Source organism: Cygnus atratus, chromosome 7 (genome assembly GCF_013377495.2).
Source record: "Cygnus atratus isolate AKBS03 ecotype Queensland, Australia chromosome 7, CAtr_DNAZoo_HiC_assembly, whole genome shotgun sequence".
Lineage (NCBI taxonomy): Eukaryota > Metazoa > Chordata > Aves > Anseriformes > Anatidae > Cygnus > Cygnus atratus.
In genome coordinates, this window is record NC_066368.1 from 34858538 (window position 1) to 35002716 (window position 144179).

Here is a 144179-nt window from a genome sequence, read left to right on the forward strand (position 1 = left end):
TAGTGAGCTGCTGTGCTGCTGCTAGCCTTGTGGGAGCGGGGGTGGCAGCTCTGAGGGTGAGTTAACAAAAAAAAATATAACAGTACAAATAGCCCGTGGTAAAAAAGATAATATTTGGCTTGCCTTACTGATGAAGTGTATTTATCCTTTGTGGAATATCCCTAGCAGAGTTGGATAAAGACTTCTTAATTCAGTTCTCTTTTGCATGGTAGTTTTATTTCCAAGTTGGAGCTTAATCTGAGTCCCCTGGAAACCAATTAAAGAACTCTCTCTAACTCAGAAGAACCGGATGAGCTTTGATATATGTGCTTTATATATTTATGTCCATCAACTCCCTTCCAGTCAATGCATCTCTATAAATTTCAAACAGTTGCACAACATTTTTTTAAACAGCATCACTGCAGACATGATCCAGGAAGAATCATTTTAACCTACATCCTTTTTAAAGCTTCACATGCTGCTCAGGACTATGTCTCAGATGTTTCTGCGTATTTAGGGACGCTGTCTATATATTCTGTTATTTTTCATTTGGTATGGAGGTGTGTGATCTCTCTCTCTCTCTCAATAGTATTAAACAATGAGGATTTTTTTTCTGCATTTTTCTAGCTGCCCAATGACAAGTCCGCAGTGGCAGATCCTCTGACTTCCAGCTCAACGTATTTATTCTCCTCCAGAAAGAGGGGATTAGAGATAAAACATTGTTCAGTTCTAACAGAACTAAGCATTTGCATTAATTTAAGTTCTAAATTACTTTTACGGCACTTGTCTTTGAAAAATATTAATGACCATGAACTGTTGAATTTTTAATTTATAGATTTGTTTTGTGAGAGATGGAAAAATACAGTTGTGCTTAAGATTTGTAGTTCAGTTTAAACTGGATGACCAAACCGTGTGGAAGTTGGTAACGGAGCTGCCACTGTGCCAAGCTAAGACATTATTTCATTCTGGAAGTCTTTGAAAGTCTCTGGTGGCTTTCCCATCCCTGCCAAGGCATGTAGACTGGCTCAGAGTCTGTGCTCCTTTTCCGTCAAAAAATAGAGTGTGACTTGGGAGTGACTTGGTTTCATGTTAATGTTTTCAGAACTGGATTTAGGAAGGTCAAGTGTTTTTGTAATTCTGAACACTCCTCCATCTTTAGTTGCATCTTGGACCATAGCCTGCTTTGTCTGAGCAAGCTGACTGTAGGAAGTTGTACGAGGGTTTCTCTCTGGGTTCTCACCCCCACAAAGAATATCCTATAATGCAAAAATTAAAAGCTTATTTTCAAATTGCAAGCATATGAAATTTATGCAGTATTTACCTAGATAAATCCTGTGAAAATTCAGCTGTTGCACAGAATCTAGAAAACCCCAGAGAACTGAAATTGCATGCATATCTGTCTCCATTCCCTCAGGGACCTCTTTGGGCTTGGACTAGAGACACCTGGAGCACCCTGGGTCTTTCAGGGATTATTGGCTTTTAATGAGCAGCCAGAGCCTTTTTTCCTCAAGTCTATCTGTGACCCCAGCCAACCCGCAATGGAAGCGCTGCCCCATGTTCCCCATCTGTAAGTGTGCATCTTCATGTTTCTCAGGCAATGTTTCCGATGTGGCTCTGCAAGCATTCTGCCTGTAAGTACTTCTAAATCTCTGCTTTGTCATTTCTGCCTGCTAGGCACCATGAGTTGGGTTGTGTTCTTTCTGTACCCATCAGACTAATGTCTGACATGAATTGTATTCTAACCAAACAACTTCTCTTTCTTTCATGTGGCACTTTTTAAATATATTATGTTTTCTACTGGTAGAATAAGATGTGTGTACTTTTGTGGATAATGAACAAGACATGAACCAAAGCCTTTTAAAATGAATGGGAAGATGCCTTTTTTAGATCTAAATGCAATTTGAAAACATTCATTGCTGTAACAGCCAAAAGACTTGACAGGAAAACAAGGAAGATCTTGAAACAGAACAAAGATGAACTCAGAAGTTTTTACCATGACAGCTGTCTACCTTCAACTGAAGTTTTTCTTAAGAATGATCAGCTTGTGCATGGCTTGTTCACAGATAATACCTAGGGATGCTGAGGGCACTTGTTTGCTTTTTATCTCCCTGTTGGCGCAAAAAGAAATAAAAGCAAATGACTGGTGTAGCCTGTATTTACTTGAATTGAAAACTGTCCTAGGAACTAAACCAATAGCCAAGTACGAGCAACAGCCTTAAAAAGAGAATATTTAAGATCCGCTGGCTTGTAGGTGGAGGTAAGCAAGTCACAAGTTAGCCCAGCCTCCTAAAGAAAATCTAGTTGCCCCTAGTCCTGTTCTAGACAGACTGGTACTTGAGGTGTGTGTGCTGGGTGTCTTCCCTAAGGAAGATGCAATTCTTGTAGCCCTGCAGCATTGCCAGGTGAAGCTGTAGCATTGCAAGTTTCCTTTTGCTGACAGTTTCTGGAAGCAATTTTCTAAGAAATTGCAGCAACCGTGTGTATGTGCATCCCAGGAACAGCTGGTGTACCTCCCCATGCCTTTTCCCTCCCATCCATCAACCGCCAAGACCCCTCCTAGCAGGTATCCTGCCCCAGAGGAAGGCCTTTTCTTCTAGTAGGTAAATTTTTAGTTGCTTACATAGAACAAATCATTTTGATTTGCTTTTCCTTTTTCAACAGCTCCAGGAATGTTAAAAACCTTCAGTAGACAGGGTAGTTTGTTTCTATGGAAGCTGACTGAGGAAACTGTCAGATCTTCTTCATTTTAATCTGAATTACCAGTTCAACCCCTGCCCAGAGAAGAAATATACCCATATAATCACCATCTGAAAGCTGCCCAATGCAGTGCAAGATGAAACAACTGATAGATTTTAAGGCTACAGAAAAAGCAATGTAAAGCTTTGGTTTGCTTTACTTCATGCAGTCTGCCTTAGGAATTCTCTGAAGAAGGTGCTAACCCATTTGCTGTAGCTCAAGGTCACGCATTTTTAGGAAGACCAGTGACCCTTGTGTGTCTGTGAGCTGGACAACAGCAGCTCCCTCAGGCTGCGGCTCCAGCAGCAGAGCCAGGGGGCTGGGTGCTTCCAGACAGAGCCCCTGCCTGCAGGTGCTGCTCCCAGCTGAAATACTTGGCCTGGGCAGAGCAGAGACACTATGTACATACCCGTCTCTTTCCTTTTAATGGGTAAACGGGGCCTTTTGATCTGCTGGACCATTAAACCAGCGCCTTCCTATCATCAAAGCACTAATTTATTGTCTTCCAGTTATATCAGTCTGGAACAATACACTCCCACTGAGAACTGCTTAACTGCTATTGTTCCATTTAATGCCTATTACAAAATCTTTGTTTACTTTGTATCTAGACGGCTCTAATCTCACCTCTATAATTGCTTCTATTTCTCCTACTGGGAGAATATATAATCTTCCTTCCCAGGCTCCACACAGTGTTGTCAGCTTCCTTTAACTTACTGTAACTCTCTCAATATTTGTCTTTAAACTCTGGGTTCCCTGAGTCACATGAGTATGTGAGAAGCTTAGCTTTCATTACCAAACTATGCTTCTAGCTTACGTGGCTGCCAATGAAGCTTGAAGACCTGAATCCGAAGGGCTCTGAAACTACAGAGGACATGAAATGTCTCCCGCGTATTTATATATAAGAAAAAAAAATCCTAGTCTTCAAGTAAATCCTCTCCTTTTGGGCATTAAACTTTCTGATAGCTTAGACTGATGATATTGAGGAGATTTGCCAGTGTAATTCTAGCAGCAAAGCTGCTGCTGGGACTCAGGCAGCAGTAGCAGGTAGATGGAGAGAAGGATGAAGTATTTGAGACTGAGTGACAGGTATTTTTGGCACTGAAAGACTATAGTAAGACCTATTAAAGTGAGTATAAGAAATCTGTTTTAAAGCCTGGATGTTTCCAAAGGATGTCTTATCAGAAAAGCCCAAGCTAAAATAACACAATAGTGTCACTCAGTATGTGGATCACTAATGTGCAATATAAATGTCATTACCTAATGTCTTTGGGAAGTAAAGAATTCGCAATGAAGAACAGTCACTGGGTACAGTCTCTGTCATTGCGGGTGCAATGTTTTATATTACAGCACAGAAAGCCATCTTGAAAACAGGTAGGCTTCTCTTTTCTGCTGTTCTTTTTCCTATCTTTCCTTCTCTTTCTTGTCTTCCTCTATCCTCTCCTTTCATTTTTCCCTTTTCCATGTCATTGTCATGATGCTCAGAATCACCTTAGTTTCCATCTAAATTTTTCTAATCTTTATGGAAGATACGCTTTTATAGTGAGAACTGTGCTAGGTTGCATTAACTTGAATCTCTTCTTAGTTTCTAATGTGAATGTATGACAGAACATTGTATTTCAGGAAATGTGCTGAGTTTGCATACACAAGCGTGATAATGATTGCATAATAAAAAAGGTGTACTGACAGGTATGGAAACAAAAATTGTCTTGTACTACAGGTTGATTCCTGCTCCTGCTGTTCTTTATTCTTAACGTTTTCAAGGGCTTGCTTACTATGAGCATATATACATACATATATTTATATAAATATAACTCCACAGTTAATCTTGTGGAGTTTGCTGGGATTTTGTATACCACACTGAGTTGCATGGACTAAAAACAAAAATAGTCCTCAGCTCCAAGACTCTGAATTGCTGAAACAATGCTTGTGTTGAGGATGATACTGTCCTCCCAGTTCTGCAAGAAAAGTGCATAAAAGCCCTTTTCTGCTCCCATTGTCAATCTAGAGAGGGAAGTTTCACAGACGCTTATTTACCAAGAAGGCATCCTACGTGATTTTTCAAACTCTGTATTTGAGTACTTCATTTCCGCAAGGCAACACTAGTGCAACACTAGTGTTTCTGTACTTCTTTCTGTAAGGAAGATATAATATTGAATCAAAATATTAACCCCATTTCCACCTCTATATGCCTGTTCTGTCCCCTAAATCTTTCTTAAACTGTATAGGCAACTCAGGAATGAATAAAAACCTGGACATGTACATGTGGTCAGTATGACTAATTACTGGATTGTCTACTACACGACACTGTTTCTACACCCTAATTTTTTGCTGCTTACCCTGAAATTCCAAAAGAACAATTATTTTACTCCTGACTAAAGGTATTGCTGGTCGACTACGCTCCCTGAAGGTCAGTGGCTTTTTCTAACACCCAAAGCATACATTCCCAGTAGCCTAGTTTACAAATCTGCAGCTTAGAAAATCTAATGATCTTCTTTTTCTGTTAATTTGTCAGGTTGCCTTGAATCCAATTTTACACAAACACCCATGACATCCCCTGGCACAGCTTTTAATTACAGAGCATATTTTAATTACATATTAAAAAAAATCCTTTTGTTAGTTTCAAGTAAGAAATAAACCTTTCTGTCTTTGGGAACTGTGATAAAATACAGGGTAAATTCTTGTATATTCTTTGCAAGGCAGAGACATGGATTTTCTGCCAAGGATCTGAAAGAAAAAAGGCGAGGCAGGCATTGCAGGCTCAGAAGACTGTTCCATTTGGAAGAGAAAGCAGAGGACCAAGACATGCATTTGGGAAAGGCAGGAGTAAATCGTCTGAGTAAATGCTTGTGAAGATGCACCTCTCTCTGGACTTTGGAAAGGGACTGGAGGTGTCCGTTAAGCTGCTGTTACTCTGCTACTGCAGCCTCCCGCAGGAGCACCTGTCTACCCCAGGCCTGAGTCAGGCAGAGGACAAAAACCTAGGATCAGTCTTTAATTTAAAGAGCAGAGGACCGCTTCATAGATCTAAAGCGTGGCTCTGATTCTAAATGCCCTGTGATGGCACTTGGTGGTATGCTTCCTTCTTCTAACAGGAAACTACAGAAGCACATGTGCAACACAACCCTACTGTTACAAGGCTGTTGAGATTATAAAATCTCATACTTAAAAACTGTGAAATAGCCAAATAAGTTGTGCAATCTTTATTCAGTATTCAGTCTTCTAGAGTATGTACCTCATGAAAGATGCCAGTGACATGATTCTCATCCTTGCGGGCACAAAAGGATACTGCCGTAGCAACTCTTGTGACTGCTGTCTGTCTTGTCTGGGTGACCCCGGGTAGGACTTACCTCTTACCACTGGTTTCACTCCCGTCTGCTTCTTTTTGCTGAGTTGAAACAAAAATGCATGTAGACCAGGATTAATTAGTATTTTTGTCATGTACCACTGCTTTACAGGCTAAAGTTTGTGGGAGAGGAATAGGCATATTTTCAGATAAAATCAAGTGATCTAGGAAGAACATGGTGTGCAGGTATTGCAACATCAGTTGTTAGCCAACACAGCTAATCTCTGTATGTGTTGCTTAGTAAAAGTCTTCCTAAGACAAACAGGGATGCAAAATTAGAAGAAAGGAATCTACAAGAGCATAAGTAACAATGGATGAAACATGAAAAAACTTGTTTCAAAACCATGGCATATTGTCAAGTATCAAGAGGATTGCTTTGAATAATGACCTTCAAGGCAGAGAAAAATCCCCAAATCCCTTTACTCTGTATCTGCCTCCTCTAAGAACAGCACTGGAATTCATATGATGATTATGCGCATAACCCAAGGCTGTTTTCACATCTGAGAGACACCATCTTCATCCGTTGAACTATGTAATATAACTTGAAACAGGGTGCAACACCTGAGTTCTCTGAATCAGTGTGTTATTAGAAAATTTAACAAACAATTGTTTCCCATTGTACCTCACTGACTCCAGCTCTGTAGAATACAGTTATTTGGCCAGGAGTCTGACTTTCGGACCAGTTCAGTTGTTCCTGGGGATAACACAATTACTGGTAACACCCTGCCATGTCATTAGTGCCACCATTATCTTTGAAGGACCTCAGAAGCATACCTACAAGGCAAGAGGGTCTTTCATATAAAGCATCAATTTCAGATTATGAGTGGTTGTGGTTGTTCTGCAGTCTGTTCCCTCGTTGTTTGGAAATGAAGGTGCTATTGATTCGTTGCAGGCTGCTTATCTTCAGACACACGCTGTTACTCGTTCTTTGCGAAACTGTTGCATCCCACAGCTGCCGAGAAGGGGATATTGGAAAATTACCTGGTCTCTGGTGATTTATGAAACAGATGCAATCACATTTGGAGGAAGATGAGCCATTTATACATACCTACATGTATACATTTATAATATTTACATCTATACACATAGTATTTACATCTATTGTTTGAAAACTCTGATTTTTGTACTTCCTCACGGACCAAGCTCCAACCGGGGCGGTACAATTTCGTGCTTTTTGGTCAAACCAGGCGCTTCTGGGGTATGTTTTGCTGGGATACCGGGCCTCCTACCCCCTCAGGACCCAGGCTCGGCACCGGGAGCCCTCAGGGCTGCAGCGCGGCGGCGGTCCCACGAGATGGCGGTGCGCGTCCCGCACGGGCGGGGCCACCGGCAACCCCCGGCCCGCAGCGGGGCCTTTGTCTCGCCGCTGTCGCCCTCACGGCCTCGGGCCCGGTGCGGGGCGGCCCCCCCGGACCTGCGAGTGCCCTGTGCTGCCCCCTCCGGGCGCAGAGCGCTACCCGCGGCCGCCCGCCTCCTGCCGGAGCCGCGGCTCGGGCCCTGCCCCGCCCGCGCCCCGCCTCCGCGCCCCCCTCCGCTACCCCCCGGCGGCCGGCGGGGACCCCCCGAGCGGCGGGCGGTCCTCGGCCGGGGCCGGGCCGGCCGTGGCGCCTGGTGGCGGCGGGCGGCGAGGAGCGGGCGGGCGGCGCCATGCGCTGCCGCAGCCCCGTCTGGGCGCAGGCGGCAGCCTTGTGCAACCAACATGGCTGCGGGCGGCCGCGAATGAAAGGAGGCGCTTGGAGCTGAGGCCGTCTTCCCCCTCCTCCGCCGCCACCACTCCTCCTCCTCCTTCTCGCCCCGCGGCCCTGGGGCCGTGTGGCCTGCAGCGAGCGGGGCAGAGAAGTTGGCTGCGCCGCCCCGCACCAGGCGGGGGTGCCGGCTGCCCGGGAGGCGGCGGTAGCAGCGGCAGCGACCCCCTCCCGTGGCTCCCCCTGCCCTTTTCCCGGGGGGCAGCGGCAGGAGGAGGGGAAGAAGAAGAAGGAGAAGTTGTCTCGCCGCCCGGGGGGTGCCGGCTGCAGGAGGACGAGGAGCGGCCGACCCCCGTGCGCCGCAGGGAGGCAGCGCCAGAGCCGCCCTCGGCCCGGCCCGGCCCCGGCCCGGCGCCGCTTCCCCGGGACGAAGTTCGGCGGCGGCGGCGGCGCCTTCCCGGGGCCGGGGGGCGAAGTTTGGCCGTCGGCCGCCATGGAGCCGAAGCACAAGGAGCTGCTCGCCCAGTGCCGCCAGAGCCTGGCGCAGGCCATGACCGAGGTGGACAAGGTGGTGGAGCTGCTGGAGGCCGCCGGCGCCCTCGGCCCCCGCGACCTGCGCGACCTGGAGGCGGCGGGCGGCGGCAAGGCCGAGCTGCTCATCGCCCTGCTGCTGGCCAAGGAGCGGGACCACTTCCAGGACCTGCGGGTGGCCCTGGAGAAGACGCAGCCCCACCTGCTCTCCATCCTCTACCTCAACGGCGTCCCCGGGGCGCCGACAGCGGCGGAGGAGACGGCGGGTGAGCGGGGCGGGGGGCGCGGGCACGGCGCCGGGAGGAGGAGGAGGAGGAGGAGGAGGAAGGAGGGCGAGCGGCTGCCCCCGCCCAGCCCCGCCGGGCAGAGCGGGTCCTTCGGGGCTGGAGGTGGGGACGAGCCCGGGGGTCCTGCTCCGCCGGCTGCTCCGGGTAGGGTATAGGGTGCTCAGGCTCCTCGGGCGCTCTGCTGCGGGGGGTCCCGCGGTTGTTGCGGGCTGTGGTGTTGTGGCTCGTGGATGAGCTTAGAGAGGAGAAGAGGTGGGTGTAACTGCACGTCCAGGTGAGAGGAGTTCAGCATGAACCTCCCTCGGAAGCTGGGGTGTGGCCCAGGGGTCTTCACTTTCCTCCCCTCTGCACACCACAGTCTGCTTTTATTGGGACGATATCAAGCTTCAGAAGAAAAACAAAACAACAACAAAAAAAAGAGGTGGTAATTCTCAAGTCCAGCAGTGTTTCTAGATGAGAAATACTGAAATTGAACTAAATAATAAATATGTGTTTAAATCTGTAGATAAATGAATATGTGTTTGTCCAAGCGATGTGCAGGCATCCTCTTGTAGTGTGCGTACAAGCAGAGTGATTAAGAAGAGCGTTGTTTTTTTTTCTGTTGTTACCAGTTCTGGGAATTGCAGGGTGACTACCTGTTTAGGTAAGGAACCGCTCTGGGAGGGTTTCCTGACCCTTACAGGCTATAGGACTTGGTCAAGAAATTATAACTCTTCAGAGCTGCTTCTGTTAGGAAAATGGTGCTTGTATGCGCATTTGCACTGTGTGATCTGCCCCTAGTTGAGTTATGCTGTTGATGCTAATAGTTTGCCAAATAGAAAAACGTGTCAGGGTCTTCTGTTTTGTTTCATATCCGTGTGTTATAGTGTATGGCCTTGCCTAATGAATATATGGCGGGACCTCACAGGAGAGGGAAAACAGACTAAACAATGGACCTCAACACTTCTGGCATTATGTGGTCTGACATCAATGGGCGATGAGGGCACTGCTGCCTTTCAGAAATGGGACCCATGATGTTTCTGTATGATTAGATTAATGCTGGGGCTTGTCTTGTTGAGAACACATATTAATTGTACTGGGCTACCAGCATTCCCCAGCCTTATAAACAGAGGTGTAAAATGTGAATGCCAGGAAAAAATGCAGTAGATGTTGTACTTAGTAATACTTCTTATTTTTAATATAGAAGAATTGCAGAATGTCCCAACACTGAGCTCACAAGGAAAATGTAGTTTAATTAGCAAAACTAACCATATCCTTCTTGACTGAATGTGGTCCTGAGGATCATCTGAATTCTATTAACATCTGCATGGGGAAGGATGGTCCCCTGACAGGGTGGTTTTCATTACTACCGATAAATGAAAGCAAAAGAAGAGCTAACTTTGAGGGCTCTGTTTTTCTTTGCCTTGCAATAAACATGTCTACAAATGAGTATGCAGAAGATTGCTACCAGTGAGCTTAGGGATAAGCTGTCATGCATGTATGAAGGTAGGGGACCCGAGCCTTCAAAGACTGTCCTATGTATTCCCACGTTACTCGTCTGAGGAGGTCTCATGGTAAGTAGTCATGAGACCGCCTGTGTGTGCACTGAATGCCTATGAAAAATCACAGCCGCTGTACGAGTTCATCCTGAATATGTTATGTGAAGGGTTAATGTTTGAGGGTAAGTGCAGTAGAAAGGTTCTTGTTTGAACCTGTATTCAGATGTAACCAGGTTTTATTCTAGTGTCTCCCTGTAGGAAGTCTGACCACCCATCTTCTGTTGTCTTGCCACTTAGGATTTTTACTTCTTTTCACTGTGGATGCTGAAGGCGGATGAGTCAAGCTGCTTTTTGTTCTTTTGGTGTAGTAGCAAACTGTAAACATAGTAGTAAGAAATGCTGTTGGATTCTGGTTTTAAAATACTCGAGAGAAACAGTGCTCAGCGTATATTATGTAAAGGCGGAAAAAAAACCCGACACAACAAACACTTCCATCTTAAATACCCCTTTAACTTAACTTGTCTGGCTGAATTAATTTTTAGAATTACCATTAGCATATGGAAAATGACAGTTTGCAGTGGCATACTTGTGTAAAGGACACCTCCTGAATGCTTGTTTTAGGTGAAAATTATTTATAACTGATAATTTAGCAGTATTTGTTAATTCCTTTCTTCCATCCGATGTTGCTGTGAGAGAAACAGGAAGGTAGTCAGCAACGTAGTTTGGTTCAGAGATGTAGAATTCACATGTAGTCTGCTCATGGCACAAGTGAGAGAGTTGTTCTTACGTTTCCATGTGTGTGGTGTGTCGTTAGGCTTGCATTTTCCCTTTGTTTTTCCGTTGCAAACCCTGTGTTTTTGTCTGTCCAATTTTAAATGTAATCTCCTTTCAGATTTGAAACGTAACATGTGAACTGTGATGGAAGTGTAGGCTGTTGTTTATATCAACAGCTCTTGTGGCTGGCTGGACAATGTATAGCTGACACTTTTATAAGTATTTATCTACACAACAGGAAAGGAAGTCAACAGCTGTTCTGATGGCTAAAGGGAAAGAATTGGGGTACTAGTATCTGCTGAAAGACGTCAAGTGTGGTAACTGTAATTAGGTTACAAGGAGCTTGCTTTCTTTGTAGAATTTTTCCCAGTCCAGTCCCTGTTTAAATATCTTTGTCCTTTACAGTAGTTTCTATTTGCTTGTGTTAAATATAAAACTTTGTAGTGGTTTGATGACAGTTTTTACAATAAAATGTATATTTGTAAGCTTGTTTATTTCTACTTTGAGAATACTGTGCTTTAACAGTGTCAGTCAACAGTGTGCAAAATCAAAAGGGCAACTACTTTTTGTCAAAGCAAAAAATAAACAGAGTACTATTAGCTGTGTTTTCCTTAGTCATGTTTAGAGCTGGCGTTCAGTTCTTCCTTCAATAATACCTTTAGTTATTATGTTACACTTCTGTGCAAGTGTTTTTGTGAGAAATGGGCTCTGTCCATTTCAAAGCGAATGCTTTGCTGATTTAAAATCTCCCAGTGCTTTTTGAACAGGGACTTACTCTTTCTTTTAGGTAGTGTGCTAGTTGCTTTTATTTCTTTATTTTGGTGAGCCATGGAAATATTATTTGATACTTGGTTGGGCAAATTACCTCAATTGTTCATGTGAGAAATACTGTATTCTGGTAGTCAAATATATCTTTCTAATGTGGACTTAAATCACTTCCGAGAAGTTGCTTGTGTTTCAGATACCTACTAAACCAATGATCTTCCACATTCATGTAATACACATTTCTTTAACATAAAACTTGTCCAAGAATACAGCAGAAGATACGTATTTGTGAAAAATGCTATTAAAGTTTTTTTATTAATTTAATAAAATGGCCAAAACACATCTGTTTAGGCTGCATAAAATAATGTTGGGGCTTTGTACTTAAATATTTATTTATTTTTGTGATTTTTAGAAATAATAATTAAAAAAAAAGTAGGAGAGGCTGTTTGGGTTGCCATGCTTGAAATTCGTTTGTGATATGAACTTGTAGAGTGGCTGCAAAGGTGCTCCCAGCTCTGTATCCTCAAGCTGAGTGAATTGTTAAACTTAAAAAGCTTTGCTGCTTGTTTCAAAACTATTAAACTCATAGGTTCACAATCTCATTTTTACGTTAGCAGTTGATTTTCTTAATTTCCGTAACCATCTTGCTGCAGTAAGCGCGTCTGTAAGATTAGTAATAACATAATGACTTTCTTTACCTGTAAGCATTCAGCACCCTTGTGAATTTAAAAGCAGAGCATGTCAGTCTTCAGAGATGTTTTATTTATACAATTCAAGGTTAGAATTTTAGTTTTAAAATTTCAAAATTTAAAACTCTGGATTGATTGCATTTTTAAACAAGTTCTTGAAAGGGGTGTGAAGGAAAGAAGGAAGATGGTTGAAAATTGACTTTGAATAGTTTCCTTCTATTATTTTATGAGCCTTATTTTTCCTAACTCTGTTTGGTCAAGGATAAAGTTAATTTCCAGTCCAGAAAGTAAATGTGGACATTTATAGGAGTAGAAAGAAGTTAGAATTGAAACTTTTTTTTAGAAGGATTAAATCAATTTCCTCCCTCAGTGTTATTTGAAAAGAAAAATGTGCAGTGTTTCAGACAGAACTGATTTTAGGTCAGAGTTTACTGGTAAATATTGCTGTAGTCCTCATTTAAGAGGACACACTGCCTGTCTGTATGTATGAAGTGTGGAGGTGGAAAGCTGTGACCCCCTCTGCTTGCTGGCAGCTTGGGGGCAAGGAGCAGAGAAGAAATGCAGTACTTCAGGGCATCCCCAGGAGGCTGGAGCACAACAGCTCAGGGCTGGTTCTGGGGTCTCTGCGTTGTTCCCCCATCCCCAAAACAGTGCCCCATGATGGGAGAAGAGCCAGGGAGCTGGAGCGAGGAGCCAAGACCCTGAGTGGTTAAGCTGTGAAATACGGAGACAGGCTGTGGTGTCCTGCAGGAGTAAGTGGGAAAGCAGGGAGGCTTGGGAGGAGAGAGGGAGAAGATAAGAAATAACACTGGAAGTGTACGCTCCCTGGGGAAGGAGGGAGAATGAAGAGAAATTATAAAAGCATAATTCACTGATTCAAGGACTGAACTGGCAATTTTGCAATTACGTACAATTTATGCTCTCTTCCACTGCTGAAAATTGAAGAGTGGGAGAAGTAGAGCAGTATGTCTGGGTTCTTTCAGACCTGTTATTAGTTCTCAGGGTAGCATCTCAAGCCTCCTTAGAGGACTTCTTAAAAATGGTGCAGATCAAAAAGCAGGCAGCATTTAGAAGTCACTTACATTAGGAGAAATACAGGTCTCTGGCAGTGATGAGCAGTAATTAAAGTTGCTAAAATACCCAGTGCTAGTTTTGTAGTACCTGTGTCTTCTGATGATCTCAAATACACTGTGTCTCTTGGAAGTATCAGGGAAAAAAATGCAGGAAGCTTCTGGCAGGTGTTAGAGGGGTGTTCACAACTAAATAGTTAATAATAAGTGGATGGAAGTAGTCTCTCCATCCTGAAGAAAGAAATGATTGTTTTAGCAGTTCAGAAGCCCTAAGGGTGGTGGTTCTCTATTGCATTTTTGTTTCCCTCAGATGGGAGGGAGAAAGGTAGCCAGAGTAAACTCTTTGGGCCACTGTTTTTGGCAGTGTAAAATCCTTAGTAATTTTTGTGGTATCAGCACATACAGCTACTGAGCTGCTTTGGAGACATACAGGACTTGATGTCTTACAAAATGATAAAACAGAGCAGAGTGTGATATGTTTCTGAAGGATTCCTTTAACTTGTCACTCTCATGGGTGTTCTGAAATAGCAGCAGTTCACTTTCAGACATGGTCAGTAACAAACCAACAGCTTTCTGTAACTGGTGACTTAGTTGTTCAAGCTAGAGATTGCCTATCTAAGCTTGTTTCAGATCTATAGACTAATTGAACGATCATTCTTAACGTTATTGTTTTATTGCAGCTGTAATGGTGTTGTGAGCTTTTTAGACCTCTGCCCTAGATAGTGAAGACTGCAGCCACCACATGGCTAGTGACTCTGGGCTTTCCAGTTCAGTTAACAGCTTGCAATTTGAGCTAACTTTTTTTTCCTTTGTTTGCTTTTACCATTTTCTGACCTCCTCCTCCCCTTTTGTTTCTTTCTATTTGCTTCTTAGCTTCCCTTGGTCCTGTTAACTTTTCATGTTTTTCCCCTCAGTCCTACTTGCTATTTCCATTATTTTTTTTATAGCACAACAATTTCTTAATCAAAATCTGTATCAATAAACATATACCAGTAAGTCATGGTAAATTCCTTCAATTTTGCACTTTTTTTTGAAGACCTCTTATCCTGTAAGTTCTCAGGATCTTACTTTATCTTTCAGAGCTGTTCATTGCCCAGCATGTTTCAGGGTGTTCCTACTTCTTATATATAAACAGTCTTGAAATGCTGAACGTGTAACAAAACTAAAAATTATCTAGGTAGCAAAACATGTTGGTGCATATAATTTTGTAGAAGATTTATAATAATAAAGTTGGGGCTTTATTAACATAATCTATGCTTCTGTGATTTTCTAAATTATATTGTTTAGTTGCTGCTGATACATTATTTATCACCCTCAAGGTACAAGTCGTTAGCTGTTATTTAGTAAATGGTGTTGATTTAGAACTGAATCATCCTGTTGTAGGAGGTGGAAATGTTGCACTGACTGAGCTTTGACTTCAGGGTAACCAATACTTTTCTAATGCAAGCATCCAAGAACGGGCTGTCCCCTGAGGAGACGAGCACTCTTAACTGCATCTTGAACATTTGAGTTCTCTTCTTCCAAGAGGGCCACGTTTGGGGGTTCTGGGTGTCACTCTGGGATATTAGTTCTTGTCAATACAAAGCAAAGTTAGTAAAATATTCAAGGAAACCCACAGCACTATTGCTCAGAAATGAGTTAAAAATGCCTGCTGTACAGTGTTTGCTGTGTCATTGGTGTGTTTATGAACTCACCATAGGCTGTGTTGCAGCAACAGTTGTTTTGATGGTGATAGGTGTTATACCAGCATCTGTTGTTGTTTTAACTAATAAGTAAGATCAAATTTGGGAACGCCTTTGGTGAGCTGTTGTGTGAGAGGGATCTGATCTCTATAGGATGCTCTTTGCAGGGTTAAGAACCTGGGGATAGAGCAGATACGGAGGACTGCTGCATTTTAAAGAAGCTGACAATGACTTGCCCACTTGGGCTGAACAATTAAAGATATTTTTCTTGATGACGTGTGGTTGTTGGGCCATGCAGAATAACATAATACAACTGGAGGGCCCTTTTTACCCAAACTCATGTCAGAGGAAGTTAAGAGCAGGCTACTGCCTTCTCCCTCAGCTTCTGCAATCTCCAGTTTCCCAATTCCTGGGCTGAGTTACTCAGCAGTTCGCTTGTTCACAGCATTAATTAGCTTGCTCTGGATTGCTGCTATTTGTATTTTGGTAAACTTTCTTTTTTTTTTTTTTTTTGAATTATTGGCTGATAAAGGAGTTGAATTCAAAATGGCACATTATGACCTGGTTCAGAAGTTTTCCAGGCATACAACTGGCCCTCTAGATGGAGAAACAAGGCAAGAGGACATGTAAAGCCAGTGAATGTTTCAGCTGGGCAGTTGGTGGGTTGAGGAAAAATTGGCAGACCAAGGGTTGCTTTTTGGCAAACGTTTTATGTAAATGACAACTGTGTATTCAGAAATGTACAGGAAAAAATTCCAATGATAAATCAAGAAACTTTTCTCACGACTGTTTACGTGCACTGTGAGAACTTTCATGCGTCCCCTCTCCTTTCACCATAGCTTTTTATTGTACCTGGCCATAGTTGCTGATTCATGGATATGGGTATTATTTGTGTATTTGCTTTTGACCATGTGAAGTAATCCCCATTTATATGCATCAAGTTGGACACATGCATATGCAGGCAGGATCAAGGCCTTGTATATGAAGCTCTTCGGATTAACCGATGTCTTGATCTTCAGTAAGCTGCCATTTATACATTGGGCCTCAGTAAATATGGCTGAGAGCTGTTTTTTTTTTTTCCTTTCAGTAATACTTAAAAGGAGCTTGTACAGGAAATTTTGTCTTGAGGATTGGTCTGTAATTTAGTTGAAAATTTCCAAGTGCTCTGTGCAGATGAGCTGCATCCTGTTGATGCAAGTGCACCAAAATCCTTGCTTTTTGAGTGTATTCTTTCTCTGAGACAGGCAGGCCAGCAGGTATGGATATGTATATTATGTCCTTTACTGTTTTTGTGGATAGTGTTCTCCTGTTGTGTACTTACATGGAAAAATAAGTTTAGGAGGAAATAGATTTAATGCTCTTGATTGAGCCATGTGATCTCACCACTTAACATAATTTTAGGTCTTCCTCATGATCCTCTTGAAGAAAGAACGGTTGATTGTCATTAGCTCTTCAGCTAGAAGTCAGCAGGAGATGGATATGGTTTTAGTGACTTTTCTCAGGAAAGCTTCTTGTTATGTGTTTTTGAAGTTCTCTTTTAATACTTCCTACACAATCTTGTGAATGCTTGCAGAGATTTTCTGGAAGGTCTACTTCGCATTTAAAATGTGATTATCTGGCTTTCAAGTAGTGTGCAAGTGAGTGTAGTGAAATCAGACTATCTAAAGGTTTTCTTTGAGGCTGTATGCATCACCACAAAGAAAACATCTGGGTATGAACTTAACTTAATCTTGAAAATCATCATGAGTGTCCAGACATTAATACATTCTGCTCATGTAAATAAAAACACTTCTTGGGGAAAAAACTTTGTATTGAAAGTAAGTGAGAATTTGAAGACCTGTTCTCTCCTATTAGAACATTTCAGCTTATTGCTACAATGCATTTCAGAGAGCAACAAAGAAAAAATCCTCAAAATTTCAGGTTTTGTTGAAGTATGGTTGTATACATTACCATTATTGTATAAGACAAGAAACCACAGTAATTATTGAAACGTTTTTTTTTTTTTGGAAGTGGGGTAAATAGATACAGATGAAATGAAGAAACATTTGGTATCTGTTAGCAGTAGCCAGACTGTTTTCCTTCATGCTAATAAGGGAGGAAATTATCAGAGTACTTTTTTTTTTTCTTAAAGGCAACCAGAAATTATAGCTATTGTAGTGTCTTACATAGGCTAGTCAGTATAAAACAGCATATTTTCATTAAGAGAAAAAATAAATGATAAAGGTCTCAATTAGTCCCTTACATGAGGTATTCAGGTTGAAAGAATGGAATCCTAATTAAAGAAAACAGCAAAATGCAGAAATTATTTTTATTGTGCTTGTTTGAGTGCAACTATATTTTCATTGCTATCCAAATATTTTAAACATTAAAAAATTTTGTCTGACATTGGGAAAATGTGTGTGGAAGATGTGTTCTTGGGACATGTTTTGCTCATTGAAAAATTCTAGCAAAGCCTGATTTTACTAAATAATTGCAGCATTAAGTAAATATATTCTCCAAGTCTTGACTTGCATTAAATATTTCATCCCTTTTTTATATTAGAAATCTTTCATTAATAAGTTTTTCTCCATTCTCTTAGCTTTTTTTTTTTCCATGTGTTTTTTTCTGCACATTTCAGTTTACTGGTGAGTTACTGAGTATGAGTTTGCACTGGAAGTTTCTTGCTCCTGTTGGGCTATTTATACTTTTGGAAACTTACCTATAGCATGTGAGCAGTAAGATAAGTAGTTCTGATGTTGAACAATGCTATAAATTTAAACAAATGAGGCAAGTGAATGAAAAGCAACAGTTGATATGATATCATGTGCTTTCATCAGAGCATGCTACGATGTTGTATAGCAATACTTGTATTTTTTTTTTGCATCCTTTTATTGTTAAACTTCTATTGTCAGCCTCTTATATATGCAGGTTGTTCTTAAATGAAAAGGACTTGCAATTATTTGTAACTGATTTTCTCACACCTCCGATGTGTTCAGAAAGGCATCCATTTCTAGTATTAGAAATATTAAATTACGATGCAGTTGCTGTACCTGTGTATAACACAAGCTTTATTTTTTTGGTAGCATTTCCACATAATACAGGTGAAAATGCTTTTTGTGCAGTCAGGCATAGGAGAAGTCTGGTAAAACTTAAGGATTTAGGATTTATTGATGATACAGCTTATGAGCTCTTCAGACAGCTTTCTGACTGTAGCAGAAAGGTCAGTTGTGAGGTAGTGCTCGAAACTGCGTGAAAATTGATGTTCTGGGGGGGAAAATGTTTTTTTCTTTGCATACTTAGTAGACTACTAAAGACTGCAGCAATAGGCAGCTGGTATTGGTTTTGTTCTGAGTGCTTTCAAAAAAGAAACAAACAAAAATGCAACACTACCTCACAGGACCTTGGAAATGTTTACATTATTATTTAATGGACAAATTAAAAAAAAATAATCACCAATACAAGCTGTTAAACCTTCTGTTATTCATTTTAAGATTACTCATACCTTACCAGGAGTGGGTGAGTATTGAAGCAAAGACAAGTGGGAATGAATTCAAGATTAGGTAACTCTTTGATATCAGTACGTTATAGGACAAGACCTCAAAAAGGAATTAAAACTGATGACATTTTATATTGGCCAAATACAAGGGAAACAGAATGATTTCATTATGTGTGCTGTGTGTATTCACTTATACAAGAACATATGCATGTTTGTTTTCATTGTTTCTTTTGCTGGCTTCTTTGTTTGTTCAGAACCAGAGATGATGGCATCAGTTTCCCAATTTATGATGATGTATTTCAGAAATGCTTGCATTCTTTTCAGTTGTGCATCTGGTAAAATTGTGTCATGTTCAACTGTGTTCTTTTGATTATAGATGGCTAGTTAACAAAAAAAAAAAAAAAGCTGGAAGGAGAGAGTGGATGAAATATGCATTCCACTTTGTGGTGAAATTATAGTTTGTGAGAGAAGAAATTTGCCATGGTTAGAGCAATTTTTGGAAATCGTTCCCTGTTAGTGAGGCAAGTTGACTTTGGATCGTAGGGTTTTTAGAATTTCTGACCCTGTAGGTGAAACTGGGAGATTGTGGCCCTTGATTTAATGGTGACTAATATCAGATGTTGAATAATATTTGCATTTAATGTAGAATACTTAGTATTAAAGAGATTCTTTGCAACCTTTGTGATCTAGTACTGGGCATCATTTTGTGGTGGTGGCGTTAAGAGACCTGTACTACCGCATGCACAAAAACATAAACATCGTAAAAGGTGATCAAATGGAGTATTTTGAAGTTATTTATTTTTAATACTAGATAATTTAAATATAAATGTACTTGTGTTGTTCTCCCCATCTCTTCCCTGGCAGCATGATCTTAGGTACTGTTTATAGTGTTGGTGAGATACTGTGTGGCACTGTAAGTTAAAGAATCCAGGAACAATTTTTTTGAGACCCACTTGGGCTTTATACAAGATAAGCATATATAAGAAAGCATTAATAAGCCAATCATTAAGTATTCCCTTAAAACATGTCCTTAGGTTAATGACCAATGTTTGTTAGCTTTAGGGGAGATTCAAAAATCGCTTAGTTTTCTCAAAATTACGTAAATTCTGATTTGAAGAAATTACAAGAAACACATGTGTCTCTTTATGTTAAAAAAACATAAAACATTGTTGTGGTTTAGCCCGGCTGGCAGCTAAACACCACACAGCCGTTCGCTCACCCTCCCCCCTCCCTCTCTGGGATGGGGGAGAGAAACGGGAAAGTGAAGCCTGTGAGTTGAGATAAAGACAGTTTATTAAGACAGGAAAATAATAATAACAATAATAATAATAATAGTATTAATAGTAATAATGTGTACGAAACAAGTGATGCACAATGCAATTGCTCACCACCCGTTGACCGATGCCCAGCCTATCCCCGAGCAGCCGCCCCCCCACCCCGGCTAGCCACCCCTATATATTGTTCAGCATGACGTCAGATGGTATGGAATACCCCTTTGGCCAGTTCGGGTCAGCTGTCCTGGGTCTGTCCCCTCCCAGCTCCTGCTGCATCCCTAGCCTGCTCGCTGGCAGGACAGAGCGAGAAGCTGACAAGTCCTTGGCTTGGTGTAAGCACTGCTCTGCAACAATTAAAACATCAGCATGTTATCAGCGCTCTTCTCATCCTAATCCAAAACATAGCACCCTGCCAGCTACTAGGAGGAAAATTAACTCTGTCCTAACTGAAACCAGGACAAACATGAACATGTTCTGAAGTTACCCTGGATAACATCGTTCTGAGCAGTTGCAAAGGTACTGAATGTGCAGCGCGTTGGGAAGTTGTAACAAAGCATCTCTGTCTTTGGCTGTTGCAAAGATAAGCCAGTGGAGAGACTTCTCTGGGAGTGATTTTCTGAAAGGTTTTGAAGAAATAAACTTGTTCTCCAAGTTGTTCTGTTACGTGTGACAGAAGTGATTTAGGGAAGTTAGTCTTTCTGCTCCAACAGTTTATTTTTTGGTAAATAAGTGTGTATCTGCAGCCTTCTGAATGTAAAATTTGGGCTTGTCAAAACATTTATTAGTATTACAGCTCTTACTGAACTTAATATCTTTTTTCTATTCTTTTAAACTCACTTCAAGGAAGTGCTTTGTGTGTGGTCTTTCTTATTTTTTTATTCTTCATTTTATGTCACCCTGGAGAAATTTGCACAGTTCTTGTTGAAAAGCAGTTACCTAAGATTAGTTTTCATTAAGCACAGGTCAATTAGAATAATGACAATAATGAAATATATAAATTGTCTATACCTTTTCTCAGATCAAGTACAGGGTTTCAATAAAATAACATTGAGTCCTTGACTGTTTCATTCTGTTTCCATCAGATATAGTGCGTGTCTGCATTTTTGGCGAGAAATAGCATCAGAGGGAAAAAGCTGTTACTCTGCATCGTCTTCTAGACAGCTCTGTGCTCGTTAACAGTTTCATTAAGGATCGACCTGGTAGTGTTTAAGCTAAGAACGCTCACTTCATGGTAATACAAAAAATGATTTCAGCTTCAAATAGTGCTTCTAAAAATAGCTTTTTAGAGAGAAACCTTCTTTGCCAACTTTATACATCCCTTTAGTCATTCTGTGAATGGCAGAAAGAAGAGGTGTAGTCTCGTGGCAGCCAAAGCTCGCTGGTGCCTTCAGAAGGGCTGTACTCAGCCCATTCCTCAGCCATGTGCAGCACCAATTGACTGCTAAATCGAGCTTTGGCACAAGGTGTCTTGTTAACTACTTCCTACAGACTGTTTTCCCCATACCACCCCATCGTACGTCTAAACTGAACATCCAGCCTTACTGATGCTAACCTTTCGAAATTCTTCTCTAAATTTTTTTACTAGCACTGCTAGTGTTCAAACGCTGCTTGAAAATGAAATGGAGACATCTTCAAGTTTTAAATATGCAGTCTAATACTGTTTTCAAGCACTAAGCAGGAAGAGCGTTCATGGTATTGCATGGGGAACATGTCAAATTAAATGTCATGTCCCTCGCTATTAAATATTCCTGCCCAAAGCTGAAGCTGTAAGAAAATCGGAAATTACAGACATATAGTTAAAATTGCTATATTTTGTTTAGACTTAAGATTACAACTGTTCTCTGAGTATAAAGACGTCAGTTCACTTTCGTGTAAGAAGTTACTTCTTAGGTGGAACGGGGTGTTTGTGTCCTCAAAATTGGTGAAAATTACACATTTTTACAAATGTATACACTATAAACAAATATCAGATTGGAGAGTTTTGGAACAGGTTTCTGTCATTCATAGGAAACTAATATGTGAATATTAATCTCTATGGCGGACCAGAATCATGCCTTAAAAGACATAAATGACTTGCCATATTGCATTGCATTTTTATTAGAATTTATGTTCCCAAATACATTTTCAGCAGTTAATCTAAATTTACAGATTTAGAATTGTGGTAAAATGTGGTTTTGTAGTTGGGGAGGCAGCAAAGGGAGATCATCCCAAAGGACAGAAGCAGACTAGTACTGGAAGACACCCTGCTCTAGTGCAGCCCACAGAAATATGAATATAATTGCCATTTTTTAAAAATTGCTTTCTTAAAGTACACATTGTAAACTAAAACTAATATTTGAGTGCTGTGATGGTGTCACAGTAGCTGAATCTTCTTGGTACATTTCCACAGAAACAGCCTACTTCCACGTCCAAAGAAGAAATACAGGAAATACTGCAACCTCTCCCAGTGGCTTACTGCTGATGGACTTTGTAATTACATCAGTCAAACTCCATCTGCAGCCTGCTCTGCAAGAGGTTGGATTTAAGATTAATTGTATGACGAAGGATCCTGGCTTACAGCTATATCTTAATTAGAATTCAGAATCCACTTTCCATAAAAAATATCTGAAAACTCTTTTCTGAAAGAATACTGATTATAGGGCAAATGAAAACATTTTGATCTTTCTCTTCTCATAATTTGGGAATAGCTTAAGTATATATAAATATATTCCCATGCCATCTGGTTTATTTCTCTTTTCATCTTGCTCTTGGCTTCTGTCATCTTGCTTATTCCTCTTTGCATTTATAGTTAGTAGGAAAAAGCAAGTAAAAGTGACTTTTCTGCGTTCACAGTAAGATTTATAAAATTTTTGAATGCTATGTAATATCGCGCTTTTCTTGGTTTTGAAATTTACTGCTGTTAAACATGGCTCTGCCATTGATGTGTATACACTAGGTCGCTTATAACCGAGTGCATAATATTTTAGTGTTGGTAATCAATACTGTTCTGGAAAGTATCAATTTTTTCAGAAATAAGTAGTTGAGTTCTTGAAATACGATACAAAGGCTGAACTATTATTGTTCTTTTAAGGTCTGGTGGTGTCCTGGCAGAAGTTAGTCTGTTTCTGAAAGCTGTGATTTGGAAGTATTTAGTTAAATGTGCAGGAATTAACATTGACTGCGTTCTGCAAACTCTGAGGGTATAGTCTTTTGAAGGATGGTAGAGAAATCCAATCTCTGTCAATGATTAGTTGGCATGTGTGCCAAAAAAAGTGTGGGCTGGGAATTGGTTCTGAAGTCCTTCCTTAAACAGCAACACGTTAAAGGTTCAATTTGGTGTAACAAGATACATAAGCATATGCTGCTCTTAAGCAAGAGATGAGTTCCTCTCTTGGGTTTTATAATGATATTGCTGCTTGCCTGAGTTAGCATTAGGATCATACTTAATCATCCTGTCAAACCAGGGCCTGAGTTACTGATAAGATAATTTGCAAATAAAATTTGCTTTCGTATAGAGTCAGTTGTGTTACACTTTTCCTGGCAACATTTGCAAGTTACCTGCCCTAAGTTGGTCTTTACTTGCTTCTGCTCAAGATCTTTCAGAATACTCTTAATTTCTAAGCAAATGCTAAACTGAAGAAAAAGCATCAAAAATACTTAAGATTTTACTTAAAACTTTCGATTAATTAACTGAATCGTGGGATAATACACCATTTTAAGGTTCCCTTAAAAACTAGGAAAATGAAGTTGGTTTTTATTGTGACATAATCTGTTTTGAAAATATGCAACTTTGTGTACTGCTTGCAAATATTAACAACTATGTTATCTACTTTTATTTATGCCATTCATAAATTACAACAAGTTCTCATGCATTTCCTCACTTGATGGCAATCTACATAAGGTCTGTTGCCTTCCACAGAAAGAAAGTAAAGCCAAGTAATTCCAGTATTTGTGGTATTTTACAGCTGGACAGAAGTGGTCTCTGTGAACCCTCTATTACAGGATTGCGGGAAGGCCTGCCATAAAATGGTCTTGATTACGTGGCTGTTCAGAGTAGTTGACTTGAGCTAATCTCTGATTAATGAGTGATCTTTAGCTTTACTGGAGCCATGCTGAGCGTTAGTGAAGTAAGAAATCTGATCGGAGTTTTGCTGCTTGATCATCTAAGAACCAAAACCTGTGTTTTCCTCTGTATTCAATTAAAAGACAGTTAAGATATTGAGATGTCTTCACATCTTGGCCCTCTTTTTTCTTGCTTTGTGCCTGTCTTTAGTATGGCTTTGTACTTCACTTCAGGCATAGGTGATGAAAAGGGGAAATGGTCTGTTGGAGCATTATTATTGAGAGAGGAAATAGTCCTCCTAGGACAGCACCATGGGGATTTGAGCTGATGAGAAGCCCTTTGCTGTGTGATGGGATGGATGCTGTTGACACTGGCAGCATCTTGGATGGAGAAGAAAGCTCAGTTGGCATTTGTTTTAAGGAGGTATGACTTGAATTGTTTTTGTCCTGCATGTACAGAACTGAAAAGCTTTACTTAACTTGTCATCACTTTTTTTTTCCTATCTATGGAGAAGATTGTTCTGATTAAAGTTTCTGAAGGGAATATTGTACTTTAATGCTGTAGTTCTGGTGTCTTTGGATATAGGATGCTTTTTTGTCTTTGCTAATTTCTCCACAGATGCTCACCCCTTTCCTCATCAGCTTCTTAATTAAGTTTAGTGGATGTCAGGAACTTTAAGAGGAAGAACCATAGTATATGCCCTTTACCAACTAAAATTGTTATGTGAGAGCGACTTAGCTCATCTGTGCAATTGCACTGCAGTATTGTAGCATTATACAGAAGAAAAGTGCTGTGGTTAGATTCCTAGATTTGGGCAAAATCCAAAAGCTAGTTTTGAAAGCAAACAAATGCCCCAGTTTCCCTTTTGAAAGGGGTTGTATCGCAGTAGTAAAATCCATCTGTGAGTGACCTCCTGGAACGTTGTAACTCTACACCAGCACATACTAATTGTCAGCTGAGGTGGCGGCCAGTCCCGCCATTAGCTGCACCGACCAGCACGGCACTGGGCCGACTGGTTGAGCTGCGGCCCAGCGCTGCCAAGAACAAGAGGCCTTTGTTGGGCAGCCCAGGCCTTGCCGCAGGTTGCTTGGCCTGGGGGCTGCCGAACCTGTCAGCCAGTGTCCGGGCAGCTTGTGCTAATAAATCACCCTGCCTTCCGCAGCAGCACAAAGTCCAGAGGATATCAGTAGTGCCTCGCTGGGTTCTGACCTTGAAGAGCTGTGCTGCGACGTTTCGTGCTTCCTGTCTGCAGAATAGCACAGCTAGTGGTGCCCCAAGGGTGATGGAGTGTCCTGGGTGGGTTAGCAGATTGTGGCGGCTTGGACTTCTCTGTCCGTGTCCTCGTGTCCTCACAAATAACATGTAAGCAGAGTACACCAATGAAGTGGCTTGTAAAAGCTTACAAGCTATTTTTTTTTTTTTGTAAAACAAGATTTTTGGTTTTGTCTTTTAACTGTCTCCTTTTAGCAACTCTGGGACAGAGACTTGTATTTGTTTGCTATGAAAACTTATTTTAGGTTGCCTTCTCCAGACCTGTGTGCATAAATGTCCTGATATCAAGAATAACATTTTAAGAAAGTAAGTGTTGATACAAGCGAACTGTCTTATATTTCCAAGGATTTGGAAACCCAGTGATCTGGGTTGTTTCAGAGATGTTGCTTTATAAGAATACTGCCATGTCAGGAAGCATATGAAGTATTTTGAAACTGCATCTGAACTGATTTCCATGGAGCTCTTATGAATCTGTGTCACACTTATTCAGACATTGCTCCTAGGATTGTTAGTTCTGATTTTTATATCTTCTTGCCATTTTAATACAAACGCATTCTGGAGCTTGACTAATGGAGTACCAGTAGTACTTGGTTGTTTGGTGTGCATAACTATAATTTCTTCAGCTGTTTTTCCCCCCAGCATTAACTTATATTTTTAAATTACAGGGGCTATGCTGAATAGTGATTTTTGATACATATGCATAGAATGTATGTTGCTCCATGTAGAGTGCTTGGGAAGGCACTGTGACTGCTTCTAATGATGCTTCCTTTATGCTTTTTTTCATAGTTGATGCTGAACTTCGTTAAGCTTGATTAACTCAGGCTGAGAGTTTATTGGATTTTATGAACTCTTGTTTTCTGGTCTCGGTCATCTTAAAAGCAGAGCTATGACATGCTATGACATGATGAAAAAATAAAAAATAAAAATAAAACGTTACACAAAGCACATGAAACTAGGTGATAATTACTATGGTCATTAAGCAACTTGTCCGCCTTTAATCAGAGACCTGTTTGCAGAACATGGGCTTGATGAGGAAGACAATAGTCAAGTGATAATAACAAAGCTTTGCTGGGTTGGGAGGACATGGGGAGCAGCATATATACTTAACCATCTGCAAGATCAACCTGTAATTGTTGAGTTGAGGTGGAAGATGAGTTGGAAGAGAGCAGAAGCTGAAATGCGTTACTGTAGAGCTGCACTGAAAGGTATTGGCAAATTGAGTGGTTACATCAGTGTGGAGTGGCTGTGTGGACTCTGTGTTGGCTGTTCTTTTGCCTTTCTGCTTGGTTTTCGAAAGGAAATGCAAAAAGGACGTGAAAAATCTTGAGTTAATGTTGTTTTTTTTCGCTCCTATGCTTCCTTTATGCTACCTTTCTCTCTTTCTGGGGGATTCGATTATGGTGTTGATCTGCATCTTGAACAGGGTATTCTGTGTTTTGGCTATTCTTTGCGGTAGTACAGAAAGTTGCTGTTCACAAGCAAAAACTAATGGAAACGAATTGCCAGAATGCATTTAGAGAAGGAAGAACACTTTTACTGACAAATCAAGCAGTCTGATGTCCAATGCAGGCATGATTTTATATGATTCCTGGTAAGAAATCTGCAATGTGACGAAGTGAAGCATTCTGAAACTAGAATCAGGCTTTTCTTGTGGTTTGTTTATGATTGTGTCATAACCCACTTCCCTTTTATGGTGCTCTGTATCATATGAGGTTCTTCAGCTTAAGTCTCAACCACCCTGGCTTCCTGTGGTTACCTTGAGACTGATTAAAAACCACACATGGGGGAAGATGATTGTTTTTTTTTTTCCTTCAAATATAGATTATTTTTTTCTCCATATAGGATAGTATATGTGATAGAGCTATGTGCCATGGAGTAATTTCTTCATGAGCCATGTTAACCTTTTTAGCTTTGTAGAGAGCAGGCAATCCTGCAGTATATCTTTTCATTATGTTTGTTCCTATATTGTCAGTTTTTCTATAGATGTTAAATGATTTCTGGTAATAGTTTGGCAATAGATAAAATGGGTTATTGAAACATTTTCAGGAATGTTGGATCACCTCTCACTGGTCTGCATGTGCCTGATGCTGTATAAATAGTGTAAAAGGTAGGAAAGTTCCTTCTAAGTGATGTTGAAGTTAGGAACATGTGAATGTGGTGTCTCCAGTTTATACCCCTCAACTAACCTTCTTCCATTTCTGACCGTGTATAGAGGAAACAGTCTCACTAGCAGCTGAGACTGTAAAATCAAGGCATTACAAACCTGGATTTTGACAGCCAGGACTTTCTACAAGTGTTCTCTTTGTAAATGGAAGTCTTGCTAGTCACTGTCCTCAAACATATGGTGTTTTCATTTCTGTACCCACCTCCCCAAATGTTTTTGTTTTTAAGGTCTCGCTGAACAGAATTTGTCCTGGAAATTCTGTGAGAGGGTTTGTATTAGCGGTGTTATTTGTAACAAAGCTTTGAATTTGCAGCTGTAGCAACCTTTTTATCCCAAACTGGGGATCAAATGGAAATTGTTGTGTTTTGGACATGCCACAGCCTATATTTTGAATGGAGTGAGGGACATTAATGCATAGCTTTTCTGGGAGAAGTTGATTTATTCTAACAACGTTAGTTCTGCACAGTGTGTGTTGGATGGAGCATGGCTGAAAGTATTTTTTCTGAGGGTTGCCTGGCTGTCCTGGAAGACCTTCTTGATCAAAGACATTGGTGGGGCTGCAATTTGGAAATGTTTTTTTATAAAACATGTTCATAATTGAGCTTGTTTTAAAATCCGCTTAAAGAGAAAAATAATACGTGTAGCTGATATTTCAACTGATTATGTTAAAAAGTGTATTTTTTTTATGCACACACATGGATTGCTAGGCACATCCGTGATGTATACCACCACAAGGCATTCACGCAAAGATGATTTTTACGCATTGTGTACTGAAGGTATGAAACTTAAATAATACCTATTCTTGTTCCTTTTCCTTTGCAACAATGTAATTTTTCAGTAGTGAGAAAGGGTTTCAGAAGGAGCAAGTTGCAATAAAATAACTAAGTTTTGAAAGTTTTGTAGCATTTCATCCTACATATCAGCTTCTCTCTCCACAGAGAAAAAGGAGTGACTAAGGGTGAAAATGAGTAAGAGTTATGGAGTGTGCAGGAGTTGCATTTTGTGGGGGCTGTGCAGAGATAGTTGTGTACCTCCTGCATGTCATAGATATCTGCTGCCTGTTTTGTGGAAAAGTAAGCAGAATGGGGACCACAATCACCTTTTTGTGAAGCCTGATTTGAGCAGTCTCTAGCTTCTTGTTCAGTCCACAGGCAAATGTAGGGACAGACTCCTGGGACACTGAATAGCATTTGTCTTCGCTATCTGCTTCACTGACGTGGCACTTAATTACATGAGATAAGTATCTCATGGGGGATGTAGACTTTGCTTTTGCTATGTTTTATATTACCACATGCATGGATTTTGTAAAAGATGAAATGTTACAAGATAAATTCAGCTTTTAGTCTAGTAAATTCCAATTGCCACCCCATCGAGTGTCACTGTCAGAGCAGCTGTAGGGATATTAAAGTTAAGTGACATTAGCCTCAGCTGTAGCTCCAGTTTCTTCAGGTTCTCAATTTAGTCTTTTTCCAGCTGTCCAAAAGCTTTTCACCTTCTTCTAAAATTCTTGCTCCATCCATTTCTCAGCAGTATTTTTGTTCAGACAGATATGTCCACCCAATCTTTTAGCCATGCCTTCTTAACAAAGGAAATATCACTGTATGGTGGTTTGTCTTGATGGAAGTGTGGGTTTTATCATTGCAGTTTTCTCAGCATGCATATGCAAATCATGCTGACAGCTTTCCTGCCATTCTAGGCTAGGCACAGAGGCAAGAGGATATTATTAAAATGAAGTTACGACTTGTTCTTTAGGACTTTCTGGTTCACGTATCTTATTCCTCTTAAAATGTGCTGTTAGAGTTTCAGTGCTGCTTGACTACAATTGTGGAAAGCATGTGCATGCTAAATTGCAATTGTAGTCTGTATTATGTAGGATTTCTTTGCTTTGGGGTTGCTCAAAGTTTTTTGATGGGAAATGGCCTGTGTGGTAAGAGTAATTCTTGCTTTTCAAATGGGTATTTTGCTATTTAAGTTTTAATTTAGTATGTGTTTGCTTAAATATCAAAATGCATGGAGAGAAGAGATGAGTCATGCCTTATGTGGCTGTGTGCTTCAAGTGTGCTCCATGATTCAGAGTGCAGGGTCAAGGCAAATGCCCATTTACCTTGCTACCCTCGATCCTTGTGCTAGTTCCATGCCACTTGAAGCTATCTGCTTCAACCTTGTAGTCCCGGGGACACAAAAGGCACCTTAGAGTGCTCTGAAAGTTTGTTAGGAGGTTTGGCACAGAGAGCAGGACACTGAGGCACGTATTCCCCTTGAGATGGCTGCTCGACAGGTGAGCATTGCATATTGTAACTCAGGATTTTCTTCTGTCCACATCCTGTTGTTAACAACTGCGTTGCAAGTAGTCTGTTTCCCATCCTGTTTTATCAGCTTCTTCCATGCCTACATCAATCAAAATAAAGCAATGTTTTCTGGATATTTCTGGTCTTTCAAAGCTTTACCATTGGAGAACAGACTTGTAACCACTATGAGTGATACTAGTATGCTGGCAGCTTACCAGAAAGCCGTCTGCTTCCCATTAACTTTGGGGAACATGGCCAGTAATTTAACAACTCTGAAGGTTTATTTCTGTTTTTTTGTTTTTTTTTTTTCATGCTGTACTCTACTGGCTGAAACTTCTGGCTGTCTAAAAACATGAGTTATCTTTTCTCTTTGTTTTTGTTGTTTGTAGAAAGAACAATAGGAGTATAGTGTACCATGAATAGACTTACTGTGTTCTAAATGAAATTTTCATCTGAAGTTTCAAAAATAGTAATAATGCTTTCAGTCATAGCTAGACGTATTCATGTTCCTCTTGTAAATGCAGGCTACTGCGTTTGGCTTAAAATCTCGTCAATCTTGCAACCGTAGAGGTTTGGAATAGGGGAATAATAGTTTTATGTCAGTTTACAGTTTTGGGAAGGTAAGTCCAAACACATCTTGCTTCTGTATATCAGCAGTGATGCTTGGTGATTTTTTGTTTTGTTTTGTTCTGCTTTTGAAGAAGTTAATCCAGCCACATTTACTGTCTTGTACTAAGACTTGCAACAGAAAAACAATGCCATTTGTTTCAAATGACATCTGTTGATTTAATCCAAAATGCAAAATTTACCTTGATAAATGGAATCAAGTAAGCAACCCACTTGCCTCCTAATTGTGTTGTCACTTGATGTAATCATTTAAGGCTTGTTTTTTCGCTTTGTGAATTATATTTTCCAGCTATAGTTTTATATTAAAAAAAGCACCAGCAAGGTGCTTTCTTAGGTAACTTACTGAAGTGGAAAACCACTGTTAGTTGAATAAAAAATATTTTATAGCAGGTCAAATGTCTTGAAGTAGCCAGCAGGGACTTCTTGTCATTGTTGAGTGAAACAGTTTTTGTTCTTTATTTTCACATGTTCCTAATCTAATTACTCCAGGACCTAATCATCTTTTCCTTGTCTCCCCTCCCCTATTTGTTGGCAAGTGGAAGATAAAGTCATGGTCTCTAGTTTGGAAAATAGATTATTAGTTTTCTGAGTAGGGGACAGGAGAAGATTGACATGATGTTGCATGTTCTAAGAGGTTGTCATGTGTTGATTTGGAGTCAAGGGTCATGGCAGGGACTTCTTGGACCAATGAAAATAGGGCTGTTTGCTCCCAGATGACAGCTTTTTTTTTTTTTTATTTATTTTTTGCTTGGTTTGGCTGATCTGGACTCTCTCTGAATGTTAATCTTTAGCATTTCTTTGAAATACTGTGCGTTCTGTCGTCCTTAGCTGCAATAAACACTGATACTTTTTTGTTGGATGTTGCTTTTATTTTTACCTACTGCTAATTACGTTTAGGTGATCAGTGTGCATGGCGGGGGGGAAGAGAAATCATTCCAGGTTCTCAGCTGCCCAATATGTTGTTTCTGGTGGGTTCTGGACCTCTCTAGCCAGGGAGATCATACCTGCCAGGCAGACTGTGGCTGAACAGTGGCTGAACTGTGGCTGAACAGCCAGATCAGTGGCTGAACAACTCATCTATGCAAATATCCTCCGTGCTTATGGTGTGCCGAGGAACTGGGGAGATAATTTTTTGAAAGCACTTAATTTGTGACTGGAAGCATGTCATCTTGAGAACCAGGTCATCCATGCTGTATAATTGGTTCTGCAGGATTTACTCAAATAATGCTTATGCGCTGTGTCCAGACATGAAGTGCTTTATAGCAGTGACTACTACTTGTTCTTCCCAGAATGCTCACACAGGCTCATAGACTTAGCGGGGGGAGATAAGTGTTGTAAACAGGCAAGGTGCTTCCTTTGACTTGTTAAATAAAACATATTTGCCTTGTATAGGTTTCCAGGATAGGGATGTTGCTTTCCTATCCAAAGGGCCACAGTAGCTCAGATACTCCCAAGTTTTCTTTCTCAAAGATTTTCTACCAGCTCCCCTTTCCATGTTGTAATTGCTTCTGGACATCATCACCAACAAAGCACTTGAGGCTGTGCTTTTTGGGCAGAGAAGTCTTCCACGTTTTTAAAAATGAAACAGGTTCCAAATCTTCCTGGATGCAACTTGGATTTGCTTTTGAGTTTTAAAGCTTCTATATGCCTTGGAGGATGCTTCTGCTCAGTTTATCTTAGTTCCAAAGACTGAGCAATCAGCTCCTGTGTGTCATACATTTGGAGCCGCGGCCAGCTCACCATCTTAGCTTTCTTGTTGAGTGCTTGAGCAATGCAGGGAGTTTGAATAGGTGGGACGGGGACTTCAGCAACTCTCCCTCAGTTTGCGCCCTTCTTTCACCTTTTTCTCATTTGAATTACATTCGTGCATTGAGTGCCTTTGTACTGATAATTTGCCTAGGGAATGGAGAAAAACATAGTTTATGAAACTGAAAAATAAGTATGACCAGCCTCCAAGCTCATGCCTGTCAGAACGTATTACTGAATACACGCAAAGAATGTTCTAAAAAACAGGAATGCTCTCCAGATCAAGTCTCACTGCTTTATACCATTATCCTCATGCTGAAGATAGCAGCATGAGGTTATCTGACGTTGCCCTTGATCAAAAAATAAATCTGAGCAGATTGAAGGTCTATAAATAATTTTTTTTATGGTTAGAAACAAGCTATTTTTTCTTTTCATTTTATTCCTTCAGGGATCTCTACAATAGCTTGGATTTCATTTCACTCCCTTTTTCATTTATCTCTATTCTGTGCTTTTAACCGTCTTTCTTTTAAAAAAAAAAACCTGACCACCATCAAAAAAACAAAACAAACAAACAAAAAAACAACCACTGATCTATTTCATATTTCTGGATGGTTCTTTGCATTTCATTTGAAGTAAAATAGAATCATCATAAGCATTGCTAATTATACATCAGATTAAGCTTTTCAAATGAGAAGTTGCAATATCTGTTTTCCCAGCAGGATAAGATGTAGCACAGGAAAGGAAAGCAATGATAAAAATCTACATGCTATCAATCTTTTCAGTGAAAGAATTTAAGTTGCCGCAAAATTTTCTCTGGTGTTCTGATGGTGTTTTTCTTTTGGAGAGGGGAAAAAAAGAAGGGTTAGTTATATGCTTTCACACACACTAAAAGACTTGGAAATTTGCATTATGGATATGGAGGTGGGAACCACTTCATACTGGATCAAAGCTATTATTCACATTTATTTCTGACATATCTTCAAATGTATTCAAAACGTCAATTTTTGGAAGGCATTATCCATGAAGAGATAACATTTCTCTTGAGGAACTTGTGGTTTACAGCACCATTAGGAAAGTCAAACTATTGACCTGAGCTCAGATTATTTATTTCTTTTTACATACTTAAGTTTATGCAATAAAACATCCTATTTTTTCAGACATGTACTATGTTGGATTGTAATCAAATGTAGCCTAATTGCTTGTAAATTAAACATCTTGAATATTCTTTTTTTTTTGTGATGGTAACATAGAATAGAAGTATGTGCTGTAACAACAGGAAATGATGCCATAATATGCAAGATTAGGTTAAAAACAAAACAAAAAAATCTTGTAGAACAGAGCTGCTATATCAAAGGTAGGAGTAAGTCATGATAGGGTAGATTTTAGTCCTACACTTCCAAACAGTGATCCATCTCATCCAGTGGTTATATATATATTGCAGACTAGTTGAAGTCGGTCTTCATTGTAACCTGTTTCAAACACTTTGATGAATATGGGTAAAGTAGCATGATAAGAAATGTTCATTCATTTTATTTGATGTGGGGAGAAGTATTTTCTTATTGCAGAGGAAGGTGCATGGTTTTGGTTATAATATAATCAGTGCTTAACTGTACATTAGCGTTTCGCAGTGGAAGCACTTTGTATGTGAGGACAACAGTGAATGTAATGGATATCTTTTTTTTTTTTTTTTAATGCTCTGGCATTTTCTTCATGTCGTTCCTGTTCCTCTGCATACTGTGCCTTGCTGCCACTCTTATGGCTATGGAGAAATGGGGAATAAAATGGAACAATTGAGCCTGCTGACAGCTGCTTTTTGACACCATCTTCAGTAGAAGCATCTCTGGTATAGTCATAGTCTGTTCAAAGAGGGAGATGTGAAGCAAGCTGTCTCATCAGAGGTTTGAAGCGGAGCAGAGATGTCACAGCCCATTTCAAGCCTGCCTGTGGAGACACAATTTTTACTGCCTCTTCCTCTGTTGATATGGGAACTGTAAAAACACTTGCATGTTTATACAGTTGAATGAAGAGGTTGCAAAATGTTACCTATTCTATTTGCTACTCCAGGCCACCTAGCACACTCGTTTAAGGTGTATCTGTGCTGGCACCAGTAGTCCCAGTGCACTGTAAACCTGAACCTGAATGTTAGAGCTGTACTCACTCAGCCTTCATGCCTGACAAGTATCCTTCTCTGTTTTTTGACTCTGAGACACAGGCAGGAGGAGGCTGAGGTAGCTGCCCTTCCAAGCAGGGCAGCTCCTGGCTCGTTTCCTGGCTCAGCTATTCCTCTCAGGTGGGAGGCCACTCTTTCTGTCCTTGACAGCTCTGACTTATGCTGTCAGTGTGCCACATTCCATTTCTCTGGTGTTGGAGTCTTGTTCTCTTTTGTCTTCTCGTGCATTGCTGTCTGAATGCTGGACTGAGGCATTGAATTCACCTTTGGAATCACATTCTGGACACGAATTGCATTCTGCGAGTGCTCTTTTTCAGTCTGCGACTCTTCCGGAGAGGCCTGTTGCACTCCATTAGTCTTAGTGTGCACTGTCATGTAATGATGATGGCAATACCACTTCGTGCTAGGGGTGTAATTTCAGCCTTTTGTAGATGTATCACCTATCCAGTAAGCTTTAAAACTTTCTCCAGAATGATGAAGTGAGTAGCATTTGACTGCCAGTACTGCTGGCATTTTTTCTCCTCATAATTGATATAATGGTCAATATTAGGCTCATAAAAACACTTGCATCACCGAGATCTGCCTGGTTGTCATTGATAGCTCAAATTCTCAGTTATTCTTTGTATGCTCACTGCTGTTGCTTCCTTACCCAGACCTATTGGCTTAAGAGGTCATTGTTTTCAAGTCATGAGCTACGCTTTGACTTGCTAGAGTTGGGGCAGTTGTAGTCACATTTTCCCCCCAAAATCATCTCAAGAAGCTAAAGACCCATGCAGCATGTCGATATCCTTTGTGTACAAAAAAGCTCTCTAGACTCTAAAACTGATTTAGTCTTCAAAGAGGGGTTTGTCATCAAGGAGTGACAAAAAAGAGGGAGCTGGAAGAGGGACCCCCTGGTAATACTTGTGTCTAAGCAAGCCAACTGGCCAGCCCTGCCAAGAACCGCCTGGGCGGGCAGCACTGCCTCCCATGGTCTTCCATGACCATGGAAGAAAGATAAGTAGCCACACGGGTGCCCTGTAGAGAAGAGGCCAAAAGGAGGACAGAGATGCGTGCTACCACGGCTTCCAGACGAGTTTCCAGCATTCCCTACTCCCTGCCTCAAACAGGAGAGTGAGCATTGCTGTACTGGGGCATCCTGGAGAAAGAAGGCCCTGTCACGTTCAGCTCCCCACGTTGCCTTTCCTATTTGGAAGCATATGGCTGCCCATGCAGGCTGAGGAGGTAGCAGGCCGCTGCCTCTGGCAAGGGAGGGGAAGTGCCGGTGGGTGGTGCAGCTGCAACCAGAAGAGGCATGAAGCTCACCCTGGGGATTTCTGCAACAAATTATTTCTGTAAATAGTTCATAGGTAATAGGCTTCTGTAATAATAACCCGGTACAGCAGAGCACTTAAGGACATGCTTAATTATGTTGTTTAAATGAGAGCGTAGGCGCGGTTTCTTTTTTGTGCCTGTGTGTTTGTCTTCTGAAAAAATATATTCTATGCTTTAAATGTATTCTTAATTGATATCATTGCCTTCTCCACCCTTTCTTCTGAGGTCATTCGTATCAGTACTTGGCATATTAATTTCTGGAAACTTGTTTGGTTAAGCTATTACCTTTGCAAGAACTTGTACGTGTCTGTAAAGGTCCAGTACAGACACACACACACAACGTTTGCTCCAATTTGACCAATTTTAGCGAGGATTTTCAGTCACTTCACCATTCATTCAACATTTTTGTTCCTTGCAGCACATGGTACGCGGTAGTGCCACTTGTGCAGTTGTGAGGAGCTTCCTGTAACTGGACGTTTCCTCAGGAGGACTTAGGCCTGAAGTCTGTAGGTGACAGGGACTTGTACCCTGCTTGATGAGCAGAGCCTTGGACTCTGTGCCTACAGAACTGATATATTTAATACATAATGTATATGTTTAATATATATATTGCTCTACATTATATGTATATATATATATATATTTTTAATATGGAATTACCGTTGGCAGCAGGATTTCTGGCTCTCTCCAGCAGTAAGTGGGGGGGAAGCTGTGTGTTTTGTTGGTTATTTTTCTTTTTGTACAGGTAGCGTTGGAAAAAAAAAATTTGCGAAGGAAATGGGAAGTCTTAGACTAAATGATATAGCTTAGCTATTTCTTTTCTGTTACTATTTCAAGTAATAATCATTGTGAAATGAAAGATGGAAGAAGCCTGGATGCGAGCCATCTTCTATATAGAAAGGCATGTAGTTTTTTCCATTGTAAGAACACAACCAAGTTGAATGTAAAGCCTGGGCGGAGGTACCTGAATGAAACTATTCATCTCAGGGCATTTTTTTTCCTGTTCTTGTTTTCTGAAGAGGGGGCTAGTGAGCAGCATATGAGTAGATATTTTATAACTGTAACTTCTTCAATCAGTTGCTGTTTTAATTCTTGAATAATAACAAAGGCTGCTGTTTAAGAAGTGTGTTCAAAATGTTTTGTTATATTTCTTGTGAGAAATGTATTTCCTGTCAGCGTGCTAAAATTGTAGAAATCAAAAGTATTCAGAGAAGATAGCTTTGTAAGATGAAATTGTGTGTGGGCAAGTTGAGATAAGATGCATACTATTGGGGGGGATTCTTTGGACTTCGATATATTCTGTTAGTATCACAAAGGATTGGCCTAAATGCAACTCCCACCCCCCAAAGTTGTAAACACCATCATCCCTTGGTATGGTTGTGGTTTAAATACTTTCTTCTTTTGTATTTAATTCTCTTCCGGTACTACTTTGAGCGTACCATTATTGTTAAAGCAGGTCAATTCTTACATTTCGACTACATTTATGAATGGATGTAGATATGTGTGTTTCTGATGATTTGTTCCTGATGACTTGTTCTCAAAAAGAACAAAGTGAACTGTGACTGTTTGTTCTGGGAGAAGTCTGAGGTGCTATAAAAAAGCTCAAGTTAGGCACTTGACAGATGTTGCTGTTGCCTGCAGTAGCAAGCATGCACCCGGCATGTTCTGCTGTGTAAAAACACAGGTACAAGGCTGTGAGTTCATGGAGTGTTGGATGCAGTAAGAGGCGGTTCTCATTGAATGAGTGCTTGCTTTCCTTGTTACCTTGTAGATTTCTGGTCTTCTGAATGCCAGTGTCTGCAGTTTTTTAAACACCTGTAGTTCCTTTTTTCTTTTTTCTTCCATGTAGATTTGGTTATGGCATGTTGTGTCTACAAATATAATTAAGTGGTTACTTTGATTTAATTCCAAAATTTAAATTAAATTTTAAATATAGCATTTAGTTACAGGGTTTAATTTTATTTTGCCATTCATATTACGTGATTGCACAATTATTTGATGAAATAATATGCTGCAAATCTCTGTGTATATCTATGCAAATTAAATGAAGTTTAAATTTCTTTTCACCATTGCAAATTTTGTAGACCTACTGTTACAGACAGTTAATGTTTTTGTAGGGATCTGGTATTTACCACCCTCATCCCACACCAATTTCTTCCTTCTGACTGCATAAGTACGTGGGTATGTTTTGAAAATTGTTTCCTTTCACTTAAATCTTTTAGGATCAGTTGGAAAGGGCAGACTTCATCATCCTTTAGAAATCTCAGCCATGTTACTTGCAAAGTGTCTGGAAAATAGCTTGATGTAGAAAGAAAATAAAATTGTCTCTAGAGAGAGAACTCTCTTTGCAAAGTTGAGCTTCCCCTGAAAAGACTGCTGCATAACAAAATAGGCAGCCAACAAGTCTTTCTTCAAACCTCGAGAATTGGTTAGTGTGCTAGGAAAAGTAGATGTGAATATATTACTATCGGAGGTTAAATGAAGCTAGCAAGAAGAATTGAAGGTAGTCAGAAATGTTACTTCTGCCACAGCTTAATGACAGGAAGCAATATTCTAAGAAGTGTCTGTTCCCGGCCCAAATAATGACGTGTTAGGTAACTCAGTGCATCATCTGTCTGTCCTTTCTTCCCTCCAGAATAAAAAGGGATGTATAACCTCCTTATTTTTAAGAACTGTTGCTAAGCTCTCAACTCGATGATATTCTTAAAAAGCTGTACCGCAGCATTAGAGGGGTTGGGAGAAACTTGCGATGGTTGGGAGAACCTGCAATGCAGGTTGGAAGGCGCTGAGGAACAGTGACCAGGTGTTTTTTCCATGTCCAGCTTTTCTGTTTGCCAAGTGAAGTTTAAGGCTGTATATATAAACTGTTATGCATTTGTTTTCCAGATCTTCAACTGCTGTGCACATTTAAAAATACTTCATGGCACTGCACAGTAGGACAAATTGTGCTCGCTGCTACTACAGTTATTTCCTTCTTTTGATTTATTACCTTTCCTTCCATATCACCTTTCCCGGTTTTTGCTTTCACTGTGTTTTTTTTCTTTGTAGCAGCTCTAATTTCCTTATACAGCTTACTCTGCCTGTTTTCTCAACTCACTTGTTGATACACTGGGTATAAAATGCTTCAGGTTTTTGCAGGGTGTAAGGACTTCTCAGAGCTGACTTAAGCTGCGTTTGTTCCTAGGGCAGTGGAGTCCCACACTAGGTTGGTCCAGGGGTCCTGCTGATACTGGATATTTATAATAATCAGTTGATCATTGCATTTGGGCTTTATAGTTAACCTTGAACAAAATGGATGAGCCAAAATATTTACTTGCCAAAGCCCTTGAGTACAGATATGAAGAAAGAAACATTTCATTACTTCACATATGGGAAACGTGCTCTGACGCTGATAGCTGAAAAGATAATTTCATTTCATTTATGTCAAGCTTCATATTCTAGTTGCAGGTTGGAGATGTGCTGCTGCTTGTGTGCACAGGTGTGTTTTTTGTTTGTTTGTTTAAAGAAATTATACTGACCACAGTTCTGTTAAACCATTTTTAGAAGTGGTATCACTTGCAGATTTATTGGCAATGCTGTATTTACAGCACACAAAGTCCTCTGGCCATAAAAAGCCAATGAAACCTTTTTTCAAAAAATATGCTCGCCTACCAGCAGAAAGCGGGGGAGCGTTTGGAGTTTTTCTTAGACTGACGCTGCATAGGATAAAGATGAGGAAACTTCCCTGGCCTCCAGGACTAACTAGCATCATGTTACTGCTTTAAGGTATTCTCTAGATTAATTCTGCCAGATGACTTGTCTGATTTCCAAATTCACCTTCCTTCTGCAGTTGTAGTGAGCAATGCCATCCTCCAGGCATGGCCTAGCAGGAGCCCAGATGGCGTCTGTGGCCTTTTGGTGCTGCTGTCTGGAACTCCCCAGCCAGCTCTCCAGGTACCCTGTGTTCAGGTTCAGCAGGCTTGAAGCATGAGGGCCTGTGGATAGAGACCATCGGCAGCAAGACTTGTGTGCTTGGACAATTCCTTACCGTGCTTTTTCTCTAATGTAGATGCCTCAGCTTCTTATTTGCCCCTTACGTGACAATAAAACTCAGAAAATGGACCAGATGGATTCCATAGTGGCCTTAGAAAAGACATTTACTAAATGTCTGGCTGATGAAAACCAGTCACTGTAGTTATAGAGCAGATGAGAATTTTTATAAAGGAATGGGTCTCAAGTGCCCTGATCTGTTAGGAGTGTGGTGACGAAAAGGGGTTGGGGACCAAATGGGACCAGGCTAGGTGTAAAAGCAGACAGAACTCGAATGCTCCTTGAGCAGTGCTACAGGGATCAAAACAGGGAAATTTGCGGGTGCTCCCTGAGCGGAGTAGACACGCCATGTGCCACTGCTCTCCTACTGGTGTGCAGCTACTCCCTGCTGGAGGTGGCATCTCACGGGGAGAGCTGAGAGCAGTGCGCTCAACCTGATGTGGGTCTGTAGGGTCTGCTACTTTCTGGTGACTGCTGTCACTGCACTGTCCAGCTGAAGGAGCCTTGGGTCCTACATCAGTGTCAGGAGGACCTAGGGAGAGGGCGGGATGCTGTTTGGCTGGACACAGTGCAGGTAGAGCCTTGGAAGAGCAGTGGTGTGCCAAGTGAATTTAGGCTCTAGGTTATCAGATTGCCTTCTCTACATGGAAAGGGATTGGTGTATGTTCTCTGTTAGATTTTAGTCATCTGTGAGGGTTAATGAAACATTACATCTTTCTACCTTAATAAACAAAATTAATTATATCCTGTTATGTATATAATTTACAGAGGAATCTAGATCAGAAAGATAACTGAGAGAAACATAAGAATGTGAAAATGAGATTGCAGGAAGCTTGTTAAAGTAAAATGCTACTAGGCATTTTTATATATTTTTTTTTTTTCTCCTTTGGCTTATCATACAGAATCCACCAAGAAAATGTCAGCTTCCTGCTGGCTAGAAGCAAAAGAAGAACTAATGAATACGATGGACTCGTTACCAATGTAATGGAGGTGGCCTGTTCTGGGAAAAGCCAACTTGCAGTTTGACGAGTTTATATTAACTATGATTCTTGAAAATGACTTTTGTTTGATCACTTAGTAATATCTCATGAGACTTCTAGAACAGAAAACAGCACCAATGCTCTGGCAATAATGCGAGGATTAACTGTAATCCGCAAGAGCTGGAATATGCGACAAGTTGATTCAGCTGCCTGCATTGCAGTTTTACTAAGACTTGTCTTTAAATGCAGCTTTTTCCTGTCTGTACGAACTTCTGAGGTTAAAGAATCTGGAGATGGTTTTTCTTCCCTTTTTTGAGTGTGAACCTACAAAAATGAACGTTTCTCTTGTACAAAGGTTGCCAGTGAAGGCAGTGTGTGCAGTGCTTCAAATGGGAAGTTGTTCTTTTTGCCAGAATCTAAGTGTAATGTAAGTTAGCATGCTGATATTTCCACAGTAGCTAGGTATGTTGCTGTTAGCCTTAAAATAACTGCTGAAAAACCATCGCCCATCTCACGGCACTACCTAATGGGAATTCAGGGCTGTAAGAGGGGCATAGTTGTTGGCTGCGTGCTGTTGAAGCTCTCATTTGAAGCTGAGTGTCGGAGACAAATGACTTGTCAAGGCAAAATGCACTGACTAGAGCACAGTTAAAAGCCATCCCAGTCAAAAAGCAGGAAGACAAAGGTTAAAGCTGTTGTTGCTGCTTCAGAACCTGTATTGCTGCAGGACTTTTTGAATAAGTAATAGCAGTAGTAATCATCATTGCATCTTTGGTCCTGCTGCTCCAGCACATGCATTTAATCGCTTCTCTTGTGGTTTCACAGAGTGCAAGAAATTAAGTAAGTTGTTTGGTAAATAGTGAAGAAATAAGTGAAAGAGTGGAAGGTAGCAAGGGTCATATTATTTCTAGCTGACCTGATATACTTGGGTGTCTTTTTTGTTAGCTTTTAAGCAGTCATAAGGTTTTATTACCTCTTTGTTTGCAGTCACCAGATGGCAATAGATATATGTAAGCTGATATCCTGCTAATAAAACATCATGGTCATTTGGCTCTTAAAAATTGTTTTTGTAGCATCTCCGTAAGACATGATTAGAGCATTGTATCTATGGCAAAATAGCTTGTATGCTGTCTACTACAGCACTGTCATCACACGTATTTTTTTGAACCAAACTACGCAAATTTAGGTTTGTAAAGTGGTTTGATCTTCTCTGTTCATCCTTATGTGAAAAGAGGGTGATTTGACCCCATGTTCACAATGCAGTAAACAAGAACAAGTAATGCTAATAAAGTATGTGGATAGCAGCAAGTGTATCCTAATGATAAAATGAAAATGTATTAAAGTTAATAATCTTTCTCGTCCCTTTCCTTCTTTCCTTATCTTTCTGCTGTTCTTCCCTGTTTATTGAAAACATCAACTTCTGCTTCCTTTTGTAATTCATACTGCAGTAAGATGCACGGCAGTATTCTAGTGACTTATATTCTTCTTAAAGATACATTATAAATTCTTTTTAGTACCTCACCGAATTCCTTGCTGACTATCAAAATAATTATCTATAGCAGTGAGTGTAGTCACTACTAAACAGGGTATATTTAGGAATGCATGTTTAGAAATACCAATGAGTGTCTTCAGTCTACTTGAAGTGTTTTGAACAAATGTTCATGAAAATAGGAATTTTCCAGATATGGATGTGTAGTGTTGTTTTTAACACCTGAACATCGGATGTTGTACTTAATTACATGACTGATGGCTTGGAACTTGAGCATCTGAACTCAGGGCTGCTTACTGATGTCTCTGGCCTCAGGCAAGTTACTTAACTTTTCTGAATCTCAAGCTGCACAGAAACTGTCACGTTACATTACAATCAGCCTGATCTGTTATTCTGTCACCACCGCTTATTTTTACGTGTGTGAACTGTTCTGTCCTTAATAAGAGTTTATTCTTAATCTTTTCTAATTGAAAGATAGCCTAGTCTCTGAAGTATGTCTTTTCCAAAACTATATTTTTATCTTCTTAAATATGTTGTTGTAAAATATTGTCTCAGTTGTAAAAGGAAATTAAGTGCCCTGACCCTCACTGTCTATGTGAAATTATTATAGGCTGAGGTATTTGGGAAATCAAAACGATACATTTTCAACTGTTTCATTCTTTAAAAAGCCATTTAATGGCTTTTTTTGTTTTCATACTGTCCTAAAAATAAGAAATCACTTTAGGCTTCAAGGCACAGTATTTGGGAACTGTGGGTGTGATAAATAAATGATGAAACTGTCTTTAAAAGCAGATGGGAGAAGAGAGCAAGCTTTTGCTGATCTGACATCTGCAACTGTTTTACCTTTATTGTTCAGTTCAGTGCCTTTTGGTTTTGGAGTTACTTGTATCCTTAAAGGTAAATGACTACAAAGCATCAAAACTGAAGATGACATGGACAGAAGCGAATATCCTATTTAAGGTGTTGTGTGAGGTCAGGATTTAAGGTCTGAATGTCATGCAACTGGCAAAAGATGACTGCATTTTATGGTTTCTGACAAACCTGGCTGTGCAGGCTTCCAAGAGAGGAATAGCCTCAGAGACAGACCGTGGCAGATCTGTGTGGTCTTCAGCTCCTTGGGCAGTTTTGCTTGTCGTAACATGAAAAGCAATGAAAACGCTGTAATCTGAGTCATTTCCAGTTTTAATCAAAGTTTTTTGGTCCCCCACAGCAAGTAGGAGTCCTGCTGAAGTCAGATGAGCTTGGTGCGCCGAGATGAGGATAAACAAATGTTTGTCCTGCTGCCCTCCTATCCGGTGTGCTGGACCCCCGTCAGAAACAGCCCCTGCTGACAAGGAGCCGAATCAGCTGGTGGCTGCAGTGCTGGGAATGGAGGTGGGAGGAAGATCAGAGTTTAATTAACAGTGGAAATTTGCAGTTGGGGAGCATGGGGAGTTGTTTAATGTCATCCTAAAAGTAGAGGTGTAGTGAAAAACCTTGTGTGGGCAAAGCAGCCTTTCTGGGCTGAGTCCTGCAGCGCTAAGTGTTCTAGTTGGGAAGGGTAATGAATTTAGAGTCAGCAGTACTGCAGATTGGGAATACAATCCTTTAAAGATGGATTACATGCCAGGGGCTGTGCAGCTCAAATCAGAGCACTCCACATTTTGAGAGATGAAGCACCCTATGTTCTGTGAGTTAGAGCCTGGCTCTTCATACTGAAGCTGCTTCAGTAGACCCATCTCTTTGGCTCTGTGCTTAAGGTGTATATCTGAGGGAGTAATTATTCTTATTCCTACACAGTTACTCAGCATAGGAAACTTTAGAAAGTAAAATAGCCTTTAGACTTGACGAGAACTCTCTTTCAGTTGAATTTTATCTTTTAACTTTGTAAGTATTGGAGAGTAAAACATACGTTCTGGGGGGAAAAGTAAGTATTAATGACACATGAGATGAACTTAGAGAAAACTGAGTCCCCTATATCTCTTTTTGCTGCTGTAATCCACTTCAGTACAGTATTCATTACAGGGCCATGAGCAGAGTCGGTTTGTACGCTCTCTGGAAGAGAAGTTTCTACACAGTCGTAGCAAACCTGGCATTCAGCTTGTGTGACTTCCGCAGCTAAGCAAGTAGTTTTGTTAGTTCTTAGTTCTGTTCCTCAATTTCCAAGTTTTTAAGTGGTCTTCCTCTCATTAAACTTCATAAGAACAGCAAGAATTTGAGGACATTTGACATGCTGTAATTGTTTAAAATAGAAGGAAACAGTCTTCTTTAAATTTTTGTGTACATAGTGTAGCAGTTATTGAATTGCTCTGTTCTTCAAAAGCTGCTTAGTGTAGCCAGGAACTACTCAGAAGCTCAATCTGATTGAGCAAAAGAGGAAAAAAAAAAAAAAAAAAAAAAAAAAAAGCAAGTTTGCCATGCAAAGGAGAGCCTGTTTAGGCTTTTCTTCTTTTTAGTACGAGTGTGTATCTGTAAATGTCTGGTCACTTTTTTTAATGAAGTACGAGCAAAATGTACTGTGTTTATCCAATATCTTTTTACTTCAAGCTGTAATTTTGAACTTGAGTCAGTGAATTGACATCTGATATAACAAGTTTGTGTACTGGGAGACTGTGGCATGTGTGACGAATACTATGGGAAACATATGAAAGGCAGATACTTGGACAAGTATGGTGAAAGGCATGCAAATCCCCAGATGTGAAGGATTTTCAACATTAACTTAACGTACTCACTGGTTCTTGGTGGTTTTGTGTTCTGATGTTACTCCTTGTGCAGTCTGACAAGATGAACAGCCAAAAAGTTCAAGAATCTCAAATAAAGAGGAGAACAGTTTGCTCAGCGAGGAGAGCTCATGAATAGATCATGTAGTGCTTTTTGGTTATAAAATCTTGCCTATGCTTTTTTTCTTGCCTTTTCTCTGTATCTAAATTTCTGTTGGAGTGATTAGGAGCATTTTCCTATGTCATGTGAGGAAGCAACCTACAGGGTGGGGAAATGCTCTTGAGGACCGTTTTCAAGTACTTCTGAACATGTAAAGTATGGTGCTAGTTGAGCATGAATTGAATACATAGATATGTTTCAGTTCAGCAGCTAAAAATGAATTTTAATATTATGAAATATATACTGAGTTCTCTAGTAATTGTTTCTGACATTTAATATTGCTGGTAATGATAATGGTGGCATGTGAGAGATAATGAACTCATAACTTGTGTAGTTAGAAAATCCAGACGTCCCCACAAACAGCTTGGAAACATGAACAACAGTGCTACTGGATTTTTGGGGGCTGGGGTGTTAGTAGTGAGGAATTATGAATGGCTCTGGTGATTCCTCCCCTTTTCTCACTTCTCACTTTTCCTGTGATAACATACCACACATGCCAGATCTTGCATTTAGAAATCTGAACTGACATTTTAAGAACATTGCTGGAAGGAGTCATATGTCTTGATTTGATGAAGTCAGCTTCACAAAACTTTTCTATCTATTCCAGAGAGCAGAATTTGACTTGCTTTAAGTTCTGGCTTTAGCTTTCAATTCAGGGAACGAGGACAGAAGGGATTAGTGCTCTTGAAGATAAATAAAAACAAGATCAGCTCAGATGATGAGAGTAGTTAAGTATCTGTTTCAGATCAGCTTGCACAATCATTGATGTGTGATTTAAGCATTTTAGGTTATGAACAATGGATCCAAGTTTTTATATTGCTTACACTACTGTTAAAATATGAGAAGTGCTGTAATCCTTGATTACATATCAAGGTGTTCTATCCAGTATTTTTTTTAAAAAAAAAAAGGTACACAAAAAGCCCACTCATTTTAAGAATGTATTTCTCTTTTCGCTACTACTTATATGGATTTCCCCTCCTCCTTCCTCGTCAATTTGTGAATTGAAATAAACAAATGTAGTCAAGTGTAACTTAGGACATATCTGTTGAACACTGGAAATCCATTGAGCATCATTTGAAAGTATGCATGTGAAACAGAATGTTGACATAAAAATATAAGGGGAAAATAAGATACTGTTCTGGAAAAATTGTCATTGACCCAAGTTGTGTGGGAAATGTAGTTCATGGCTTTAGTAATAAAGTATAGTTATAAGACAGCTGCGGAATGTCACCTTGTTGATTTTTCTTACAGCCTCTGTGTCGATTCGTGTATGGCTTCTTTCACTTTGTGGGTGCTATATAGGTGCTATAGTTATCTTTAAATATCAAGTGCTCTTACGAGAGCTACTGTATTTTTCTGGAAGACAAACTCTACAGCTAATCATTATATGCAGATTTATAGTAGTAATTACTTTAAACTGGTGTTATCAATCAATGTCTAAATGTAATGTGATCCATTTTTAAAACTTGAGATGATAGATGTTAAGCACTAGAATATATCTTAAGTGTCTGTTAAAATTTTCATGTTGATTCTTAAATCTGACTGTAGAGAAAATCAGACTGAGGTGTTAGGTAGAAAAGCCTGTGCATCATTTTATTTTGCTTCATCTTTGTACAGTACATGTAGCAAGCCATCTTCAGGGCTTTCCAACTTGATCAGTTTATCCTCAAATAAAATATTTAAAGGTGGGAAACTGAGATGTACCAAATACATGATTTAGTAAAGATTGCACAGAAAAACTGTGAAAGAGCTAGAGGCAAAATCCAGGTCATGTAAGTTTGATCTACCATACTTAAAATAGTATTGCAGATACTTTTCTGGGTACCTGGAGACATCCTGTCCATTCACAAAATAGTCAATGAATTATTTGTAAATTTGTTTTTACAAAACTCCAGTGTTCTCCATCCTTTTCATTATGACTGTGTCAATCGGTCTTTTTTCAAATATCCTGAAGGAAGAGGAGAACACTCAATCACATTATCTGTCGTGAAAACACTTTCTTTCTCCATGCCTAAAAAGAAGCAGCAGCAGCTAACAATCACTTGAACTGTGTTTCCATGCGGGACTCCTATGTGAGTTTTTAGAGGAAGTGAGTGATTTTAAGTTGCTGAGTGTAATCATGTCTCACTTCTTGGCACGCTATTTCATTGTCTTTGAGTCCCATGCAGTTCTGATATGATCTCGGCACACATTGTCTGTTGTAAATATGCGTTCCTTTGTTTAATACATTGATCTGCTTTCTTCAGCTACCCCTTTGTTTCTAATCTTTCCAGCTCATACTACAAGAAATCTGAGTTTAGAACAGGCAGGCATTAATTTTGATTAATGACAAAATTATTTTGCTTTTAATAAGCACTAATGATTTAGAAACAGCTTCAATAGTTACCTGAAAATGGTTCAAATGGAAGCAAAAATACACAGCAGACTTCTTCCTGAAGCTGGTGTGTCAGTGTTGTGCCTGTCAGGTTTTATTTAAAAACCACAGCAAGCCAAAACAAAAATAAGCCCTTACGTCCTGTATAATGAACTAGAATTACTTGTGACCAATGTATTTTGAATCATTATTTACAGGGATTTGTCAGGTGGAACAGTGTACTTCATGATCCAGTTCCTTTTTTTGTACTTATTGGAGCAATGTCTACTAGCAAAACCAAGGGATTTGTTTGGAAGGAGTTTGACTTGGCTTTTGCCTAGCCATTGTCCCTTTAATCAAACTGGGGAGCCTGGTTCTTTGTTGAGATAGCAAACATTGAAAATTGGGGGTCCATCCAAATTTTACTGGCTGGGGGTCTGGCCCGAAGTGTGTTTGTTTTTTCAGTTGATTTTGCTGTTATTGCTTGTGTTGTTGGTCAGCTTCTCTTTGTCACTTCTTGTCTTTCCTTTATCTGATACTATGATTATAGGTGTTAGTTTTTTTCCTGAAGAAGCACAGGAGATGAGCTAAAGCTGTACTTCTTTATTTAATCCACTTGAAAAGTAGATCCATGTGTTCATTGTGATGCTTCTCATCTTTCATTTCTTAATTTCAAAAAGATTGGAGGAAACAAATCATGAAACATAGAAAGGAGGACTATAGGAAAGACAGCTCCTGAATATATTGACTTCATCCTTTAGCTCATGTTCTGGTTGTGGCTGGAAATGGACCAGATTTCAAATCACTTAGCCACAAAATGATTCCCTTTCGTTTACTATGGGATACTCATCTTGTTTGTGAGAGGTGGTGGAGCTGTTTAGTTGTTAAGGTTTTGAACTAGGGCCTGTTTTTCCAGTTCTTCTGGGAAGTCAAACTTAGCATACTTTTAAATCAACTAAAATGAAAGATGACTCTGTCTATTGATCTATTTATGTGTGGGGGAAAAAAAAAAATGCTTTCATTACCATCAGTGACAAGTTAGCTCCAGTTGCTTTTGGGATCAGATACTTGAAGTGGCACATGTATGCAAGCAAAACTTATTTACCAATGGAATTATATTTCAAAGTCTGAGGAAAGGAATACAAATCAGTAAGGTGATGAAGTTGGAGCTGGCTCATTAAAAAGACAAGTAATCAAAGTAGATTCTGATGATCATCACAGACATCGCTCAATCTTCATACTTCAGAGAAGAAACTTTGTATTTTCACTGCCAGAAATACTCATTGTTTTAGTTCAGTTTTTTTGCTGAATTCAGTTTTACCATTTCACCTGGAATAATTTCCTACTTGGTGTGTACTGTGACGTTTATTTACAAGTTATCCATTTCCGATTAGAGAGCATAAATGTTACTAATGCATAAAAATCTAATTCAATGTGTTTGGTTTCTACGGTGTCAAGAAAACAAATGGTTAGCTTGATTTGGGGAGAAGAAAAGAGAAGTAGTAGTAATACTGTTTGTCTCTTTCTGATTTTAGGATCTACTTACAGTGTGCTGTCCATAATGCCTTCTGATTCTGAAAGCAGCAGTTCTCTGAGTAGCATTGGTGAGTAAAGGATTAATTTAAGAACTTGATGAGCAAATCTTTTGGGAGCTGGGATAACATGGTTTTAAAGTTGTCTTTATGAAGGGTGGAGGGCTTCAAGTCATAGCATCAAAGAAATTGAACTGTATGATAGAGTTATGCATCTTGACGAGGGAAAAATATATCCATATTGTGTAGTGCAACTTAAGCATTTTTGTATCTGTATACAGCTGTTGCCAATAAAATCTATGAGGTTTGGATACATCAAATGATATAACTATATTGCAAGTTACTGAGTAAAATGATGTAGAAATGGCAATGTTAGGTTTCTGCAAGTCTAGTATATATATTCATACACATATTTACAGGCATTCATATATGTAGATGCATGTGGTTACATAAACAGAAAAATTGTTAGTCAAAAGTATCACAGAAATTATAAGGCTATGACCTTGACTTATAGTATTTGAACATTCCCGTAAGTGGCTGCAAGCTACCTTTTTTCTTTTATTTCTTTTTTTTTTTTTACCTGAGTGTAATGAATTGCTTCATTTTCTGCATTTTTAAAGCTATTGGGAAAGAAAAAAAGAAGACTAGAGGAAAAAATGTGGACAAAAGCCCTCAAGATGATCTCAGAATAGACATATGGGCTGTTAATCTTCCTATTCTTTACTTACAATTTTATTGTGAAATCCATGTAGAAGTCATTGGTCTTGGGTAGGGAATGTATGCTTTTGCATATTTCAAGTTCTGTTGTAGTGTCAGGCATCCATGGAGTGCCCTGACAGCACCAGGCAAGTCAGTTGTCTGTTTAAGGATGTGTGTAGACATCTGTTGCAGTCATTGAGGTGAACTTTTAACTCCAACATGCAGGAACAAGATTTTAGGGTTGATTGAACTATTTTCTGAACCTATAGGAAGCAGTGACATGTTAGTCTGATTTTTATCAAGGTCACACTTCTATGCTGCTACCTGAAAGAAGGGTATGATTTGAGTTGTTTTTTTTTTAAAAAAAAAAAGGGGGGGGAGTGGTCTGGAAGTAGGAAGAGAAGAAAGTTTCGAAGCTTTAGATTTTATTTTCTTTTTGCAGAAAGAACCTTCCAAAGGAAGCTCTTCAAAGGTGAAATACTGTTAAGTTTGTGGAATAATTAGATCAATGCTTAAAATACGAGAGGATGCAGGTGGTCCTTTCTAGTCCTATGTTCCCAATTTTAATAAAGGAAGGGTATGCCTAAGCTTTTTTTTTTTTTTTTCAAGTTTTATAACTTTGTGAATGCACATAGTTGATCCTTTGTACCTGGTACTTTATAAATTCGAAAGTAAAGCTAGATAGATTAACAGCTAGTGTTTGCCATCATGGAGAGAACTTTTGCTTCAACAGCTACCATTTGAATATTACACATATATAGCCTCCATTTTCCATTTTACTGATTTTCTGTACCTTATGCAAGTGCGGGACTCCTGTTTTCCTGTTTCTGCACATTTATTTAGAATTTGGCAATTTACTTCTGAAACTTCCTTTATTTCCATATGTGAGTCAGAACTGAATTATTTTGAAACTGTTTTGTTCATTTCCTATTTGAAAATATTGAAGTGCGTACTAAATAACTGGCCTGTGTATTGTACCTTAAGAGCTATCCTTGGAAGTGTTTTTTGCCTTTGTGTGCAGTGGTCCAAGTTATTTGAAACAAGAAAAAAGTGACCGTTCTTAAACAAAACTTGTGATCTCCATGCTTATGTTTTTATCAAATGGTTTAAGTAAATTGGGTGTTTAATATTTAATACATTATCAGCCAGGGGATTTCCTTGTTTTAAGCTGGCATGTTTGTTTTATAGCCTGGTTATAGACTTGTTAGTCTTGAATATCATTCTTCTTTCCCAATCATTTTCTCTCCTTCACATCTTGTTCTACAAGAGATAATATTTTTAATGTGATCTAATATCAATAGCAAATTTTCTCTGCTTAATAACCAACATGTCCTAATAGATGTTTGCAAGTCACTTCAAAGCTGCAGTCAGGTTATTTGAATACTGACTGATTCGTTGAGTGACAAGCCATCATAACTGAAAGTGTTTGTGTGCCAGCTCCTTGAAGGCTTCTTAGGACTTACTTGGATGGAATCCCAACAGATACTGAGTTGTTCTAGTGTTTCAGGGATGTTACATACATCTGCCTTCCACCACATTGGGCAGTGGAAGTAAGTTCTTTGCTGGTGAAATGAATGCATTGGTAGAAAAAGGTAAATAGCTCATAGTTTGGAGACAATATAAGGTTTGAAATATATCATTGGACTGTGGATAGTTATGTGCACACACATGCATATAAAGGAATATTTAAATTTCTCCACTCACATGTATCTTCCTTGTGTGGTAGAGAAGGGACTTACCTTATTTTTTCTGGGTTCAAAACACATGTTATCATTAATGTTTAACTAATTTTTGTTTCTGATGTGCCTAGTTACCATTTGTCAAGCAGCTTGGAAGTTTGACCTTTCAGAGAAATCAGAACAGTATTACGGATGCTAATTTAACCCAGGTAAAGAAGCAGAGAGTCAATCTTAGAATCTTCAACTAGGAGAGATAATCCAAACTCTTGTAGTCTTTGGGCTCTCACCGTAAAACTAAATAGAGAAGAGTATGTCCTTATGTTTCATCTTTTATTTCCAGTCTTAATAATCCTTGCTAATGTTGGAGCCAGTTTCTGCTGCCAGTATTGTCAGTTAAATTATCTTTTTTTGAAATAGTTTCAAGTAAGCCAGGATGTTGTGAAATTTAGATGATTCTATCAGTTTTACAGCTATGCTGGGTTTGAGTTAATTTATGGAGCTGATGTATATAATAATAAGCTTATTTCAGGAAAAAAAAAAAGACCTTGATCTAAGGACTAAGATAGTTCTAAGGCAGTTCTTAAAAGACAGGTTGAAGAAGGTGTGGGTTCAACCTCAGTCAAAGCAAACATGGTGTTAGAATTGGGAAAGGAAGAAGAAAAGAGAAAAAGATGGTTTTATCACTGTATGAACCCGTGGTGTGCCCGAGTCTTGGGTTATTTGCATTCTGAATCTTCCATTCTAAGAAAACAGGACAGCAAGCACAGAGCAGGAGCACAGCTGCACAGTTGTGGAGCAGCTTCTATGTGGGGAACAGCTGGATACACTGGGTTTCTTTGGTCTGTAAGGGACAATTGTAAGCATGTTAGATGCTTGTTAAGTCATCAATGGCTTGAGGAAGGTGAATGGATAATACAAAACTGGATGGGCATCAGCTTAAACTATCATGTGACAAATATTTTCATGTAACTTATATTTGAATCAGAGAGCTTCATTCTAGAGGATACTCTAGGTGTTTACATTTGATGTGGCCTTGACAAACAACTAGACAAGTTCATGAAGGCAAAACCTCTTGCTCAGGTGATTGTCCTGAGCTGACAATTAGTAGAGAGAGTAAGAATTCTGGGCAACCTTTTTTTTTTTTTAATTATTCTTCAAGATATTTCAGAAGCTGGTATGAAAGTTTGCTCTGTAAAATTGCGGTATCTATTTTCTCAGTAGCATCAGTGCTGGAAGTGGTATAAATGCTCTCCACACACTGTCTGTGACAAGTTTCTACCTTCTTTGTGCATATTTTATGGCATGAATAGCTTGGAATTCTGATCCCCAGAAAGTGGGAATAGTAACACAAAATGGTGGTCATGTGGCATAAATGAACTGATGCTAATGATTGTTAATTCTGATATGTGTATGCAGAAACAGATTTGATCAGCAGATTGTACTTGCTGTGGGATGGGCAAACCTGATAGTAGTGAAATAGAGAAGGAAAATTACTTTTTGTAGATCAATCTGTTAGGTCTTTGGCACCATGACGGACTGCAAAGCTTTCTCCTTCGTTTCATGAACGCATGAGGAAATCCTTGCTGACCGACTTTTTTTTTTCTAATGGTACTTGAAAAAAATGTAATAAATGAATAAGCACACTGTTTACCTACCTTTGCTTTACGTTGGCTTAATTCTGTCCATGTCAGATGCTCCATCACTGTTTTCATTTTTCCTTGTGTAATAGTGTTCATCTTTTTAAAATTCTTTTCTTAGTGAGTTAACTGTTTATTTGTTAAGTTCGGTCAGAAAAAAAGGCTGGTTACATCTCACGGTTTTGGTATTACAGAGTACAGATTAATATGGGGAAGGCATTCATTGTGCAGTGTAATGTATCAGTGTGTGTCCCTCATGGTTGTTTTCTCTTGCTTCAGTTTGTGTCTAGAACTCTTTCTCTGTTTATTCTGCTGCATGCTCTGAGGCTGTCTGCAGTCTCTCAGTAGCCAGGCAGGCACTTGGACCCTTCAGGGCAGGACAGGCTGGTGACGTTCATCAGAGAAGCAGCAGTTCCCACAGGAAGACAAGAAAATGACCTCGCCTGTCTGTTCTGTCCCAATGCAGAACTAATTGTGAAAGAGGAAAAATGTCTCTTTGGGGGTAAAGGTCTTTTGAGGGAAAAAAATTAAGCTTTCTGACAGTTAGTTCCAAGATGAGAAGAATATAGAAAGAGAGGCATGACTTGTTAAGGTAGAGCTAGCTGTAAGTGCTCAAGGTGATTCTTCAAAGTATGTTGGGAAGTCCATGCATCTTCGCTGTATGTTTTTCTAGGTTAGAGTCAGGATTTTGAAATTTACAAAATCATTGTCTTCATCAATGAGCTTTTCTATTACCATAATAGCCTTAATTATTGTAAACATGGAATGTTGGTCCAGTGTGTTTGTCCAATAGGAAAGTAAGGGATTTTTGGTAGGTATCGAAGAAATGTTGCTAAAAGGGTTTTGATGCTCCTAAGCATAGGTTCCTCACTAACTTCTTAGCTTTTTAAATAACCTGTGAACTTTTTTTTCCTTTGTTTTTATGATAAGCAGGATGACAATAAGTAGTCCCTTCACACTTATTTCCTTACAATAAACTAAGGTACAGCATGACCTGTTTAATACTGCTGTTGCTGGGGTTTTTGTTTGTTTGGAGTGGGGGGAAATAGGATTTTCTTGACAATTATACCATGAAGTAGCAATATGTTTGCATGATTTGGTGTTAGGTAGGATTCTTGAAACAGAGCAAGGTTCTCTTTCACTGACCACAGTAACTGTTTCAGTGTTTCATGCACTTTTCACTGTCCCAAAACAGGAAAGCACACAAATGGATGGGATTTGGAGCCAGACTGTGAAATTCTTCTCCCTCTCGTGTTGCTGCAGGTGTATATTCACAGGGAATTTTTTCCTCTTTAGCCTTCAGTAGCCGTTCCAGTCCTGATTTGAGAAGAGAGCAAGGAGTGATGTAACGTATAATTACTGATATGACTCACAGAAGAATATAGGGCCACTCTATAGCAAGCACTATGCTGTTATCCCAGCTTTTTTCCCTTCCCCTGCTTAGAGGGGCTTTCAGGGCATGATGGATACAGCAGGAATGAAATCCCAGCCACGTGTGGTAGAAGAAGTGGTTGAGTAGAAGCCAGGGTATCAGACCTGGAGAAAGAATTGGCTCTTCATAGATATATCTGCCTTTTTGTCTGTTTAGTCTGTACATAAATACACTACAGAGTGACAGACTGTTGTACTCTACAAATTTTTCTCGTGTATCTTCCTTACCATTCAAAATTTGTTTAGATGACAGTATTTTCTTTGTTCCCTTAATTTCCTTCCTTTTCTTTCCCCTGTATTAATAAAGTTCATGCTGTGCATGGGAAATAGTTTTGATAGCACTAGGGGGTGGTGGTGGTGGTGGTGTCACTGTTAATTCCCAAAAGAGTTATGATATAAGCTGCTGTAATCCCTGCATCCCACCATTGTGCTTCGGCCCCACCTTTTTTCCCACAAAGGAATAAATCCTCATTAAATTGTCATGCTGTCTTTGTATTTCCTTTCTCTTTGCTCTTTGTTAGTCACAAAGATTTTTGTGTGTAAATAGAAGCATCCTTCATCTGCCCACTCCCCGTGCCCAGCAGACTCTCTGAATGGAGCTACAATCCTGCATCTCTGACATCAGAATAATTATTTATGGAGATGGAGTGCCTGGTGTGCCAGGCACAGAACAACAGTGTTACTTTAAGAATTGGATAGAGCCCAGTAACAGAGCTGTATGTGACAGTCACTGGCCCATCTCCCACTTGACCAGTAATGGTAATGGAGAGGGAAAGAGCACAGAATAAAGAAACCTTTTGTTTGGTTGTTTTTTGTTTTATAATGTGCCAGTTTGTATAGTGCACTCAGACATTTGACTTGTATAATTTTGAAGATAAATGTTCAGCAAGCATTGAACTGAACTTGTATGACACAGTCTTGGACAACCAGGCAGCCCTGCTTGAGCAGGGAGTTTGGACCAGATGTCCTCCTCCAGAGCTCCCTTCCAATGTTGGCTGTTCTGTGAACTATTCTAAGCTCATATGTCAGAGGTGACTTGTAGGGTACGCTGAAGTCAGCTCTAGTGCCAATGTGCCAGACTGACGCAAGGGACCATTCCTGTTGATGTTCAGGAATAGATGACGTAGGCAAAACGGTGGAAGTATTCAGGAGATGTGCATTGGACTTCTGTTTGTTTTTTCCAAAGTGTGGTATAGTTTTAAGTTCCTAATGTCAGGTTAATCTCAGTCTCAGTTTCTTGCTGTACAGCAAGTATTCTGTACAGTATCAGCTACCACACTGTATAGCATTGTCTGAAACCTCCATAAATTTAACATTACAGGGAAAGAGATGCTAACTACTGAGTCACTTAATTCCAGCTACTTAGGAGGAACCCAGTGATACTTCCTATGAGTATTAAGTTACTTGGAATTTATATGAATACCATATGTACAATGTATCTTGAGTTCTTTACCCTACCTTGATATACTCAAACTGAATAAACAGTCCAGACAAGAAGTGTTGTATTTTTGAAGTACAGTCTTAAAATATTTCAAGTATTTTTACTCTTGCTGTATCCCAGCAGATTTTTTTTTGGACCTGTAAGGAACGTTGGAAGGCTCGTTCTGACTCGTTGCCTGTAGATGATGTAACATCAGCCAAAGGCCACCCTGCTTATACTTCAGCATGAAATTGTCAAATTTGTTTGCTACAGGAAGTAGTAACGGAACGTCTTAATTAGTTTCTGTGCCTATATGGATTATCTACTTGACTTCCCATCTTTTTTTTCTTATTTTTTATTTTCCGGGCTCCTTTGTCCCTTTTTATGGTAGGCAGGTAAGTCATTGCTCTGACTCGCGTTCTTTGTAAAAAAAAAAAGTCTCTATGAATTTATTTAGTCTATGCTTCAAGAGTTTTGATACCCAGTGTCCAATAATATGCTGTTGACCTAAGCAATGTTTTGTCATGACAGGATTATAGTTTCTGGAATCAAGCCATTATTTAAATATCTTAGTAATGTAATATAACTTCGAAGTTTTCTTTTAATGCTTTCAAAAAAAAGTGATTCTTCTTCCCCTCCTTGTTGCACAGTGTTCTTTTTTAATCTTTATTTTTTCAGAAACATGTAAAAGAAACAAGCAGTTACATTTGGGGGTCAGGCAATAGCTCTGAGGACAGTCTGCTGCGTTATGCTTTTTTATGATGCATGTTAAATAGAATGACATTATATTCTTCTTCATTTTTCAAAACTATAGCAAGATACTAATGAGTGAACTTCCAGAATGGAATAGGCTCTCCATCTGTATTTCTATAATTTCCTTCTTTCCATATCTAAATCTGAGTTGTTGTGATTACAGCTGTCAATCTTGTATCCCCTGTACTCTTCATCATGTATTTAAGCCTCTGTCTTGCAGCTGAAACCATGCTATTATTCCAGCTGTTCGGTTCTTTGCAACTGGTATCACTCTTTTAGTCCTAAGTGGTTTTTTTGGCCCTTCCCTGTTAGTATCACTGTGCTGCCTTTTACTAGGTGAATTTCCATTCCAGTCTGTAACAAACACCATCATTGGCACTGTCCCTTTATGACTTTCTCTTGCAGTCATCAGGTGTCATATGTCTGTCCCCACTGATCTCTTCCAACTTTGACTTGAACCAACAGTGTTTCCTTGCTTAACACTTTGTTAGCTTATCAGCCGAACAGGCTATTTACAGGTAGTTTTCCACTAATTGCAATTCAAGTGCTTAATCTGAGGCCCTTCATTCTTACTCCAAAGCAAACGTTATGCCCCTCCCATCTGATAATAATTCCTTCCCCACAATGTGTAGTCTTTCTTTCACCGCTTCATGTTGGCCATTTTGACAACTGTCTTTTTATATTGCTGTTGCTTCCATTTATTGCCTCACACTTCATACAGCTGTGCATAACAAAGTAATTGTTTTCAGTATTCATAGGAAGTGTTCAATTACAGGTGTGGTTTATGATACTCCTTCAGTGATAAACACTGTTTCATTGTTGGAAAAAGTGTTTCCCTTCCCTTTGCTTCCCCTCCTTGACAGTCAGCCTGTAAATCTCTCTTTTGTTAATATTTTCAGGTTTTGTGCTAATGCAAACACAAACTTTACATTTGATGAAGACACCTGGACAGTTGTCACTTGTTCCTTTGTCAGCATGTGCTAACATTACACCTGCTGAAGAGTCACAAATGATGCAGAAAACTTATTAAGAATGCTTCCAGTACACCACATCAGGATCCTTTTGGGCATCCCAGCCTTTGACCTTCTACCTCCATCCCAGTCGTTCTCTCTATTCAGAAGTCATTTTTTCTTGTGTGTAAAGTTTGACCTCAACAGTTGAGGTAAACTGCTTTATATAGATTTAAATCCTATGTAATTTGCTTTTCCTTTGATTTGAGTAGTACATGTTAAGTTTACCGGAAGCAAGGCTTATGAAATAACCACTCTCTTCCACAAACTTAGAGTAACTTCACTCTTCTTTCATTTCCCTCTGTTCGGTTCATGAATCATATAGGTTATCCTTAATCTCTTTGCCTGATTTTCAGTGTGTTTATTAATAACCACCTTCTCTTAACTACTAAGCTCTTTGAACAGCTTTATTGTATTCTTACTGACTTAGGGCATCCATTTCCTCGTAGCTCTGGGTTGAAATGTAGTCATGCAGTGTTCTTTCAACTTCTGTCACTTCAGAAGTACTTGAGAATTGTTCAGCAGATGTGATGCTCTTTTTAAAAACTAGTAACAACAAAAACAGTTAACTTTGTTGATATATAGTCTTGGGAGAGGGGGGATTTATTTTTATTTTTTTACATTGCCTGTAATAAATCAGTTTGAATTACTTCTTGGACTCTTAAGGATTCTGCTTGAAAACCTGTAATTAGTATCTGACCACTTCATGACATTTCACATGCTACAGTATCTTCTTAACGTTTGGCAGCTGACTGATGGAATTCCTGAAGATTCCGTCTGTAATGATTTGAATGGGAATACAGCATGTGTGAATACCCATCTCCTGCACTCCAGACAGCACGTCTGGAACACGGTGTCGTTACTACTCCCTGAGGTCCTTTATTAGTCTGTGCATTCAGGAAATCCTTTTGATGTCAGCAGTTTTCTTTCAGGACTGTAAAACAGTATGGTGGAACGATGCTCAGAACTCCCTCAGGAAAAACCTCGAAGGGGTGAGTGTTGGCAGGTCTCAGCCCTTTGGTCGGGGTGCAGCAGCTGACCCTAGCAGTTGTCCTGCTCAGGTTTACATGGGGTTCTTGAGCCCAAGTTATGCTTTTGCTGTGTGGTTGTAAGCCTTCGAAAGGGTTTGATCTTTCCCACAAGGGAGCTCTTGGCTACTCAGCTGCAGAAGCTTCAGCTGTATTTTCATGGTTATGGTACAGATTTACAGATTTTATTCTCTGTTTTATTTTACTGAAGAAAAGTTCTGCAGGGAATTTTTGAACTGACATACCTGGTATTTTTTCTCCTTCCTTGTAATTACTGGGTATTAGATTGGGATTGTCATTCATGTTGATCTTTCCAGAACCACTGCTCAGTTCTTTCTCAAGTCTTAAGTTTATCTAAGTTGAGGTTTGTTTCATATTCTGGACAGTTGATTTAGCCTGTTATATTCTGTATTAAGGCAAATACTGAAGTGTTATATGTTCTTGTTCTTGCATGTTACATAATCTTTGCTGCTTTCATAACCTGTTAAGTTTTCTGTCTGTCAGATGAAACTCTTTCCACTGTTCAGTATTGCACTTTTCAGTTTCCCTTCCTCCATGCATTGCTGCTTGTTTTCATTCATGTTTTATTTCATTTGCAAGGCAGTTCTGTTCTCTGATCTGTTATTTGAAGACCACTTCAAAAGATACATATGAGTAAATATATCTAAATGATAGCTTTTGTAATGTAATCCCATTCTAGTCCTTGTAAATTACTGAGAGCAAGTCAATATTTTATCTTGTACTTTCCTACAACTGGCGTAGGTCTTCCTGAGCTTAGGGAGAAACCCTCCCTATTGGTCATGCTTTGCAACACAACTCTTTTCTTCTTCTGCAAAATTCTTTTTGTTTTATTAGCATGTTCTTTCATGATTTACAAGGCCATAAAGAAATGATATTCTGACTATCCATGTTGTTTTTTTTGGCATGAAAGCAGTGAGAAAGGCTCAGCTATACAATGACTAATCTGATTGCTTGCAAGGAAGAATCGGCACAAATTTGTAAGATGACATGAAAAAATCCAAGTAAAATTTGAAGCATTATGTTAGCTTATGATAGATTGCATTTTGAATTGGTTAACACTCATACAAGTGTATTTCTCAGAGTAAATTAATGAGTTTATTATAACTTAAAATATATTCATGGTATTTCTTAAAAACAAAACAAACAAAAAAAAACAGTTGTTCATGCATTGGTGCTCATTTTCCTACCTCAACAAGGTCTTCTTTCAGTGTTATGCATCTTGGTCAGTTAAAAAAAATTCCCAGTCCTATTTTTCTTCATGTTGTGTGTTTCAGAGAGTGCACTACCCCACACCCAAATAATGGGGGTGACATGAAAATGAAGTTAACAGTGCTGTCGTTTCTGTGTGGTTGTATTATCTCTTCACTCATTGATGATTAGGAAAATCAATAATTGTATTTGGTATGTACCATGTTAATGGATCTTTGTGATTTCTGTGAAGTCGGGTGTTTGAACTACAGTTAGGGAAGATGTGATTGCTTCAGATTCTTTTTTTTTTTTTTTTAATACAGCATATGTTGGAAAATCTGCTTTAGTTTAAGTTCATGTGTACTCAGGACTTAATGCATATACTGCATTGGAGTCAGAACTTATTTTGTCTGTAATGCACTCTCAGCGTAGAGCTGTTTCAGGCATTAGTGGAGCACGGCTTACCTGGAGGCTGGCCAGCAAGGTGGCTTGCATACTGTTGTGTTCTCAGTGCCAAAGTGGACCTAACATGAAAAATGAGTTTTGAGGCTTACTGAAGCAGATGAATGAGTTGTACTTGGCAAGATGTGCAGTAAATCCATTTTTAACAAATGCTGGTTATCTGAGAAAGCAGGTAAGTTACTGTAAGGTGGCATCATTTGGATAATGAAAATTTAGCCTTTAGGCTTGTACATTTTAAGACCACTTTGTCTAGTTAAAGAGCAGAAAGTAAGTACTGTTGCGTAAAATATGCAGTCAGGTGGAAAAAGAATACAAAGCTGGAAGCACAGGTTGCTTTCCTTACACTGCATCAGGATGTCAAATGCAATAAAGGGTTTTAGCATCCAGCTATAAAAGCCCCTTTAAAGGAAATGAAGAATGTTGAATTTTTCTGATGAAAGAGAAGTTTACTGAAGCTTTTTGGAGTGTCAACAAATTTGATTTAACATTGTTAGACCTTTTGTACAACTATTGAAAATGTAAGGTTGTGATTAAACTGAGCAATGATATTCTTTTTGGACTCCTAAGGTTAGGAAGGGGAATATATGAATTGCATTGATCTGAATTTTTACACCACTTAAATCTTGGCTGGTATTAAACACTGACAATATCATCACTGAGTTTGGCATGCAGGTATTTGTTGATGTGTGTGTAAAAAGGGACTAAAAAGGGATCCTACTCGTGTCCAAACGGTTCCAAGTTAATATGCATTTTGACTTTCACATTTGTTTTTTTCCCCTATTTATTCCTTACAGCATGAACCTAGGATAGTGCGTGTTTATTATTTTTGGTTTCTGTATAATCTTTCCTTAAAAACTATGTAGAATGATTTCTATTTTAGAAAATAAAAATAGTAAGAAGAAAGGAGAACTGTGTTTCAAGTGTGAGATCCTTGGCCCTCACGGAAGAGGGGTCTCCTGGATGGAGGAGGGGACTAGAGTAGTGAGAGGGAAACTCAAATTCTGCTTCCATTTAGAATTCTTTAGAGCAATGTAAATCTGTCTGTGTCTTTCTACAAAAGACAGGTTGTTCCTGCAGTTCTTAATTTCTTCATTTGCTATTAAAGCGTTTGCATGCACTGTTTTGCAATAGCTAAAATTAAAAATGAGAGTATGCTCCCAAATTGTCTTCACAGAATTACAGGAGCAGCTGAAGGGAGTAAGAACAATGATCCTTACGCTGTATGTATGGAAGTCATAACCCTAATGTTACTTTGGTGTGGAAACTTAAGCACAGGTAGCTCTACTTAAAAACTGGAGGGAGTTTTTGCATTCCGTAATACCTTCTTGAACTGGGTTTAGAGGAAGAAAATAAATAATAATAATAAAGAAGTCAATCCTTGCAACTCATTAGCACTTGATCAGATGAAATAACTTTGAAATTCTTTATCTTTGAAACGACAGAGATCTGTGATCATTATTTTACGAATGGATCTCTTGTTGTTTCATTAAAAAAAAAAAAAAGGCACTATCAAGGCACATCTTCGAAAGCTAATGCCAAGTAGTTCTAGAACTTCTTTTGGGTAGAATACAGTAAATTCCGGTATACATCAGGACTTCAACTTTCACATTTGCGACCTATATCTTTGCTGTCATGTGTCTACGATTAAAATGGGTAGAAATAAAATTAGAGATGAATTAATTGTCAGCATGTTGTGAAACGTAGTATATCAGACTGTCATCTCTTAGGTGGAAGACCTCTTTGTATTGATATCTGAGGTATCGGAGAAGACAGTAGACATCATTCATTGCTCATCTCTGATATTAAGAAAACAGAATAAGATCGCACCAAACTCTTTAATGTATGACTGCCCCTTAGAGGAAATTTGATGTGCTGTCCAGTTACAGTTATTGTCATGTGCTCATTTTAACCGGTGTTAATATGAAGCCTATCTCTCATAATTTGCTGGCAAGTCAAATCTTTACGTACTGGACTGATAAGTTGTGACATATGAAAACATGAGTTGTCTTTAAAAAAAAAAAAAAAGGCAGTAGCACATAGAATAGTGTGTCTGTGAGGCTGAAGGAGCAGGAAAAGAGCCCCTGTGCTGTAGCAGTTTCTTGGTTGTTGGGCTACCTTGGTGTATTTTTTTTCTACTTGATTTTTTTTGAAGCACGGAACATGTCTCTTCTCTCTAAGTAACCTTGTATCTATGAGTTCTTTGTCACTGTTGTAGTTTTCGAGGTCTTTGCAATTGTGACTGCCAGTTATTTGTCTTCTCTTTGGTAACTTGTAAGTACGGCGGAAGCAAGGGGCCTACTTGCGCAAAATCAACTTTCAACATGGATAGGGTTTTTCCAATAATGTAAAGTCTGACTGAATTGAGTTGTTCTTCTGCCAACTTGCTGGTGAAAACTCCCACGACTTACTTTGGTTTTGAACGGGATTCTGCAACCAAAAGTATGTGATTTTTTTTGTTGTTGTTGTTAGCGCTGACATCTTCGGTGAAGTTGTATTGTTCTTTTGAGGAGTTTTCTAACTGTCAGTTATTTGTCTTTTGGTCAGGTACAACTGGTAAAGCGTCATCTCCACCACCTGTAACAGACACAAGACAGATGAGCGAGAAGCTGGAGACGATACTATTTCAGCTCCGTCAGGTAACTCGAGAGAGGGATGAGCTGCGCAAGCGACTTGCACTTTCATCTCCTGGATCAACTTTTGATGACTGCAGGTAAAAATAAAAATAAAACAAATGTACATTTGAATTCAGTCTTCAGGAGTATTTTCAAGTGTCTTGTCTCCTGCTTGCTTGTAAAGCAGCAATAATATTGCAGTGCATTTATGTTGCCTGTAAGGTACCTTCTTTGTGGTGATGTAGGTGACCATATCCAGGTTTCAGAGCTGCATGTTGGATGCCTCCTCCTGCTTTTTACAGTAGTTTTACTGTGGGATTGAGGGGAATAGGGCTCAACTCTTTCTTGAGAAAAGCAAGCAAGCAAGTTGTTGAGGATTCTTAGGTTATGTTATGGAAAGAGGTGGAAGACTGTGTGTTTGAAGTGTTTGCAGTTTTGAAGTGGTGATTAATTGAGCGTTTTGTCCACAGGAGATGAGGTCCCGAGGTTTGAACCAGTGAATTGATGTTGAGAGAATGTTTTATCATTCATTCCTTAGCTAACCATCTTAGGCTCCCCACTCTGGGGTGGTTGCAAGGGATACTGTAGGGCTTGAGGACTTCTGTGTTCTGTTGGAGGGTCTCAAAGAGTTTCAGGGATGGGAGAGGAAAAGGTTGTCAAATGTTAACATCTTCTGCTGAGCTTTGTGTTACTTTTTGCCCACACCAAGGAACTTCTTATCTGAAGTCAGTAGAGCTTAGGCATTGAGGATTTTACGGTTTAGAATATTGTTCTCTATAATCCCGACTACTATTAATAAAGTTCTGATGAGCTGTCCTCTAGACTGCCCCAGTTTTCTCTTTTTAGTTGTCAAATCAATTTTCTGCCAATGTAGGATTTTTATATTTTCCACAACATACATGTTTACAGCTTAAAGAAATCTCATTAAAATAAACATTGTGTTTGTGCAGTGCTTGGACAGTTTGTTAGATGGAGGATGCTACTTTCCAAAAAAAATAAGTATTTGATGAGGTCGAAATGAATGAAGATGATTAGAAGATCATTAGATGACTTACTGTTTTCCTTTAGTAAAAAAGGAAATTACTGCTCTCATCTAAATATACATCTATGGTTTGTGAAAATGTGCTGGTATTTTTCACTTTGTTTTTTCAAAACAAAGTTTTTTATTTTTCAAAACAAAGTTTTTTTTATTTTTCACTTTTTGTCTTTTCACTTCATATAAAATTAATTGTCAACCTTCCAAGAGTCAAAGCCCAGATATTGCCAGCTACCACCCTGAATTGTCAAGTCTGAAAGACCACTGTTTAGGTGGTGACTCCGACAAGCCAAAAGGCTTTGGCTTTCCTATCTACATGTGCTGCTTCAAAAATCACTGTACCGAATGCAGGTGGTGTAGAGACAAATCTTGACACGTTATGGTGGCATGCTTAGAAATGGTTGCAGCTTGCAACACGTTCGTAGGCTGGGCTGGGCTGGCTGTGAAGGCTGGCAGTTGCAAAATTGAGAGCTGTTTTCAAAAACTGGTGTTGACTAAGTCCAGAGCAATGGAAGAGGAGCCACAGAAGTGGATTGTGATGAGCTGAATCAGATTAACACGTGTCACTGCTGGACAGGAGTAGGGTTGCTCATGCTGTGCTTGAATCACTTGACAGTGACTATACACACGCACGTGTTGCGGTGATTAAGCAAAGATTTAACTAAACTATTTAGTGGGATCAAGGTGAGCTTTATATACTTACGTTTGATGTTAGTAATTATAGTATTTCCCTTAGAGAACTGCAATACAGGGAAAACACCTAAAAACTGCTTTTGAGAAAGGACTGGTTTATGTGCAGTCTGTAATTGTTGTTGTTCATGGACCTAATAGTGTAAATGAAAATGTTTTAAAGTTGTTGGTCAAGCATTGCCCACAGGAAGGTTGGAGCTGCTCTTGGCATTAGCTTTGACATCCTAATCAAATATATCTAAACGTCAGTCTTGATGTGGCCCTCATTTATGATCAGGGTGATTCCCTTGGGATGCAGAGGATTTTTAGAGTTGTTATATGAATATCAGAACAACAGTTGGACGTCTGACCATAGCATTTGAATTTTTTTGTATAATTTGTTTCTTGTTTGAACCAATGCTTTCAAAGCAATAACTGGTGCTTCTCCTTTATTGAAATCATAATATTTTGTGTGTTCTGGTGCAATTTAGCATTATACTGTGGTGGTCTTATTTAAATGAGATTCAATCACTATGTGGTTTTGAATGGATTGCTTTATTTTAAGAGTTAATTTTTTGACTTCTGACCAATGTTTAGTTCCATATCCATATTCGTGCTGATTAATAAGCCCTTGAAACAGTAGTGCAGGACATAACTGCCTTGGCAGTGCAGGTGTTCTGTTTCATGTAGATGAACTAGAGTGCGGGAGGTTACTGGTGGCATTGTTGTTTGTTTCTCATTGTGTAGGTAGGCTAACTTTTGTATTTACCATGGTATCTTTGTTTATAGGATTTCTGTTTAGAATTATGCTTCAGCAATATATGAAATACAGATGTGATTGATGTTAGATATGTTTAAGTTCTCACCATAGCTTTGAGGCTGGCTTAGGTTATTTTTTTAGAAAAAAAAATGCACAAATATTTTGCAGGAATGTGCATTTATGATTACAAGCTTAATATGAGCATGTGTTAATGGAACTCAAAGATTTAGCTGAACTAAACCATGCTTCAATTAATATTCTCATTTTAATGACTGGGGGACAGATGATGTCTACCTACAATGATTTCACCCTAAAGAGTAATTTAAATCAATACTTGTGTTTTTAGTGATTTTGTCAAGGGTGTGAACATCTCAGGTAGTTTTACTTACGCTAACCTGGGTTATATTTTCAAAGAGAAATTAACACTGCAATAGTTATGGTAATATGTCTGTAACACTGTATGAATGAAGTATTTCTTTGTACACCCATAAACAGTGAAGTAAAAACAAACAGAAAAACTTCCAAGCAAACACTGAAAAGACATCCCTGAAGATCTGACTTTATATGTTACTTTATACAAATTTGGCTTTTAATTGTTGTTACAGTATGTCAGTTGAGGAAGGGATTTTTTTTTCCTTTGCCTTTGTTTTTCCCAGGAGCACTTGTTCAGGGAGGAAGGAGAAAAAGAGGAATTAAAATTGAAGACCTTACTACTCTGCAACCTAAACACAAGTAGGTTGCGAAAATGCACCTTCAGATCTCGCACACATTCCCTGAGCATCTGTGAATCAGATGTGACTGCTATTTATTTTTCTGTTACTCTCAGCACTGCAGCCATGCAAAACCATTTTATTTCGATTCAGATGCCAGCTGAATTTCTGTTCCAGAATCCATGCTGCTGTCCTTATATGAAGCGAAGAGGATTGTGATTACTTCTCAGGCAGAGCTTACAGTGAAGCCATTCAAGGGGGAGAATGTTGGCAAGGAAAGGGAGAAAGGGTGATCTGTGCAGCAGCAGACCAAATATGATAGGAGAATAAGCAGTCAAATTAGACATCAATTAATATCTTTCTTTTCTTGTTGTTTGTTAGAGGTATGAGACCTGGGAGATGCCATAGAGACAGCTGTCAGTAGCTTCATTTTCAAAGTAGAAAATTCATTGGTGAAAAAAATTTGAGACTGCAGAGGAAGAATAAAGTTCAGTGTAGAGTGTCTTGAAGAGTTTAGTGCTCCAGAAGAAGGTGGTATAATTCTGGTAATTTAGTTTTTAAAAAGATTTCTGATATTCTAATATAAATAGAGGTGTTATGTACAGTGGATACACATTTTAGACATAATCTATGCTGGTCAATTGCCAGACAAAATAGGTTATTTTGGAAAACTTCCACTCTCCCAGTTACCCTGATATACTTAAAATAAATAAATAAATCAAAATATCATTTGATGGACTTTTGCTTTCATGTCGTTCAGCTTACTGTAAATGGTCAAACTAGTCTCATCAAATTTTGCTGTCACAGACGCATGTATTTGGTGTCCTGTTGAGATTCTATGTCTTAACCCTAACCCTAGCTGTGGTTTTCCTAGGGAGCTGTAGATAAGGTCCTCCAACTGTTTCCAAGATGATGAGTTCTCCCTAGTATTGAGTTCTCCCTAGTATAGGTTTCCATGCAGCCCCCACTTGACTTTGGGAGCCTCTTTTCAGCCCCACTCACACTGAAGCTCTGTGCTTTTTCCTTGGAAGTCTGGGCATGATAATGCAGGGAAGCAGAGTGTTCTGTGGTTGTCAAGTGACGGTTCTGGTCTATAATACTGCTGCTCCAAAGAGATGAATGTGGACTCACTCAGTACCGTTTTCATTTGATTTAGTGTTGGACAACTGTCTCGTTGTTAGATGCTATATCTCAGTACAAAACTGGTACAGGTTTATCTTTATTTGTGGTTGCATCTTGATGTGAAGCGGTCGCTATTTCATTTAAAGTATAATACAGCCTAAGTATAGCCTGTATATATCCTAAGCTGTGTGACAGTGTTTATTGGATTTTATCCTAAGCTGTTATTTGACTTAATATTCTTTTTCTGCGCTAGGCCTAGTCCAAAACCTAATCATGACTATGAAAGGCTGAAAATTCAGTGCATGAAGGCCATGTCAGACCTTCAGTCTCTGCAGAATCAACATACCAAGACACTAAAAAGGTGTGAAGAAGCAGCAAAAGAGGCAGATTTTTATCAGTAAGTACTAGTAAAGCTATTAAAGGTGAGAGTTAATCAACCTTTGCTGTAAGGTATTAGAACATGGTAATCAAACCATTATTTATATTATTTCTCCACTTTAATTGCAAGATTAATGTTTGAATGCATCAGATAAAAACAATTTGGGACTATTTGAAATGAGACAGGTATGGACTGTGTCTTATTTTGAAGAATTTGAGGTGGCAAGCCCTCATGACTTGGTGGGACACTGACAAGGAAAGCCTAGTTACTGATTTAGAATTACAGTCCAGTAGTTCTACTGTCAGACTGGAGAGCAGAATATAATTTGAGAGAATAGAATTCATGATTTCTTACATGATGTGATGGCTCTTTTGCTGACTTACGTAAGTTTTATCACAGGCCAAGACCAGTTGTAAGCATTCATGAAAATGCAGTAAAACAGGCAGCAATTGTTGAATAATTATAGTCTGTGTTTTAGTTTAAAAATCAATCATTGATGCAAATAGGGAAGTTTTATTTACTTGGGAGGCAAATAAACTTGAGTTTACAAGGAAGGAGTATCAAGTATCTTCTCTAGTTTACCAGCTATTTCAAAAATGTAAAATTGTCCTATTCATTGCTTCTGTCTGTTTTTTATTTAATTATGGGCTTTCATATCTGCTGGTCATCAGTTTAGAGTCCAGTTTGTATTATTCTGCTTCAACAACAGAAGAGAGTATCAAACGAGTAGTCTTTATTTAATATGCAGTAGTATAATGTGTTCAAGTGAGTTTTGCTCTCATGAAGCAATGATTAGGTCTAATTTTGGGCTGTTACCTTGAATTCTAATTTGAATGCTAGCCTTATCATGGGTGTCTCGGTTATTTAGTTTCTAAGTGGGAATGAATATCTTTCGATAATTATGGCTTACATAATGAAATTTGGAATACCTTTGGTGGCTTTTTACCGACTTGAATGTAGTTGAAAGAGTACTTTTTGTTTGTTTGTTTTTTTAGTAGGAAACGAGATTTTTCTAGTTTTAATCTGTATGTTGGTTAGCTGGAGAGGCCAAGGAGGAAGGAGAGTTAATGAGTGGGATAATTACTGTTATCTCCAGTATGATCTTTGGCTCACAAACAGTTCCTGTTTGTCTATCTGGTTGCTTTTAAGTGGCATTGATGTGGTGGTATAGGTCCATCATCTCTTCTGATGCTGTGTAAGAGTACTACTGTATATTTAAACATTTTTTATACTTATAGATTTGTTCTTTTCTGACTTACCTTGTTCTTGGAATACTCAAATTTGAAAATTCGAGTTAGTTTGATCTATTTTCTTGGTAGAAAACTCATACTTGAAAATAGTTAGTACAAGAATCTGTCTAGGCAAATTTGCCTCTAAGAGCATATTTTCTGTGTGCCATGACAGCACATTGCACAGTCGGCTGCTGAGTGACCAGTCACAGCTGAAGGAGGACATGGATACCTTGAAGAGGAAAAACACACAGTTGGTGCGAGAACATAATCATCTCCAGCAGTCATGTGAGGAAATGAAAAGACTTCATGACGAGGATCAGAAAGAGATAACAGATCTACGCAGCCAGCAGCAGCTGGTAAGCTTGTAATGCAAATGCTAGAAGCAGTTGTAAGCTTTCCCTTTGGTAAATAAGTTAATAAAACCAAAGATGTAGTGTTGCTGGATTTTGTCTCACATAGTCTAGAACCTATTTTTACCCCCAGTGCTGTAAAATGTGAAGCATGAGATCTTGAATGCGATTTTTTTTTTTCTGTGACTAGATGGAGAAAGAACAAGGGATGTAGAATATTAAATAGTATGAAGAAATTTTGATGCAGAGAAGAACTAAGTTTACATGATGAATATTGTAGGTGACATTAAGTAGATGGAGGAGGGATCAAAAACCTAGTTTGAAGTTGCTAAGAGATGAAAAATACTGTTTTCAAAAGGTATTTTATAGGATGGGGCTAGCTTTAAACTTGCATGCTGTTTTTTTGTTTGTTTTTATTTTATTCAAAGTGTCACAAAAAAAGAGTGACTATTTTTCTTATTTTTGGTGACATCTTAAATGCTAGGCCAATGATTGAACTAAGGTTGCTTGTTTAGGGTCACAGACACTTGAGTTAGAACAAAGCTACAGATTGATTAATGTTTTTGAACTTGAGGCAAAAAAAGGCAATCTCTTCAGGACTGGAAGAAGCGGGCATTTCAGTACTGTGTATAATAGGCTGTCTCAAGAGCAAAGTTGCTTGCACGTTCTGGAGAAAGAAAGTCAAGAGGAATAGTCAGGAGTAACTGGTGCTATCAAGTCCATCGTTCACATCTGGAAGTCTGGTCATTAAGTTAAAACAGTTACAGTAACATGAAATGTTTAAATAGAATATCCCATTTAACTGTGTGTAAGCTGATTCACAGGGCAAACTTGTAAATCAAACATGAGGCTTCAGAAGCAAAACCTATGCAAACAAAAATAATTATTTGCTTGGGTAGGAGGGGTAAAGGTCAAAGCAAGCTGTATTGCTGAGTAGCACTTTTGGAGGTGTTCTGGGGCTAGTGCAAAAAGGAATGAAGGTTAGTATTTGGTTGTGACCCCGTCCTCTGACAGTTGTGCTGCGAAGTGGTTTAGTGACTTCGTTCGGAAGGTGGGTTATGTTGTGTGTAGCAGAAATGGCTGTTTCATGTAAATGTTCTGTGTTAACCTGGATAAATGGCTTAATAGTTTTGTGCATCAGCTTCTCAGTCTGCAAAGCAGAGGTGTAAAACCTTCAAGAGAAGGTTGTTGTATTTTTAGACTGTCTTGAAATCTGAAATTGTCTTGCAGCACAAAAGGAGGTTCAAGCATTGTTATATGTATTTATTGAAAGAAATTCTCACATCAACATCATGATAAGACCTTTAGAGAAAAGTATCTGTTACCCTCAATGAGAAAGTCGTGTAACTCTGTTTCTCAGCATGTCCAAGTGAATCATGTTTGTTGTCTTGAAGGGGCGCCAAGTTCTTTATCTTGTCTGTGCCACTTCTCATCTGAATTAGTCTAATTCTGTTTATGTTGATCTCTGAAGTGTTGTTCCATTGTCAGGCTGTAGCAAAACAGCATTTCAGTGGCCTTGGAGAGCATAAACTTCTGATTGAGTTACTCTTAGTGTGGGCTTGTCATTGATTTGCTGTTTAGCAGCTGACCAGATCACGTTTCTGCAGCTCACAATGTTTCTTGTTGCCATAGCTATCGTCTTTGGCCCATCTGGGACTATTTACTTTTCCTCATACTGGGATTTTGAATGGGAGACTTTCCTTATTCCCCTGTGTTGTGGTTTAGCCCGGCTGGCAGCTAAACACCACACAGCCGTTCGCTCACCCTCCCCCCTCCCTCTCTGGGATGGGGGAGAGAAACGGGAAAGTGAAGCCTGTGCGTTCAGATAAAGACAGTTTATTAAGACAGGAAAATAATAATAACAATAATAATAATAATGATAATAGTATTGCTAATAATAATGTGTACGAAACAAGTGATGCACAATGCAATTGCTCACCACCCGTTGACCGATGCCTAGCCTATCCCCAAGCAGCCGGCCCCCCACCCCGGCTAGCCACCCCTATATATTGTTCAGCATGACGTCAGATGGTATGGAATACCCCCTTGGCCAGTTTGGGTCAGCTGTCCTGGGTCTGTCCCCTCCCAGCTCCTGCTGCACCCCTAGCCTGCTTGCTGGCAGGACAGAGTGAGAAGCTGACAAGTCCTTGGCTTGGTGTAAGCACTGCTCTGCAACAATTAAAACATCAGCATGTTATCAGCGCTCTTCTCATCCTAATCCCAAACATAGCACCCTACCAGCTACTAGGAGGAAAATTAACTCTGTCCTACCCGAAACCAGGACACCCTGCTTCCTGTTTATGGTATTTCTTTACTCCTTTGTGAAATCTGTTAGCAAATTAATGATAAAATTCATCAACTTTCTGGTATATTTGTCCTTCTTTAATTATTTAGCATTTTAAACAAAACAAACAAAAAGAACAATATATATATGCTTTAGGCAGTGAGAAGTGGCTTGTTTCTGTGTGGATTCTCAAATATTCCATTCTCAAACCTGTTTTAAATATGCTTTGGGAAGTAGTCTTAAGGAAAAACAGCACTCAAGCACGTGTAAATCGACACAGTATCTGACTTTACATATGCCTACAGTTTGTTACACAGAATAGTAGTATGTTCTTCAATAAGAGGTGACATCAGCATCTTCAGCTTCTCTAAATTGGTTCAGTGAAGCACGCTGGCTAATCATGGGTCCAGCTCTGTGCAAGTTATGCTGCTGAAGCTGGTGAGGACATGGAAGTGTGTGCAATCAGCCGTGCTGGTGAGACTCCCTAAAGTCCGGCCTTGTTCCAGGACCACTTTATGAGCAGTGATTCCTTGCTTTTATTTATGTACCTTGGTTAGCTAAAGGAGACCAGCGTCAGGGTGAAGAACTTCTCTTCTTTTGCCTCTGTACAAAAGCGTTTTTCTGACAGTACCAATTTGTTACTTGCTGCTTGCGGGCAGTGAGCAGCGCACAAAGTGGGCAGTCTCTGCATGGTGGCAGCTGTTTCTGGTCCGCAGGCATCCACGCTCTTCTGTGGTCAGGCACTGGTCCTTATTCTGAATGTAAGACAAAAGAAGTCGAGGAGCCAAAGAGTACCTGAAAGTGTCACTGAGATGGTGTGTGTGTGCATAGTAGGGAAAGTGTTTTCCAACTGTACTGAATCTGTGCTATCACAACTCTGCAGCAGATGGCTAAAAGGCAAGTCTGGTTGAAGTCTATTTGACTTTCATTTGTGGAGTGGTTACTCTGTTTGTTAGCAACTTTTTATGAAGTGCAGCTTTTCTGTCTCTTTTTTTTCCCCAACTTTTTAAGACACGCATGCATACACACCCACCCACACACACCCCCTTTCAGCTAGTTGGGGACGTAGGCTAATGTATTGTAGGCTAATAGTAAGCTTACATAAATTCCTGGCACCTCTGTCTTGAGCCTTCCTATTTCTTCCCACTACATAAAGTTCAAATTTCAATTTAAAGTACAAAAAGAGGAGGGGAAAAAAAGCATGACATTACCAAAAAAAAAAAAAAAAAAAAAAGTCAGTCTTAATTTCGTGCAAATTCTTTTTTGTCTTTTCAGATAGAAGGACTAGATTTGCTGACGTTCTTTATGGCTTTTTGTTGTTGCTGGTTATTTGTAATGAACGTTGCTACTTAACAGCGAGATTTTTATGCAAATGCAAATTAATTTGATGCAAATGCAAATTAATTTGAAACCAGGGTTCTGGTCAGATTTTATTGATGTTTAAATGGATTTTCTGTCCCTGTTAATATTTTATGAATAGCTTTTGAAACTCGAACGTTTGTGGGTTATTTTCAGATGAAATATTGCATGAATATTAAAGTACATGCCTGAGTGTATGTCTCTGGGATATAGGCAGTCTGTCATCAGTGCCACCTCGTGGTCGTTTCCTAGATTACAGCTATCTGCACGGCCACCAAACAAGTTACTTGTTGCTCAAACTAAGAACTTATTCGAAAACAATGTGAGTTTAATAAATGTTGTTAGCAATTACCATTCGAGAGATGTACACATTTATGCACCCTAAATTGTGATAAAGCAGACTTGGTTCCAGTTAAAATTAAGTGGATGTAGTGATGCTTAGAGTAGCAGTAATGCTAAGGAAAAGCTCCATGTTTTCTTAATCAATAAAAAGAATGATCATTAAAATTGGTGTATTTTTGTTCTATTATTATATTCTTATACCTAGTCTTAATAAAAATATTGGACTGATTAAAACACCTTATCAATACAATTCCTGACTTAAGTTTTTATTAGTCTGAAGGTCAAGATTCTTCTCTAGGTATTTCATCACTGCATTGTCTGAATACTACTTAAATACAGATTTTTTTTCCTGAGGGGGCAGTAGTTGTGAAAACTAGGTAAAACCAAATCATGTTCCCTTGATGGGAAGTGAAAAGATGTGTACTTATTTATCTCTTTACAGCTCAAATTTAACAAAGTTTTTATCTATCTTTTTTTTTGAGGTTATGAAGCAAAACGGGTCATCAGAGATATTAAATAAGCTCTATGATACAGCAATGGACAAGCTAGAAGGTGTGAAGAAGGATTATGATGCCTTAAGGAAGCGGTACAATGAGAAGATAGCAAGTCACAATACAGATCTTAGCCGTCTAGAGCAGGCTGAGGAGGAGAACAGACGTCTTCAGAAACAGATTGACATGTTAATGAAGCAAAGGGACACAGCAATTCATTTTCAACAGCAATATTCATCCTCTCTCAGAAGGTATAATAAGTTTTTGATATTTGAATACACTGTGAAGGCAGTATCTTTCCTAATATAGCATCAAATTTTTTCTGTGGTAAAATCCCTAATATTTTCCTAAAGTTTTTCTCTGCTATTACTTTTGTGTGGAGTAAGTGTGTGTTTCTGTATACGATTTTCTAGAAGGGCCTAGAAGGTGTGAGGGGGTTGTTTATTTGGAGAAAATGATTTTTGTTGAGAAAAGGATTTCCAGATCAGGGTTTTGGAATTGTGTGAGGAATTTTAACCATTGTTTACCTCATGTGAAGAAGGGATATCCTGCCCTTCAAGTTAAAAAAAAAAAAAAAAAAGGCAAAAACCAAACCATCAAAAAGCAAAATAAAACACAACCAAAGCTTTATTAAACATCAGGTTTAGTGTTCCAAGTTAACTCAGAGTGATGAGTCCATTGGCATATGCATCTTTATAGAGATATTTAAAAAAATATTCAAAAAGTGCATATAATTTCCAAAGATGATCAGCAAATGAAGATTTTCTCAAGCTAACATCTGTGACATAAGAATTGCTGACCATAGGGGACTCTTGAGACAGAGCCTCAGGCTGGCAGAAGAGTTGACTGCAGCTACCTGGAGGTCTTGGTTCACCAGGAAGATGCTGTGGCTATGATATCATAGTAATCACAAATGCCAAACCACAAATGCCAAATCAGAAGGGCACAGTGTCACACCATACCTCTCTTTGGTCCTGATTGATACTGAGCCTACAGATAACTGTAGCGGGTAGAATGAATGCTAATATACAAAAGGAGTCCAAAGAACATCTATAGGCATTGAGAATATTTTTACTGCCATGGACCAAAGCCAAAAAAGTATTGTTTTCCACATTCATAGACTTGTAGTAATTTTAAAAGGTGAAATTGAGCATAGATAATATACTTGTGAATAGCATGTGCATATTTCTGACCTAACTAGTAAGTTGAAAGAGTATGTGTAATAAAAATAAGTTACAGAATCACAGAATCATCTAGGTTGGAAGAGACCTCCAAGATCACCTAGTCCAACCTCCGACCTATAACTTTAGACTGCCCTGGATTCCTGAAAGTGAGGAAAAGCCCAATGTATGTACTATTAGCAGACACTGGAACCATACTAATAATAATACATGGAGAAGCTCAACGTGTTTGTATTATGGTCTTGTGATTTAGCTCCCTTTCTTGAAAAAAACATATAGCTTGATATTGAGCAAAGGTCAGTTTTAAGAATGTCAGGATTGATCTCGTTATTCCTGTGAACTAGTGAGCCAGCTAAGTTACTATGATTGCACTTCAGGAATGTATGCTGTCTATTTGGTTGACTTTGGGTCTGGACTTTTCTGTACTGGTTACTAATTACAGAAACTCAGTCTTTATCTTAAGTTTTATACCCTTTCTGCATAAGCAAGACTGTATTTGTTTAGCTGAACAAAAAGTTTTAATACATGTATTGAGTGGGTGTACTTCTCAGAATACAAGACTCAATGAGTTTGCAGTTTAATGATGAATGAGTCATAAAATGCAGCACTGCATTTTCCTAGTAATACCAACTGGAAACCAGTTGCTTGTAAAGAGAGCAGGAAGAACAAGACTTAGTGTCCCAGCTCTCATTTTTGAATGAGTCTTTGGCCCTAAGAAATATCGTAAATGTTCAGCCATTTTTGTTTTATCTACGAAGTTGTTGCAATAATACACAGCGTAAGAACTCTACCAAGATGACTGACCTAGTGAATATATTGCAGATGAAACAGGTGAATTCCTGTGTGCCAAACGTTACTTTTGATGTGTCTCTCTTCATTTTGAATGTGGCTGTGGCACTCAGATCTGCCCATAGTCTGATTATACTGAAGACAAAGCAGGTCGCCCTAGATGCTACTTAAAAACTCTATTCTTACTGCTACAAACTGTGCTACGTAAAACCTATTGATGACAATTGTTGCAATTGGTCTTTCTCTGCAGAAGGCATCTGTAAAAATGTGATCCAGCTGCCTGTATTTCCTCCTTAGGAGACAGTGCAACGTAAAGCGGGACTGTGGTGTTTCAGATAGAACTTCAAGATTTCCTCAGTTATCACTATTTAATATATATATTAATATATAATAAAATTTTGTATTAATATAGCATGGCCTTCTATGGCAGAGACTGTCCTTCCTCCCTATGGTTGCTTTCCTAAAGGCGGCTGTTTTTCCACATGTTGGGCTGCTTATCATGTTTTTTTTGTCCTTACTGGTGACATCTCCTTGGTTTGGCAAAAATTGCCTGAAATTGCTATTTTCCTTTTCTTTCTTCCCTCTGTCCTCCCAGTGTTGTCCTTGTTTTGACTCCCAAATAGTTAGCAAATGTGTGGGTTCTTACATGGCAATGAGGTTGTTTGACATAGTTTCTGTCTTAAATTTGTTATATATACTTGTATTTCTCTTAATGTATATTCTTTTTATCTTCATGTTCACAGTTTAGAAAGGGGAAAAAATATCTAATTTGTAATGTTAGGAGTCCTGTACTGCCAGCCTGATGGTCTGTTAGACTGAAGAATTTCCCGAAAGGAGCAGGGAGATGGTTTTGAAATTACTGGCAGATGCCTCAGTAATGCTATGGCAATCCTTTGAATTCACTGAGGCTTTCAAGGGAATATTTGAAATTGGGTTTATAGTTCTCCCTGGGGAAAGGTCAGGCAACATGCTGGATTAGACATGCAATCGCACTTAAACAGTATGAGGTGGGGGGAGAGCAAGTTCCTTTTCAAGCCTAATTTGTGAACTTATATGTGGAATTTAATTTCCACTTGTAAAAATGCTTTGTCAATATAAATACAAAAATTACTACCTACAAAGAAATTAAACATTTTATGTAATGTTCAAGTACATATGCTTTCCATCTGTGTCAATCTTTTTTTAAAAAAGACATCTTAAAAGATATGTTGCATTTGAGTTTTATTGGATGACCTACTGATTAAAATGAATAGGCATGTTTGAATTACCTGTTTTAGTTCCATTGTTTGCATTTTAACTATAAGCCTGCTTTATTTCTTCTCTAATCTGTCTGATACCAATCTTGTGGCATATATCTGGGCATGTGGAAGGTGGGTGTTTTTCTGGTTTCTACATTTGTTTCTCTTCTTGCCACATGCCTGGGAGTGTGTGTTGGGAAAGGAAGTACCTGTTAAGATAAATGGAACTCAACACATCAAATAAGGTTAAGCTTGTGCTATTAAATAATTAATTTTTCTTGTATTCCTTTTTTGAATAATGGAATATAATTTTATTTTTTAGTAATTAAAAGTAATTCTAACTTCTAGGATTTTTTCAGTTCCTCAAACAGGTTCTGCCTTCCATGATAATATTGCTAAAGCAATAATTAGTGTAACTTTTATTTTGTAGTACTGTACATTGTCTAAGATATCTACTGCAGTTGTGTTTTACCAATGGATACATTTGGTTATACAGCACAATTGTTAATGTATATAAAAGAGAAAGTGAGGAATAAGTATCTTACTGGCATTTCTGCTTGTTTCTAGATTTGAGTCAGTACAGCAGGAACTAAGCAACGCCACAGCACAAAACAAAGAGTTGCAGAGAGAGATGGAGCGATTACAGTCAGAGGTGACAAGGTTCAAAACAATGCAGCTGAAAGCAGCAAAGGATGCAGAAAAATACAAGGAAGAAAGGGATTCAGTTTTCAATGAATACCGCCTCATAATGAGTGAGAGGGATCAGGTAATCAAAGAGGTAGATAAGCTTCAAACAGAGCTGGAGCTTGCAGAGTCCAAACTGAAGAACACCTCTTCGGAGAAACGAGTGGCTAGTGAAGAGATGGAAGCTTTGAGACAGGTACTAAGCTATTGTTTTGATGGGGAAGGGAAGTGAGTATACGTTATTGGTGCTAGAATTGGAAATGTATGACCAACTGGTGGAAAATATGAATGCACTGCAAAGAGGAAATTCCATGCTCACATTCCCTTACAGCAGTCCGTTTTATTAAGTTTCCATGTTTAAATAGACTGCATGTCAGTTGAAATTTGCTGTTTGCTTGACTTAACGCTCTTCTGTGTATTACCAATTCATCCTTTTCTAAGTTAGTTTCGTAGGCCGTTTTCAAGTAATGCTGTCTCTAAAGATTTAGGTCTAAACATCCATTATTTCTTACTTTTAACAACTACTAGAGGAACCACAGGATGCCATCTACCCTGATTTAAGATGTTACATGATAGATAAAATAGCACAGGCTTTGCATTAATGCATGAATATTTTTGAGACTGATATGCATATTCGTACTCATTTGCCCTCCTTCTGCCTTGCGTTGAGTTAGAGGATATTTTGAAGATATATTTCTCTTGAACTGAGGCATGCGTTAAAGCGTGTGAAACCTGAACTTCATATCTTTCAGCAGTATGTTCTTGAAATGTTAATAACACAACACTGTTACAACAATGCTGTTAAGATACCTAAAACACAGCTTGCTGCTCGGTTTCATTTCAGCAGAAATGCATTCACTTCAATGTTTGCTTTACAAATATTTCATTTGGCATGAAAACGATAAAAGCAAATGTATTCCATTGCCTATGAATCTCATTTTACTATTTTTTTCCCCACAGCATTACAACTCAACAAAATGCCCTTTATGAAAATTCAAGGCGTAGAGCTTTTTTTAAATTACACCCTTGTTGAGGGACATAGTATGGATTATGACATATGGCATCAGAGTTTTTAAAAAATAACTATTTTCTGGTTTTAAAAATTCAAAACTTTCAAAGCTGTATATATGCCAGCCAAGGAATTGAGCTTTTACATTGAGTGGGCTTTTTATCTAACTCTCAGTCAATCAAACTAAACCAGTAAACCAACAGGAAATTATTGATTTCATTGGAATCGGGGTAGCTATATAAGGAGTACCGGTGACAGTGGACATGAGTTCGTTCTTTGCACACCTGCTCCAATTTGTTATATATTTTGTCACAGCACTAAGAGTAATTTTCCTAAGTGCTTTAATAGGCAGGAGATGACAATTTTAAATGGGTGTTCTCTCTGGATGACCGTCTTGAACAGGTGGTTGATAGAGAATGGAAAAGGGCCTAGAACTAGAACTGGTGAGTGAGATGCTGAGAGGGGGCAGACATGCATTTTTCTTTACCCCCTAGACAGTCTCATCAGAAAGCAGAAATAACTGTTTCTGTAATGTGCTAAATGGTGTAAAATATTGGTATTGAGTTTTCTTTTTTCTTTTCCTGTATCTATGAGACTTGTGTTTGTGAACAGTTATGTTCCTGTGTCACATTGTATTGGCTAGCAGCAGTTGCATTCAATGCAGAAGGGATTTTGTAGCTCTGGCAAGGCATATGTAAGAAAGGTTGAAAAAAACGATTCATCAAGTGATATGTTCACTTGAAATAGTATCCTGCAAGATGGCCCTACATAAGTGGGATTTTCCTATTAGTGACTAGTCCAATGCTTGCCGAATTTTACTTCACTGTGCAGTGTTCTTGTTCTGATGTACAGCAGCTTTACGTACACTGTTACCTTGCGCCCACTGACTAATTGGGATTGCACATTGAGGTTGTTTTAAATGTAGTTTCTCCTGTGAAGCTTGTTTATACTAGTATACCTTTTGCATACAGAAGAAATGTAAAAGCTGCTGAAATTGAGAAGGGGTTGATTTTTAAGCATTACATCTTGAGCAGTTACTGTGAAGGATGGTGGTGAGTCCATTTCCTAGGTAGATATTTAAATTCCAAACTAGGGATCAGATGTTACAGATTTCAACAGATGTTATAGATGTCAACACCACCACCCCCTTCCCACCAGTCATGTCCTTGGTTTGGCATAACTTTTAGCTCCAGCAAATCCTGAAGAATATGCTGTTTTATCTCGCTGGTAGTCAGCCTTCCCTTCTGTTTAACAGGCCTGTTGAGTTTTATCCTGTATGAGGTGATTGCATTGTCTTCAGATGTGAGAACTTTATTCAAACGTATGACTTCTTTACAAATTCAGAATTTTATTGAAACCAAAGCACTGTAATGTGTCAAAACAGTGTTTGTACTAATCAGTGCCAAATAGCAGGTGGTCCTGTGCTGTAGCATTGTAATTTTGTGCAAATGTCATAGAAAAAGACAGAGGTGAAATTTTACTACTGACCACTGGAGGCAATGGCTGCTCTTCTACACACACTTTATACCAAGCATTCTGGACTAAATTGCAGCAATACTTTTTTTTAAAGTACTTCAAATTCTTGTTTAATGAAGGGCTTTCTGACAGCTTTCCCTCTGCATTGACAGTGTGGTGACTTTCATCTCTGCTGCATGTTAGAAAAGACTTAGTATTTTTCTGTAAGTTTAGCACATACACTTGAACGCACATTTTGATAGAGGCTACAGTTAAGCTGTGCAAAACATTGCTTACAGTACTGAAATTTGTTTGCACTACCATATGGGTTAGGAATTTTTCTCTTCAGTTAAAAAGAAAAAAAATCACAACCAAACTTGAGTGCTCTGTTAATTGGGATTTGCTGATATGTTTGAAGTTCACAAAGTGAGTCGTGATTTCTGGTAGTTGTCTTACTCTAGCACAAAATTATCCGTTTTGTGGCTATATACATATTTGTGGCTACATAATGAGTAGCCTTAATTAGTTGTCGTTGCTCAAGAGCAACTATGTTTGTACTGCAAAATAAAATGGTCTTCCATGTTTTAAATTCTCAATTTTATTCCTTGCAAATTGTCCATGAAGGTAGAACAGAACTGTCACTTCATTCCATGGTGCCTTTCTCTCTTGAAGTATGTGGACCCTTTCTTTTCTTTGCCTTTCAGATACCAGCTGTCTTTAATCTTCTTGAGATCAAAATATCAATGATTTCCAGCTAGAAAGAGTGCCTGTATGTAGAAGGACTTCGGCCATTGCTGAATGCTCTTAGAGAGCTGTACCATCTAAAAATGCAGCAGTCTGAAATTTAACTTTTTCAATGCCTCATTCTTACAGTAACACCTTAAAATAAATATATTATTTCTAGTCCTGCATAGTTGCACCAAGTAACCGTACTCTGAGTCAGTTATGAGACACACATGCCACTTCATGCGTATCTTCTTTGTTCTGTGGTATCATTTTGCTAGACGTGTTGGTGATGATGTGATAACTGTAGCACCACACTTAATGTTCTTTGCTAGTCGTTACTTGTATGTAATGTGAGCACAGTACTGTTCTGCTTCCATTTTTCAGAAAATTGGTGACAACCTCTGTAGGATTTTTAGGGTGTCAGTGTATATCCATTTGCAAAGATGAACTATTTCCTTCTGTACTTAACCTACTGCAAACAATGGATCTTGTTTTAGGAGCTGAACTCAGCTCTAGTAGAAAGAGATCGAGCAATTTGTGAGAGGAATGAGTTGCTGGAAAAATACTGTCATGAAGTGAAGGACAAAGCTGAGGCCCAGAAGGAACTTGATCAAGCTTGCAAGGATATAGAGACGGTGAAGGAAGAAAGAGATGTTGCCAGGAAAGAGAGGACAGAAGCTATCATCCAGAGAGACCATCTACTAAGGGAATACTATCAAGCCCGTCAGGTATTGCAAGTTTTCAGTTTATTTTTCCTTATTAGTTTCAAAGGGTCATTTTCATGAGACTTGATCAAGATCTGGCCACATAGGTTATTTTCCCCCTTTGCTTAGAGTCACTCTAGAGTGCTTACATATAGAGTGCATCTCTCTTCTTTAAGAACTAGTGACAGAGCTTCGTATTGGCAAGAAATACAGTCAGGCTTCATATTAAGTTTGTTTTTAAAAAGAACAATAGCAAGAAGCTAATATAATGTTGTAACCCCGCAGGATTCTAGGCAGCTTATTACCTGCTGGTAGTCTTGTTGCCATCTATACTGTGTGTTGTTCATGCCTGTGACCTGCTCAGGATGTTAGTAATCTCTAATAATTGACAAAGGAAGTTAAATAAAATGACTGTAAATGTTCTAATTTGCATGCATTCTTACTACAAAGACAATCTGTTTCTGTGTGGATAGTAACATTCTTAAAATTGATGAGTTCTTACTGGTGCTCATCCTGTGTGAGCTAGTAAAAGTCAATCCACATACAATTGTAAATGCTTTCATATAACTTAGTTTGAAAATGCATAGTATCATCACTTTTATGTTCATGAAATAACAAAGGGATACGAATTTGTTTAATATGAAAGCAGATTTTTTTCATGAAATACGTGTTCTCTTTTTACTGAATACTAACCAACCCTTTATCAGTACAAAAAGTTTTTAGTCTTAACTGTCAGGATTTGCCAACCCTGAATGAATATCTGTGGAAGCAATTAAACCACGTTTTCCGTTGCAGCTTACTTCTGCTTATTGTGCTGCAAAATTCAGGTATTCTTTATGCATCTGTGCTTACCATTGTCATCATCTCTCTTGTTCAAAATAGTGAATGGTAGAGGAACAAGTTAGTTTAAGAAGAGTTTTTTTATCTAAATTTTTATCTAAAACAAGAAACATTGCAACTTTTTTGACCTTCTTCATCTACTTGTCCCTCAGTAAATAGTAGACACTAATGCAGGAAATCCGTATTATAACTGCTCATAATAGTATATCTAATTCCTGAATGTCCTTGAAGATTTTTGTCTGATAAGCAGAACAGGAGAAAAGCACGCAATGTTTTTTACATTATACAATGTGAAATGTTCACTGATGTTAATTTCAAGTAAGGTTTCTTATTCATGTAGATTTTCTTCCTATAAATGTGTGTGTCAGTGAATGAAATACATTACAACTGTTTTTAATTTTTAACCCAAAGTTGTTATTAAGGTAAGTAGATTTTTTTCATGAAAACGTGAGAATTAGCTAGTTCGGGTAACATACAGTAAAGGTTCTTTGAGTGCATATTTAAAACTGTCCTTATCTATGTTTCTTAATTTCTAGATACAAGATTCTGCTACACTAGACATAGAAAGAGCAAACAAAGAAATTGAAATGCTTCGGAAACAATATGAGGCAATGTCACAAGAGCTAAAGGAAGCTGTCCAGGAAGCAGAAGTAGCCAAGTGTAGGAGAGATTGGGCCTTTCAAGAGCGGGATAAGATCGTTGCAGAAAGGGAAAGTATACGGTAAATACATGTTAAATGGTACATGAGCGATGTTTGTAACATCTTGTGTGCTGTCAGTGCAATTCTAGGATATAATGGATTTTGCTAGCACTTGTTTCAACTTCTTGGAACTTCTGCACTATCAGTTTTTTTGTTTGCTCTTTAAAGTTGAGGGCATATTACAAGACACTTTGCTTGGTCTGTACTTTAATCTTTATAATGTGTCTCCAGTAAATACCTAAGAGCATAGCAGCACTGCTACAAAAGAATAAAAAATCATGTCTTTTTCTAGGCCTGATTATACTACGCTGTGTTATAGCTATAGTCTTGCAAATAATTCTTCACCTATGGGAACACTTCAGAAAAAGTACCTAACGTACTTGTTACTGCACACATAAAGAATAAGGGAAAATACTTTTATCGGATTTTTTTCTCCTAGTATAAAGATCAGAAGAAGAAAAAAAGTTTTGTAAAGGGTGAAGAAGGATTCAGTAATTCTGATGAGCTCTTCCTTAAAAACTAGCTTTTTTTTTTTTTCCTTAAAACTTCTGAGTTATTTTGAAACTGCTTCCTTTACTTTTGAAGGACTTTGTGTGACAACTTAAGGAGAGAGAGAGACCGGGCTGTGAGTGACTTGGCTGAAGCTCTTCGCAATCTGGACGACATGAGAAAGCAGAAAAATGATGCTGTGCGTGAACTGAAGGAACTGAAGTATGTTATAGAAATAATTGAACTGCATGGAATCTTTGTGATTAAAACTTTGCTTCATTAGCTCTGTCTGTGAATGAGCTGTTTGTTGTTATACCTGTTGGCAGCATGATCTTTTTATGTTGAAACACTGCTTATGTTTTTAGTTACTGTGGAAATTGTTGTGACTGACAGGATTCAAACTCTTACAATTTCAACTGTTTTATCTTATTGAGACAAAGATTTTAAAGATTGTACTGTGTAAATACACTTAAGCAGTATGGGAATTTTTCATTGAAGTTGGATTAAGTGCAGTTAACTTCTTCCCAACTGTATTCTCACTGTCTTTCCAAAATAATGTAAAGAAAACCCGCATTATATGTCATTTCAATGGGTTATGGTAGAGGTTTTCCTTCTGGTGTTTATCATGCCTGATTTGTGATAAGCATACTGATGCAGCTCATCTCAGTGTAAATTATAGATGCATTGTCAGGGAGGCATGTTAGAAATCGAGCTGTGCACTGTAATCATTTAAAAGCAATGCAAAAAATGTAAGGAAGAGTTAGCATGATATATATAAAGTGAAAGTCTATTTGATAGTAGCCAAAGGATATTGCGAAGATGGAAGCAGGGGACAAATTTTTGGCACACCTTGGACTTTTGAGTTAGAAAATAAAATGCAAGTTATCTCATAATTATGTTATGCATCAGTTTGTTTTAAAGGTTTGTCTGTGTGTATAAATATTTTTCTTTCCCTAGGGAGAAGATGGAGAATCAATTGGAAAAGGAGGCCAGATTCCGTCAATTGATGGCTCATAGTTCCCATGACTCAGCCATAGACACAGATTCTCTGGAATGGGAAACAGAAGTGGTAGAATTTGAAAAAGACAGAGTAAGTCAAAGATACTAACTGGATTTTCTTGTGTATTGGGTAGTTTTGAAGTCAACTGCAACATCTTGATAATATGTGTGATGAAAAATAGTATTTTTAAGTTTTCTATTGCGATAGGAACCATGCATTTGTGGTAACACGTAGATGAAAACTTAACAAAAACAAACTGTTAACATACAAACTATATCTTTGTCTTCATACAGTATATAAGTAAAAACATCTTGCAGGATACTCAGGTCCATGTACTATCAAAAATGTGTTTTTAAGTTAAATGTTGTGTTCTTTAAATTGGTGATTTATAACAGAAATGGCAATGCTAAAGCAGGAAAAATTTAAGACGTGATAGAAACACTGATGTCTACTGTAATAGGCAAGATCAATTACTACCTGTGTACAGGATAGACGAGCTCTTTCATGAAGCTATTTCACCTACTTTTGCTTAGATTTGGTGGTTAGAAAATTTAAAATATGTTCATCATGACTACTGTTTTAGTGCAACGTTGCTCTTCAGCTTAAACATCCGCGATGAAGGGATGCTAATCTCCCTCTCTGTAGAAAGAGTTAAATGCCTTTTCAACTTTGGTATATTAATATATATATATTTTTTATTTACTGTTCTATATAACCTTTACATCCTTTTCTTATCCTAGTAGTACTTTACTCCATTTCATTTTATTTTTCCTCATTGCAGTCTAGAATTTAAATTTCACTGCTCTGTATGCTAGTCGTGTATGCTTTTCTATTTGAAATTTTTGTTTGAGTCACGCTGTTTGCTAATAGTCATTTTTGACTTACAACAGTTACATGTGGTTTTTCAGGTTCTGTTTCAACTAAAACAGCTTTTAATCATACTAGAATTTCTTGCTGAATCCTGAATGACCAAATTAACAATGGAATGCTTTCAAATCACATCTCTTTTATTTTGCTGCAGTACTTTGGGGTCATGCTTTTAATACTCTTGCAATGTTTTTGTTCTGATGGTGCATCCCAACAGAATCATTAATACGTTCCTATTTTCACACTCAAAATATTTATTATTATTATATATTGAAAAAGACAATATGAAGCAAGTACCAATGCTGGTTCATCAGGACTAGCACTTGTAGAATCTTTCCAGGACATCTCCTCCTCTTTCACTATGTTTTCTATCTCTTTGGGCCAGCTTCTTCGTTGACTTATTTCATGCAATGCCATCTTATCTATTTTAACTGAAAACTAATACTTTCATATTTTAATTATCTGGAAAATTAACTGTCAAGTCCAATGTATGCTGTACCTTTGGTTAAAAAAAAAAGAAAGTGGCCTGATGAATTTTCTATTCATCTACAGTTATTTAGTTATTCTTCAAAAATTGTTCTAAATGTTTGCAATACTGAGTTCAAGAGTGTAGACTTAATCATTTGAATTTACCTTCTCCTTTTCTTTCTGTTATCAAATTATAATAATGCTGTTGTGCCAACCTTGATTAGATACATGGGGAAATCTTGCTGATTTATCAGCATTTGAATTTCTGGATGGAGATTATAGAGTCAAATAAGTCTACATCGTTTTATTTTCGCTTCAGCCTCACCTGTCTGCTTATGCCTGAGTTCTGCGTAATTACTCAGCTCAAAACAGGGAAATAATATTCACTTCTCAACTCAAAATAGAGAGGAATAATGTTCACTTAGCTCTGAGGCTGTGCAATTATTCTATGATCTCTCCATTTTTATTTTCTAGCAGCCTCACTCTCTTCCCTGTGAACTTGCTTATTACGTAGAACACCTGGAAGAATCACAAGGATTTTAGTATAATTCTGGTCCAGTTGATTTCAAGTAGAGTTCCCTAATTTTTTTTTAAAGTGTATCATTTAACATTGAAAATAACGATAACAAATCAGTCTATCGCTTTGGCCAACTTTATTTTCTTTTTTTTTGGCAGTGACCTTCCCATTTACCAAAACAAACACTAAATTAACGCTTCCCACGTTAGTTCAATGACTGATTTGTTAAAGATGTTTATAATTTTTAACATTGAGAATTACCTGTTTTCGACAAAGGTTGGAAGGATGTTATCTCTAACATATATTTAGAATCACTCTCCTATAATGTTAAAACTTTTTTTGCTTTTTACTTGTGGTCTCTGCCCATACCAAAGCATATTCTTTCTGAATTCATCACTGAGATGCAATACTGTTGTCTTAGCTTTATAATTGTATTTATTTTTCTTCCTAAGTGATGCTCATTCTTGGTAAACGTACCCTTTTTCTCTCATGACACTCCAGAATCATGCCAAAAAACAGGTGCTTTCTGAAAGTGCTTTCTCCCATGCTCTTCTGCTTTCTCATTTCTCTTCTGTGAAATTCCCCTAGTGCGTTATTTCAGCCTTAATCTGAGAGAGAATCAATTTCCTAATGACACAGAATGTCTAATACCTGATGAGAAAGGGAGCTTGTGTTGCAGTACAAAATGCAGCCACTTAGTATAATGGATATATCCTGTAAATATAAGGGCATAGTACAAGCTTGCACTGATGCCTCTTATTAACAGACAGAGGCACATGGGTTGGCAGTGCTGTTGAGTCACTTGTTAATAATATTTATTAGGACGATATGGACTTGAAAGCACTTGGTTTCGATGTGGCAGAAGGTGTGAATGAACCATACCTCCCTGGAGACTGTGGGATCTTTGTTACCAAAGTAGACAAAGGAAGTATTGCGGATGGTCGATTAAGGTAAGGCTTTACTTTGGAAGATACATCTTTGATTGATCATAAACTAAATATGAGCATATTGTGAAAAGTCTTCGGTATTAACTGTTTTTCAAGTTCTTCTTTTGTCATTGACATGTGTACCATATTAATGTTAGTTAGGAAATGACACTGACAAAACCAATACCTAGAAGTGTTACAGAAATGAAAAACTTTTTGACTTGTCCCTTAAAACTCCCCAGGATTTGAAATGATGCTTCTATCTTTTGTTTCTCTGTCTCTCTCCTATTCTGTTCATTTTCTCTTCAAACTTTGAATTGATTGTTTAAATTTTGGGCAAGATGAAGGTGAGCTTTTGGTTAGGGGTCAAGTATAATTTGAAACCTGTTTCTGTTCTTATCCTCAATAGGAGGGTCTTAAACACTTTGTTCCTTTCAAAGAGTTCCTTTTAAATAAGGAGTACTCATCAGTGATTTGATGGTTTCCTTTTCGTAGTGAAGAGCAGACTAGAATTAAGTTCTTGTTTTCACTTAGCTACTTCTTAATGCTTTTTAAGGAATGGATAACTCCAGTTAATTAAGGATTAGCATATTGAGATATCAGCTATGTTGCATCCCTTTTCATGAATGTTATTTATGTGCAATGTCCAGATAAGTATGCTTTGGAATACTGACCTCTCTATTTGAATTTTTCTGCCAGAGTGAATGATTGGTTGCTGAAGATAAATGATGTGGATCTTACTAATAAGGATAAAAAGCAAGTTATAAAAGCTGTTCTAAATGGAGGAGGTGTTATTAACATGGTGGTTCGAAGAAGGAAGTCCTTAGGTGGGCGAGTGATAACACCTCTTCACATCAATGTTTCTGGGCATAAAGGTAATGGATATAAAGGCTGGATGTAAATGCTACATGTTCATACAACCAAAAATAAAGGTACATGTTCTGAGCCTCTGTTTAAATCCCATTTAAACCATTACTACCTCCTAGATAGGCATTTGAATCAATCGTATCTAGCAAACTAGGAATTTAGCATATTGGTGATAGGATTCTTCCTTAAGTATCTTGACCTTTGTTTTCATACTTAGTTCTATTTGACTAAAACCATCAATCACCCCTGATTATGTTAAATATTGGGATGCTCCAAATCCCCGTTTTCACACAGCGTTTTTGTATTTCTTTAAAAGGAATTTCAGTAATGGAGAAGCTCATTTGGTTTGGTAGCTACATTTCTTTCTCATGCAGGCAGGTTAGACATGCAGTTATTTGAGCAAGATAATTGAACTGCAGGAGTACATTCATGTTTATTTTGTGAATTTCAGAAAGTGGGGTCAGCCTAGAAAATGGAGTATTTGTTGCTGCTGTTGTGCCTGGAAGCCCAGCTGCCAAAGAGGGTTCCCTTTCTGTGGGAGACAGAATAATTGCTGTAAGTCTAAATACATTGTAATTTTTTTTCCTTATGAACTTTCTGTGAAACAGAAGAAGATAACTGTGGATGTACGAATGAGTAAGTGCTAATGTAATCAAAAAATGTTATTAAATTGCATCTCTACTAGGAATAGAAAAATTTATTCAAGAGACCTGGCTTTTAATGGAGAACAGGACAAGGTCAACCAGACTTAGGTCATACATGCATGTAGAACTAGTATTTTTCTTGTCTCAGAGATGGTACCTTAAGATGCTCACCACCTACCATTTTGGTTTTATCTATCTCTGTAGTGATTTTTTTTTTTTTTTTACATATAGATCAATGGCATTGCACTAGATAATAAGTCACTTACTGAATGTGAAGCTTTGCTACGAAACTGCAGGGATTCTCTTACCCTGTCACTGATGAAGGTGAGTAAGAAAAGCTCAGTTTGTAGTTTTCTTGAACTTTGACAGACTTGTCTTAGTTGTTAAGGGAAGTGTGTGTTAAAAATGAATATATCACCATGGGAAAGTCTCTGCTATAAATAGGGCCATCTGGATGTATTTCACTGGTAGTACACTTAATAGTTATTTCCAAACTAAGGCTGTTGTGGCATCTGGTAGGAAACAAAATTTATTTGTTGTTCTTCTTTGTCATTTGTTTGCTGGTCACGTGGAATGACTCCTAGCACAGTTGCTTCTATTTTATTGCTTTCTGCTTCAGAGCTGCACCAGTTCTGTGCATGGAAGATAAATTGTCTCCTGACTACAGAAAGGTTTACTCTTAGAAGGAAGTTGCACAGAAAATTGAACTGTCTGTCTGTCGTCAGGGATAAGTACTAGGCTTTCTTTTTCAGGGTTAATGTTATAAAAAAATATTATTCTGCTTAGCTTGTTGGGGTTAGAATCCCATTATATTGGGCCTGTCACACCGGTTTAGTCAGCGACAATTCCAGCTCCAGAGAGATTGAGTTTTTAAGAAACTGTAAAGATAAAATGTGTGAAGCGCAATGGGCAATGAAAGATGATTGCAAGCACAACCTAACAGAGGTATAAGTAGAATGGAGGTCCCTTTGCAGTTAGTTTGATGCATCCACTTCCATGTGGAGTTGCTCTATTGGGGTTGTTTTAGAAATATTTCAATTTTGGGGGGTCTTAATTTTATATGACGATCTGTGCTTTAAATCTGCAAGTTTTTTATTAAAGTTTTCCCAACGTTATCTATGCATATGTACATTATATTCAGGTTGAGGTAAATCGAGGAGGCTAGAATATGCCTCATACTAAACAGAAATCAGCTGTAAAAATATGGTTCTGTTTTTTGTTTTAGGTTTTTCCTCAGAGTTCATCTTGGAGTGGTCAAAATATATTTGAAAATCTGAAGGATTCAGAAAAAATATCAAATTGTAGGGTTCATGCGTCAGAGATACAAGCCCAAAACAAAAGGAATCTTAAACTCAACAGCTCAACACAAACTGACATTTTCAATCCAGACATCATGGATGGCAAGAAGGACCAGAGTGATCAGGGCAGTCGTTCGTTTTGTGATCACAAACCCTTCCCTAATAATACCTTACGAGTAGACTCTCACAGGAGCACAATGCACAGTTGCCACAGTAATTCAGAACACAGTCTCAGTTCCTTCAGCCCAGAGGCATACGGGGACCGAGGCTATGGAGTTGTTGACTTGGACAACAAGAGGCTGCCTTATGAACCTACAGGAACTGACTGTATGATGGTTGAGACCACATTTGACAAAGGACATGGTGCTAAGCATAGTGGTGGTACCTGGCCAAAAGTCATGGTTAATATCTCAGCAACAGAAACAGAAAAGTTCTCTGTTTATAAAAAGCCAAAACAAAGGAAATCTATTTTTGATCCTGATACTTTCAAAAGACCACCAACTCCTCCTAAGCTGGAGTACCTTTCTCCTAATCAGGTGACGGGACATTCACCTCAGCCATCAAAAGCTGAAGTGGCTTCAACTCCTCCAACCCCTCCTAAGAGAAGTGACTCTATCAAATTTAAACATAAACAGCAGGCAAGCTCTGCATCGGAGTCTACGGTAACAACTGGATCACCACCCACCAGCCCAGCCACTGCCCAAGCTCCGGTTTCCTTGGCACTTAAGCAGGACTCAGCTACTCTCAAGGGGCGCAGCAGGAACACTGGGCATTATTATCGTGAGGAGGGAATTGAGTGCACTCATCTGTCTTCAAGGAAATCCTGTGAAGATGACATTGGCTTTCAAAGAGTTGAAGAGCCAGAGATTAAAAGACCAAGGCCAAAATCAGCCCCTGCTCTGAGACATAAAATGACCCCTGTGCCCATTCCTAATCCTGCCCTTCAGGTAGAATTTTCATATGAAGGTTTCTGCCTTTTGTTTCAATATGAGTATTTTCAGAAGTGTGGTTTTGGGTAGCCAGCTGCATACCTTTACAGGGGAAACATAGCCCGTTCTCAAGGTCCAAGTCCCCTGAGAAGCTACCCCTGACTCACTTGTCACTTCACAGTATCAAAAAATACAAAGTCACCTAATAGAATGATAGGTTTCTGTTTAGTGGCCACATCTTGACTTTTAATGGTGCTTGATGGAGGATCAGGGCTCTTTCTGGTATGTTTTTGACAACGTGAAATAAATAAATAGAAAGAGGCAGTCTTAGAAAAGCTGAAATTAATGCTTCTGAGGTTTTACAAAAATTACATTGGCACACTGTACTGATTAGTGGAAAAGGGTATACAATTCAGTGGTGTTTTTTCTAAGTCTTTCTATATGTCTACATATCTGTAAATGTAATCTCAAATTGATAGGGCATTAGGCATGTCACATTGCTAAGATAGATCGTTTATGAAAATATGATTTAACAGCATTATTCAAAATAGGACTATTGTTTGTTTGTATAAATCTTATTCTGGAGATTGTGTGTCATCTCTTACCAGACTAGGTAGGGAAAAAATTATGAGTGGTCTAGGAATCCTAGCCTATTTAGCTGACCACGTTATACAAAGTGGTGTAATTAGTAATATAGTTTCAGATCCTTCATCTTGGATTCTTTCAGTTAGAAAAAATATTACCTGTATTTGCTACCTGAAGGCTCAAGTTTCACAGTCACTTCTCCTTGTATTTAACCAACATCAAAATGACTTAAAATGTCATTGTCATATTCTTGGCCTTCCCTCTTCCCCGATACCAGATCATACCAGAATAATCATACAGATATTGGTCCATGGTGAAAAAGAAAATTGTATAACAGAATTTAACAGTAATAGTTACTGTTTTTTTTAAGGTTACTCGATGTATTAGCATATTTCCATTTTGGGGGTTAGATTAACATCAAGTTCAATGATTTTTTCCCCCTTCTCTAGTTTCTTCTCAGCCTCAAAGACAATAGGTAGAGCTTTAACTGTACAGTTCTTATCTAGAGAACAATGGTGGTATTCTGCCTCAGAGTAGACACCAATAGCTCTGAAAATAACTTTGGAATGGTCTTTGTGCACTAAGATTACATTAGGTTGTGTGACAGTAGTGTATAGTCTACATGTATTCACTACTGAAGTAGTGTTTATAATATTTAAAATATGTAGATAGACCATGTAATGTAGCTGAACTTGTAGCCATATTGGATGGCATCAATTACATTAATAGCGTGTGTATATGCTGTTAAGTTTGTGTGGTTTGGTAAAATAGTAAGTTCAAGAGCATTTTCATCCCTGAGTAGCAGGTAGTACGGTTACTAACACACCCATGGTATTATTCAAGTGTTGGTTCTAAGAAGGTTTCTTTTCATTTTATAGTCTTCATACTGTCAGTAACTTTGTATAATTAAAATACTACTTTGATTTAAAAATAATTAAAAATTGTAACTATTTTTCACTTATTACATCCTTTAATGTCGTGCTTCTATGTCGTGTGTTTCAATTATGTAAACTCTGCATGCCGAACCCTGAACTTGTAGCTTCGTAGCATCACTGTCAATATCTGAGCTATTTTCATGTCTCTTAGCTCACCAGTGTCTGTCTATTATATAGAGAACAAATTGGCATGATTCCTCAACCTGAATTGCTATGTTGAAGAGAGGTTGCTCCACATATATCTGACAGTGCAGGCTTAGAGGAAAACACTTTCTGGGAGGATAGCCAGGTGTCCTTTGGCAACACTTTCAATAATGTCTAAAGGAACAGAATGAGATCTATAGTTGAAATATCCTGTGAAAACCGTAATAAAAAATGTAACTAAGATGTACTGTTCTGAAGGAAAATATATCAGATAAGTTGCAAATACGGGCCTAAAAAGATGACAAAATAATATATAACAGCAGTGTGGAGGAAGAGGAGTTGAAGTTAATAGTATCAGTGGAAGATAAAATGTCAGTTCTTGTTACACCTTTAAGTGATGGCTAGCACATTCTGGAAGCACATTAGGAAGTTTGAAGTTGCTTACTGCCTTTGGAGTTCGGGTATTTTCTTCTAAATCTCCAGCTGCCTGTAATCAAATTCTGTGTTTACGTAGGTGCAGAAGTATACTCCAGCCAGTGAGGAGCATCTGTCTCCAGAGCTGCAGGAATGGGCACCATATTCACCAAAACGTTCTGCTAGGCACAGTGATGGCTTTGTGTCTTCCACCTTATACACTGGAAGCATGTCATCAGGTTCGTGACACTGATGTGGATGGCAAGATATGAAGTGTCAGTACGGTTCTTTATGCTGAAGTCACAGATATATCTAATGTGACCTGTGTTTCTGATATTCTGAATAATAACTGCAAAATTTCCCCTTCTGAATTATTTTATTCCAGAAATATGCTTAGTTAAACTACTATATTCTAAATATCTACCCTGGGATTAGATAAGAACTCAGATTTACTTCCTAGGAATGCCCCAAGGAATCTGTCCCTATCAGTCAGGATAACTGAGGAACAAACATGAATTGCAAAATGTATTTTTGTAGTCTGTTGTAATCTCAGCATGGTGTGTTGGTTTTCTGGACTGTAAAGAAGTAAAATCTGTTTAATCATGAAGGAAACTGAACAGCTCCTGGCTGAAGGATTTGTTTCATCTATTTCTGTGCAAAGGAATTCTGAATGTCTTAGTGGTGAACGAGGTATAGCCTGTACGTTAGGGAGACAAATGAGATGTCCAAGGTTTTTGAAAGTGAACAGTAAGTGAAGGCATCCCAAGTGTTGGACGCTCAACTTCTGAAATATTTTAAAGCAAAAAAGAACTGATGTTCAGGAAGTGTTATGTATCAAACTCTGCCTATTGGAAATAAAATGCTTGGAATATCTCAAATAGAATGCCCAAATTGGTTATAATCTTATTCTGTCTTAATAAAAGATTAAAAGTCAGTGTGTTTGAGATACTGTTGAAGTGGGGACCCAGAAGTAGCTCACATGGAAATCAGTATAATCAGGTAAAACAGAAAACAGTTAACTTACTGTCTCTGTTAATCAGTTGTTGGTATTGAATTTAGAATTGTTAGCTGGTTTAAAGTTGGCGTGGGCTAAGCAGAGTGCTTCAGGAGCTAATGAGGCTATTGTATGCTGGTTGCTTTGAACTGGTCAAGATGCATTTGGTTAGACCTGGTAAACTCGTGGCCAGATGGATTGTTCAGTTTTCAGTGCTTCAGCAGTTGCGTATGATACTTGATATTCAAACCAAGACAATATTGATTTTTATGAACTTACTCTCAGTTCTTTGCCAAGTCCCAAGCTGCCACAGGTTCTAGAGTACTTCTTATTGGAGACAATGGAGAAGGTAATGACTAGTGTGTGTAGAAGAATGGACAGCTTCAGACTCCGTCTCAGAAGACATACTCAAGAGTATCTCAGCTTAAAGAAGCTTTTGCTATTTGGTTTCTGTTGTTCTTTTCTATCTGTCACTTTCCTTCTCATTGAGAGAGAGCAGAAAACTATCATAAGTTTTTTCTTCCTAAAATAGTCATCTTGTCATGGTACCCTTGATTGCATAATAACCCAATCAAGTCAAATATACACTGTATGGTATGATTCTGTCTTGAAACAAGAATAAGTTTTTGCTGTTGTATGCTATGCTACCAACTCACTTAAGAGGGTATTGATCAAATAAATTTAGAATACTGAAGGATGAGTGTACTTGAATGAGCAGCTTGAGTAATAAGTCTTCTGAATAATAAAACAATGGAATACTACAAGCTAAAGCCATAGGACATGTCAAAATTGGCAGTCTGAACAGAAACAAGATGATTTTAGCTGTGCATAGTTCAAGTACTGAATAAAATCTTGACTGTATGGAGAGAAAAACAGGGTCGTTGTTGTATAAAGAAGTTTAATATTTGAAAATAGATGAAATCTTGTAGTTAGCAGTGCATTTGAAAAGGATGTTGAAAATTTTATTTGTTTTGTAATCCAAGGCACTTTGTTATTGACTCATTACAAAATTATAATCCAGATTTTATATATGTATGTGCTACTAAAAAAGTGTTTAATGATACTGAGTGTTCTTCTGTATGCTAGTAAACTTAGAGATACATGTACATATATGCAGAAATATTTATATAATTACGTATTATAAATATAATCTGTAATTTATATGCTGTTAATTTTAGTAAGAATGTCTTTTTATCATCTTAAGCAGGTACTGTGCCAAGAAGCTTAGCACCATGCCCTGCAGTAACTGCGGTCATGAGAAATCCCATCTATACTGCATGGAGCCATAGAGTTCACACCAACAATTGCCCATCAGTCGCCAGCCAAATATGCCATCAACATCTGCATCCCAGGTATTTTGAGCTTGATATCACCTTAAATACTTATTTACATTAGGATGAAATTGTTTCTGGTAGTTGGTTTATACAGTGCAGAGTGAAAGACTGCTGTTGTCTGTTATTTTGACCCAGACTTCTCCATACCATTATTACATAGAAATGATGTGCCAGTTGCTTTCACCTTGCTTTCAGCAACTGATGGTTTGGGTTTCTGTCCTGTTCCATGGGCTAATATTGAGTAAGAAGTTACTTGTTTTAATGAACTAATTCATATTTTTTCTTTAACAAAACAAAATAAGCCTCTCATTTCTTTTTTCCTTTTTAAAGCAGTTTAGGCTCTTTTCTCTCACTTGTCTTAATTCATAAAGTAGTGGGGCAATTAGGAGGTGGGAAGGAGGGGAACATTTATTTTACTCATGATAAGGATAATCAAAATTGTGTGGCCATTTACTATTTGTTGAGATGCTTTGCCTGGTTCTGACTGTTGCCCTATTCTTTGCTTTTGATGTAGTGCTCAGCATCAAGGTCGTTTGAGTTTGGACCTAAGTCATAAACACTCCAATGATTACTCTGAAAATTCACGTACAAGAGCATCTCATGGCTCAAATTCCTTGCCATCCAGTGCAAGACTTGGTAACTTGCTTTTATGATTTATTTCATGTGAGACTCCTGCTTTTTGGAGAATAGTAATGAACGGAAAATTCCTTAAGTACATGCTTAATGGGATTGTTATAGCTGGCAAAGCCTAAAAGGCTTCCTGTTTATTTGCGTCATATTTCCAGTTTTATGATTAAAGGTCTTTCCTGGAAGTAGTCTTGTTTAATTCACCCTTTATAGTCTTTAAAATATTATTTGTGAGTGATGCAAACTTGCTCTTTAGATGCCTCTAATTATTTGAAAGTATTCTCGTAAAGGTGTGGGAGGCCTAGTGAAAGTATTTTCGGGATTCAGTGAGGTGGAGAGGTGAAGAGAGAAGGAGAGAGCCTGCAGAACAAAGAAATTATGACAAATGGCCTAATGTAAATTGTATTGTTGGAAGATAAGTTACAATTATGTTTACTTGATTGATGTGTAAGATTGGTTATGCCTGTCCTAATAATACCAAAGAAAACATATGCTTTATAGCAGTAATATTTAACATTGTAGAATTTCTTTCATTTTAACTTCTGTAATACTATTTTGTGTATGTGTTCTTGTGTTCCATCTGTGACTGCAATTGCATTTGAATAGAGCCTGAAAGCTTTGTAGCCACAACAGAAAAAATGGCACAATAGTTTGGAAACAGTGTCAAGAAGTTATGCGTTCATCTAAGCAGAATATAATCAGGATACTTTAAATACCTTTTGGAAAGTCTCATGGGTTCTTAGTAATCTCAGGTATTAGTTTCTTGCTCAGACTTCAGGTTAAGCTGCATTTCTATTAAAAAATGTTTTGAATATTTTTCAATCAAGAATGGAAGGTTGTTGATATATATGGTATATACTGTGTGTGTACACACACAGTGCATGGCTGCATTACGTTGTTTGTACTCGCTATGTAACCAAGACCATTAACAAAAAGTATGCTGTGTACAATATATATTCATAATCATCAGTGCTTCTGCAGAAATTTAGAGCCCCTTTTAGTGCTCAGTGAAAAATTAAAGTCTAAATGTATTTTTTATTCAATGTCATTGCTTTTCAATTTGTAAAATTGTAATTTTTCTCTTGTAAAAATAGGTTCTTCAAGCAACTTGCAATACAGAACAGAACGAATTAAGATCCCTTTAACGCCAAGATATCCAAGGTCCATCATGGGCTCTGACAGAGGTGAATTATTTCATAAGTAATTTTAGTTGTAATATTTTAAGTATTGCTAATCCAAAGCCTTTGCAGTTGCTCTATCAAGTTGCATGAAAATCTAAATATGACAGTTTTATGAATTTTATAAAACTTGTATTTTACAACAAAAAAGGTAAAGAAAAGAAACTTTATAATGAAAGGTGATTCTTCTGTTAGTTGATTCTAGAACACAGCAAGAAAATGTGCACGAAAAAGTAAGAGTAAGCATAGCTGTGTTTTATGGTTGTAATTTTCTTCAGGAATGATGTCTTAAATGTTCTGACAGTGAAATGACCTGCAGTAATATCTTATTTTTTTTTACAATTCTTTATATTATTTTGCATGCTATTGTATTACAGATGATAAATCATATTTTGAAGTCCAGTGAAAAAAATTTAGTAGTTCACCATATTTTCTGTTGAGCAATTTTTAATATATCATACTAATACCAGTTGGAGTGCTCAAGAGCTTTAGAATTCAAAATTTGATTACAGTAAATAGCAGCTGATTGCTACCATTATTACTCAAATATTTTATAGCCTTAATCGATTGTATGCAATTGTTTTCTCTGACCGGGTAAATATAATTATTGCAAATGGCTTTTGTTTGTAATTAGTAACTTGAGATTTATTTTCTGTAGCTTTGTCAGAAGCAGCAGATGACTGAATGTTCTTATTAGGGAACTTGTTTAGTAAATGTCTCAAGGAGGGTGCAACAAGGGAAGAGATTAAAAAAAAAAAAAAAAAAAGCCAAGTCAGGCTTGTTTAAAATTGCAGTACTTTCCTGTCTTTGTGCAAAACTCATGCTGGGGTTTTGTTGGTGTTTTCAGGTGTTTCGTAATGCTTCTCATACACAAAGGAAAAGGCAGTAAATAAATATTTTAATTGAAACTAAACCAACATATTAAATCTTAATTTTTACTTTCCTGTTTTCCATTATTTTTCCTTAACTTTGCAATGCTAAGTGTTTTCAGACATGCCCGTGTCTGTACCCAGTTCTTTATGGTGAGAATGGAAATATTTTTATGCACACATATAGAAGACATACTTAGTATATTAAGGAAAGCAAGTTTGCACTGTCTAATGGTAGTTACCGAAGTTAGGAAGCTGGCTCCCTAAGCTCATTAGATGGCTAACAGAGTGCTAGTGAATGGTGTGGTCCTTATTTGTGTCTGGTGTGTATGGTGTCTTTCCCTATGTCTCTGTAGATATTCCGAAGTATGACAAATGCAGGACACTGAAACCTGACTTTGATTGTTGTTTTGTTTTTTTTATAGGCTCCTTGTCACACTCTGAATGTAGCAGTCCCAGCTTGATAACTCCTCCACAGTCACCTCTTAACTTGGAAACATCTTCCTTTGCCAGCAGCCAATCTCAGAACTCCCTTTCTACTTTACCTAGAATTTCTATTAGCCCAGTATCTGTTGGAGAACGTAGAAAAGATAGGTAAGGTCCCCACATTATTTGTTTTTAATAGGAATGTGTCTGAAGAAATCTTGTACATTTATTGGGCCGGAAGGAATATGAATAGTTAGTTTAAATGACAAATATAAAGATACAGAAAAGCATCTCAGGTCCTGTTACTTAATGTTTTTACTTTCTTAATGAAGTATATAAAAGATCTTTGTTTTTTTTCAAAACCTAAGTCTTGAGTTCAGAAAAGTAATGAATTTCATAAGGATTTTATTTTTTCATGGTAGATTAATGGCCACACCAAACGCAAATAGTCTAAAATGGAATATACTCCTTTAGCTGAGCTACGTCAGATGCTTATTAATGGTAGGCCTCATCTATACCCTAGAAAATAAAATACCTAGTAATATTTGATAGCTAAATATCAGCTGCCTCAGTATAGCAGAATATGCATTCTAACCACTGTGCCTTGATTCAATTCAGCCAGATGAATAAAAAGAATAAACTAACTGTGCAGGAATATATCTATATGTACAGACTCTATTTTACTACTGTGACCATGATTGCTTTGGTTATACCTGGACCACTACTAGCAATAGTGTTAAGTATATGCGTAGCTGTTTGTGCAATTTGAACCTCATATGATAGTTTTCTTAAGATCATGAGCTTTGTGTTGTAATGACTTATTATCTCATGATGAGTATGTTCAAGATGCATTGTTTTTGGTATCAGGCTTGGGCATTTGATTTCATTTTATTGTGATCTGGCTAGACTGAATATATGAAACATTTTGCATGAACTCAAAGCATTGAACAAGACACAAATCTGAATCAGGCTTTTATTTACACTGAGGCAGCTGAATGCCACTCAGGCAGTGTATGACATACCGGGAACTATGGTGTGTTGGAGTATATTATATTTATGTGTACTTCAGGACCCCTTTGTATTGCATGGCTTTTGTAAAATGACTGACCATAAGAATGTGAACAAAGCAATAAGGATATTCTGTATTCTAAGTTTGCTGGTAGTAATAAAAAGTTATTCATAAAATGTTATATGAAACTTTTTTTGTCTCGTTTAAAGAATCTTTAAGTTATTGTAGTGACACTATAGATTGTGTGCTCTGTTACTTTGAAAGGCAATGTAAAGAGGTCTTCGTGGGTTTTCATTCTTTTTTACTTCGTTGTGACTTCTGTACTATGTTTTTTTTCTCATATAAATGTTCCTGTAATTGTCAATTGCAAATTCAAAGTCAGAATTTATTTTCTTCACCTGACTAATTATGTTTAGTGTTCAGCAGCAAAGTTAGATTTTTGACATCCCTACAACTTTTGTAATTGTCAGGACATTCTAATGTCTGGGAATTAACAACTTCTATTAATGGTGATCAGAATATTGAAGTACAGTCAGGTGCCAGCCCCTCAACTCTTGCTGTACTTGCATGTAAACAGTAGTATGAATGACTTTCCCAGTCTAAAAATGATATGATTTTGTTCAGAATAAGCAAAACAAACCAACAAAAAAGACAAAACACAAAAATTGTTCCTAGAATAGCTACTTGGCTAAATGAAATATTTTAAGCAAATGTGAGATGATGCCATGTTAAATGGTTATTTGGTCTTCCTATCCCTTCTCCTCTCCATAAAATATAAGCAATTTGCTTGGCATTTCCAAATAATATATAACACAGATTTAAAAAAAAATCTGTTGTGTTCATTTTTTTAGGAGAACCAATTTAAATGAAAATGAAAAGAAATCAGATTCATTACTTTTTTTTTCTAAACATCATTTAGTGATTGTAGCAGGCAGTCTGAATTTTATAAAAGAGTGCAGGTCACTTGGTTTTAATTACGCTGCTAATCAAGTAAGATACCTTTTTAATGCTGTTTTATTTTATTATTGTTTCCCTACTCTATGCATTACTAGTTATCTTTCATTTTGAATTTACTAGAGTTCTAAGACATGATCCTGTGCAGTTTGTATGGGCTTGATTCTTAATCCTTCCAATGCAAAACAAACAACAGATCTGAAAATGCATGTGGTAGATGGAGGCAGAGAGATACAATAGAGCAGAAAGGTGTAATTTTAGTTCTCAGTGAGGTGATAGACCTTGATAAATTTTGTTTGGGCCCATTAACATATAATCACATTGATATTAAGAGGTTTCATATGACATCGTAATTTACATATATTACTCAGCTTTTTTATGTTCATTACATTGATAGACAAGCTTCAAGGGCATTACTGCTAATAGTGATGTTGATGTTAAAAGATTCAGGTCCCAGAGTTGCATACTTATCAGACAGTTTGTATATTTTATACATTAACAAGGTGACAAAATATTATACCCAGCTGCAGAAGGCTACCAAATGCTTACCTTCAAAGCCTGTAACAATAAGCATAATTTATGAAGTAATGTTCTCTTCCCTTCTCTCACCCCCCACGCATCCCCCAAATCCTGGTCTTCCCAAGATACCTTTCATCTGTCACATTAATAGCAGTGAGTGAAGTGCAGTTAACGCAGCAGGATTTAAATAGTTTAAACAGTATGCACAATTCAGAGAATCTCTAATTGATATAATGAAGTGTTCAGAAAGAAGACATTCCGATTAATGCATGCCAGAAGTAGTATAATGCTATTAAAATTGTGTACTAGAAGGTCTGCCAAGACCTGCTGTCACCAGTAATGTGCTCTAGACACCCTCAGGTACATCTGGTACCTCATCTGTTTCATTCTGAACTAGCTTAGCTGTTAGCACCTGGTGATGCCTTTTGCTGTATAGATACCATTGAGATCATTTTAATATGAACCAGCACTTTTTAGGATGCTTCTGTTTGTTTATATGTACTGTGGAAGGGACTAGCCATGTTTGTATGGGTGGATACTTCCCAACTATGGGGGGCGGACAGGGGAACGCATCAGGGTTTTATTTCATATAATCCGTTCTTTTGTTATACTTACTGGTGTTGTATTACTGTATGTCTTCTTCTAAGTGTTCTTCTCTTCTCAAATCTTCTGCGTCTTTCAGATATCTGTTCCGTAATAGGTCTTTTCTGAGAATCCCTGTGGCTCCTAGGCCTAGGTTCTCATCACTAAGGAGTTTGAGGTTGGCCTGATATAAGGTTGTCGTTCTCAAGCAGTATTGCGCACTTTGTGCTATTTTACATTTGGATAATTGCCCTGAGGAGAATTTGCATGGTAATTTTAATACTACCATGCAAACTGCTGTCTTAATGGCTTGGGTTTGCAACTGCTTAATTTTCATTACTAATTTATGTTTCACTGCATACAAATACAAAATCTGATATTGTGCATTGTTATTCCTTGGTTTACTACTTCATCATTTATGATGTTTATTTTTATGGTCAGTAAAGACTCTCAGCATTTATAAGTAACATACCCTTCTGGAATATCGCTTGTAAATTACATATTATATATAGTAGTTAAATTACTTTTATATAATATGGGTCTGGAAGTTTCTTTTCCTACCAACTTCTCCACCATACTATTTGTAATTCATATTTACCATAATGCTTTAGACCAGTTGCGTACCTGGTATATGTTTAGTTCTGCCACCGTACATTGCATGGAGTTAAAGGAATGCATTTACAACAGTTGACAATACTTTTTTAAGTAACTGTTTAAACTTCTTTTATTATTGCAATTCAGACAGGCATAAAATATTGCATGTAAATCTCATTGTTATGGTTCAAGTGCAATTTTTTCCAAATCAATTTTAACTATCTCCTCTAAAAGGCCCTACATGGAAGAGCCACGTCATGTAAAAGTGCAGAAGGGTTCTGAGCCACTAGGGATTTCCATTGTGAGCGGAGAAAATGGTGGAATATTTGTCTCTAAAGTAACAGGTGGGAGCATTGCGCATCAAGCTGGCCTTGAGTATGGTGATCAGTTACTAGAGGTAATTGTTTGCTTACTATTCCTTTGGTTTAATGATTCAGTTCATATGAGTCCAGCAATAACTGCCTTTCTTAAAAGACTATCTTGTGAAAGTTCCTCTGCCGTGAGAAATAGCAGAGGTTATTCTTTCTGTATTGTCATAGTCCAGTAATTGTGACTGTTAGTGGCTTTCATCAGGCTTTGTCATAAAATAATGTCTTTTGATGATAGGACTGCTTTGCATCTTATATAGATATTCTTCAAATTAAAGTTAGCTAGTTAAGTTGCCTAAAACAAAATAGTTCTAAAGTCAAACTTCACTCAACTTATGAGTCTCCCTCATAAGGACAGTAAATACTCAGTGTTTACTGAGTTTTGTGCTGCTATTGTGCTGTACCCATACCTGAGATAGCTGGTTTAAGAAATACTCAGGTAGGCTATTAGCTACAGTCACGTTTTGGCATATGGCATTCAATAAGTATGTAGAGGAACATTATATGAAGTACAGAGTCACTTTGTAAATGTATGTTAAAGCGTAGGTATGTTAAACAGTGTGCGGATGACTTAAAATGGACCTGAACAGGATTATGGATCTGAATTTACCTTTCAGTCCTGAATTTTTTCCCATCAGTCATCTGAACCAACTTTCATTTAATCAATGATAGCAAGTCATAACACTGTTCAGAATACTTATGTCTTTCAATAGTAAAAGGATTTAAAACTCGTGGTTAGGTTACCAAATAATAAAATTAGTGATTCCTTCCAAAGAGTTTAAATCCTAGGAATCATTGCATGGCAGCTCTTCCATACTTCCGGTTACTCCAGTGGGGGGAAAAAAACCTCAGCATTTAAATATTAAACTAATTAGGAGACAGAAAGAATGGTTTTGCTAGTTCCCGTTTTAAAACTTCACATCCTGGTTTCTGTGTTTTTTTCATAGTTTAATGGAATAAATTTGAGAAATGCTACAGAGCAACAGGCTCGACTAATCATTGGACAGCAGTGTGACACCATTACTATTCTGGCTCAGTATAACCCACACATGTATCAGCTTGGGAATCATTCACGATCAAGGTAAGGATGGCAAGGCTTTTAAAGAACTGTTCTAATCCATGCAGTTATCTAGATAGTAGGTAACTTCTATATGAGTAATTTGTATGCAAATGTGTTGATAAGTAGTGTGATTGCATAGAAAAGTAATGTGTGAGTATGTGCTTATCACAAGAAAAACGTTGTATACAGTTATACTTTTTCTTACCTAAGACATAATCCTTAGATTCGTTAAACCAAAACTGATGATTACCTCATACTAGTATTAAGAGATTCCAGTACTTCAAACCAATTTTGTGTTCTTTTTATAGCTGAGAAGTTTCCTGAAACAAATTGGACAAGGCATATGACTTAATTATCTATACCATTTTCATGCATGATCACAATTCAAGATTGAGCTTCATCTTCGTCAGACTTGTGGAGAGCATATGTTATTTGGCATGTTGTTTGGGGATGTTTTTTCTTGCTTTACACTTGTTTTGGGGTCAAATTAAAAACTGTGTGTCTACATGGAAAATACTCATCAGTGGTGAAATTCTAACCACTAGCCTTCTATTCTTTTTTTCTATTAGTTCTCGCCTAGAACCTGTGAGTAATCATTCCACCCCTCAAGGCAGTGGAGCTGCGACACCTGACAATCATTCCGTAATTGATACTGTGAGTGAACAAGATGAAGGAACAATGACACCCCCATCCAAGCAAACCACACCAACTACAAGTCCCCGGAGTTCCTTAAGGTAAAATTTTTTGTCTTTATAATGGAAAGCAAAAAGGTCAGAGTAGATGTGGCTGGTTCAAATGAGTCGGCAGACAAATTAAGTGGACCCAGGATAAAAGTACAGGATTTCAGTCCGGATTTGAAAGATGGGGTCCACAAGGAGTGAAGTAAAGTCTAAGAAAAGATTGATTTAGTTGAGAAGATCAGTAAGTGATGTGTAGTTTTTCTCATGATTGTATCTGTAGGTGACCTATTTTGAATAATAATTATGCAAACATGTATTGTTCAGGGATATAGTTCATTGTATACTTTTAATACAGGTTTTTAAAGTGAATTACAATTGTTTTTTCTTCCTTTTGGAAGGGGCCCTGTGGACACAAATAAACGGACCCCTGAACCTAGAACTGTTGTTGTTAAAAAATCCCAGGTGGATCTTGGGATCCAGATATGTGGTGGAAACCTCTATGGAATATTTGTGTCAGATGTAGATGATGATAGCCCAGCAAAAGGACCTGATGGACTAGTCTTAGGTGACATGATACTTGAGGTAAGTTAGGAAAACTGCAGCATGCTGACAAAATATCTAGGATGGTATAAAGAGGGAGTTGTACAAAGAATCTTGCTGTCTTGCAATGGGAGATGTTCCATGAGCCTGCCACAAAAACTTGGTGAGAATGGTGTGTAATCTTTGTTCTGACGGCAACCTGTGAAGAGCTGGATAATACACACCTGGAGGGCTACCACTGGGAATCTAAGTTGCACAGGCTTGAAGGACTAATATACGTCTACTGGAATTATGAAGAGCTGTTCTCTCATCTAAATGGAAAACCTTGAATCCAATTGCTGTATGTATGACAAAGACAGGAATAGGGATGATACTGTGAAACAGAGAATATTGAATTTACCCAGTGAAATTGTAATGAGGCTTCAGGGGAAAACATGTCATGTCTTTGACTCTGCTTTCTCAGTTTGACATGGGAATATTTCTCTTCTTGGCCGGTCTGTTAAGGTGATAAATGTGTATTTGTTTATGAGCTTTTCAGATACAGCCGAGCATTGATACTTTCTAAGCATTGAGATTCTCCCATTGTGCGTCTAGTATCCAGATGCAGACTTGGCTTTGTAATTGTGTTGGACTTTCCCTCAGACTACCTGTTTCCCCTAAAAATATTACCTTCTTTCCAGTGTGAATTTTACAATTCTCAGTTTATGCTCTGAAAATTTAAAGAAGCGTAGACTCTCTCACGGGGCATGTATGCTGCATTCAGTTGGTATTTTGCTTTCCACCCCAACCCCTCAATTTTCTGTTAGACATCTTGAAGTACAAACTGTAGTATAGTTAAGTGGTAAGATTCACTTGTATATTGAGTCTGTCAGTAGGAAAAAGACTAATTTTACATGTTTTTCAAGCTCACCTGATTCTATTGCACGTTGAGATCTGTATCACACTTAAGGGTTTTGTGTTTTGCAGTATGGGTCCATTGATATGCGCAATAAAACAGCTGAGGAAGCTTATCTCGAAATGTTGAAGCCTGGAGAAAACATCAAAATAAAGACTCAATACAGAATAGAAGAATTTAATAAGATAAAAGAGCTTCCTGGAGATGGATTCTATATTAGGTATTTGAGCGTGGCTGGTAATGAAAATATAAGGCAGTTTAGGGTAGCATGCTGACCATCATATGAGAGAGAGAGTACATCTGTTGTACTACATTTTATAAATTCCAAGTTATAGATTTATCCCAGCTAGTCTCTGACAGCAAGTACACAACCTGTAACACTGGTTAAAAGCTGCATGTTTCACTGTAAACTTCTGTACTCTTGAAATGTAAAATGTGACCCTAATCTATTATAGTTTTTCTTCAAAATGCATCTGTTCTACCCTTGACTTGATGGAGATCAGTTGAAGAGACTATTTATGTCTTCCTTTGCAGAGCACTTTATGACCGTCTTGCAGAGGTGGAACAGGATTTAAGTTTTAAGAAGGATGACATTTTGTATGTTGATGATACTCTACCACAAGGAAACTTTGGTTGCTGGATGGCTTGGCAGCTAGATGAGAATGCTCAAAAACTGGAAAGAGGACAGATTCCCAGTAAATATATGTGAGTGACAGCCATACAAGTTACTTACCTTGGTCTTTAAAAATGTCTGACTAATGAGATGTGATGTAAAATGTGTTTGTTTCTATCATTTCTGGGAGATGTTAATTCTCAGATGTCATTTTATGGGTGACATATTTTAATAACTTTAAATATATTGCTCTACCAAGTCATCTTTAATGCTACTGAGAAGTAAATTAGAAATGGAATGGATACATAGCCTTATGGTGTGACAGGTAATTCAATAACTGTAAGTGATATTAACCACAGCAAAAGTATCCTTTAACTCACCACTGCACTCATTCTTGCAAAGTACCAGTGGTTTTAGTTATCTGTGGATATAAATTTTAATATAAGACTGTGTATTCACCTCAACTGCATAACATGGATAGAAAAGTTCAGGAGCATGGAAGAACTAGAATTTTTAAATAGTTACCCAAGTCACATGAGTTATTACTCAATGATAAAATATTTGTTCATTTCAAGGTTATTGTTCCTCTGCTTTCCTTTATATTTTTCTGATAATCTGCTCTCCACGTTGTAACTCAAAATTCATCCTGATCATGGGATAAATGGTATTATGTAGAATGTGCACTATATACATACAGACGCATACGCATCATTGATAGGCTTATTACTAGAAGATGGTTAGTAAAATTAACTAGATTTCACATGTTATGTGGCCAAAATGTTTGTGCTTATCTAAAATAAAACTACATGTTATTTTGGACTGATAGATGATTTTTATGGATGATTATAACATGCAGCTTCATATAAAGAATGGGATCTTCAGTTGTATGCGAAGGCTGGCTTTACTGGCAAGTAGGGGCATGCTGCTCTTGGAGCTTTGGAAAATTTTGCCCTGGCTGTTAGAGTGGTCACCCTACATGCTTTGTTGCTATTTATAATATAAGAACCTGAAAAAATGATGGAGGGTGAGTTTTGAAATGCTGTTTATTTGATTATTATAAATGTTTGCTTTTGATGAATTTTCTGTCATGAAGGTGTTCCAGATACAGCAGTAGTACTGTTTGTCAAAAAAATAATAGTAATATATTTATGTATATGTGTGTTGAAATACCAACCACTTACTCTGTTTCATTGTAGGATGGATCAGGAATTCTATAGGAGACACAGTATGTCAGAGGCTAAAGATGAAAACAGCTCGTCTAAGACATTGTCAGCAGCAGCACGAAGGTCATTCTTCAGAAGAAAGCATAAGCACAAGCGAAGTGGTTCCAAAGATGGAAAGGATTTACTGGCTCTTGATACAATTAGTACAGACTCAATTCCGTTCTTGGATGGCAAGTACCTTCGTAATACTTGGAAGGGGCTAGCCTTTCTCTTTTGTTTTTAAATTGCTGCAGCAAGACCCTTTACAAATAAAATAGGTATCTTTTTCGTGTGCCTTTAAATGATGAGCGTACATTACTTTTAGTAACAACAACAACAAAAAATAATGCATTAAATGGCAAGACAGATTATCTCAAATGTAGACAAGTGATTTTGTTTTTTCTTGTTCATTCCTAAGTCTACTGACATTAATGTTTCATTTGCAGAGGGGAATGGCTTTTTGATGTGAGGTTTTGATCTTTCCTTCAACTATTTAATTTTTATCCAGGTCACTTAATCTAGACAGAAATCCTGAGTACACTCAAAAATATTCACTTTCATTTGTTTAGTGCTGTACAGAATTCATGCTGATTACAACACTTCTTGGAAGAAACCAGCAAACCGACTGATTATTGTGTCTTGTTCACATTGTTAAGAAATAACAGGAATGATTGCTTTTAAAAATTGGGGTGGGGCTGTAGGTGAAGGACGGAAGCAGGAGGTTCAATTATAAAAATAGCTATTTTAAGCTGTGAAATGCCATAATGGCTAGTGAGCATTTTTGTACTTCTCAAGGCCCTTATCTGCTGCAAGGGAGCTGTTTTCACAATTACTGTTATCTCATCTGAGGAATGCTAGGAGAATAATGTCTACTTCTATAAACAAGTCTTCTGTGTGTGCAGATTCTACAAGTCTGGCATATCAGCGTGTACAGAAAGTGGACTGTACCTCTCCTAGGCCTGTGCTTATTCTAGGACCATTACTTGATGCTGTGAAAGACATGTTGGTCAAAGAATCCCCTGGAAAATTTTGCAGATGTCCTCTTGGTAAGTATGTGCATATAAATAATTTTTTCTCCCTTAGCTAATAATATCTGTATGTGAACTAAATGGTAGCACAAACATGGAAAAAGCAAGAATCTTAATTTACAGGCTATTCTGTTAGTTTTGTTCTGTGCCGAAGGAATAGGAATGAACAATGGCTGTTTTGTGCTTCTGTGTAACAGAGGTTATGAAAGCTTCCCAACAAGCCATTGAACGGGGCGTGAAGGATTGTCTGTTTATAGATTATAAACGGAGGAGTGGACATTTTGATGTGACAACTGTAGCTTCAATAAAGGAGATAACAGAAAAGGTGAGTCACTTAATGGTGCAGTTCTTGGTAAAATTTGTAATATGCTGCCATACTATTGGTGGGGGGAGGGCTAAAATTTATTTTAATGTTGTCATTTAAGCCATCGAGAGGCTTGTTCCTAAGGCCACAAAGTGGTTACCTGTAACAGTTTAAAAATCACTTTCAGTAAGTTGACCTTTGTAGAAAGTGGGATATTTTTTCCTATTATTTTTCAGCGTTACTAAGTAAAGTTCAAAATTATTCTTCTTTGAATCCATAGGTTTCACCTCCCTGTAAAACTAGGATTTTTTAACTGTTCCATTTAATGTCATCCATAATGTAAACATAATGATCCTGAAGACAGGTTAATTAACAGACATAAATTAAAATCTGTTCATTGCTTGTAGTTTTCTGTCAAACCATACAAAATCTTATTACTTAAACACTTCTGTTTGCTTTTGATTTCTCAAAGACAAAATGAATATGTGCATTTAAATTGGAAAAAAAAAACCGTATTGCATATGTTTCAGTCTGAGTTTTCATTTCATTAGTTTTTAAAATACTCTTATTTCTATCAATGCATGCTTTTGGTACTGTGAATGGAATTTCTTGCAATTTTTCATTTTCTTCTTTTTTTTTTTTTTTTTTTTAACTTACAAGTTATTTGGGTACAAATTTATCAGTAGCCCTAAAATGCTAAACACGTAGTGAGATTATGTTGAGTTGCTATGATGTAAGTAGGGGAGAAAAAGGGGGGGGTGCATGTGTGCTTGTGCTCTTTAACTGAATGAGTGTTTTGCATTTACATTTGATCTTAGGATTGTCATTGTCTGCTTGACATCGCTCCTCATGCCATCGAACGGCTCCACAGTGTTCATATCTACCCTATTGTAATTTTTATTCGCTACAAAAATGCTAAACAGATCAAGTAAGTCTGTAAGGGGTATAGTTCAGGGATGTTTATTTTCAATTAAAATGAGTTTTGGTGTTGGTGTTATTTTTTCATCCCAGTCATGTTGAATCTCTTTCAAATGCAGAAATTAACTATCATAAAAATCACCTGTGAAGTAGATGGCCTTTAGGTTGCATGGCTATTAAGTCAATCATTCACAGAAATTAAATAACGTATTCCAAACTGAATGTACTCAAGGAGTCATTCAAATCCTTCTCACTTACCTCTGTATTAAGCCATAAGATAGATACAGCATGATCCATAATGACATTGAGGATTAAGTGGTAACTGTGACCTAGAGCTTCATCTCAGTGGGGCCAAGTATGACGATGCTTAGCCAGTTTCCTCTCCTACACTGCAGCCAATTGATTCCTGCCTTTGGCTTTCGCTCCTCTGTTCTCCAGCCAGAAAAGTCACCTTTTGTCATCGAGTGTGTATACTGTGGTCTTGTCAGGTAGTGATCTTTAAGTAATTGTGAATTTCCTACTTGAATTCCTGTCCAGAAGCAGGACGCAGGAATTACAAACCACTTGATCTTTTATTAAATAAAATATCCCTTGATATTTTATTAAGCCTTTGCACCTTCTGATAGAGGTGCAAGAAGTGACATAATCTCCCTATATAAGTATTAAGAAACAGTTTTGTTTTATTTAAACTTCAAAAATGAAGATAGCAAAAGACTTAGATTCTTGATCTTTAGATAAATTTGATTCTGTTTAATAAAGAAGATGAGTATCACCGCTTTCAAATTTAAGAAAGACATAAAGGTCTGTTTCAGTATGGATTGTATGTTCATACATGGAATGATAAATGGAGCTGTCATGTCTTGAGCCCATCTGAAAATATAGTAATGACCATTAAAGCTATTTTATCTGGTAAGTTATTGACAGAGACAGAAAGCAAGGATTTCTAACAGTTATCAAATAAGATGCAGTGGCTTTTGCCTCTGTCTCCTCTGGGCACCAAAGGTTTCCCTTGAAGAACCTCTTTGGTTTGCCACAGATTCTGTTGACATTCTGTATATATTTTTGTACACAGTACATTTGTGTACTCCCCATCCGCAAGCTGTGTAACATAAGAATCCTACACAGCAATGATCACTAAAATTTTCATAGTGACTTTTGTATTTATAAAATAAAATACTGCTTCTTTTTCTCACTGCTCTAAGAAACTATGCTTATATGGAAGACTGTCTTGCTCTGATACCGAACAAAAATTGTTAGCACACAAATGATCCTGATGACTTTGCTGAACCTGATGAACTACTGCTGAACCACAGTAGATGGCACTCTGTGCACAGTATTATGCCTGCAAATTAATTAGCTTCTCACATGCAGCAATCTAGAGGTAATCATATTGAGTCCATTTAAAATAAAATTACTGTTATGCAAGATTTTTCTTTTTTTCCTTTTTTTTGTTTTTGCAGAGAACAAAAAGACCCAATCTTCCTGAGGGACAAAGTTACACAAAAACATTCCAAAGAACAGTTTGAGACAGCTCAAAAAATAGAACAGGAATACAGCAAGTACTTTACAGGTTAGTATTTATTTAATCAACATATCGCTAGGAATACAGTGGCAATTTCTTCCATTTACACTGTAATTCCAAAGAAATATGTTCCTTCATAGAATTATTTTATTCGTTTTACGTCCTGATTGGGCAACCTCATGCTCTGGTGTTTCATTTTACAGGGAAAGGAAATCTGCAGATATAAGTATTATCCCTTGCTTTTTTGTGCTTTGTTTTTAGCATGGTACACATCTTAAAACCTAAGGAGATTCTGAGAATGTTTTATTACAAGCCCAGGAGTGTTAGAAATACAGTGAAGATAATTTGAGAATGATAGATGACACGGTGTTATCAGTTTTATACCATGTAAGGAATGTTGTTTTATAATTGGGTAAAGACGAACAAAAAAAAAAAAAACAACCTGTAACTGGTGAACTAATTATTTGAGGTATACGTCAAATCTTGTAAAAAAGGACAGATTTTGTCCACGATGTCTCAAGTGCATTGTAATTGGGAATAGTTCAGGTTTAGAGACCTTTCTAACATCTTAAAGTGTGTTATATGAACCTTGGATTAAAGTTAATAAGCTACTCACCACAGAAATGTTGCTATATTTGAAGGCTGCCTTGTCTTATTTCAGAGTAAATTTCCATGTGGCTCTACATTACATTCAAAAGAGTAAGGATGAAATTTTATCCATCTTGATGTGAATGACAACAAAGCCTATAAAAAAGAAAAAAACAAAAAGCCCAAACCAGCCAGAACCCAACCCCTCACCCCCAAAACAATGGGTTCATTACAGAAGTGTTTTGAAACACCCAGAACCCAACTCCTCACCCCCAAAACAATGGGTTTCTTACAGAAGTGTTTTTGAGACAGACCTGCCAAGTGCAGGGGAGTGGATGCATTTAGCGCAGAGCTATCCGTGTATCCTGAGAAAAGTTGCACATCCTCAGCCAAGCTGGTTCCCTGGTATGTAATAGCAAGACAAATGTTCATTTAAATTATACTGAGTAAATGTTCACAGAACTTAACTTGTGCATGGCCAGATTGTAGAACTATACGTTATCGTCTGCTCCTTGTCATTTGTTACATTCCATTTTCACCCTGATAGTGGAAGTGGACTCCCTTGAACAAGGTGCTACGTGTACCTTCTTACGTGCCCGCGGGAAGGGCCTCTCTGTTAGTGTCAAGTGCAGTGGACTCCAGCTGTCATCAGCTTTTCCAGATGCTGTTAGTCAGGTTTCCTGTTGAAACTGCACTGACGTGTAAGCAAACTGCAATTGTGATTTGGTGCATTAGACTAGCATGTTGGATACAGTAGCTTCCTCATGAAGTTAGTTGTATGGTACACTTTACAACCTGAGCTCCGCAACTACTTCATCAAGTGCATTTTTTAACTCATTGAAGTTGCCTTTGTTGCCTGCACAAAATTTTAAGCACAACTTGTTATCTGAATCACTGCCTAACTGCTTTGTCACCTTTCATAGACCTTATTGGTTGCATGTTCTGTAGCCAAAATCATGTGACATCCTTAACTATAGTATACACTGCAGAATCAATTATTTTTTTATATAAGAATAAAATCTGTATTTTTCAAAAATGGGAATTACACCTTAAGTTTTATAAGGCTTGACATAGTCTTCCAGCATTAGCGTTAGCTGAGGCTGGAGGCTTTGCTGACACATTTAAGTCCTGAAGTTCCTTACCTTTGATGTCTTAAAGCTCCTATATTCTCCCCTGCTGTGTCAGTGTTAGTATTTTACTTTTTATGACTGTTATCTTTAACAAGGGTAGAATGCAAGGTGTTCTTTGTTTAACTTTTAATTGATCTTCAGGGAGTTGCTTGCAGTTGGCCTTCTATTCCTTGAATGTAGTTGTTGATAAGAGTTGGGGTAGCAACCGTGGCTGTTTTGTTTTACCTCAACTTTGTGAGCTGCTTCATAATATGATTTTAATATTTGTAAATAGCGCCTAGTTGCTACAGCTATAGTCTCTATGTATATTATCACATAAATACAAAACTCTTAGCACCACATGCTGAACAGAGGTTTATTATGGTAGGTTCTGACCATCTTTAGACTTAAACTTCGCCACCTGATGTGTCTGAAAATAGCACACGGAGGACTCTAACAAAACAGTTGTCTTAGTTGATTATAGCCATCAGGTCTACTGCTTTCCAGAGCTGTTTTAATAGCTAGCAGAAGAGACTGTGTACTGAATGTTTGACCTCCTTGCTCTGTTTATTCTTCTCCCTGTCTCAATGGTCATGCATCTGGCAAATATTGAATTGGGCAAATTAATTCTGATATGTTGATAAACAGTCAGCAGAAAAACGCCTAAGACTGGTCTTTGTACTTAATCATAACTGTTTTTCAGCCTAATTTTTTTTTCTTTGGGGGGTATCTTTTTCTCTAGGCATTGTCCAGGGAGGAGCCCTTTCAAGCATTTGCACTCAGATTATGACAACTGTCGATCAAGAACAAAACAAAGTCCTGTGGATCCCAGCTGGCCCACTGTAGATTTATTTTGCTGTGAAACCGCTTTGCAGGTGTAAATAACCAACTAACTTTCTATCCAATGGACTCTGTCCATTTCTGTCTTTATAAAGATATAAGTGATTTCCATTTCATGAAGGGGAACGATAACACTGAACACAACAAAAAAACAAAACACAAGGCATGTGGGAAGGGGTTCGTCACTTTACTGAGCTTGTCTCTTACATTGTACGTGTACATGCGACAGGTTGTCATGTGGTGTGCAACCTGTGTGTACTTCTCCATAAATAATGAATTTAGCAATGCTGCAAAACTCTGTAGAATGACCAGTTTACAAAAACCTTTTCTAAGTATTTGGTTGTTGCTGTTTACTTGAATGTCCCTTTTTTTTTTAACTGTGTCCTTTAATGTAATGAGTTAACTCTCCACAACAGAGTGAAATTCTGAGTGAATGGTTTATGGGCAACGTGACTCTTACTTGCAATTTTTACTATTTCTAAGCACATTTACTTGACAACCAGATAATAATGTGGGATTTTATCGGTACGTCTTGGGAGTAAGCTCAGAAGGAAGTACACTCCTCTACGGGGCAGACCACTGTTTGTATTATGTCAACACTTGTCTGTCAAAGATACTGTTTCTTGTTTGATGCATGAATCTAATATTTAAACGTCGTAATATATCTGAACAATCCAAGCTTAACGTGTGTTGAGAAATAATGATTTTTGGTTGTTGGGCCTGGTTTAAATACTGGTGGAGAACAGTCCTAAGCTAGGCCTAGCATGCTGTGCCCTGTCTCTTTTAGATACTGTAAATGTGGAAAGCTTATGTTGGTGCAGTTTTGCAGGGTAATTCTTATCTTTGTATTTCAGCGTGTAGCATTCACATAGATTTGTTTTTATTTAAGGCCAGCCACAGGTTTAGGGTTTTGATTAAAAGCCTTTAGGAAGGTACTGAATTGTTAATGTTTTCACTGTAAAAAGTGATCATTTAGTTTTGGTTGCAATACTTATTTACCTATTGTACCAAACTCCATTGCATCAGTTCCCTTTTTTTTTTTGCACTTCTGACTCTGTGTTCCTAACACAGGTTTTCTACCTGTCTCTTCTGTCTCTGTGCCATGTTTTTTGAGTACTGTATTTTAATTGTTTTTAAAATATTATTTGAGTAGAACTGCTTCTCAATCACTGTTCCTAACATTTCATTATGTAGAGGTTTCTAGTTTTACACTACAGCCTGCAGTTTTGTTCTTTTGTTTGTTTGCAGCCTAAGTTAAAAAAAAAAAAAAAAAAAAAAAAAGGGATTCTTCTTGTACAGGTCTTCAAAGAAAGATTTGGTCCAAAACATAAATTGTTTTACAGATGCTATTTTATAGTTCAAAATACTATATATAGTTATATACTATATAGAGAGAGTATTTTTGAACTGTAAAACACACAAAATATATGTATACAGTATTATTTTATATAGTATTAAACCATACTGTTATAATACTGTGTATATATATATAAATTAAGAAGGTGGTATGGATGAATTACTAATCAAAGTATTTGTCATGGTGAGGGACAGCAGTTTTTCTTTTATCTCCTTTTAGCTTGTTTTTTAAAGTTTGAGGTCAGAGTAGACTACAATGGTACAACTGAAACTGGTACTGTTCTGACATGGATTTTCTGTACTAAAATAATGTCACTTTGTATCAAAAAAAAGGTTGAAGAAACTGATTATAAGCAAAATAAAGGTCAATTTCTATAACTTGACTTGTGTGTAAAAGGTGCTTATACCTCATGGCCTGTTTGACTCTGTTTAGAGCCCAATATAGGGTTTTATCTCTTGCCTAAAATTAATGTATATAGGTACAAGTGTCCACCTTGAAAGAAACAAATTTTGTTTTTGTCTTTTTGCCCCTGCCTTGTGTACAGGCCCATAAATACCAAATAAAATAGCTAAAAGCCATAAATACCAAAGACTTTAAAAAACAGCAGGTTGCAAGAAGGGACATTTTGGTTTCTGTTTGCCTATTTTTAATGTTCTGTGTCCAAGAGGTACATAAGGATTTTCAGCAGATTTTTTTTGTATTTAAAAATGCAAGGTTTGATGGGAGAACAAATCTATGAAGAGAGTGTCACTGAGAATTCCTGCCCTGTGTTCAGGTGAAACCTAAATCATCAAAACATTTATTAATAGCTTTAAGGTACTCTGTACCTGTATTCTTTACCTCTGTTTTTACAGTTCAAATAAACCAACCTGGTTTGTTCATTGAGTTATCTTAAACTTTAGAGAAGGTAATTGTTTTGTATTATTTTTTTCTTTTTTATCAGTTGTTTTATTCTCAAATACTAAATGGTCAACTTGAGCATGAACCAGACTGGAAGAAGATCAGTCTTCTAGTAATCTGAGTACAGGACTTGTACACCATCTTCAAATAGAGGACAAAGAGAATGAGAATACTCAGGCTTTGGCAGGTCAGTAAAAAAAAAAAAAAAAAAAGCCATACCATGCATGCCTTCTGATCACAAGGAAGTAGAATTGAAGGCTTGGTTAAACACAGAATAAGTTTCCTTCAGCTCAGATTAAGAGTTACCTGACACACCATTTTATTTTATAATACTACATGCTGGAGCTAGATTTGGCCATTGTTCTGAAAACAGTAACTTCGTACAGGTCTTTAAATAAAGAATATAACTCTGTGGTTATTTTGTAAATCCTTTAAAGGTAGCGTAGTTATATGACAAAATCTGCAAATGTCACCCTCCTGATTTTAAGCTGCCATGTGTGCAGTGTGTATTGCTGTAGGTATGGAGTTAATTTTTTACTTTATTTCCCATAGCTAAACTGGCATAAAATGGCTGAAGATATTGTGTCCCATCTGTATGATCTGTTGTTAATATGTTGACAAGCATCTGTCTTACTTACAGACCTTTGCATTCTGTTCATGTTGACCTGAATTGCAGGGCAAGGGTTTGTTAGATACAGAGTTACGGTCCAGCAGCTGCCAACTCCTCTGCATCAGACAAGGGTCTTTTTTCAGAGTCTGATAAATTGGGAGGCCATATCATAATCCCTTTCAGTGAATGCCAATCATTGTGCTAAGCAGTCTTGAACAGCTTTTCTAGATACATCTGAGATAGATGTATTCATGGTTGAAGCGTTATAATCTTTTCTAAAATTATGCTTAAGGCTGCATATAATTTCTAATATTTCTATTTCACAATGGATGATTTCTTTTAATATATGCTGACACTGGAGAAATGTGCACTCATTTGGAAACTAAAGAGACATCTGTGAAAAATATGAATGTCCAACAAGGCAGACTTCAGAGTTGTGCACTGATTCATTAATGGTCCCAGACCTGCAAAAACTGAACAGAATAAAAAAGGTGTTTGGCTTCTTCCTTTAAATTCTGTTATATCTAAATTTTGTTATATCTGCTGTGTCAATTGGTGTAAGGTGTTTTTTATTTATTTGGTTGCTTTTGAAGAGAGCTGTTTTGTTTTTTTTCAGCCTTAATTCTCTGTCATTTTGCTTAGAAAATGTCTCAGCGTTCTTCACTGAAGAAGTACATTTTTGATGATCGTTTGATAGCAAACAATTATTCCAGTTGCGTTCTTTGTCTTTTAGTATTCAAAGACATGCTTTTGCTAGCACAACCTAAACAATGCAACCAAAAACCAGGTGAATAGGGGATTCTGTCACTGAAGTGCAAATATACTAGCTTAATTTGGGATTGTTCAGCACTATTTTAACAAACAATTTTGTTCCCTATGAGTAATTTTAGGTTAACTTTGTAACTTTTTAATAAAAAAGCTGTCTAGATGGATTTTTTCTTCAAGTAAACTGTGCATAAAAAGAATATTGTGAATAAAAAAGTGAAAATATTTTCAGTACTGTAAACCTACAAAACAACTTCCATTACTGAAAGTTTTCTTTTCCTTTATATATTATATTCATTTCATATAGTAATTTAGTTTAAAAACAGTGAGAAAGGAGCTTTAAAGGTACTTTGATTGTAGTGTATCTCATCCAAGTATGAGCTTGCGATGAGTTTTCCTCTACAAGACATGCCTCTTAATTTAATCCCGATACATGATGCACATCTGACAGAATACAGTGATTTCTCTAAGATTGGAACCCGGTCATTCAATGCTAGATGCTTTAAAATGTCACTGGTAATGTTTCACTTTGATTTGCAAAGGCCTTTTTAATTTTTTTTCTTTTGTTTTGTTTTCTCAGGGCAGGTGGGAATGCCTTTCTTATGTAATACTTCCTGTCCCCTAAAGGCAGGGGATCGTTGGCTTTCTGGAAACAGTGACTTTGCTCTGCAGAGCAAGTGACCCTTTTCCCAGAACTTCTGCTTCTGGTTTTGGTACAGATTCATCTTATCTCATTAGAAATAATGGTAGTCATTTAAAATAATCATAACTTCCTAATGAGCCAAATCTGCCTACTCTTCAAGTACTAAACTTTACTCAAATCCTCTAATTGGTTAACTCAGTTAAGACTATTTGCAGCCAACCTGTGACAAACCTGAGTATGTTTGGAATTTTTCTGATGTTTACATAGTGCAAGCAACAAAAGTCTGAAAATGCATCGTTCCATCCAAATATGGTGTCCTGGTTTCAGCTAGGATAGAGTTAATTTTCTTCCTAGTAGCTGGTATGGTGCTGTGTTTTGGATTTAGGGTGAAAATAAGGTTGATAACAGGCTGATGCCCGTTAATTGTTGCTAAGTCAAGGACTTGCTTGTTTCTCTTACTGCCCTGCCAGCAAGGAGGCTGGGGGTGCACAAGAACCTGGGAGGGGATGCAACCAGGACAGCGGACCCGAACCGGCTGAAGGGGTATTCCATACCATGTAATGTCATGCTGAACAATTAATATGGGGTGGCTGGCCAGGTGGGGGACCGCTGCTCAGGGATGGGCTGGGCATTGGTCAGCAGGTGGTGAGCAATTGCATTGTGCATCACTTACTTTGTACATATTATTATTACTATTTATTGTTGTTGTTATTATTTCTCTCTTTTCTATCTTAGTAAATGTCTTTTATCTCAACCTACAAGCTTTTACTTTTTTTAGCACGATTCTTTCCCCCATCCCACCGGGGATGGGTGGGAGGTGAGTGAACAGCTGTGTGGTGCTTAGCTGTCTTATGGGTTAAACCACAACATATGGGTAAGGGGTCTAAGTATGATTTTTTATCCTGTAGTTTTGTAGTGACAATTACTTAAAAATTTTTTATTCCAGTGGAATCAACCAAAAGGTCCTAAGGTAAGTTATAGGCTCAGATATGAGAGAGAAACTTATTTTCTCCTGTGAAGATATGATTTGAAAAACCTAGCAATTGCTTTTATTATTTTAGTAACAAATAGGTTTGTGATGCAAAGATAAACTAGTGCAATTTCTGAAGAATGTAGGTATATGGAGTGGAGTTCCAGGATGGTGATACAAGCTGCAAGTCCTCAGCAACCCTTAAGGTTGGTCCCATGGCTACAAATCAGTGTTGCTTATATGTGGGGCTGGTTGAACTGTCTGACCTTGTGCAGCTTCTGGCTGCAAATGTTTTTCTAAAATTCAAATGTGAAGAGATTACTCAGACTTTTATACCCTGACTTGTTCTGTAGTAAAAAAATGTGTGTTTAATAGCCACAATTATGGTGTGAGCTGTTGAGACCTGCTGTGACTGATTTGCAGTTCAATTATTTAGAATTCATTTTTCAGGGTGGCACCACATAGTTGGTTCCAGTGTGACTATTTTACAGCCACAGTCTAACTTGAATGAAGTTGTAAGAACAATTGCATATCCTTGCCTCCTCTGTCCTTCGACCTTACATGGCAGGGTTTCCCTCAGAGCCACATGATTTGAACTCCAGGAGACATTGAGTTAGGAAGTGTGGGTCTGCACTGGCTTCAATCCACAGCTATTCTCTTCCATGTGATACGTCCTAACACTTCAGTCCATCTTGGCATGAATTAACCCTAGCAAGATGTTTTTAGTCCTGGCCCCAGTGTGCTCAGATGACTTAAAGGGCATGGTGACTGTTTTGAGCCTTCCAGGGCTTCACACTGTGCCTTGGCTGTCTAAGCCCTCTGAGACCACTTGGTGCTTCAAAAGAGCATGCAGATGTTTTTGTCCTTGGGGGAAACCTTGTCCTTTTAATGGGACAGTTTTCCTTTTTCTAGGATAGCACAGAAAATAGAGTAGAATGCTTCTGAAATGGGGTTTCTGACCAGCAATTGCTGCTGCATTTTTCATTTGTCATTTCCTGGCTGCTGGGTACTTATATACACAGACACATCAGTAAACGTTCCATGAAATTTTCCTTGGAATAGGTTTATCTAAGAACTTTGTTATGGATACATCACAAGCTCCTTCTTTTACAATTAGATGCAGCTTTAGTTTCTCTTTGCTCTAGTCTTGCTACCTTTAGTATATGCATCCTCTGTCAAGGTGTGTCTTCCAGTGCAGACTTCGTATTAGTGCCGTTTCCTTTCTTCATGCATCACTTGCGTCAGTACTCCACTACTTTCTTACCTGAACTCTGATTTGTTTGTTTTTTTCCATTGCTGATGCAACCTAATTTCTCTCCTCCTCAGCCTGTTATCTAATGTTAAAGTATCTTGGGATGTTATGTAAAGCCTGCTTTGTAAAGCATGCTGTGCAGTTGAGTATTAATTACTGATTTGATTCTAGACACTTGTTATACTCATTGTTGAGGATCTTGTGAGCAGTAGCAACTGATCTAATGCTTTAGCAAGGCTTCCAAGTCTGCAGTTTCTGAAGGAGATGCCTTGCTGTGTTTCTAGCAGTGTCAGCACTACGTTTGTAAAAGAACTGACTTGGTAAGCAACAGAAGACAACTTGAGGAAGTACCCACACCTGCCTTAGAATTTTGTGACCTCTGTTGGCTTGCAGAGGCTGCAATTTTTGAATTGATTTTGATTTCTGTCTACACTGTTCTTATTCTGCAGTCACACTGCACTGGTAAGGTATGCAGAAGTATAGCTGAACCGACTTGGTAAAATTATTGAGATCAAAAAACAGTGCTTCAGTAGAAATAAACCATTGCTGCTCTAATTTTGTTTGCTCTAATTTAGGATGCTACTGAAGTTAACAGAGGTCAGCTGATGAGTTCTGAAGTGCTGGAATTCACCTGAAGTAGCCATGTTTGTCTCCTTTCTTCCCCACCCTGCTTTTGCACTAAAGCCCAATTCTTACTCTAATTCCTATGTGTTATCACTCTTTAGTCTGCAATACACAGTGTGACAAACAAGAACAACTGTTGTTTGATGTTACAAGTTAAGGGCCCTTAAGATCAGTTTTGGTTCTTTTACTGCGAGGTCTGTTCAGATATACAAATGCTTTTGTTAAACAATTACACCAGAGTTTGAAAGACATTTTCTTTTTTGCTTTCAGTACTTTGATAATGACTTTCAAACTACCTTATTTTTAGAAATCATCTTGTGTCCAGACTGAATGCATCAGTGACACCTTAATGCTTATTTGTTCTTGTTCTATTTTAACTTCACTGTCTCAGTATGTATTTGATGATGCAGAGCACTTTCAGCTTTTGTTTTACTAAGATAAACAAACTTACCTCGTTGTCTCTCATATAGTAGGTTCTTCATTCCTGCAAGCTCTTCTCTGTGCCTTTTATAGGTTGAATGAAGGAACTTTGAATAACCAAGGTTTACTACCACATGAGCAAATGGAAATGTGGCTTTGAAACCATTAAATTAAGTTAACACTTGTAAAGGAACAGAGTTGCTCTCTTCTAGTACAGAACAATTACATTGATCGGAGCAATGAAGGTTCTATTTACAAAAAGTTTCTAGCTATGCCACAATCTTACTTTGTGGTTTAAAACATTGTCAGTTTTCCATTGAATTCTTAGAGGAGCTCTTTAATCCAGGGACACTTTTTCAAGTATACCAGATGCAAAACAAATTTGTTTATATCATTTTTTATTTTTTTGTGTGTGTGTCTTTCTGCTGTCCTATGCTACTTGTGAGATGTGTTTGTTTAAATAAGGGTTTGTTCCATCATTAAATTGGCCTGCTTGATGATGTGAATTCATGGTTCTGTACTCCTTCCAAACTGATGTTCTGTTCCTTACTGGAAAAATAACAGGCCAGCTAACCTGTCCAGTGTGGGATTCCCACCAGAATATATAAAGGGTGTGGTGTTCCTTTCTTATTGGTGTTGTTTTTATATGTAATTCTGCAAATATAACACACAACATGAATACTTCTTAGAAATCAGTGGTACTAGAGATAGGTAAGTGGCTGATCTAGGGTTTCTTAGTCAAAATGAAACAGGAAAACTACCAAATTGTTTAGAACGAGGCTGATAGTTTATTTACATCAAGGAAAAAATGTTCTGTTTTTCACTTAGTAAAAATCAAACAAGGCTATAACAATTTAAAAAACTGGTATGAGTCTGAAAGTTAAATTTAGAAAATGTAAATGAAAATGTTCAATATAGTGAAAATGAAGTATTTCATTTGGTAGGTGTTGAAATAAGGCATTCAGTTTCAGCAACAGGAGGGCTGTTGTTCTGTTTCATCCAATTTTATGATACGCACTATTTGCAGGATTTTTTTTTTTGCTTCTCACAGAAAATATCTCATTTTCACTTTCCTTTACCTGTTCTCAATACAAATGTTTTTCCCCCCATCTGAATCAAGCTATTGGCCAGTGACATGTCGAAGGGGCTTGCAGCTTTTCAATCTTTACAGTAATAGAAGCCAGATATTTAATAATATTTGAAAGAGAAAGGACACTTGTAAATGTGTCTCAAGCCAGCTATTGAAAAATTGAGTTATACTGGATAATTACCCATCACTAAGAGTTTTGTTTGGGGATATTTAGTGTGCATAGTAGACAGAATGCATTGATTAGGGGGAAAAATAATAATTCTGGTGAGTGTGAGACTAAATCTTACTTTTCCCAGTATGTTAATATTGCTAGTACCAAAGCTACAAGATTTTTTTTAAAAAAGACCTTTAAAAATGTTTTTTTTTTTTTTCAGAAATAGTAGTACTTGATAGATCATTGGCATTTATCAAATCTGATTTTCAAATTTGAAAAAAATCCCTTTATGCCAATTGACTATTTATTTTAGTTACAACATTTCATTTGTAGTTGTTTGTTTTTCTTGGAAGATTGAGTAGAGTTTTAAACTGTCATCCTCAAGGTCACAAGCCTGACAGATTTTTTTTTGTATATTATGAAGTACTTCAATAATCGAGAGCTAAGCCAGACAGTTATGTTTAGAATAAAGAAAATAAAAGAATGCGTATTCCATGACAATTTCTTCTGTAAGACAAAGTGTTAGCAAGATCAGTAGTGAGAATTTGCAATGTTAGTGATGACTCTACATCAACAGCTTTCACACATACTTGAAAGCACAAAGTGACTGAATCTTAAAATAGTGTATGCAGTAGTCTATAACACAACTAATGAGAGTTCCAATAATGAGGGTTCTGAGGAGATTGAAAAAAACATTGCATACTTCTTATCTGTAAATCCAGCGTTACTAGTGTGTTAATTCAAAATGCCTAATATGGGCTATTTTGTAACAATCACTGTAAATTGATGAAGGCATACTAAGCCTTGTATGGCCATAGACCTTTAGTTGAGACCAGACAATAATAATCTAGTCTCTAAAGTATGCAAAAAGCATGAGAGAGCATCAAGCTGACTGGCTCGGTGTCAAGTCATGCTTATAAAAGGTATGACTTAAAATGGAAAGCCTTTGTGACAGTTTATGCTGACTAGCTCAATGTGTATAGCCTATGCAGAGTTATTTTCCACCTATTCATAAATACATAAGCAAGGAAATTGACTTTAAACACAGAGGGCTGCAGACAGTTCTTTTGTTTAGTCAAATAAAAATTTTCCGATGGGCATTTAACTGTTTGTAATTTATAGGCAGCAGATGGTTTTTGTTCTGTAGTAATTGTTTTTACAGAATAGAACTGTAGTAGACCTTGTGAGGATTTGTTGGCTCTTTTCTCATAGTTAAAGCACTTTCTTGAAACCACTTGAGTTTTTTTAATTAAAAAGGGAAAAAAAAGTGACTTCCTGAAACGACCGATGCTTATTATTTTATTATATTCTGTAGTGGTGTGTGTTTGTTGTTTAAGAGGCAAAGAGTATTAAACATGTTGTTGAACTCAGCCCTGGAAAAAAGTATCTTTAAGTGTTCAGACGATTAAAGCATAATATTAGTTTGCTAAAACTGTCTCTGCTTTCAGCTCAGGTAAAGTGCAATGGAATAAGACATAGGTCCTGAGAACTGTTCTTGAATCCATCTTTGTTTAAAATTAAGTGTCTACAATTTCCTGATAGTGGAACAAGTTGTGTTCTTCTTGTTTTGGGACTCATGAAGAAACAATTTGATTTTTTTTTTCCCTCCATTCTTGTCCCCCTGAAATAAACACTTTACCCCTTGTTGTAGGCACAAGAACAGGAACTGAGGCCTCTCATTTTATAAACGCTCCTGCCAGAAGCATATTGTTAAGTTCTATTTAAAGCATATTAAGTATTTTGAGTGATCAGAGCAATACCAGGAAGCTTTAACCTTAATAACCTATATGCTTGTTTGACAAGGCGTTCACAGCAGAAGTCACTGTTGTATAAGCCTTCACAGATTCAACACTTGTCTCGTTATAGAAACATATGTACAACTGGAGTAGCATGTTCCTTTTAGGACTTATTCAAAGCTCTCTACGGTCCTCCAAGATATATTCATACAAATAGAGAGAGAGAAAGCCCTTTAATACACAAGCATTTGAAATACCAATGTCCTGTTATGTTGACTTTGAGCTTTAAATTTTAAAGGTCCAGAATTCAATGATAACAGCATTTTTCCCCTAACATGCACATTTAATGAGTACCAGTTTCTAGAATAATCTATTTATAGAAGTTCCTTTTAAATTGAAAAAAAAAATCCACAGATTTGCATGTTTGTTTTGCTTAGGTACCTATGTAAGTAATACAGTCATTAACTTGTCAACTAACTACTCTGCCATGTGTTGCTGTCTTGTACACTGCGTATGCAGATTATCCCAGTGCCGAACTAAAAGTTACTACATCTTTCCTTTTGCGCTCTATGCATTGGGCCATGACCTTTCACTTCTAAATTTCTTTATTCAAGTTACAGACACCTCTAAGTACAGGTTTTGATGTGAACTGTGCCCTGTTTCTAGTGCTAACACCTACCATCAAAGGGCACAAGAAACGGTCTTGTTCTGGCACGAGGAGAAGCATGGCTGCAGTCCAGCACTGCCTGCTATGTGTTTTCCCTGTACGTTTCGGGTTGCTGTTTTTTCAGGGACTGAGATGCTGGCTGGGTTTCTTGCTTATCGCTCCTCACCCTGCCAGAGGCCCCAGGGTCCCCACTTGCTAATGTTTCCCCCCCACACCTCCGTTTGCTCTGAGACCATGGAAGTACTTCAAAGCTGTTTTAATTACCTGGATTCTACAGGTGGCCTCCCTGGTTGTGTTTGGAGAAAATCTAGCAATATGGAAAAGGAATGGGACAACAAGTTCAGTGAATGGTTAGCTGCTGCAATTACCCAGAGGAAAATAATGAAAACAAGCCCTTGAATAGTGAAGTGGTCTGCGAGAGGCTGAGCAACACCAGATGTGATGGCAGGGGTGGTCGCATGTTGGTTTTCCAGTGCTGTTGTCTCTTGGCTCCGGTGTCATATCCCAGAAGATGAGACCTTTTTATGCAGCTTAGCACCTTTGCCCTGGTTTACGGTAGTACTCTAAATGATGCCTTAAAGAGTAGAGGCACGTCAGCCCAGTTGTGTTGCTTAACAGGAGAAGTGTGCTACACAATGGTGCATAAAGAGTCAAACTACCTTAGGACTGCAGATTTCATTGCACTCAGTGAGGCAAATAATTACTCCAGGAAATAACATTTCAGTATCTCACAATCAGCATTTCTCTAGTTTACCTCTTGCATCACTCTGTTCCTATTTCTTCTGGCCTTTCAGAAAGGACTTCTCCCTCTAGTGCTACTGAAGGCAGCTCAAAGGCAAAGCTTGTTGCTACCTTTTGTCGTTGCTCAGACAGCTGAAAGATCAATTTGGTCCTGTTTTGAAGTAAAGCTGAGTTTATACCAGTCGCCACAATGGATATAGCTATGGACTACAGCCAAAGTTGGAGGAAGAGTCGGTCAGTTTTAACCTGATGAGGGGCAGAGATGGACATAAATTCCCCTCTCTAACAGTTGCCAACATTTTTCTTATTGGCTGCTTTGTGTTTGCCCTTTTGTAAGCTTGTAGAACAAAGGAATTTGAAGGACAGAAGTCTGGACCACATTAGTGTTTCGGTTAATGGATTTTGTTCTAGTTTACCAGTGTAAATTGTATTTAAAAATGTACTAGAGGATTAGTCGTTGTTATGCAGCATCTCAGGTAGCCCTAGATTTTCAGGAGAGCTGTAATACAGTGAAGTTAGTCTTGATTTCCAGCAAGTACTAAGTACCAATATTCTATTCTTTTCATTAATGACAAAAAGGAGTTCTGAGCACCTCTGAAAAGCTGGCAGTAGAGACATTTGATACAGTACAAAACTACAGCTTGGTGGTGGTTGTTCCCAGCTGCCATGAGTGCTGTGCTCTCTGAAAGACAGTGGTCTAGAATGGCTGCTATAGATCGACTTCCACCGAAGCTGACACTTTTATGCATGTTTTGAACTTAAGTTGCTGGAAGACAAAGACTAATAGAGTTTCCTATCTTGTTTTTAGTTTGTTTGTTTATCAAGGCCTGTATTTCATTTCCTACAAAGCATTTGCTTTTTTGGCAGTATGATAAGTCAATTAGAAGAGGCCACTCAGTTTTCATCCCATATCTTCCTAAATTTCACAGAATGCATTTTGGATGGTTTTCTTCCTTGCATTCTGTCCATTCCACTACTCCATCTCCAGATTCTAATAGCAGGCATAAGGGCAAGCAAGTCTAATACACAGCAGTAGGTGGTAGCACCAGCTGCAAGCAAACTTGGACAGCTTTCTAAAAAACGTCGTCTTCTGTACGCTAAGTATCAAGTATTGGGATGATACAGCTCTGTCGTGAAAAAAACTGCAGGCCTATATCTGAAGTGGGAAAAGGAAGATGTATTTAGAAAAGGGTCAACTTTCCAGTGCCCTTTTCACTGCTTGAAGTGGTGTCCACACTGAACTTCTGTGCACAACCTCTACCTATAGGAAAGAGAGGTGCTGGCTGCCCAACTGCTGGTGTCTCTCAGCCATAAACATGGACTTGACCTGCAGCACTTGTCAATACCAAGGATGTAAGAATACCTGTATTTACTGACATTCCCTGCAAAGTCATTGCCCTCCTAAAACGTGGGTATCAGTTACAGCTAGAGAGAAACGTGTCGACTCCAAGGTCGAGAGATGAGAGCATGTAATCTGGAGTTTCCATCACAAGTAATTATGCTTATGCTTCAGCTATTATAAGTTACAAGGTTGCATTTCTTTTATGGATGTTTGCTTCTAATTAAAGAAAATGTGTGTGCTGTAAGAACTCTGCATAAATAGATTTGAATTTTCATCAGTAACTCAATTTCTTAATGCATTCCTTTTTCACATAAATCTTTTTTCTTGTGCAAATGTGCTTTGTGCATATGTTGAATGAATTTAACAATGTTCTACTGCATTTATGCTTAACTTTTATCTTTAGAGGCAAGTGTTGCCTGCAGCACAACATAGAATGAGCTTTATAGTTTTGTCTTACTCTTTTCTTCATCTTTGGTGTATCTCTGTTCCCTTTTCTCATTTAGTGCCTATGTGGAGGCACTTCAGACAGTTAATCTAGTCATGTGAATGTAATGTTGACTGCTGCAACCAAAATGGACAGTATGGATACACTCATTCAAGAATAGAGGCATTTTAAAGTGAGTTACACTGCAGAAACAAAAGCTCCTTGAATTCTGATGAGCACATTAACACCACAGTGTGAGATGTGCAAGTACTTCAACTAAAAATAAAGTCAACTTACTTTTCCCAGGTGACTCTTTGCAAACAGAAAAACTCAGTTCCCATAACTCCAGCATCTAGATAAAAGAATGAGTCCATGCATTTTACTCTTATCCCCAGCATTAATTTCTCTTGTAGCAGAACAGTTTCCCTTGAAGACAATGCTTTCCATTTTCTCTGGTAACCTTGCTTCTTTATTTGTGTTTCAATTATATCACTTGTACTCCCTGCTTGTCTTCCTTATTGTTCTCATATTTATGTTTTCATTATTTACTATGGTTTGAGTATGCTGGTAGATGGAGTAATATTTTTTGACGCAAGTCTTTTATGATGTTTATTGATGAGACATTTGTGAGAACAGTCCCTTTGTACCCTGTTCAGTTATCATTTGTTTTGTGTTAATGTGCTGTTTTTCAGAAGCCTTTCTGTAAGATGCATAAAATGAGACTCCCAGCTGAGAGTAGTTCACAGAACATCTCCTTTTGGCATAGTAGATGCCTTTGTATTTTAACTGAGAGTCGATGAATGTTCTGAGGGTTATATGAACGAGTACTCCTGAAGCTATGCTAGCTTAGGATAAATACAACATGGGATGTCAAGTGTATGCTTCCACAGAAATACTCACCTATGCTATGTGTGTGTAGCATATTTATATAATGGGAGATTCTTCTATCAACCATGTGGTCTTGACAGTTACTTTTCTGCCATCCCTTTTGAAACTCTTGTTTTGTATCACGACTGTTAAAGGGAAGGCTAGTAGCATACCTTGGCCAGTGGAGAAGAGACGGCTCTTTCCTCTCTATATAACTGATATATTTCTCCTCGAAGCAGAGATTGCATTCACTTTACAGTGGTGTTGAAAGATGCAGAAATAAAAAAGTGATGATAAAGCTGCTAGCTGGAGTCTGGAGAAAATTTGTCTCCCATTTCTGGGAAATACTTGTAGAATCTTAGTTAAGTGAGTCTGGTTTGACATTGGATGTATACCATGAAAATCTTAGCGGACATGAAGAGAAGAGAGGAAGATAAGTATAGTCAACATTAAACTGGCATAAATCTACCCAAACTTGAAGAAAAAAATTGTTTATATTATCTTTATTTTCCTTAATGTACCTTTTTCCCAAACTATCTAGATTATGTAGATGCATCCTGAAGTGGTTACTGTTCTTCGTCTCAATTGCATGAAGAAGAATGCCATTTAATTTTTTTTGCCAATCTTGTTGAAATCAGATGGTATCAATTGATGTATAATTGGTATAGCACCTTGTAGAAAGAGACTGTTCTTTCTGGCCCTCGTGCAGCCCAATAGGAAAATGTGTAGAACTGCTATATATGGAGGAATATCTGAATGTAATAACGTTCAGATAGTGTGACTAACTGAGGAAGGGAGATGATCTGGAACTGCTGAAATAGCAACTGACACAAAAAATAGGTGTTATTTGTTTGGTCACAGGGCATTCAGTGCTTTCAGTACCTCAGCTGAGTCCCAACAGCAAAGGGACATGAGAACCAGCCTTTCCTGCTATGCCCTGCCCTGCCGAGCTTGAGTTCTTCAGGAATCTGTAAGAATGGTCAAATGCGTTTTCATTGCTTCTGAAAATGCCTTAATATCAATCCGCACCCACCATCTGTCATGAAATTTCAGGGAAGAGGAATACTGCATTTGAAAAACAGCCTTCAAGAGCAGGGAGATATGAAGGACAGAAATGCCACAACGCTATCTCCACTTTATAAGGAATATAAGTTTGTATTTTGCAGACGCTCATAATAATTTTCAAGCTGCAGAAAATGGGCTAATGGAATATATGTAATGTACTAAAATAATATAAAGAGAGATTTATTGACTACAGAGCAAATATGGGCCCTTTCAGTCTTTCCCATTAAAGAAAGCAGCTTTTTGTGACGAGAGAAAGTGGGAGTTGATGTTCAGAGTACCCAAAACAGAGAAGACTGGTCAGGTCTTCAGCCGTAAGCTTTTCTGTCATCTGCTGTCAGCTGATTGCAGTGACAGCTGTAACACCCCTGGAATACATATTTTGGCTGTTTCTGCCAGCATCTTGACTTCTCACAAAAAATGGTTTATATCTGCAGAAAATACAGGCATGTGCTGAAAACAGCCCAGGACTTTCACCTGTTGGTCTTGCTGTTGTGCTGGCACTTTGCAGAAGTATAGCAATCAGAGAGCTGTGGTGTTTAGGGAAGAAATCCAAGTGATATAAAAGCAAGCATTACTGTTGATACTGAGTGAGGAAAAAATGCTAGTAAAGGAAGAAAATGAACAAGAACCCTGTAAGACAAATTAATACAATTACTTTGCATGCCTTGGACGTCTTGCAGATGATTTTGGACAGTAAATGGTTTTCAGGGAATGCCTTGTTACAAGGAAACTCCAGATGCTGCAGGAAGGAACACCACCAGCTCTGCAGACAGGTCATTCCAGAGCTCGGGCTCTGGGTTGGCCATAGGTGCAGTGTCTCTGGAGAGCTCCTATTGCTTATTTACTTGCACTACTGGCAGCTGTTCTCTTCTGCAAGTATGGTATGCTGGCTGAATTCTAACTAAAATCCTTACAGCCTACTTAACTTAAAATAGCACATATATTAAAATATGTCATTTGTCTTCTAGCTGAGGGTGGTGTTTTTAAACAATTTCCATTTTTCACCCCCAAATATGGCTCTTTCAGCTTTGAATGTTTCTCTATTTCTAGCTTGTTCAAGTATTTGGAAGGCTTTGTGCATTGCATGTATGAGAGAAGCTGTTATAAATATTTAGCTTGTTAAAGCAGTAGTCATTTTTTAACTTCAAAGCTGAAGTAAATGGGGGTACTTGTAAAGACTCTTCCATTATTTTTTTTGATTTTTTTTAACAGAACGTTACCTTAATAAATCTTTCACAATAGTTTGGGACTTTTCATGGCGTGCCAAACTACATTTCACCTTAGTACCACTGGGATTCAGAAACTAGACCAAGTGTCAGAGACTAAAAGAAAGAGCCGTGCCTGGAATATTCCTAAAAGACACTGCCTGGATCAGTTCTCTCTCCAAGTGCCACTCTGAATGCTCACTTGTCCATTCCTTTCCGCAGACCCTTCTCAGTTGTGATTCTACAGTCTTCCAGTGAAGGGAGGTGCAGCTTTGAACCATCCAACCCTTCCCACCAACACCACTCCTGGAAACGTTCACGGTTGAGCCTTTACTGAGCTTTTACTGCTCAATGCATGGGGTGTCTGAACACCCCTTTTGAAGCATCTGCCTTTTTAGAGCACCGTGCCTGTATCCAGGTTTTATTTTCTGCTCTGGCAACTATCACCTAGAGGCTTAAAATATCCTCGCCTTATTACATCTTGCCATCAGATTTTGAGAGCATCAGGAGGGTGTTTCAGGCTCCTTCTTTTGGTCCATTTAAGTGTTCATGTATATTGAATATATTGAACTATAGCCTGTGTTTAACAGTCTTGGCCAAAGTTGAAAATACAAAGAGTGAAAACTTTACGTAAGAATCTGGGTGGTTTTTTTGCTTCAATTTTGATAATTTTGACTCAGGATTTTGGTCTGGATGGGCCCGTTTTGTAGTTGAATTGTGTATTTCTTATTTGTCTGTGATGTTTGAAACATCACACCAGCCTATTGATAGTCCTCAATATCTCAATAGCCTCTGCAAGGCTAGGATTTCAAAAAAAAATCTAATTGCTCACAGACCATCTTTAGGCCAAAATGTATTGCAGAAATTACTTAGAGTACAGTAGGACATGCGCAAATCAGAAAATGTTCAATGGTAATTCAAAAATTAAATTATTTTTCCAATATGTTTACTGTTTGGACTGCTAGTGCTATTTCTAAATTATTTTTTTCCCTGTAGTCAGGCACAAAGCAAGGGAGAAAGGAGCTCCAAAAAAGGAAGTGTTGAAGATTGCCTTTATGTTAACAGTATGGAAATGTTTAAGTATAAAATTCTTCCCTGCTTTTCAGGCCAGGATTAGACCATCACCAGCATGCCCAGGGTGAGTACTGCTCAGTCTCAGAGCCACCCTTATCCATGTTGCCCTTTGTGTTTAAGACACCACAATCCATTGGAGAAAGCATAACACAACATTTTCATCATGTGGTTTTGTTTTAATTGGATTGGGTTTTCAGCTAGGTCCAGACAACCACTAATGAAGCTGTGGCTTTCACATATTTTTCACTGAGACTGACCTGAACTGGTAATTTATGGCTTGTAGAGCTGATGACTTAGCACTTTCCAAGTTACATCTGGAGCCAAGCACTGCAGTAATTATTCTGCAGTCAATTTTTAATGGATCTTTGAAAGCTCAGCTTGGGACTGGGTGAGGACCAGAGGCAGTGCAGCAGAGGCACTGACAAAATGGCAGTGGTCACTAGCAGTTTATGCAAACTCCAAGTCTCACCGTTGCCCTTTTCCAAAAGAAGCTTCTGGCTTATGATCAAAGTGACCAAAGTTGCTCTGTTTTCTGCAGAAATCAGAGCAAAACTATCACACACGCATATATGTATATGACTGCTGAAAAGTTGTGCTAAAATCACTACAGAGTAGTCTACCACATCTTGCTGCCCTTTCCAACAACTGAAGATATTCAACAGCCAGAGGATCTCTAAATATGCTTTTTTTTTTCTTTGAAGTGCCACTTCATAATTATTCTGTTAAGCTCAAACAGCAAACTAAGATGAAATGTAGTTCAGAAAGGAACGGAGTTGAAATGCACAGGGAATCAAGGTACTGCTCACTAAGGTGGTAGATGGAAGCTGCTTGGTAAGCGTGACGTTTATCTCTTTCAAGATTTTCCTTAGATTTCTGTTGGGACATTTTCTGGTTGGGAGAAGATGCAAAGAGGGAGAAGCTGTTCTTAGCTGTATCGTACAGAACATGTAGTAGTTGCTTGCCTTTCCTCCTCTACCGTTTGCATTATATTCTACCGTAGTTCAGCCCAGTTTGATTTATCCCACAGGCCTCCTTAGTAATTGCATGGCAAAGCCCTAACTTTTATAACATGACTATTTTAAAATTAACAGTCAAAAAAGCTTTTCTCTAGTTAGACAGAACATGAGCTATTACCTTCCCTCTTCTGTCTTCAGGTCACTTAGAAGTCAGCTCCCAAACTCAGTTAATGCCCCTCAGCCTGTGTGCAGCTATCCCCGGTGTACATTATCATTTAGTATGAACAGCTGTTTCACGGTACCGTGTATATACAGCTCAGTATGTCATCATGACTGACGGAGTTATTCAAGTATTCTTAAAAGCTCCAATACTCGAGAGCTGCTCAAATCTCACGCAGGTTACTTACCATAGAGCAATAGAAGGCCGCTGTGTATTGTTATTGGACCGTAACTTGAAACAGCACCTACAAAAACATCCCAGATGCTCATCATCATCATAAACGATAATGAGAGGCCTAGAGGAGCAGCTTCATATACACTCTAAAACAGTGAAACGGCTTTATATATACACAGCGAGACTGAAATACTCTATCAAAAGAACGTGAAGAGACAGAGCCTTGGTGTAAGGATCTATCCCCTGGGTCTTGAGCTGTGCGAAATGCTTTTAGAAGCTAATGGTGCTTCTTATTTTTGAAACGGGTCTTTCAAGATGTCAGGTAGGATTTCATGCATTTTACACTAAACAGAGGTACTGCACATCAAACTGATTGAAAAAGAGCCTCCAACTACTTCCTTTTGTGGAACCCTGTATTAAAGTGGTCCGACTCAAAAATAATAATAATAATGGGGGCGGGGAGAAGAGTATAGATTGGGTGACTTAAAAGCATCCTGGCATAGAACCTGTTCTGAAACAATGCAATTTGTCAGTCTCTGTTGGATTTCAGGGCTGCTTTTCATTATTGTTATTTTTCCCACTGAATTAAGGAGGTTTTTGTTTGTTTAATGGAGGTTTTGTTTGTTTTCGTTTGGTGTGTTTATGTCCATCCCCTCTCACCCAAAGTGTTTGTTTCTCTTTCCAGTATTTTGAAAGTCGTGCTGTCTCTTTCTTCTGCTACAATTGACCTGTATTTCTATTCCTCCATGCCAAACATTGACTTTACCTATAATTCCTCTTTTCTTGAGTTTTCTGGACTTGCCCTCTTTATCCTAGGCATTTGCTGATTTGTTAACCTTCGCTCCCATTCTTGTCTGAGCAGTTAAGTACAGCAAAGGGACAATTTTCAGTCTGGGAGAATGCTAAAGCATCTTGGTGGATATTGCAGCAACCAGTGACTATGTAGAAAGAGTATCTGCATCCCTTAATCCTTTTAATTTCAGAAGTTCTGATTCTCCTTGTGACAGAGGTCTCCCTATAACTTTAAAGTTCCCTTTAGCTCATTCTAGGCCACCACCTGCCACACACACAGATTCCACATTTCCCTGTCCCTTGGTTAGCAAGGCTATCCCCAAGCTCTCTGCTGAGACTGCCTTTTATCAGAACAAAGCTGGGCTTTATCTTCTACAGGTGTCCTCTGACAAACATGCAAGTATGCTTGCACTTACTAGTGACCTACCTGTTATAGCTCTTTATGCCCTTTATTATGGTGATTTAATGACGTCCATCTATCAAAATATAGCTGAGAATTCCTGCTCTTCCTTATGTGCTTCAAGGTGACGGAAGGGGGAGTATCATGTGCAGGCAATGAGCCTGTTTTGCTTAGTGAGCTGAATAATTAGTAATTTACGAATTCAGTAAACAGTAAACTTGCTCTTGACCTTCCACTTGCACCAGCTGCCCGAGGAGGCACCCAGCTGACATGTCCAGCTGCCTGATGCCTCCTCCCTGTGCAAAGCCCCCACCAAAGCTCCTGCTTGCTCTGTGCTTGTGTTTCAGAAGGCAGCGTGGTACTGCCTACTCTGCATTGTGCTTTCTGATTCATACTAATTCCTTCATCTTCCTATGGAACATTAAGCATAATCACGATATTGAATAATGGAGGCATTGCAGATTTAAAAGTGGGATCTGCTCAACTAAAAATAGCACTAAAGCAAACCCTGTCCTTCTGTGCTGAAGGACTGGCTGGTATTTACAGTGCTGTATAGTCATTAAACTCGAGCATAGGAGTAGGAAAGAATGCCAGCCAAGAGGGACCAAGAATTATAGCCTTGTCCTGGTTTATTCCAAGCTCCTCCTTTGCTCTGTGACCTTGAGTTCGTCACATGGTGTACCCAAACCACCAACTATTTGCCTGTAAAGTAGGTATAATGCTGGTTTTGCAACTCTTGAGTGTAAATGAAGGAATTCATTTTTTGCAGAATACTTCAAGATCCTTGGAGCTGTAGTAGAAATAAGCAGGAGACCACAGGTATATTTGGTACTCATTTCTCTGAATTTTAAAGGAAAAATAACTTTACAATAGATGAGTTCAAATAATTCCTTGGAAATATGTCTTGGCATACTAGACTAAGGCATCCATAATGCATCCTCCAATCTTTAGTCCTAGTTGCCGTGATTTCTAGATTTACTTTGGTCAATACTGTGATTTGAAGTTAGCTTTTAAATTATATGTTCCAAGGCAACTATAACAGAAACAGTTCTATAGGAAGAGAAACCTCGTTTTTTCTTATCTTATTCTCTCTTAACCTTCTGCTGTCCAGAATCTTGCTAGTTCCCTATGTACTTCCAAGTGATTCTGTCAGAGAAATACTGACTTGGAAAATGAAATCATATTTACAATAAGAAGATTTTGGCTTTTAATAGTTAAATTGTAAAAATGACATGCATACTGAACTTTTCCCTTATCTAAAGAATTCAATATTTTTATTGAACTGATGTGTAAAGTAGGAGGGAGCATTACAGATTTAATGTTGAAATGACCTTCCCAGAAGCTAGAAATGTTTTAATATTAAATTAAATCAGACTCTCTTTAGTCCTTAATTCTAAGAGCTGAGGTTCTAAGGAAAACAACAACTGTCACAAGTCTTGCCAATCTGCTTATGCATTTCACTATATCAGTTTTCCTTCCCTTCACTCTCCCTGTTCACTGCAGTTGACTCAGGTTTTTTTTCTAGGTCGCAAAACCTATTTAAAACTCTACAGCTTGCCTCCCACACTCTCCTCTCTATAGTAACAAGCAGCTACAGTCTGCATTCAGATGTCCTGTGATCTTCTTAGGACTGAGGTCTGCCAACAGAGACTGGATATTGTACATATGTTCAGTATGGCAGTATAACTTAAACATCCCAACCTTTTTTACTCAAATCCAGTGAGAGTGTATCGAGGAAACAAATGACTGCAGGTGTCATTGCACTGCTGAGCTGGCTATAGTCCTGTTCCATTAGTTCTTTTTCCCCCTCCTCATTCTTTAGCTAAGAGAGCTTAGGAAGGAGTAATGCTTTTCTTTTATCAGAGCTATGCAGTCTTTGGTAGACATTTGGTAGAGATTTCAGGGCTTTCAGAGTATTTAAGGTAACAGCTCAGTGGCTCAGCTTAGGCAAGTCTCATGACCAATGGTATCATCTCAGGCCAACAGGGTGGGTAGCTCTTGCACGTTTCTCTCTCAGCTTCCACAGCTTTCAACCAAGACTTTAACCAGAGACACGTTAAAGCATTAGGATATTTCTGCCTTTTAGAAAAGCCCAGTGAACAGGATGCAACCTTGGGCAGTTAAAACAATGTAGAGTATGAGAATGTTCTTAGCTGTGTTGTCATGGACAGCCCTGCATTCTGAAGGAATAAACAAAAGCCATAGTTTTACCTTATGTAGAACCAAAAGTAGTTAAGGTCTAGGCTGTGATTTTTATTGTAACTTTCTGGCTATTATTTTTGGGATGGCTGCCCAAATCTCAAGAGAAAGTATTATAAACAAGACTGTGCTTTTTCCTTCTTATTCTTGCTGTCCGCTTTTAGACGTGGAATGACGTGTGGTGAACATGTGAGTTTACTTTCTTTGTGTGTATGAAGCTGTCATTCGTAGTATGTTGCTATTGTGTTTCTGTTGTTGTAAAATGAAAATTTTTGAGAGGTCACACTTTTTTTCCTCTGCTGAGATTTATTCTAGCTTAGGTATTTTTTAGGCATCAATCACTGTTGTTGTGGCTATAAAAGTGAGAAGGATAAGCAGACTACAGAAGATGTTTTTCAGCTGAAGGGAATTAATATTTTTCCTTTTATCAGGCTGGATCTGCTCTCTTGGTATCACACCCATAGTAATAAATCTGGTTCTATATATAGTCATAGAAGACAGCCAACTAAATTGCATATAGACAGCACTGGGGATAGAATCCAGGATCCCGTGTTTAAAAAGCTACGGGGCTTGACCACTGATATTAAAGAAGAACAGCTCACGCTTGGTTATTGACTGGTAGTCCCTTCCCTGTGAAAAGGAGACTGTCTCAGCCACATGGAGATGCACATGCTTTAACCAATCTGATGCCATCTAGCAGATGTATACATAAGCAGACATTTACATAACAGAAGGTGGTGGAACTCGTATAAAGTTTGTGTTCTGTCTCCAGTACAGTCAGGCATACTCCTGGGTGTTGCTAGCTGAAACTCAGAATTTCTGCTTCTAATTAAAAGAGCATCTGTTTTCAATACCCTACAAAAACGATTCCAGGCTAAAAGACATATCCAGAAAATAGCTGCTCCTCTAATTAGTACACTGAATTCTCATCTGTTTTTCTTCTTCCTAGTAATAAACAGTTTCATTGTATTTGGTGTTCATTTGTATCACAGGCTACCCAGTAAATTAGATGAGATGTCAATCCATATTACGTTATGCCTTGTCTTAGTCTTTTTAATGAAATAAAATATTGTATAAAAATAAAATAATGAAGTATTACATGCCATATTATGACATTTTACATAAATGGCAGGATGATTGTAATGCATGATATGACATTCCATATTATGTTGTTACTTGCCATATTGAAGTGACATGTTTAGTTTAAGATCTAACTGCTAGTTTAAGATCTAACTGCAGCAAAGGTGCTCAGTAAAGAATAGCTTTTTTGTAAGGAGAAGGGGTAAACCAAATCTACTGTATTAGCATTTTATGTTTTAGTGACCTTCAAAAGCTACTATAACTTCACAGCAATGCAAAGGAAGTAAAATAAATAAGTCTGTCAATGTAGAAATTATTTCCAAGCAACTAGGAATAAGCCTAACCTTTTACTAGTTAAAGATAAAACTACACCGGAGCATCCTGCTAAGAACGTGAAAGCTAGTAACAAAATCTGGTTTTATCACATCAGAACCTAAGAAGCCTTTCAGAGTATTGTTTGAAGCAGGCTGATGTTTCAGATATAAATGAAGAAGTCAGGGAAAATAAAAGTCATTGCTGAAAAGCTAAACTGGTACATTGGTTGCATCAGTATTCAGGGTAGAAGTTGATCAAGGAAGTTCTTTTAGCAGAACTTTTTCTTCTGTTTTTTTTTTTTTTTTTAATCTCGCATTAATTTGAGAAATTGTCTTAATCTCAAGAAGTTGTAAGAGATTTTTTAAGATAAAAATGTCAATCTCAGTTGTAAAAAGGATCACTAATTATTTACCGTCATGCTCAAAAATACATTAAAAGTGGAATTGTTTAGGCAATAATGTGGTATGTTAGTTGTTCCTCAAAATGTAACCAGGCACAGGACTGGGACATCGACAGCCTGGCTCCAGAGATGACTGCAGATTGACTGTAAGCTTGGCTTGCATACTAGGCAGATTAGTAGAACCTGTAATATAGAATACAATTCATAGACACACACGTAGCTATAATATACTAGAGAAAAGAAAACAGCTTGTTTAAAAGGAGATGTCAACACCTCACAAGTCTGTGTTTGTGAACGCAGTAATTTAATTCTTTAAGTTTTTGTCAGGAACCAATGTGGATTTTTCTCACAAGCCACTTCTCAAAGCACCATATTTTTTGGAAAACTGACTTTGGAGTAAACTTTGGTTCTGATCACAGAGTTCATTTCCTATTAATTTTGTTCTCACACCCATTAGTATGTACTAACGTCATCACTGCCATACACATGGAACTGCTGAACTCTGCAGGTGGGCTTCCTGTATCATGCATCCTCAAACCTTTTCTTTTTGTCTCGAAGAGAACTCATGATGGTCATTAGGTTTTCTATGGTCTATAGAAACATTTAATGGGATGAAAGCAAGGCAGATAGATATGAATGTATACAAAGTATATCCCTTAATAAGAACAAAACACTGTGAATCCAACCCTTTGCAAACAGAATCCAGCAAGTTAACATGCTGCTCTGCATAGTTAATAATAATGATCATGAGAATTACACATGGGCATTGAAAGGAGAAGAATAGTTATCGTGCTGAAATACTGTGAGAGATTTAGCCATCAATGAGCTAAAATAACTGCCTGCCTGTTTTGTCAGCAGCCTTGTCAATTTGATAATAGCTTCAAGTCTTTATTCAGTTGCAACATGAAAACTCTTTGTATAATGTGCATTGTGATTACAGACTTTGTTGGTAAAGCTATGAATGTCTTTGTTTTGATAATAGATTCTTTCTGAGATAGCTGAAGTTTGTTGATATTGCTTGTTCTGGCTTGGCACACTGAACATATACTTTACTAAAAGAGACTAATTAATAGTAATGTATCTTTATGGTTGTTTTACATCTGTCAGTTTTCCCCCCCTTTTTTGCAAATGGTGCCTTCAGCATTTTTGCAGCTGGCATCATAATAAATGATGACCCATCTCTGCAGATGGCATGGGCTGAAGGACTGTACAGATTTATCCTTTATCACTCCATTGTAAACATGAACTCATTGTCCTCTCAATCAACAGAGAAATGGAAGGAGCCGAAGTACAGGCAAAAGGCAAAGCTTTTGGTTCTTTCACTGAGTAGAACAAATCAAACGAGTACAGAAACTTTAGCATAGAAATGGAGAAAATAACATTGGTTTGATAGGAGGAATTTGTCATAATAAGTGCCTTTGTGTGACAGTACTAACTAAATGAAAAATACTGGTCTTCATGACCAAAAATTTGAAACTGATTGTCAGTCTGGAAAGTAATTAGCATTATAGGCATGATTTTCTTTGCAGCTTCCTGTGCTTGTAGACAGTTCCTTGCACCTTCCTTTAGACCAATTCATACAGGCCATGATGTGAAGCAGGGTGTGTGCACATCTGTGTCCATTAGATGGCAGTTTGGAAGATGGCAGTTTGGATGAAATCCCAAATGGCAGCTCCACCATAAACATATGTAGGTCCTTATTGAATGTTTTTATGCAGAAGTTTAAGAGATTTTGAGTTCAGGAATACCTGAAGGGGGAGTGAGTTTTAAAATCATATAACTTTTTTTTTCTTCTCCAAGGTCTATTACAATTTTTAACATTAACTATTCTGTGTATAGCTGTATTTGGTTACACAGACTGTTGTGGGTATCTTCGCTGAGGGAGCATGAAAAGGGGAAAGCCTAAACTTTTGGAAAGGAACTGATGCTGACAGGTAGGAGCTTTTTAAGTTCAGTATCTACACATGAGCCAATCCTCAAAACAAAAATCCCGTTCTTTATAGTCATAGAAAACAAAAATAATGGACAGTAATTTAAGCAGTTTTACTTTAAAACTAAAAAATAAATTATATCACAAATTTTGTTTGCAATTTATCTGCACGTAGAAAAGAATCATCTGCTGTCCTTTGATATCCTTACACTGTAGCTAATCAAACCAGATTTGAATCAAACTAACAAGAAGCATGATTAAAAACAAACATTGTTTAGTTGAAATTGCTGACAAGATTGTTTGATATTTTGGTAATTAATCTTGATTTAGCTAATATAGGCTTGTCACTGGTCTTTATTAAGTTGATGTATTACCCCCAAAATAAGTATATACAGAGAGATTTACACCTAAATATCCATGTCAATTACATCTTTCATTTGAGTTTGTATAAATCTGTGATGAGGTTAGTTACCAAATGGGAGGGAAAGGACAATTCACACAGCAGAAGGTGTATGTTTCAGATGTGACCTCACAGAGTGAGCCGGCTGGGGACATCGGCAGAGAACCATGCACTTGAAAAAAGGCTGAGTACTTGCTAGCAGCTGTTGATGTGGCAATGGAAAATACTAAGGGTTCCAGAGATTACAGGGCTATAATTTGGGCTGCAGTAGAAGTAAGCAGAAACGCTCACTGAAAAGGGCTCCTGTTGTAATCAATGAGGTTTTGCCGTTAGCTATAATGAGAAAAGCATTAATGCTAATGTGTTTTTATGTACATTGTTATTCCAACAGCAATTTAACATGAGGTTTCTCTGCATGGTAGCATATGTCTTTTTCAAGGCAGACTCATAGCTGGTGAGAAAAATTTCTGATCATGAACTACGGATATGTCTTAGTTGTATTTAGAATGCATCAAAATATAGTGTGTATTAGAACATAAGGGATAAATATGTTGTAGTTTATACTTGGAATATTTTAGAAATACTGGAATGCTGTTAAATATTAATATTCTATTTTTATTTTTATTTCACAGTCAAAAATGACATTGTTTTACAGAACACCATTTCATGCTATGTAAAACAGTATTTCATGCTATGTATAACATAGTAAAACAGGAAAGTGTTATTCCCAGTCAATGTGATCCTGTATTCTAATGAAATCAAGACAAAGTCTTGTTAGGGCATCAGCAGAAGCCACTATTGAAGAATCCAGTTAAGGTTTTTCAAATTTTCCTAATAACTCAAATACTAGACTATAAGCTGTTTGCCAGGACTGTAGTGTGTATGAAAGTTAACTCCTGAAGCTGAATGGAGCACAACTAATTCTGATAGGGTATGGTGGGTTTTTTTGTTTGTTTTGGTGAGGCTAGATGAGACTAAGAGGGAAAGGAAATGTGATCATAACAAAGAAAAAAACAAACTATTATTTGTGAACATCTTTGCAACCAAAACTACTGATTTGACTCAAACAGTACAATTATTAAAATTAATTCCTGTGCAAATGTGTAGCAGAGCCCTTATAGCATAACATATTTTGACAAAATGTTTGATAGGCTGTATGCACGTCCCAGCTCAACATAGCTTTACAGAGAAACAAGGTTTCATGGTAACCTTAATATGGTGTATTCTTGTTTTCACTAATTCTATGTATTTTCTACAGGAGCCCATTCCTTTGTTCTTTGGCCATTTTGAGCAAAATTTCAGTGTGACTTCCATGTGACTAGGAGTTGGCCAATGGTGCAGTTTTTAGGAATGTGCTGTAGCCAGAGAGGTTGGGGAATGCTGTTGCCTCATGGCCGTTCAGTGGGTCTTAGTATTTGTGTTGAGAGAGATAAGCCAGCAGACCAGTCCAAAATCAGTTTATAATAGAAATTATTAATTTCACAATGATTTCCCCAATAGATGTGTAGTAATGAAAGATTATTTTTCACTTATACCATTTCCTGTACCATTACGTTGTTCTGAGGGCAAAGTAGCAGTGAGGCCACTTGATCCATGGCATTTTCTTTGGACTCATCCCTAAAGTATCCCATCTATGTGTTATTAACTTGGCTTAGTAATATCACTATGAGACCAAATGAATAGTATTATTCACAGTTTACAAATGGACACCGGAGGAACAAAGCTGTTAGCCCTGAAACTGTTCCCTAGCTCTAACAATCTAGTTTTATATATACAAGAGTAGAGCTTGGTGGTTTTTTTTTTTCACGTCACTTTGTTCTATAGCACTTTATGGGTTGACATAGCAGACAAATCAAATCTGAACTTTAGACTGCACCATGTTGAATTCTGGATGAAAATACCCTGTGCTTTTAGAGCAGTCATTTGGGGAGGAGGTCAAGCAGCAGATGTAAAGGATTAAAAAAGTCTCATTAAATCTATGCTCTAAAATAATTATCGGTGAGATTTACAGAATCTCTAAAATGTAAAGAAACAACTTTGTAGAGAAAAATCAGAAAAAGAAAGAATTAAGAAATCCCCTAAATACCTATTTGCCCAGCTGGTGTATAGCATCATGCTTTTAAATTTTAATTCCAGTAGATTATAGCTGTCACACTACACTGTATTTTGTGAATGCCTTCAAGAATAAGTTGCACTTGGTAAAAGCACAAAACATTTGGAAAATACTACTTTAATCACAATATATTTATCAATATATATAATCACAAATATATTTATACTAACTTCAAATAGTAAATAATACAACCTTTATTCTGTTTCTGGTGATAAGAATGAGTGTTATAGAAAAGTGAACTTCCAGTCAGATTTTCTAGCTTTGAGACCTGAGTTTGTGTCATGTGTTATAGTGTGATGTTGAAAAGGGTCTTGAAAGAAAAAAAGAAAATTAGCTGAGGTACAATATTTGGAGAGAGATGGCAGGCAGCCAAAAAAGGAGAGGGTTTGTAACAACCGTGTTACAAACGCTCGTTCTTCTAGGAGTTGCTACCTCCTCTTTTCTTGTTGCTAACTTATGCTCACTTCACAACCTTAGTATCAGATAAGACCTGGTCTCATATACCCGCTGCTCTTTTGCTGCTTCAGAATGCATACACGTTCTGCATGTTTCTTTTAACAGCCTGGAGGCCAGGAAACCAGTTTTGGAGTTAAGAAAGTTTAAGTTCTTATGGTAGTTATACACTCCCATGCGTGGAAAATCCTCCAGCAAGAGCATTGGATTCCATTAATAAGGTGAAAGTATCTCCTGACAATCAGAAGACTAGTGAACAACATCACATCTTAAATCTACCAGCTCTGAGTCTCCAGCCAGAGGCTCTGTACCAGAAATAAAATGCTTTCTGCCCCAGTGGCATCACCAGCAAGCATCAAATGAAAAGAGATCAAAATAGAGGGGGAGTACTTTTATTTCTCATTCTCTTCTGTGCTTGTCGTCATGCTGCCGTTTCAGATATTGAGATCATTCAACCTTGACATGAGCAAAACTTGTCTCTGAGGGCAATATGGCAAGTGAAAGAGCAGCTTTTAGACTGGAATCTTTTGAAAACACATTCTTGCTGGCAATAATGAAAATTCAGCATCTGTCTTCTCCAACTAAAAGCTAAACATCATTTTCCTTCTTCTATCATTTAAGTATACACTCTTCTCCATTAGAAATGAGAAACAAAACAAAGAATTTCAGCCTGTATAAGAACATCTGCATGACCCAGCCACAAGTAACCAATTTGCTCTTCTTAATTTGGAGTCAAATAGAATCATTCCAGAGATGCACAGAATCACAGGGGAAAAGACATTGAAACTAGTCAAATCACCTGTTTCAGACACAGTCCGATTTGATTTAAGGTAATGAAACTTTACTAGCACTGCAAACCTTCCCCATACAAATAAGGAGGAAGGTCAAGAAGCTATATCAAGAAGCTATAAGCATATCTTGGGTTTCATTTCCTCTGCTCTTTTACTGTTGCTATCAGGAGACACTCACAGACTGTAAATGGGCATAGCAAGTAGGAGGGGGGGAAAAAGAGAGAGAGAAAGCTTCTTATGCAGTCAGGTTGCACATGGCAGATTGAAATTTAGAAGAATGGTGTTCTTTTCTTCACTCTGCCAGTTTTCCTGTGAGATTCTAGGCACGACCATAAATGTCTTTTGTCTCTCACCCATCAATAAAATGGGGAAAAACGTACCTGTTTTTTTTTTTGTTTGTTTTGTTTTTTTTTTCCACAGGCATCCTTTGAAGTTAAGTGCATGATACACTTTAAGTTCCATAGATACTTTAGTAATGTGAGGCTCAGAAGAATCAGAGGTAGTAGCTACCTCAAGAAAGATAAAATCTAACACATTTAGCCAATGCAGATTCTTACCCAAATGAGTAGACAACAGGCTTA

General features: G+C 38.0%; 1 protein-coding gene across 3 annotated transcripts; it reads left to right on the forward strand.

The window, feature by feature from the left end:
- Window positions 1-7720: 7720 nt before the first annotated feature.
- Window positions 7721-115716, forward strand: DLG5 (discs large MAGUK scaffold protein 5). 3 transcript variants are annotated; one of them, XM_035541114.2, is made up of 33 exons: window positions 7721-8540; window positions 48637-48705; window positions 62506-62671; window positions 67124-67267; window positions 68654-68837; window positions 73299-73558; window positions 77083-77395; window positions 80887-81117; window positions 82470-82654; window positions 83219-83344; window positions 84080-84212; window positions 86797-86924; window positions 87600-87775; window positions 88219-88322; window positions 88643-88735; window positions 89637-90656; window positions 92817-92955; window positions 94915-95062; window positions 95559-95680; window positions 96766-96855; window positions 98144-98312; window positions 102037-102199; window positions 103118-103251; window positions 103800-103964; window positions 104309-104492; window positions 105417-105565; window positions 105880-106050; window positions 107155-107351; window positions 108063-108206; window positions 108386-108513; window positions 109311-109420; window positions 110871-110980; window positions 113372-115715. In XM_035541114.2, the coding sequence occupies exons 1-33, from the start codon at window positions 8237-8239 to the stop codon at window positions 113473-113475; spliced, it is 6063 nt and encodes a 2020-aa protein (XP_035397007.1). In that variant the 5' UTR covers window positions 7721-8236; the 3' UTR covers window positions 113476-115715. The 3 variants fall into 3 exon arrangements, with proteins under 3 accessions (XP_035397007.1, XP_035397015.1, XP_050567987.1); XM_035541122.2 differs by having other exon boundaries at window positions 94918-95062; XM_050712030.1 differs by lacking the exon at window positions 48637-48705 and having other exon boundaries at window positions 113372-115716.
- The last annotated feature ends 28463 nt before the right edge of the window (window positions 115717-144179 follow it).

Bases quoted from the DNA above. Each gene is read 5' to 3' on its own strand.
- DLG5 (XM_035541114.2), top strand. From the start codon at position 8,237: ATGGAGCCGAAGCACAAGGAGCTGCTCGCCCAGTGCCGCCAGAGCCTG. The intron at 81,118-82,469 runs GTATTGCAAGTT...CTTAATTTCTAG, and splicing joins AATACTATCAAGCCCGTCAG to ATACAAGATTCTGCTACACT. The intron at 108,207-108,385 runs GTAAGTATGTGC...TCTGTGTAACAG, and splicing joins ATTTTGCAGATGTCCTCTTG to AGGTTATGAAAGCTTCCCAA.